The sequence below is a fragment of the Crassostrea angulata genome, chromosome 1, assembly GCF_025612915.1.
Source record: "Crassostrea angulata isolate pt1a10 chromosome 1, ASM2561291v2, whole genome shotgun sequence".
Lineage (NCBI taxonomy): Eukaryota > Metazoa > Mollusca > Bivalvia > Ostreida > Ostreidae > Magallana > Magallana angulata.
The window spans coordinates 17,509,748-17,653,926 of NC_069111.1; the positions used below are offsets into that span (position 1 = coordinate 17,509,748).

At 33.4% G+C, this 144,179-nt stretch overlaps 12 protein-coding genes and 1 pseudogene across 18 annotated transcripts in view; 6 read left to right on the forward strand and 7 right to left on the reverse strand.

Annotated features, from left to right (window-relative positions):
• Positions 1-1,009: 1,009 nt before the first annotated feature.
• Positions 1,010-13,599, reverse strand: LOC128169602 (smoothened homolog). 3 transcript variants are annotated; one of them, XM_052835720.1, is made up of 12 exons: positions 13,564-13,599; positions 12,488-13,119; positions 10,238-10,456; positions 8,747-8,925; positions 8,156-8,375; positions 7,797-7,920; positions 7,474-7,566; positions 5,717-5,825; positions 5,110-5,298; positions 4,756-4,892; positions 4,501-4,641; positions 1,010-4,384 (listed from the first exon to the last, which is right to left on the reverse strand). In XM_052835720.1, exons 2-12 carry the CDS (start codon positions 12,929-12,931, stop codon positions 3,219-3,221), a joined length of 3,021 nt encoding a protein of 1,006 aa, XP_052691680.1. In that variant the 5' UTR covers positions 12,932-13,119; positions 13,564-13,599; the 3' UTR covers positions 1,010-3,218. The 3 variants fall into 3 exon arrangements, with proteins under 3 accessions (XP_052691680.1, XP_052691688.1, XP_052691696.1); XM_052835728.1 differs by having other exon boundaries at positions 13,560-13,582; XM_052835736.1 differs by lacking the exon at positions 13,564-13,599 and adding an exon at positions 13,489-13,532.
• Positions 13,600-14,180: 581 nt separating this feature from the next.
• Positions 14,181-18,210, forward strand: LOC128189208 (tRNA-splicing endonuclease subunit Sen2-like). Its single transcript, XM_052860730.1, has 9 exons — positions 14,181-14,627; positions 14,918-15,036; positions 15,398-15,585; positions 15,932-16,602; positions 16,768-16,821; positions 17,001-17,136; positions 17,490-17,644; positions 17,895-17,984; positions 18,110-18,210. The coding sequence occupies exons 1-9, from the start codon at positions 14,430-14,432 to the stop codon at positions 18,176-18,178; spliced, it is 1,680 nt and encodes a 559-aa protein (XP_052716690.1). The 5' UTR covers positions 14,181-14,429; the 3' UTR covers positions 18,179-18,210.
• Positions 18,211-18,712: 502 nt separating this feature from the next.
• LOC128166325 (uncharacterized) lies at positions 18,713-27,566 on the reverse strand. The gene is made up of 15 exons (XM_052831427.1): positions 27,476-27,566; positions 27,090-27,313; positions 26,835-26,936; positions 26,120-26,528; positions 25,464-25,575; positions 24,955-25,060; positions 24,453-24,550; positions 24,174-24,293; positions 23,584-23,745; positions 23,046-23,264; positions 20,925-21,032; positions 19,942-20,091; positions 19,315-19,438; positions 19,154-19,228; positions 18,713-18,829 (listed from the first exon to the last, which is right to left on the reverse strand). Exons 1-15 carry the CDS (start codon positions 27,564-27,566, stop codon positions 18,728-18,730), a joined length of 2,202 nt encoding a protein of 733 aa, XP_052687387.1. The 3' UTR covers positions 18,713-18,727.
• Positions 27,567-29,503: 1,937 nt separating this feature from the next.
• LOC128184994 (DDB1- and CUL4-associated factor 13-like) lies at positions 29,504-36,219 on the reverse strand. The gene is made up of 12 exons (XM_052854695.1): positions 35,957-36,219; positions 34,502-34,701; positions 34,285-34,392; positions 33,807-33,893; positions 33,405-33,560; positions 32,999-33,076; positions 31,486-31,568; positions 31,196-31,263; positions 30,982-31,078; positions 30,582-30,717; positions 30,083-30,246; positions 29,504-29,693 (listed from the first exon to the last, which is right to left on the reverse strand). The coding sequence occupies exons 1-12, from the start codon at positions 36,024-36,026 to the stop codon at positions 29,606-29,608; spliced, it is 1,335 nt and encodes a 444-aa protein (XP_052710655.1). The 5' UTR covers positions 36,027-36,219; the 3' UTR covers positions 29,504-29,605.
• Positions 36,220-36,322: 103 nt separating this feature from the next.
• On the forward strand, positions 36,323-54,420 carry LOC128184852 (elongation factor 1-delta-like). 2 transcript variants are annotated; one of them, XM_052854585.1, is made up of 10 exons: positions 36,323-36,418; positions 37,928-38,069; positions 41,666-41,752; positions 42,954-43,041; positions 43,456-43,619; positions 44,261-44,327; positions 44,935-45,060; positions 45,779-45,898; positions 48,500-48,722; positions 51,061-54,420. In XM_052854585.1, exons 2-10 carry the CDS (start codon positions 37,929-37,931, stop codon positions 52,001-52,003), a joined length of 1,959 nt encoding a protein of 652 aa, XP_052710545.1. In that variant the 5' UTR covers positions 36,323-36,418; position 37,928; the 3' UTR covers positions 52,004-54,420. The 2 variants fall into 2 exon arrangements, with proteins under 2 accessions (XP_052710545.1, XP_052710473.1); XM_052854513.1 differs by lacking the exons at positions 48,500-48,722; positions 51,061-54,420 and adding exons at positions 42,277-42,303; positions 46,113-46,190 and having other exon boundaries at positions 45,779-45,894.
• LOC128184572 (nucleobindin-2-like) lies at positions 53,640-70,049 on the reverse strand. Of its 3 annotated transcripts, none has more exons than XM_052854292.1 (12): positions 69,920-70,049; positions 69,509-69,656; positions 68,880-68,987; positions 68,314-68,440; positions 67,360-67,454; positions 66,813-66,998; positions 66,346-66,436; positions 58,841-58,899; positions 57,976-58,158; positions 57,379-57,504; positions 56,722-57,063; positions 53,640-55,874 (listed from the first exon to the last, which is right to left on the reverse strand). In XM_052854292.1, the coding sequence occupies exons 2-12, from the start codon at positions 69,617-69,619 to the stop codon at positions 55,539-55,541; spliced, it is 1,764 nt and encodes a 587-aa protein (XP_052710252.1). In that variant the 5' UTR covers positions 69,620-69,656; positions 69,920-70,049; the 3' UTR covers positions 53,640-55,538. The 3 variants fall into 3 exon arrangements, with proteins under 3 accessions (XP_052710252.1, XP_052710181.1, XP_052710106.1); XM_052854221.1 differs by lacking the exon at positions 66,346-66,436 and adding an exon at positions 66,188-66,278 and having other exon boundaries at positions 68,278-68,440; XM_052854146.1 differs by having other exon boundaries at positions 68,278-68,440.
• LOC128184773 (3-ketoacyl-CoA thiolase, mitochondrial-like) lies at positions 70,041-75,881 on the forward strand. Its single transcript, XM_052854393.1, has 11 exons — positions 70,041-70,173; positions 71,923-72,098; positions 72,648-72,779; positions 72,937-73,053; positions 73,467-73,614; positions 73,739-73,798; positions 74,028-74,143; positions 74,241-74,343; positions 74,737-74,834; positions 75,149-75,303; positions 75,512-75,881. The coding sequence occupies exons 1-11, from the start codon at positions 70,158-70,160 to the stop codon at positions 75,591-75,593; spliced, it is 1,203 nt and encodes a 400-aa protein (XP_052710353.1). The 5' UTR covers positions 70,041-70,157; the 3' UTR covers positions 75,594-75,881.
• Positions 75,882-80,190: 4,309 nt separating this feature from the next.
• LOC128171669 (uncharacterized) lies at positions 80,191-83,550 on the forward strand. Its single transcript, XM_052837448.1, has 3 exons — positions 80,191-80,409; positions 80,966-81,078; positions 81,749-83,550. Exon 3 carries the CDS (start codon positions 82,239-82,241, stop codon positions 83,277-83,279), a length of 1,041 nt encoding a protein of 346 aa, XP_052693408.1. The 5' UTR covers positions 80,191-80,409; positions 80,966-81,078; positions 81,749-82,238; the 3' UTR covers positions 83,280-83,550.
• A 3,617-nt stretch (positions 83,551-87,167) lies between these two features.
• Positions 87,168-92,452, forward strand: LOC128181419 (beta-1,3-galactosyltransferase brn-like). Its single transcript, XM_052849820.1, has 2 exons — positions 87,168-87,232; positions 90,788-92,452. The coding sequence occupies exon 2, from the start codon at positions 90,802-90,804 to the stop codon at positions 91,879-91,881; it is 1,080 nt and encodes a 359-aa protein (XP_052705780.1). The 5' UTR covers positions 87,168-87,232; positions 90,788-90,801; the 3' UTR covers positions 91,882-92,452.
• Positions 92,453-92,536: 84 nt separating this feature from the next.
• LOC128181436 (uncharacterized) lies at positions 92,537-96,407 on the reverse strand. Its single transcript, XM_052849837.1, has 4 exons — positions 96,289-96,407; positions 94,933-95,184; positions 93,540-93,731; positions 92,537-92,854 (listed from the first exon to the last, which is right to left on the reverse strand). The coding sequence occupies exons 1-4, from the start codon at positions 96,347-96,349 to the stop codon at positions 92,613-92,615; spliced, it is 747 nt and encodes a 248-aa protein (XP_052705797.1). The 5' UTR covers positions 96,350-96,407; the 3' UTR covers positions 92,537-92,612.
• A 1,503-nt stretch (positions 96,408-97,910) lies between these two features.
• Positions 97,911-104,174, reverse strand: LOC128181404 (A disintegrin and metalloproteinase with thrombospondin motifs adt-1-like). Of its 2 annotated transcripts, XM_052849811.1 has the most exons (12): positions 104,132-104,174; positions 102,182-102,334; positions 101,666-101,857; positions 101,159-101,356; positions 100,760-100,876; positions 100,203-100,307; positions 99,606-100,007; positions 99,432-99,527; positions 98,993-99,166; positions 98,713-98,883; positions 98,231-98,352; positions 97,911-98,035 (listed from the first exon to the last, which is right to left on the reverse strand). In XM_052849811.1, exons 1-12 carry the CDS (start codon positions 104,166-104,168, stop codon positions 97,940-97,942), a joined length of 1,863 nt encoding a protein of 620 aa, XP_052705771.1. In that variant the 5' UTR covers positions 104,169-104,174; the 3' UTR covers positions 97,911-97,939. The 2 variants fall into 2 exon arrangements, with proteins under 2 accessions (XP_052705771.1, XP_052705764.1); XM_052849804.1 differs by lacking the exons at positions 98,713-98,883; positions 100,203-100,307 and adding an exon at positions 98,435-98,605.
• Positions 104,175-120,079: 15,905 nt separating this feature from the next.
• On the forward strand, positions 120,080-121,891 carry LOC128177893 (uncharacterized; annotated as a pseudogene).
• A 438-nt stretch (positions 121,892-122,329) lies between these two features.
• The window catches only part of LOC128181427 (SCO-spondin-like), a 39,933-nt gene continuing 18,083 nt past the window's right edge, over positions 122,330-144,179 (reverse strand). Inside the window, exons 16-31 of the mRNA XM_052849825.1 lie at positions 143,012-143,182; positions 142,300-142,470; positions 142,001-142,171; positions 141,553-141,723; positions 141,163-141,333; positions 134,790-134,960; positions 134,261-134,431; positions 133,806-133,976; positions 133,162-133,332; positions 132,879-133,049; positions 132,415-132,539; positions 131,867-131,930; positions 123,148-123,321; positions 122,876-123,046; positions 122,674-122,795; positions 122,330-122,471 (exon numbers count right to left, since the gene is read on the reverse strand). Coding sequence (XP_052705785.1) covers positions 122,376-122,471; positions 122,674-122,795; positions 122,876-123,046; positions 123,148-123,321; positions 131,867-131,930; positions 132,415-132,539; positions 132,879-133,049; positions 133,162-133,332; positions 133,806-133,976; positions 134,261-134,431; positions 134,790-134,960; positions 141,163-141,333; positions 141,553-141,723; positions 142,001-142,171; positions 142,300-142,470; positions 143,012-143,182 — 2,462 coding nt within the window. The 3' untranslated portion in view covers positions 122,330-122,375. The remainder of the gene's footprint in view (positions 122,472-122,673; positions 122,796-122,875; positions 123,047-123,147; positions 123,322-131,866; positions 131,931-132,414; positions 132,540-132,878; positions 133,050-133,161; positions 133,333-133,805; positions 133,977-134,260; positions 134,432-134,789; positions 134,961-141,162; positions 141,334-141,552; positions 141,724-142,000; positions 142,172-142,299; positions 142,471-143,011; positions 143,183-144,179) is intronic.

Genomic DNA, 144,179 nt, shown 5'->3' on the forward strand with positions numbered 1-144,179 from the left:
AAAGTCTAAAATTTAAATATTTAGCCATGGAAATTTTCAAGAATTCCAGTTAAACAAGGTGATAAAGTAATAGAAATCGTAACCTTAATTGGAATCAATTTTAGTGTATCAGGGTATTTTCAGAAGACTAAAGAATAACAAGACTTGGCATAGAAAGAATATAAGCATCGTATTAAGTTTTTAAAAAAGGTTGAAAAAAAATTAAGGTCAATTGCATAATGTCAGTGAATGCTAGAGAAGTAAGCCGGGGAACTAGATTTATTTGACAAGATTGTAAAACCCATTTTTTTCTGCGATTGTAAAGTTTAGTTTCAAAATAAACGATATCATACTATAAAGTTTACCTAAAATTGTAAACTTCTAAACTAACCAGTCCCAAATTTTATGGCCAATCAAACGTGCATATATTATATTGGTCAAATTCAATGTCTGTCTTATTAAAACTAACACCTCTTTTCTCTTTACACTCGTCAGGTGTAAAGAGACGAGTGTAAGAATGAGTGGATTCAGAGTTTGAAAAGGACATTTTACAGACTAGCTTATATCGTAATTCAAATTAGAATACAGAGTGAATTCTAAAGAAGAAAATCTTTATTTTAAAGAAAAGTGTGTATACATAATAAATAAATAAATAATTTTAAATATGCTCCCTAACTAAGTTAATCCCAATGCAACATTACTAGTAAATATAAAAAGAATTTTTGTTAAAAATAAATCGATTGTTTACACTAGAGAAGGTTGATTTTGTTCTTTTATTATCTTTATATATTTTTATTCTTTATTGGCAATCTCCTGATTTCGAGGGTAAAATGCTTAAAAAAATATATAAGTGGTTGGGACTCACAAATCGCTTTGACAAATTCATTTTATTCGCAATATAAGTAGTCGAGATATCGAAGTTCAACTAAGCAATCTCTGTATATCTGTGATGATAGTAATGAGATTAAATCTCTCTCTCTCTCTCTCTCTCTCTCTCTCTCAACAAATGCAAAAATACAAAACATTTTTTCATTTCTTTAAATTTATTATTTGCAACTTCTAAAACTAACAAAATTTTATAGTAACTTCTACTTCTATTCATCGACATACATGTAAAAACAACATAATATACTGCAGGGGCTAAAAAATTTCAGACTGCTAAAATAGAAATATCTTTTGAAGAGCAAGGACAATGTAAACAATAAAAAAAATGTACTCCCAACTCAATTAAAGTAAAAAAAAATTAATATATAGATGTAAAACCGAAAAATCTTCATATATATACTACAATATCTTGAGGAGAAAAAATTAATATGGAAAATTTCAAATATCTAAACACAACCAAACCAATATCCTTATGGAAATAACATAATCTCATTAAAAAAATTAAAGAATAAAAATTTCAGCAATTTTTGCATGGCACTGTATATAATGAAACATAGATTTCTGGAAGACATGATAGTATGCTAAATGAAAACATTGATTTCCCATGGTAAATGTAACGATAATTTTACATGATTACAATGACATTTGGCATGCTTGTTTATGGGGCAATGATTCATTATTTTCACTGTTACAGCAACACTCTGTACTCATCTCAATGCATGTAAAATTATATGAAGTTTTTATGAAGCAGCATTTGCCACAAGTTATTTCAAAACTATAAACTGATAATGTCATATGGTATTTTCCTAAGTGGTAAATGGTAATAAATTTGCCAACTTGTACACAGGTGAAAAAAATACCCTGTTAATCCAAGTGTACCCAAAAGAAAGTAAATTATAACATTCAATGGGTACGAGTTTAAACTTTGTCTAGCATATAATTTATTTTTCTTTAATTGATTTTCTATCAAAAATGATAAAATTGTAAAATACATGTTAAAAATAAATGACAGTACTTATTGAATTTATAAGCACTCAAAACTAGCACTTTCAACACCTTAATTAATGAAACATTTTTAGAACTGTACATGTAATTCATATTTGCACTAATGCATAAACATTCTAAAGCTTTACTTCCATCCAATTTGATGATTTGACATGTAAATATAGAACATGTATACATGGGATAGGAGTAGTACTGGGAAGTAATACATTCACAAACATGCAAGGCAGTTATTTTTTATTTGAAAATAAAATACTTAAAAAAAATTACTAGTATACAATACACCTGCTTTCTTGTAAAAAGAGATATAGATGCAACACATTTAGATTTAAAAAAAATTTAAGTGCACAACCTCAATACTACATTGGAAAACCTGATTTAAAAAAATTTAACACCACATTTGCACCTAAAATGGAGGTAGAGATATGTTTTTAATTAATTATTAAACAAGCACTTTACTGTATAGATTAAGCACCAGTTCTTTATCTGAATGCAGCACATCATAAAAAATGTTTTCATAGAAAAAGTGATGGATATACTGTACGTGTTTATCTACCACGATGTAGTTTTTTTTTGGCAGTTTTACCTCAGTAATATTATAGCCTCACAAAACTATTTGACAGTGAAATAAAAATTTAAAAAGTTCATCTTTGAGAATTACTACAAAATTAATTTACTGAATCTAATTAAAATCAGATCCTTGACCTGCTCCTTGTTTCTCTATTGTCACTACACACGAGGAGATCCTCGTGTGTAGCGACAATAGAGAAACAAGGATGTCAATGCACTGATCCTTACAAACATGTCATATCCAAGCTACAATCACAAATGTACACATACAAATTCATGCTTACAAAAAAATCTATAGTGACAGATAAATAGAATCTCTTGATAAGCCTATACATGTCAAGAGATGAGATTCAGCTGAGATTCTTCAGGTATAAAGAAAAGAGATTCATCAATGAAGAGATTCAAAGTTTAAGACATTATTTACAAAACATTACACAAGTATACAGTTGCATATATCAACAATTCTGACCACCATCAGAATAATGCTATCAAATTCTGCAAAAGAACAAGAAAAAAAAGGCCTTATAATATTATGCCAAAGGACTAATGAATGTAAAGGGCAAATCCTGTATGATTTAACCCAAATGTTGGCATGGAATAAAAATAACAATGCATTGAAATTCTAAAGCAATGAAAAACTAATATGATACCTACTTCATTACCAAAATGAAAATAATATTGGTACCCATCATGACAATAAATTACTTCAGATAAAAAGTAACACAAATGTAAGAATAAAGACCAGTAAAAATGTAAGTATAATAGAAAAGACCAGAAAGATTTCAGTTGGACGAGGCATAGGGGTCGTGAAGATTCTCAATCTCAACAGCCGATGTTTCTCCAGGAAGCTGCCTGATGATAGACCGCTCGGATTTGGCAGAAGAAGTTCGGGCTGATCTTGCCGAGCCCTGTCGTCCACTAGTTCTACTGGTGGCAGAACTGGCCTGCCGATGCTGCCTGTAAAACATCTCCGCCATCTCCAGAGTAACATCTCTACTTCTCATATAACCATTACCACTGTTCTGTCTACTGCTTCCACTGTCATATCGTCTGCTAGCGCTGTCTTGTCGTCTGCCAGCACTGTCGTGACGTCTGCTTGCACTGTCTTCTCGTTTGGTGGCACTGTCGTGTCGTGTGCTTGTACTTTTATCATGCTTCTTTCCACTGTCTTGTCTCCTACTTGTGCTTACTGGTTTTTTACTTTCAGTTGCACTGTCTTCTTGTTTACTTGTACCATCATGGTGGGAACTTGTGCTTCTTTGACGCCTGCTACCATTTTCAGATCTTCTGCTATGGCGAAGTTTTCTGCTGCTACCCAACCTCACCAAGCCATTAGTGCTTGGCTCCTCTGTTTCTGATGTCACATAACCACTGACAGACCCAGTCTCTGTCTTTCTACGTTTCCTATCTCCCCATGACCTGATAGACTCTCTTTCACTTCTATCTGTGCTCTCCAAATCTTTCAGTTTTGCATTCAGTTCTCCCATGTAAGCACTTGCTGTGAATATTGAGAAATTGGCCATTTTTCCCAAATGTTTTGGGGGTTCTGGCAGAGTTGCAGCATCCAGACTATTTTGATGGGAATATGAAGTGATTGAGATAGCTTCCAGACTCTTTTTCTCCACATCTATATCCACCCCTTGAGCTGATGCTCGGCTGGACAAGGAATTTCCACTTCCTCTTCTGCTGTGCCTGCGTCTACCTCCATAAGCAGCAGAAGACATAGCATTTGAGATGGGACCCAGAACTGGAAGAATTCTGTTCCTCTTCATTTTCCTAATCTTCTTTTTCTTTTTAGCCTTGTTCCTATTACTTCTTGTCTTTACATATTCAACTTCTTCCATCTCCATTTCTTCATCACTGACTCTGAATTGTCCTTGTGCAGCGCTGATCTGTGAGTCAATAGAATGGCGTCTTGATGCCATCCTGGAAACCACTGATCCAATATCTTAAAGGAAAACAAAATTATAGATTACCGGTACCATTTTATGATAAATTTGAAAACTTTCTAATACACCAATCCTAATTAATGGCAGCCTAAGGTACAAAATTCACTTAGCTCACCTGAGTCTGAGTACTTCCTCAGTGTCCCCGCCGTGGGATGCATCATACCACCCCTTCTCTTCACCAGCTTGGGCATCGCTGCCCGAAAGTCTGACGACATGCTGTTGTTTGAACTCACACTGTTCAGGTCAAATTTCATTCCTAAAAGGCAAAAAGAGTTTCTGACAAAACAATACCAGTACACACCACAAGAATTAGATCAACATGCTCTTAATTAAAAAAAAACTTGTTCTAAAATGAGCAGTATAGTCTTACCTAGTGGATCTTCATGTGTACTCGCGAAGCTGATGGAGAGGCGACCATTATTCAGCTCCTTCCTCTTTTCAAAGGCCTTAGCAATCACTTTATGTTTTTTTAGTTTGACTGGCCTGTTTGAGGGCTTTCTAAACACTCTACAACAAAAAAGTATGACATTGAGTATAATTCGTTTCCTTTCAAATCTTGAGAAAATTACATTTTATGCCCTTGGGCATTCAATTTGATCTCAGTCTCACTTTTTTCTTTTTAAAAAGTGAGACTATATAAGACCAAAAGTGGGCTTATTAAAGGTGTTACTGCCCCAGAGCCTGATCAATATGAAATTTGAAAGTGTGTTCATAAGCCACATACTTTCTAAGGAATCTCTCCCAGGCCAGAAGGGATGCTTTGGTCCAGGACCAGCTACTCATGGTGATTCCTGCCCCAAAGAAGGCCAGGATGTGGAACCCATAGGCGACCACACTGGGACGGCTTGACAATTCACAGGCGACAGAGGAGTCATTGTATACACTTTGTATTGCGGTTGCATTACCTTGACAACTAAAATAGAATATTCCTTAAGTGTCCATTGTTGGATACCTATAGCTAAGTTGTAGATATACCATAATTAATGATGCATACAATGCATCAATAATACATTTATCTTGATGATTTTGAAATTGTTACTTTATTTCAAATATTCTGATTGAATTACCTCCCTTAAGATATACTGTGGAATCATCATTGTTCATGGGGAACAATGTTCATGGCTGGATAACCCTTGACAATGAATTTACATCCCAACATATGTTTATACAAGCATTTGTTTAATGCTTATTAAAATTATCCCAAACTTACTACCAAAGAAATCACGTCTCAACGAACCAGGAAAATTTTGACTGCCCACTAACAGTGGCCCCCATGAATAAAATGATTCCACAGTACCGGTACTTGGTGGTACTTTATTAGTGGTACTTACTAGACATACTCTTTAAAGCTATCGGACCAGCTTTGTTCATTGACAAAGATATACACATGTACAGCAAATGTAATTACAACAAACAGGAAATCCAGCAAGGTGAAAATACCTGAAGACAAAAATAACTCAATATAATTCTATAAATAGAGGACCATCATGTAAAATATAAACTAGAACTGTCCTAATGGGATTAATACCCCCGCTAGGCTAATTTCAAATGGGACAAATAATTGAATTGAATAATAAAGGTTTGGAACACATACAAAAAAAAATTTCTAGAATTGTGAAAAAAATAAAAAAATTAGTTAACAAAGAAAAAATAAAATCAAAATTGTCAGAATTTCACTGTAAATACATATCTATAACAGTAATACATTTACAAATGTATGTATTTGATAATATATTTTCTTAATTTAATTGATTTAAAGAAAAACCAACAAAATGACAATAACCCCTCCCTTTGCAGTGAATAGAAATACCGGTAGCCAAGCAATGCTCTTCTGTTGATAAAACTTTCAATATCTTACTAATAAGAGTCTTGACAGATGCAATTAGTTGTTTCAAATTTTCCTCACTTTCTCCTATGGCACAATGGAACTCCATATCAGAAAATTGATCCCATAGGACTATGATTTTCTTTGATGAACTTGTTAAATTTAATAAACTCCCAAAACATTACCATAATTACCATACTATGTAAAAATATGTAAAAAAAGAAAATTTAATATTACAAACAATTTTAAAATTGCCAAAACACTACAATCATATCAGTAATTTTGAATTTCATTTAAATTAATGCCCAATAGGGTCACTTCATCAATTTACTTGACAAATAAATTTAAACAACCTCTAAAAATAGTTTAACATCTTTATTAATAATTATATTATTTATTTCCTTATAATGATAGACCTTTTGGTTTACATGAAACAGTTTTAAAATAGCCCCAAAACCATCACCCACTTTACAGATTATCAATTTCCCCTAAACACATGCTCCATCTGAACCATGGCTCAGATAATGGCTCCCTTGGGACAAATGAATTCAGCCACACTTGTCTTTGATGTTCTTATTAGCTCCTAAGAATTTATCATTGACAAACAAAAACTTTGCATTGTCAGTTCATAGAATACTTATAAAAAATAATTTTTTTTTATTAATTAAGACATAAAGACAAAAAACTTCATCTGGATGTATTTATATAAATATATTTTAGAGTGTTTTCTATTAATTAATTAATAAAATCTGTAAGGATTACCTCCCTTACTTTTCAACATTAGTGTACAATATATAGAATAAGGAAAATGAAAACTGTCATAAAATCATTAAATCTTGTCTGATCTTAAAAAAAATTGCAGGTGCACATCTTCAGATGGTGTTCAACATATGTACAAATTTTCAAACTGTTCCATGCAGTAATAAAAAATTCTATAGGGGGGACAAAGTTGCGTCTACAGACAGACGGACAGACAGACAGGGTGAAACCAATATACCCCCCTAAACTTCGTTTGCGGGGGTATAATTAAATGCTTTTCATGTGCTTTTTGAAATATTGATCATTTCAATGAGTCTAAAGATGTGATGCTGAAATGAGTGTTATAGCAGTAATGCAATAGAGGATAGGTTTTCGAACGAAGTAAAATGTACGAGAAAATGGTTATACATGTAAAATAAATTGTGACATTCAAAATTGGGTACAGCATTGGACTACTGTAGAAAATAATGAACAAACTGAATAGAAAACTGCAACCAATCTTACCCAGCCTGATGATGGTTTCCTTTATTTTAGACAGAGCTTTAATACTGATGTAATCTGGGGACTCCTTCTTCAGCTTGATCAAAGTTTTTAAAACTGAAAAACAAAAACAAATCTTTATATTGTCTGAATGATATACATTAAAATGAATAACTGAATAACTATACCATCGTTAATTTTTAAAATGTAACTTTTTCTAGGATACCGGTACATTTATATACATATCTTTTAAATTAGAAGATTTGATTGGATTTAAAAATTAGAAGACTTAAAGTAAATTATGGACACAAACTTGTCAAAAAGTAATTAAATTATGACTTTCCTACCTAAAATGAGATAGCCCAGCCCTATGACAAGCATGAGGCCAATAGGAGCAAGGACAAAGCCACCTCTGTAACCATTGTTAAACACTCCAACGAAGCAGATACCACTCAGGGAGTCTCCATCAATCTGAAACAGGAATCAAAGTACTGAAAGTACTGAACTGTATAATAATCATCACACTTTGGCTGGGTAAATAGTACATGGATAATCAGTTAAATCAAATTATTTAGTTCTTTCATGAACAGATTGATACATATACCATTAAAAGAAAGCTGATGCATGTTTTTCCTCTCAAAAACAGATTTAATGACAAAGCATAAAGTATGGTATACATCTTTGCAATGTCATAAAAGAAGCCTACCTCTGATACAGACAGACAGACAATGGTCAACACCAGTGGCACACACCAGCTGGCAATGTGGAAGTAGGACGTTTTGTTTTTGAGATCATCCCTCTGAGTTCCTAGGGCTCGGAAGGTCAGGTACCAGGCAAAGGCCAGCATTACAAACCAAACACAGCCAGCCATCATGAAATAGTACACCAAGATAAACACTATCGTACAGGAAGCCGTCTCCCCATTTCTGAAACACGACAGTCATTCTTCACTGCTGATAATCTGATTTGACTATGTATAAACACATTATATTCATCACATACTGAGTAATTTGTATCCTAGTAAATATTGTCACAGCGGTAAATAAATCTTTGTGATGTGATTATTTGTACTCAATAACAAATTAGATGATAGTAAATGCTAGTATAAATGTTAAAAATGCGCATAGACCACATAGATTTTAACATGATCTTGCAGTATACATCAAGACTTTATACTTATTCGATATGACTTTTAATTTTCAAATGTTTCCACAAAAACAATTCCCAGTATTGTTCATATCATAACTGACACATGATTTTTAGGTACAAGAAAGAAGGAGGCCAATTAAATACTTACCCCAACTCTGGCTCCCCTTTCCGCACAGTACCATCTGTCTTACAGACAATGTCTGTTCGGGCATTCCCAGAAAACTGGGCCATCCATCCAATACTGCCTAGGAAGAAGCAGGCATTGATGAAGAAGAGAATGAGGGCGGGGTAACGACTGGCAGTCTTCCAATCGATGATGAAAGTGAGCTGTCAATCAGAGAGGGAATAATGAAGCATGTAGACCGAAGAGTACAAACTTTGCCTTACTAAAATATGAATATATTCACAGAAAGAAAACAGTTGCTCAAATATTTTCTAAATACATGTACATAATTATTGCAAATTTTTATAAATTTTCATTGTTTAAATAATGTAACAATAATATTACTTTGATTATCTTTACATCATTAAGCAACATAATAAAATAAATTATACTGCCAGAACATGGTAAGTCCTATGGGTTAAGGCATAAATCACAATATACAGACAGTTACCAATGAAGTGATATTACCGGAGAAGTATTTTGCATTCACTAATGGTAAATTCATGCAGGATTAATGCACAACATTTGGTCGTGGATATGAGGATAAAAACAGAAGATAGATCTTGCAATCTTAAGGAATGTAATCTTAAAGAGCAGTGAAAAGAAGAGAAACTAGCCAAAGTTAAGAGAACATCAAAGATACCCACCTAAACCTCTGTGAAGCAGGTGAACAAAAATATAACAGATAAATTATGGGAGTTGATTGCTTGCATTTAATAAATTAACATTACGGACTGAATATTATTTTTTTTCAGGAATATACATTTTTTTTTTTTATAAATGCTGATCTGTGACAAGGTCACAAGAATTCAACAATCTGGATAAACAGTGCTGCAATGTCATAAGTGTGAATTACAAACATGCAAACATTTCATCTTACACAGTTTTAAGTCAGTTCAAATTCCTAAAGACTTTGAAAAATGCACATGCTTTTTGTACTCTATGAAAATCCTATTCCAATATGCTTACACAGATAGAATTTTCAACATATTCTTTTACACAGAAAAGTAAAAAATGTGCAACCTTCCCTTTCCACAATTTATAAATTTGTTCAATTAAAACTCAAATGATTTTCATCCCAAAATCAATTCATAAAACTTCACTCGTTTAGTTTCATGCAAAATTAACATACACTTTTATTTATAAATAACACTACTATATTTAGTATTATGCAACTTCAATCAGCTAATTAATATTTCTCTTTTCCTTTCTTATTTTAAGAAATTTTTTTATTATTAGTTTTTCAGACTACACCTAATAGTACATGTATTAAAATAAATCAATCTAGCCACCAACTGTTAATTCACTTGTACATGTAATAAAATGTAAGGCAAACAATCGTGTCTTGGTGCCATGCCCCCTTTGTCAGCGCCATACCTTTTTATTCAAATGTCATGCCCTTTTTTTTTCATTTTAATCCATAATTATTAAAAACCAAGCAGATTTGATGAAGTGAGTGTTGAACTTGAACCCTACCATAGTGAAGAGGGTGCAGACCAGACAAAGTGATCCAAACACCGCGATGATGATGTGGACCTCTTCGTGCTCCTCTTCCGTGAAGAGTGGATTCTGACACTGGACTCCACATCCCTCCACCTCGCTGTACCAGCTCTTCACATTATCCGTTTTCACCAATGGAGAGTTGCATCGACTAGTTGTGTCAAACGAGATTTCTTTTTTCTCATAAGAGTTCTCCTAAAATGTATATATAGCATTCCCTGTGATAGACTTTTTTCTACATAAAATACATGCAATATTACTGTAAAGAGTGGTAAGCAGTAACCCCCATCCCTGCCTCTTCCCATACCACCCCACATCCACCACCCACCCATTTTCAAAATAGAACCATTTTAACAAGGCCTTGGACTTTCAGTAAGTCTAAGCTCTCAATTTCTTGCTTCAAAACAAGTTAAAAATGAAACGGTTTCAAGTGAAATATACACCGATTGCGTAGTCTTAGCTCAAAAGCCAGACAAATCTTGTTGATTTCAAAGAGCCATGCAGTGAAATAGACAGGCCTACGTCACATTGTTGTTTGACTCCACTACCCAAAGTCCAAGCTCTTGTTAAAATGGTTCTAATAAATAAATATGAATAAAATTTATCAGGAAGGCAAAGAAGGAGTTCTTGATGTGTTATATGGTGTACATCATACATGTGTACTTCACAATATTTCAAACTAAAGATTCAATTTAATGAGGATTCTCTGTAAAGCAGTTACTCTGTCCTGAATATTTTAATCTTGACATTCTATATCCTTATAATGACCTTTAATTCAATTGTTACAACTCTTTTGTGGTCAAATGATGACACTATTTTGCAACTGTCAATCAATTAGTGCTTTGACATCATACTTGAAATTTTTGTGGGGGATATGAAACAAAGGGACATCACTCCTGATGTTAGCTTTCATTGTTCTGATAGCTAGGTGTCTGTAGGTATATCAGTATATATATAGATAAATAAATAGAATAAAAAAACCAATTAACTGATCTATGGAAACAGAGTGACTCAGTTGAACTAGAGGAACTCCAGCTATCACCAGGTATATCTGGGGCTCTTTTATCAACTCATCCTATTTTTTTCAAAGGAGCATTGTTTGCGAGATTTAAATGCTCTTCGGAGTCGGTGTTCAAACACTGAATTTTAACGAAGATTGGTGAAAGCTATCAGCACAAAAGGCATAATTTTATACTTTTTTTCTTGATCTTTTTTCAATGGGATTTAAATCTAGTCAAATATCAAAATCTAAGGCACATACAGGACATTATGCTTCCAGATCTTTTTTTACTCAATGTATTTCTAAATTATTCAATGAAGAAAACAGGAAAAAATATCTATTTGTTCGAATTCTTCATAAAATTACTTTTTTATACTGTAGAAGCAGAAATATTCGTTGAGGATTTAATTTCGTTATTTTCGTTGGCAATATAAATCAACGAAATTAAATCCATGACGAATTTTTAACCCTGGTATTAATGAATACAAAAAGATTACGATATGACGAAATTAAATGCCAACGAAATCTTGTTTGGTTTAAAAACAACGAAATTTTGACCCAACAAAAATATTTGTTTCTACAGTATTTAAATAAATGTGCATGCAAATGGGAATTTCATTTAATCTTATTTCTATAAATTTTGCTCCAGAACACAAAGTTATTTTTCAATAGTTAGAATCTTCAAGAATTCATAATTCACCAATTTTAAGTACATGTATTTGTAAAGAGAGTTTACTTAATATTTATAATAAATATAAACTTTGATAGTCATGAATACTATAATTATTGTCTGATCTCAAGATAAATATATCTGGTAAATAAAGATAGAGTTTGAAGCTGGTTACTTTCTAAAGCAAATGGATGGATGTGAACAACGACTTAACTCTATAAGATTGCTTCTCATATTTAGCTCTTTAAAAAAACTGTAGACATGGTAGAACAAATCATTGATTTTAATTCTCCAATTTCTACTTTCTTTGCTCATGTTTGCTTTCCTTTTCCTCTCATTGAAATTTAAAGATACTTAAGGTAATTTTATATATTGTAACCAATGCTGGGTCATTGTTCAGTTAAAAACATTAAGAAGTGTTATAATAGAGCAAAATCTTCAGGCATTATTATTGCAATTGCTAGTTTGTCAACTTTGTGATTGAAACATCACATCAATAAAAGTGAATTTTAATCATGCTAATAAATGCAATTTTAAAATAAGATAATGAACATACCGTACAGTTTGCTGAGAAAATATCTAGTTGATTACAATCCAGGAAAAACGGCCAACCACTGATCTTCCTAATGATATCACAGGGGGTTCTCATTTTGAGACACAGCTCCCTTGAGGGTCTTTCTACTGCTAGGTCAGTATTATTACACCTTGGCATATATACAGAGCACAAGAAAGGTTGAATAACTTCCCAGCACTTGGGAGCTGCTTTCAGCCCACTCCATAACTTCAGTTTCTCTGTAACTTCATCAAGAGTTGAAGAATCATTTGCAAAAACTGTGGAGGTGTGTGTAAATCCACTAACTGATGATAGGGATGCCCCAAGGCATGTAGGGTTGCTTGGTAAAGAAATGCAGGATGTCACTTGTTTTTTAATACAAGTGGAATTGGCAACTCTAAGAGTTAGTAGCAACAACAGAACTATTGCAATAGCACGAACTTCCATGATGTAACTTGCAACCTAATTTTCTGATCTTCAACTTATGAAACATTCAGCAGCCCATTTATGAAGCAGAATTGAAAACTGCAGTTTTGTGGGTTCTCTAGCTGAGGTGCAGACTCTAATGTTTGATGACATTCTGATTTCAGCAAGTCTAAATGACTCGTCATATTTCTCCAGTACAAATAAATCATCTGGAAGAACAAGAATAAAATAGTTTCATTACATTCCTCTAAAAAATGGGTGTAAATATTGTTAACCAACTGCATCAAATTAAGTTATCAACATGTCAACCATTGAGCATGCCATATTTTTTGAACTGTTTTATAGAAATTCTAAAATGAAACAAAGAACAGAAAGATGATGTACATTACCACTGCATGATCATGCGCTTTAGCATAATAACATTTCAGTAAACAATTTACTATAACGTTTAAACGGTTAAAATCTGTTCATTGTGTATTTCAGGTTACAAGCCTCTTATATGAATGATTTCAAAAACCAGTAAAAATCACTTGCATTATAAAATTAAAAATACCCGCCACAACGACATTTGCACATACAATAAAATATAAGCACGTCCAGTGTTGACTTAATCTCCCGAGTCAATAAAGTTTAAGATAAGCTCTCATACCTACCTGAAATGCACTATTGACCTCATTCTTGAATACACAAAACAACCACGTGGTATTGCTACTTCCGGAGTTCTGGGGGAGGTGTCATTGGAAGCAAGCATGGCCAATACACTGGATTATCGTTTTAATTGATCGAAATGTGAAATAAATGAAAGCAATAAATTAGATTTTAACTTCATTTTATATATACTTTGTGACATTATCATTTGATGTCATAATATTGCAACGATTAACTCTCTAAAAGATATGACTAAAAAGGGAAAGATACATTCATTTAATCAAGAGTGAAAAAAGACTGACCAAACTCTGATTAAACTATATAAGCTTTCACTTAATATCTTTCGACAAAGAGTTTCAAACACACTCTCTGCAAAATTTATGTTAAGCTGTGAGAGAAAATAATATCCGGATATTGATGAATTAAATATGTAATTTTCTTATATTCAATTAGTCGACATAAAATGTTACTATTATATCATATTAATCCACTAAACAAGGCCCCAGGTTCACATTATAATTTTGATATTATTATCCAATAACTTGACATATTTTTCATTTTTTTATCACTTTAAACTTCATCAGTAATAATTTCGTCTATTAGTCGAATTTTCAAAATGGCGGCGCCCATGAACATGTGAAATTTTGAGAAAACACTTCTGAATTATATATTACGTGATTTTTTTCAACAATTTACACATTTGTCATATCAGACTAGGATTGTTATTGATATGATAGGCTTAGCTAGTCAAGACATACTTTATTTAGTATATTTACTCAACAGCTGAAATTGTGAAATCCCATACATTGAACACATTTTGTGTTTATTGTGACAGAGCAGAGTAACACGGAGACTGCACCAAACACTTGACATGTCTAATTCAAAATTAATAAATCCCAAGAAGAAGAGGCGAGTGTTTGCCACCAAAGAGTCTCCATTCCCTGTCCCAATAGCAAGCATTACAGGCGAGCCACCATCAGAGACGCAATGGATGTACTACACCGGGAACTTGGTGGGTAACCAGGTTATTGTCCACCACTCAGGGGATATCAGCTTCTTGTACAAAATGGTTAGTTTTTGTGGTAATTCATTTGCTTGAAGATTAGGTGTTTGCCTGTTATAGGGCATGTACAATGTATTCAGTCTCCATTAAAAAATTTATGAAAATAAATCATCTTCAGTTGTTGCATTTTATTCAATTTGATGCCAATATGAAAAACAAGAGAGAGAGAGAGAGAGAGAGAGAGAGAGAGAGAGAGAGAGAGAGAGAGAGAGCGAGCGAGCTTTCAACACAGCTGAAATCACTTAATTTCTTTATTTGTATTCTGTTTATTGTATCAAATCTAATATCATTTGCAGGGGTTCTTTGGGAAGGGAACTCTCTCCAGGAGTAAACCAGAATTTAATCAGAGATGTAAGATGGCAACACTTCCCACATCAGGGGGAACAGATACATGCAGGGTGATCAGTCGCAGGAGGCAAGTTTCTAATACACAATAGCAATCAGACACAGAGAAAGCTGTTGCCAGTGTCTTGGTCTACAGTAATTTAATGTTGGTGTCATTTCGATCAGCTCGATGTTTGACATGATGCTTTCACTTTCACAAAATGATCAGGTTGAGTCAAATCTCAGCAAAGAGTTGCCCAAACTTAGAATGAATTTAACCACTGTTCATGTAGCTGACAGAATAGGAAGTGTCATAAATAATGATTATAGATGATCATAAATTTGAGCAGAACATGTAGTTAGAGTAGGTAATGAAAAAGTTGGTTTTTAGACAGTAAAGTTTTCATCTGTGTACTGTCATATTATAAATTATTCAACATTCTAAATTTTAGCTACATAAGAAGACTCAATTGGAAAAGTGGAAAATCCAACTCACAACAAGATGAATATGACAGTTCTCAGGAATGGGAATTCTGGGAAGATGAAAAAAATCACATGGATGTTGAAACAAACAATGTTCAACATTCTGATTTACCTTCAACCAATATCAAGGAGGATATCAGAAATACTTCTAAAAAAGGTAGATTAAAATTTTTAGTACCCAAAATTTTTGAAAAATGTTTTGAAAGATTTAGTAATATACCATCAGCTGATCAGTATGTAAATAGAAGACATTGATATTTCTGTGTCTTCTTCATCACAATAAATTAATGTTTACTATGATATATGAAGGTATTTTGACAATATGAATCATAGTATACATGTACATATATTTCATACTTAATGAAAATAAATTTATATATATAAGTGGGTGAATGAAAACACAAAATACTTCTGTCTTTCATATTTATTCCGAAAGATCTCAGGATTTGGCTACGTTACTATGTTGAATGATAAATCTGAAACTGCAGAATTTGACATTACAGATTTGATTGGTCCAGAGATCAGCCAATCAGCTGATGACGATGAGTGGTCAGCAGCTGTGGAATCCTGGGATAATGCCGAGGCAGATGAGGATTTCTGGGGAACAGGAACAGATGATAAGACACCAGACATTCCTTCATCATCAAAAGAAAGTACAGTACCTGTACCAAGCACTGTGGCAGGAGGAAAACAAGAGTTAGATACACAGGAATCTTCAAAGTGTAATGATGATTTAATGGAAATTAAAAGGCCCACAAATGTTTCCAATCTAGACAAAAATTTACAATGTGATCATTCCTCTTTTGATAATGTACCTGATGGTGATGGTGATGGTGATGATGAAAAATGTTCAAGAGCAGAACAGTCAAAATGTGTACCAAGTTCTGAAAATGTCAATCAAGTGGACATCGAAGACAACCAGCCTACAAACGTTTCTCAGTTGTGTGTCAAGGAGACCAAGAAGAAAGATTCGCAGAATGAACGTGATAAAGAAATAAAAGAAACTGATCCATTGTGTCTGTCGTCGGAGGAGCATGGCGAACTGTTTGTGATGGAGGATTCTGATAACGAGGGTGAGGGTGGGAAAAGGAAATGGAAAGAGCCCCATTGGAGACCAGTGGTGAAAGAGGATCCATATTTTGTCAAAGAATTTCTCCATCTTAGCTTAGAAGAAGTAAGCCTGTTGAATTTAATTTTGCTTATCTACATGTATCCCCTTGCATCAATTTTATGTGCTAGATACCCCTTTTCAGAAATTGTGCCTATATAAGTACATGTATGTAAAGAAATTAGGAAAATTTATCGACTTAATATTCAGATTTAAATTTTGTTTTTGTAGAGTTTCTTCTTGGCTTATGGGCTTGGCTGCTTAAGAGTTTATGAGAATGAAAAGGTAAGTACATAATGTATGATTTGCAAAATGTATTTGGAAAAAATTGAGAAAGTTTTTCATTGTATATTGATGGAGAAAATCTGTGAATTGTTAAATATTATTTAAGTTGGTTTTATTCAAACTAAGCAAATAAAAGTTAGTTATTTTTAAAAACAGACAGAACTCATTCTTTCCAACAGCTTTTAAATCTCACAGACTTGTGGAGAGCATTCTGCCAGCGACACAACAGATTTATCTCCCTTTATGTTGCTTACCATTACTTCAGGAGTAAAGGATGGGTTCCCAAGTCTGGACTCAAATTTGGAACAGACTTCAGTATGTTGTACACAGAGAAAGAATGGAAGAGAGAGAGAGAGAGAGAGATTTGTTATGTCCCACTACTTTTAAAACATGGGACCAGAAGAAATTACTGATGAGTTCTTAGGCACCTCTGCAATAAGTGGACAATTGATCAAGTTTATTCCAAATTGGAAAGTTGAAATGTGTATGGAAACATCTTACATAATGACAAGAGTTATTCCCCTTTTCATTACAAATAATATCCCTGTGCAGCCGTGTATTCTAAACTTTTTGGCCTTGAAAAACGTATTAATTAGTTTATTTGACCTTGCTAGTGACAAATAAAGATCATTAACATCACAGTTCTGTGAATTTCTTTTGTTGTGCAGTTATTTACAAGGAAGGTCCACCATTTTATCATGGAAGTTATTCCGTAATAGTAAAAATGGTGAGGGATGATGATTTGAAAGAAGAAGAAAATTTGCCAACTTTGACCTGGACACAAATAGCTGGATTAAATCGGCTAACTGAACATGTAGCAAAGGTCAGTCAACTTCAGCTACCTATAACTACAATAGAAAGGTCGTTTTTAAAAGAATGATGCAGAATTTGGATACCCCATAATTATTTCTTTGATAAATGAAAATTTACGAGTTGCCTTTTCTAGAGAAGAAGAGTTTTCTCTTTTTATATGGTTTAATGGTAAAAGATAAGATTTTAAACTTTATCCATGTGTATCAGATGTACATGTATATGACATTAGTTTCAATAAACAGTATGTGGTACTGTTGTAGCAACTGCTGATATGCTATGTCATAAGACCTACACATGTAAACTCTGACCTGATGCTGTCTCCAAATGTGATCAGCCAATTCAAAGTAAAGGTAAATGCTTTTTAATAGATTCAGTATCCTCCTTTGTTTGGTACACCATATATATACATATAGAACCAATTGTTTGGAGTTTGTGTTTAAATTTTTTTTATAATAGTTTACTTTTGGTTTTGTAGGAAATAGTGGTTTCACGCTGGGTTTCTTCACATGAGAGAGAATCAAAGACCTCAGAAGAAATACCCTGATTACCGTCCGAGTTAATAATATACATTTTACCTTGAGATCCGAAACATTACATTCTGTGTGTAAAGTACAACATGTTCATATAACTTTTTCTATATGCAGTGATTAATGTTATACTCATGTACAAGTTAGTCCATGTATGTGTACCATGGTGCAGAGTCTGGCAAGGAGAAATATATTCTGTGAAAAGATAATTTTATGGAACATAAAAGATTAAGTTGATTTGTATGTTCACAGAGATTTTATTTTTATATGTGGTAGGTTAGTGCAATAATGGAGAAACATGTAAAATTAAATTATGTTTTTATATAAACTTTTAGATGATAACGGTAAAGAATAAAAGTATTGTCCAAATCACCAATAATATTGTATTACATTAATACCAGTACCTTAATTTATTAAGAATTGTTTTAGTAGAATACAGTCGTCATGCTTAAATTAAATGATTACAACTTTGATCACAAAAACGAATTATTTTTTGGTATTATGTACATGATTTTAATTATAAAAAAATTTCTGACAAAAATATTCAAGGAAATTAACTGAATGATTTAGGTGTTAGCAGCATCCTGGATGATATAGGGTATTTTCCTGTGCTGAAACCACTCTCCTAGTAAATAGTCCTCACCTTGGAAAATCACCTCCAGCACAAACTGTAACATTCAAAGAAACAAAGATAACTTCAAATATCAAATGTACATGTACATTGTATATCGAAATGTGTCTCATTTTATGTTTGGGTGGAATAGGAGGGGGTAAGCATATTAAGATGTATGCAAGGAAATATTTGCCACCATTTTATTTTCGCCCTCGTCGGAGAATGAATTAAAGACTGGGCGAATTCCAATGTCTCATATTATCTCCAATTGTGTCTGGGCGAATTCAAGACTGGGCAAAACTGTTTGCAAGTGTAGGAGGGCAAAAATTACATGGGGCAATTATGTATTACATGTGGATTGCAGTGTTCTTCCACTTACCTTGAGAGCCTTCTGTACAGGTATGGTAAACAACTCATAGGCAGGTAGAGACAGCAAAAGTAAGCACAGTTTTGCCTGTAAACAAAGAAACAGAATTAGAAAAAAAATATACATTTTTTCATAAAGTGTTGAACATTTTCATCAGGTTTTAGTTTTCTGACCTTTGCTAAAGGAATGGTTTTACTGTCGATTGTTGAGTATCGGCTGATCTCATGAAGCGTTTTGTTTATCTCTTCATCACAGTACCCTATGATAGAATGAGTTTTATCTTCTAAATCTTCAAACCTACAGATGGGAAAAAATCATTTTAGTTTAGCCACATGAAATACATTGTATATCAATTTGGTTGAGTATTTCAGCCTTTACTTATCCTGGAAGTAGGAGTTCAATAGTACGTAAAATTAATGTAGATATTGTTCAGTTGTTCCAAATCAAATGTGCAAGTACTGTATACAGGGTTATTTTCGCCTTTCTTCACTTGCATACGGCTTCGCCCCGTCTTTGAATTCGCCTAAATGCAGATGTCTTAACAGAAATATTATTTGTGACATAGAATTCGCCCAGTCTTAAATTCCTCGCTGACAACGAGGGCGAAAGGGGCAAAAATAAAACAGAGGCGAATATTTCCCTGTATACAGTATCTCATCAAAACAAGAAAAGATAGTGAATTAACTGGAATGATTAAAACAATTGTTCCTTTTCTATTTTTCTGCCCTAAGCTTACAAATGATTAACAAATACAACTACCAGTAGAATTATTGCATCATTGCAATTGATACACAACATACCATCTAGAAGGAGGTACATTAGTTATGTCCATATTCCTGTGTGTAGATCTGCCTGTTTTACAGCTTTGTAACCTAGCGACATGCTCCTCAAACAATGGACTCATATTCTGAAATTCTCCGTACTTCAATCTAAAGATGGCCAATTTTTCCCTGTTATTGATATAAAAAAAACCCATTGGCTAGTATTGTACAAAGTATCAAATTACAACAGATGTTGACCAATGTATCTATAATTATTACATGTATAATTGTTATTTGAAAATGATACTCAAAATGTAAGGGTTGGTCGTTCAGTCATAAAAAAAAAATCAGGAGAAGGGGAAAACAAACATCTTGAGCAACACTGCCTCTCGAGTAACAACTCTCACTGTAACTTCATTTATCCCTTCCTACATTTACTTATGCCCATTATGGCCACAACGCAGCTGTAAGGGTTTTGATTACAAAGAAAAAATCAATCCTATGAGTTGTTACATTTGTAATGGGATGGAAGATGTAATGATAGACTAATCGGGATTTGAACCCAGGCCCCCTAAATCTCAAGTCAGGTGCTTTACTCACTGAGCTATCTGGAGCTGGTATTCGAACCTGTCTGATCGTGAGATTCCTTACACCCTATATGATCTCACCATCAAATATCACCCCAGGAAACCTGTCAGTTCCAGGGGAGGCACAACACCAAATGTAATGGGATGGGAGAACTAATTACGGACCAGACTTGGATTTGAACCTGGGCTATCTGAATCTCTAGTCAGGTGCTCTACTTGCACCAGTATTCGAGCCTGGCTGCATGACCATCACACATTTACCATTGTGTTCTACTCCCCATAAAAATTTGTACTCTAAACTACATGTAATTCAAACATGCCTTCTTATTAATATGTTCATCTCAACATATTTAAAGGCTATAATGACAAAAACTTGAATTCAGAAGTAAAAAATTGAATTTTTCTTTCTGTAGAACTTTATAATCTTGAATTTACCTGTCAATTTTTAGCAGTTCTCCTTCCAAATCTTTATATAGCTCGTGTTTGACTTTAAGCATAGACTTTTTGTTCTTGGCCACAATATTTTCTGGTTCTAGAGTTTCCCTTAAATGCACAAAAGAAATTAATATTTTGCAGCAAACAAACATCAAATTTTCATTTCAATTTAACAAACCAAAATCATGTTTAACTATTTCTCAACACGCTTTTACATCCCGGTACGAATTTTCTGACTGAAATTAACTGCCATACACTCATAAGGATTACTACCAATCAATGTAATAGCTTGTTAAACAAGAGGCCCAGGGGCCACATCGCTCACCTGAACAACAATTGCCTTAATTCTGATCAAATTAGCATTACAGTATCAAAATATCTTGACAACTAAGTACAAAAGATCTTGCTAAAAAAAAATGAAAATCTGCCAATTTTTATCCACCTTTTTTTTTTTGGTAAATAGCAAGCCCTTTTTGTTGTTGTACGTGTAAGAAGATTTTTCTCTATTCCTATATACCCCCCCCCCCCCACCCCCCCATTTCGTGGCCCCACTTTTCTCTAGGGAATCATGGTTTCATCAAACTTAAATCTTCATAACTTGTGCTTTCACACTAAGTACTGAGTTTTGGACCGAAAACTTTCCCAGAATATTTTTAAAGATTTTCTCTATATATTCCTATGTTAAAATTCAAACCACCATCACGGCCCCACCCTATCACTAGGGACTGTCTTGCAAATTTGAATTTACACTACCCGAGGATGCCTCTACACAAGTTTAAGCTTTTCTGGCCAAATAGTCTTTAAAAAAAGATTTTTAAAGATTTTCTCTATATATTAATGTAAAAATTCATCCCCCATTGTGGCCTCACCATACCCCTGGACTATTATTTAAACACATTTGAATCTATATGATCTGGGGATGCTTCCACTCAAATTTGGGCTTTCCTGGCCTAATAGTTTTGAGAAAAAGAGTTTTAAAGATTTTCTCTATATATAAAAATTTATCCCCCATTGTGGCCCCGCCCTACCCCCAGGGACCATGATTTCAACAAACTTGAATCTACATTATCTGAGGATGGTTACACGCCAATTTGAGCTTTCTTGGCCAAATAGTTTTTAAAAGAAATTTTTATAAAGATTTTCTCTATATATTCCTGTATAAAAATTTATTTCCTAATTGTGGCCCCACCCTACCCCCGATTACCATGATTTGAACAAACTTGAATCTACACTATCTGAGGATGCTTCCACTCAAATTTGAGCTTTCCTGGCCTAATAGTTTTTTAGAAGAAGATTTTTAAAGATTTTCTCTATTATTCCTATGTAAAACTTGATCCCCCCATTGTGGTCCCACCCTACCCCCGGGGACTATGATTTAAACAAACTTGAATCTACACTACCTGAGGATACTTCCATTTTAATTTGAGCTTTTCTGGCCTAATGGTTTTTGAGAAGAAGATTTTTAACGATTTTCTCTATATATTCCTATGTAAAACCTGATCCCCCAATTGTGGCCCCACCCTACCCCCGGGGACCATGATTTGAACAAGCTTGAATCTACATTATCTGAGGATGCTCCCATTTTAATTTGAGCTTTTCTGGCCTGATAGTTTTAGAGAAGAAGATTTTTAAAGATTTTCTCTATATATTCCTATGTAAAACTTGATCCCCCTCTTGTGGCCCCTCCCTACCCCCGGGGACCATGATTTGTACAAACTTGAATCTACACTACCTGAGGATGCCTCCACACAAGTTTAAGCTTTTCAGGTCGAATAGTTTTTGAGAAGAAGATTTTTGAAAAATATCAACAAATTTTCAATAATTCTCAATTATCTCCCCTTTTAAGAATGCGTGGCCCTTCATTTGAACAAACTTGAATCCCCTTCACCTAGTGATGCTTTGTGCCAAAATTTGGTTGAAATCTGCCCAGTGGTTCTTGAGAAGAAGATGAAAATGTGAAAAGTTTACAACGACGACAACGACAGACAACGGACAAATTGTGATCAGAAAAGCTCACTTGAGCCTTTGGCTCAGGTGAGCTAAAAAAGGTTCCGTGTAAATTTAAAAAAAAAAAATTATCAACCAGGATCAGTTATCAAAATTTAAAAACATCACTCTTACTTTTCTTTCTTTTTCTCCTGTATACTTTTGGGAGATTTATCCATGGCGACCAGTTGCCATATTGGCATTTTCTTGGCGGGGGCGTGTCCAGTGTTTCTGTGGTGGTCAGCTGACAGCAGGTCCTTGCGGATCTTGTTTTGGACCAGACCTGTGGGGGTAGGCTCTGGCTGATCCTCGTTACTCATCAAAGAATCCACACGGGGTGTTATAGCCTTCCTCCTGTTGTCAAAATAATGATTGCATAATAACATACATTCCATGTTCGTGTATTTTTATCTTCTGAAAGTCTTACAAAATAAATATACATGTAGGCCTTAATTAATTTATCTGCCACTTTGCCTAATGAAGCAACAGTGATCTACTACATCCCTGAATCTTAAACAGCCCAAAGAGGCAATTAAGGAGGATGGTCGGTCAACAAATTAACGATCAGATCTACCTAAAATTTTAAGGCATGATTTGTTTAGCTCATAAAAACTATTGTAGCTTAAACCAAATGTTTATATGTTAAGGAAGTTTGGGCCCTATGCATTCATACCTGCTCCACCACAAAGCCTTCATCACGATCTTTGACTGTAGTGTGAGGTCCGCTGTTTTCTGAGGTTCCTCCAGGTTTATGAGGTCCTCCCAAGTCTCCACCACAGGACCTTGATGCTGTGGCTTTTGTGGTTTAATTCCTACACTACCCCAAAGTGACTTCCTGTCATATTAAAAGATATCGTCAATACTGTGGTTTCAACAATATTTGTTGAATATCAATTTTCGTGGATTCAGTACTGTTTGTTGATAAACATTTACCAAATTTCAAGGATTACGTTTTTGAATTGATATTCAAAATTAAATTTATGCTCATGGAATTGCAATTTTCAATAATGTATTGTATTGATAGGATCATTGGCCTAAAATTTACCTGTCCTTAAAACTGTGATTATTATTTATTTATCCCAATAAAATTGATGCCCATAAATATTACTGAAACTACAAAATATGTAATTTGTTTTAACAATGATATCTGATGGAGGATCGAGCCACATCTTACATGTACTGGGTAAGCATAATTAAATATCTTACAATATGACGCAAATCTTTCTTACATAAAGTGAAGAAATTATGGATACATGTACTCACTTTTTTAGTTTTGATGTCAGGCCCGTGATTCCGGCCATTTGTTCCAGCAAGCCCCGCCCTGATGATGAGGCCATTCTCTGGAGAGCCGTGGGTTGTTGAGATCTGGATTGATGGCGTAACCTGTAAGAAATACCATACACGTGCAGACAGGCATTTGTGCATTCATCTGAAGTATCATCAATATGACAATAAGAACAAATTGTCCTAGAAATGTTCTGTTAAACATCAGATTATTAATAATAAAGTTGATTTTTTTAAAGAGAAAGCAATGTAACATACAGATGGGTGGCTTGTTTGCTCTCTCTATCAAATGGAGTTTTGGTTTCAACAACTGGTTCTTTCCTTAAGGCTTTAACAGCATCAAGTTTTAGAGGAGTCTGGAATAACATTGAAGAACACATAAATATACCGATCTCTATAACACAACTGTTAGAAACTGTATATTATAAGATGTATTTTCCATGTCAAAAAAAAGAAAAGTAAATCAAAATACCGTAGATTCCTAATTAAACGCAAGGAATTAATATCCACGTCAAATTGCGAGAAGCTACTCTCGCAGATTTTAAAAATCACGCTTTTATTTTTCAGACAGTTTTGAACTAAAGGAATTATAACAAAAATATGGAGCTTGCGATTTTTCATTCTCACGATTTCATACTAAACAGTGGAATCACGAATTAAGTACTCATGTAAAATGAGGAATTAACAGTATTGTAATTTTCTTTTAAAATTAATTCACATCTTTGGATGCATTGGATGATTCTCCTTAATTTGTCCTTACCCTTGATTTAAGTTCTCTGGTCTTCATATTGTTGATTGATGTCAGTATCATGGCCAAGGCTTGTAGATAATGAAGGTGGTCCATGCGTAATCGATCCTTCTTTGTTCTGTAAACAAGAATTTAACACATATCACTTTTGGACTTTAATCACTTACAATCATAAATACAATTTCATGAACTTAAACAAGTCAACAAAAATTCCTTAATGATGACTTTTATTTCTTACAGATGTAAATATACTGTAATTTGAATATTGATTGTCATTCATTTTAACTTACCCGGTAATTTTAAAATTCTCACCAGTGTTTTTTCACATACATTGTATTAGTGTTAAACAGTCAATGTTGGTATCTTGAATACAATATCTAAACAAATACCTTGGATATGTCTCTGAGGTAGTAGGAGGTCTATATACCTCTGTATTTCATATCCTGAATATGCCAATTTTTTTTTTCAGTCCAGTCGAATTTTTGGAGATACCAAGGCTTGACTTTAATTTTAACGCTTACGTGATTCCACTTGGAATACCAATCAGCTGATTGGGGTCCTCAGTAACAGGGGACATCAAGGTCATTCTACGAGTGACCAGTTCCTTCTTCATCAAACTCTCGGTCAGAGGATCTACAGTCAAAAAATCAAACTGAATAATTAATTTATAGATATATGTTCTCTTATACTCAGAACATCTTTATCAGACATTCAGTAACATGAATAAACCACAGTAAACGCAAAAACACTCAAACTACATGTAGATTTCTAGATGCGCAAAAGACAAGTGACTTTGATTCATTATAAACATGATTTGTTTTATCCAAAAATTTTACATTATTAAGATCAGGGGGAATGAAAGTAACTTCACTGTAAGCATGAATTCATTGTAAGCATGTTTGCTGTTAAAATGTTTGACTGTACAGTAACTCATACTATAGTTTACTTATTTTACGCGAGTACTTAATTCCCCTATTCAACGGTTTTTCATCACATCGCGAGAACATAAAATTGCGAAGGTCGAAATTTTATCACAGTTTCATGTAGTTTACATATGTTCGAAAATTTAAAAGTGAGATTTTAAAATTCGCGAGAAGGGCTTCTCACGATTTTTTTGGGATATTAATTCCTCGCGTTTAATTAGGAATTTACAGTAACCAAGACCTTGGTCTCTTACCCACTGATAATCTTCTATTGGTGTTGGGATCAATCATGACAGATTTCCTGCGGGTTTTTCGCGGACTTCCACAACCTCTAACAGGCCTGATCACAGGACATTCCTTCACCTGATCCCCCATCTCTTCCTCCTCTTCCAGCGTGTGTAGGTTGGGGAGGCCCAGCTGTAGATTGGTCAGTGACATTAACACCATCTCATTTTCCTTGGTGTTCCCCTGCTCTTGTTTGCTACTGTTTATGTTTTCCTGGCGTTTCCTGACATACTCTTCATATGAGAGACCACAATAGACTCTACGTATGACGCTCTTGCTCTCATCTAAATACTGCTTAATCTCATGAAAACTATGCACCTCTGGGAGTTCTATAGCTGGTTTATCAGTCTTGGTACTTTCATCTTCTTTAGCAGCTGGCTGCATTTAAAAAAATTAATAATACATGTATCAGACCTTTTCATATTCAAAGCATTCCTATTTCAAGATTCTGAAAACTATCAATTCTAATGTCAGATATAATGCTCATTGAAGGTAGTATAAAGATAAATTCAAATGGTGAAACCAACTAAAATTTGCTTTATTTCCCAGCAATAATCAATTAAAATAATTTGAATGTTTAAAATTTACCATAAATCTATTTTTTTTTCTATTCATAAAGATTTCATTTTTTAAGAATTTTTCTTATGAAAAATTAATGAAGTGCCATATTAAGTAGCAAGATACCTTAGGAACTCGTGTGTGGCTTATTGGAGGTAATGTGATGGCATGCTTTTTCTCATGCTTAGCTCCATCTTCATGCTGCCTGAATAGGGGCTGATTTTTAATCTAAAGATAAAAATAAACAAAAAAATTATATAAATTCATTCATGCAATATTTTTTTTTTGGTAATACACATGAAAGACAAATAACAACTTTCAGAAATCTATGGGGAAAAAAAAGCATTTTCAGAAAAAGGAAATGATAAATATAAATTTAACCTCCGAGTCCAAGCATTTTGACATTGTTTTAAGCACCAAGTCACAAGTGTTGAGCACAACTTCATCTCCCAGGGTTTTGTACATTTCTCCAATAGCACTCTGGTAGCCTTTGCTGTCATTTTCTTTCCGTCTCACATAGTGTTTTTCCCACAGATCATCCGGTCTCTCCTTTATCATACATTTGTTTGTTTTTGTCCATGTTTTATTTGCCACATACGGAAGAGCTTGGTTTTATAAAAAAAAAATGACAACTTTGAGGTAAAAGTAATTGGCATTAAAATTGAGTTATTAACTAAAAGATCGAAATTTTGTACAATATGTACATGATCGAACCGGTACATGTACATTTGCGCTTTGAATTTCAACTTTAAGAGTAAATTAATTACCTTCTGGTGCTTTGAAATACTTTTGCACTGCTTTCGTAATTTCAAGATTATTCGGAAAAGGGACTGACTTCTTGTATTCAGAGACCGTCATTTTTACGTCTCTTGGTTTGATAACTTGTCTCTTGGCGCCATGTGTCACAATCAATGACGTCACAGTTAAGATGGATCATAAACAGAGTTATCTCTCTTTTGACGTAGAAGTTGACGTCGTTCTACAGATGCCAGGAATTTTCGGTAAAATAATCAGAAATAAAGATAAAATAGCAGCATTTCTAGCGTATTTTTGGGCATAAAACTTTTCAATTTCTTAATTTTTTAAAAGATATTTTAATTTCTCAAAATAACTCCATCTCGAAAAATGCTCATTTTCCTTAATATATATTTCATTAGAAAAGCGTAAAAACAGCACCATTAACAATACCAAGTTCAAATCGATGTTGCATAAAAATAGCGTAGGCAAATTTGATAAAAAAATTACTCTGAACTGTAAATCCTAAAGAACAATTTGACAAATGTCCAGGGTATGTTTTCTCGTGGGCTCTTTATGGAATAAACCCGCGACCCACCTTAAATGACACACTCAGCAAATAAAATAAACACAAATTTATGAAAAAGCATCTTAAGACTATTTTTTATTGGCAATTTATTAAAGACAAGCGTCGAAAATGATAGTTTTCCGACTCGCTCTTTTGAGTTCCCATTAATTGCTTTTACGACTATGTACTTCTGAAGCTACAATGATTCGGATTTATAGAAAAAAATATTCATATCACACCTTCACCGATTACGTTCATTGTGTTTTATTAATTGATTAGTTGTAGAGAGGGAATGTCACGTTAAAAAGGGAGAAATGAAATACGCGAGGGTTCGTAATTTCTATAAAATAAATGCATGGATATGCATAGTTTTTATACAAGAAAACATCTCTGAGAAAACTACAGGCGCTCCTATCTTAACCAGCTAGTGTATTAAAGAAAAATTCAGATCATAAAATCACCTCTTTATTTAGTTAAATAATAAATTTGAGATGGAATCGTTTATGAAATAGAGCACGAGCGATTTTTTACGTGCATAGGTGCGGAGAGATTTGCAAGATATATATGTACAGGTGTACATGTATATGCAGTCCTCTCCATAACGACACCCCCTTTCCTCATTGATTAGCAATTTAACACCACTTTAAACTAACTTTTTTGCTACATGAACATTTTTTAGAGTAGTGAAGAAAGTTGAAATGATATATTCAATGTGGTTTAAGCATGCTCCATCTAGAAAATTAAATTCAAATATTTCAGACGCCCATAAGCAATATATATGTGATAATATATGAATATTAAATATACCACTTAAAATTATTTCCTGTATGAATTGGAATATAGATGGTACTTGAGAAAAATGTATGGCTAGATAAAAAAATTTCAAAAATTAACGCAGTTTTCAAATTTGGTGTCCTGGCTGTCATCAGATCTAGTATGAACTAAGTGCTGTAAATCTAATTACCTTGGATTTAGTAAATAAATTCAGAGTCGAAAAATGAGGTTATGTAATGAACATATATGTAACATGTACCTTATTTTTAAGTTATTATCATACATGTTTAATAACTATAAAATAATACATGTATTAAATTTTTCCCTATAGGTAAGAAGTACTGGTATTCCATGCAAAACAAATTAAACTGTTCTGTATTTCAAGTTATTTATTTTCAATTTAAATAACATTTAATATTATGATAAAATGAAATACATTACATATTACATTTCAAAACAATTTTGGCTGACAACTCCAGCAGTAAGCTACTCACGACTTTTTAAACGGTGATAAATGCACAAATCTATGAAGCAGTTCAACAGTTTTTTTGGAGGTCATTAAATAAAAGATCACACATATATTTTGAATCAGCATAAAATAGCAGTGAAGTTCATGTAACAGTACCAGTAGTTTAAAGCTGGACAGTAAGACTAAAAATATAGATGTTACAAATATTTTAGAGCACTTAAAAAAAAAAATATTTTTCTGTTTAATTTTCCGCAAAATATTTTTAAAATTAATGAATTCAGTAACAATCAAGTGAACACATTTTCTTCCGAGTTTTCTTTAATATGAGATGGAGACAGTCATCAGCTCTTTTTACTCCACTTCTTTCACAATGGCCTTCTTCCTCTCTGGTACGTAAGGAACCGCTCCTGGTTTGCTGTGTCTCCTCTTGTTAGATTCCCTGTTAACAATGGACAATATTCATGAGTTCTTTTGTTAAAGTAAATCTGCAGATATTTAGTTGTTAATAAAATTTAATGTATATAGCAAAATAGTTTATTAAAGTTATAGTTTCAAATAACATAAAATAAAATTTCAGTTTTGTCCCTTTCCTCAATTCTTACACAAGTATTTCGTCTCGAAACATCATTGCAAAATTTATGAAAAAATAAAAAATGAGAAGCACAGTGCACTAACACAAATTCAAAAAAAAATTAAAAATGTAAAAACAAAACCAGTAAGGTTTTACTGATACATGTATCACCAAAAAAATACTCTCCTATTTCTTCCAAGTCTCTCTTTTGTTTGTAAAGACATACCACTCAATGATCGGTATGTTTCGTGACTTACTTTCGTTTGCGTGACTCCTTCATGATCCTCATCTCCTTGGACAGGCTGTAGATCTGTCTGGGGACATGTCGGTGCCGCGCTATCCTCCGGATTTGTGGGTGATGAATGAATTTCTCCTTCAGTTTCTCATTGTAGTTCATGGAGGCTTTCTCTCTTGTCGACAGCTACAATATCCAGAATAAATCATATTGGAATAAGGAATTAAAACTTGCATAAACTCTAGTATGAAGAATTGCTTTTAAAAATAAATTCAAAATGATATCTTATTTTAGTGATGTTCAAACTCATTTTCATTACTGTATGCAAATTGTATACTGTATTGCCTCTTGTATACTGTGTCAGTTATCTAATCATTGATCCATCGAGACAAAGAACACAGACTGATAGTCACACCCATATATTGGCATCAAGCAGAAACCAAATTTTCCAACCTACATTTAGCTCCACAGTAATGATATTAATGCTTTAAGCCTCCATTCATCCTGTTATTGATTCTTACCATTCCAAGTTTTTCAGAGGCCCTGGCCTTCCACACACGTATGTTCATTTCATCGGAGCCTGAGATGATGTATTTGTTGTCTAGAGACCACTGCACAACCCGTACCCTCTGCATTCTTTTGGTGTGGTAAATTTCCCTGTATCATAAATTTAGTTGATAAAGATCTCAAAATACTTTTTACATGTACAAGAAATAAGGTTTCAAAAAAAAGTGGCATTGTGCTACAAATTTTAATGTAGAAAAAAGCATGGTAATAAATGGATGGAGAGTATCATACATTTGATTCATAATGTATGTTGTCTGTGGAATAGTACATGTATATATATGCTTATCATATGCCTTTGTAACAAGTCAAATATACAAGTATCTATGATAAATGTCTCAATTTTCCTTTCCTCACCTGCTGCGACTGGTGTCAACACTGAATATCCTCAGACACTTGTCATATCCAGCCGACACTAATTCTTTTCCAGTGGGAGAGTAGTCCACATCCATCACTGTAAAGATTTTGATGATAAAGTTGTATTAAACACATTTAAATATACAAGATGTGTATAATTTATATCGTGTATCATGTTACACTAGTTTAATCTGTTGTGAAGATTTACACTCACCAGCAGCTACATGGTCCATATGCATCATGATGGGAGCTGAGAGCTTTCTCATATCAAATGTGTACAAACTAATCAAACAGAAAAAAACTTCATTGCTTATTTATGAATAAATATAAGTGATTTCTGCTATTGAACTTGTTAATAGAGATCCTACTGAGAATGAAACCAATACTTGTGTTCTTGCAGAAAACAAATTAACAGTCTTATCATATTTTTACATTTGACAGGTATGAAAAATGACATATTTAATTCCTTTATCAATACAGTTCTGTATCATTGGGTCAACTTACTTATAATCTTCACTAGCTGCTGTGAATACGAAAGATTCCATGGGATTCCAGGCTATTGCATTGGACTTCAGAGACAAAATCACCTAGAACATAGATATCATAACCATCAATGCCTACTGACTTCATTCGCAGAAACTGCTGTTATCAGTCTAGACGGACTCCCAAAACGGAGTCAACGGAAGTGAATTTCTGCAAGCATTTTGGACTCCGTTTTGGGAGTCTACGCATGCGCACTGGTACAAAATATGGCGATTTCTTAATGAAAACATGGGGTCAACAAGAAATCGTCTTGCAAAGTGCTGCATGTGTTGGCAGACTTCTAACAAGTTTTAAAAGACCCAGGATATAATTTACTATCGATCGTATTTGCACGAAATAGGGGTTTATTTGCACTTAAGAAAGTTATTTCTCTTCGAAGATGGACGTTTGGACGATGCTTCAAAAGTGATAGTTTTGTGTTTTCCATGGAATTTAATCGTTAATAAAAGGTAAATTGCATTAAATTTCACTTCTTTCGTATTGTGTTACAATTTAAAATCATCAAACATACAAATTGATAAGTGCGTAAACGAAAAAAGCTTCGAATACTAACAAAAACTGGTTGCTCTAGCGATGATTAAAAAACGTCTTTTTGGTATCTAAAAAATATGATTGGTTGTTTGAAAGCCCGGAAAATAAAACAAATTGTCACCCTAGATTCAAAAACTCTTTAAATTGAACTGATAATTATCATCAAAACAATTATAATCACTCGCGGCATTTGCGATGTTAGGAAACCATGTTAAATACATAATTATTCAAGATAATTGGATAATTTAGCATGAAAAAGATTGAAATGAGACTATACTTTTAACAAACAATGATAAATAAACATATCCAAGCGTTAAATTTATTTCAAAACAGTTATAATTGTGCGTGATCGAAGTTTTGGGTGAATTTTTCATTTTAAAAATTAATCTTACGTAATACAAGTAAACGGTTATGAACATATGGCATTAACATGACACATAAACGTTCGGTAATGTTTTTGAAAGAGTAGAATTAATTTTCGTCGTGTTTTTGGCCAATTTTAGAGATTTATTTAGAACTAAGGGGCATAACTCGCACGTTGTTTACATTAGAAACGCCATTTTACCGCAATGCATGATGGAGCCAAAGACTCCGTTTTGGGAGTTAACTCCGTTTTGGGAGTCCCGTCTAGACTGGTTATGATTACCAGTAATGTATACAAAATACTGATCAACCGTCAATGAGTATAAACTGTCTGGTACAACTATACAAAGTTCTTTGCTTCAATCACACTTACATTTGAAATCAGTAATACACGAAGCATGTGAGCTGATCTTAAAATCAAACTAAGCTGCACATTCATATTAAATACATCTGTACATTATCAACTTCGATAAACAATGCTATAAAATGCTTTCTGTCATAGCAAGACATGAAGAGTGTTCATTGCAGTTCCATTTCTGGTACAGACCCACACTGAACAGCTGTACAAGCCTATATATACCTTTCGTAGTGGAGTAGATCCCCTCAGATCATACAACAGAATACTACGGTCTGATGCACATGCTCCCAGCAGGTTTGTCTGAAATATGAACAAATAAATATATCGTATTGAGTATTTTTTTCCACAATATCAGAAAAAAGCAAGTAATTTTTATCTATCAAGTTGCACAAGAGATTCTTGAGCTTTTGATAAGACTTTTTAAAAGTCTTGTGAGAAGTCAAATTTTCACACAGAGGGACAAAGCTTATTTGATACATGTACGGATTACTCATTAAGGTTAACAAAGATACAGTGTAATAATGAAAATAATGAAAAAAAAAATACTTTTTGACATACCCAACCAAGTTAATAAGCATACCGTAATTAAAACATATAACACAAGAATAGTCTTGACATAGCCACTGACCTCAATGGGGTTGAACTTGACATGGTGAGTACTGTCCACCCCCCAAGTGAAGCTTCTGACCGGCTCCGATCGGTCCTCCTTCCAGATGTCTACCTGCTGACCACAGGTAGCAAAAATATTCTCTGACTGGTGATGGTCCATGTACTGGAACACACTCTATAAAAGAAAGAGCGGAATCAACATCAAAATAAACTGTAAAGTTTGTTTTTTTTTTTTTCAATGTCCAATTAAGCTTGGCAATTGATTATATTTGCTTTGTTTGAAGTTGAACACATTCTTAAATATCGCTTATACAAATGTTGATTCAACATGAACAATTTGAGATCACAGGTGTATAGGTGAGAAGCAGACATGTAACTCTGAGCTTCACCTTTTATACTTATATTGCTAACTCCATTTTACCTTCCCAAGTATTGTGTTTATGGGTTCCTCATTAATAGTACATTCTTCTGAGATTCCCCATTGCTTGACTACTTTATCCAAACCACACTGGAATAAAAAAAATGTGTTGCAGCAGAAACTATAATAATAATAATAGTTTATTTCCAATTTTGGGCCCAGAGGGCATACAAGATTACAGATGCCTAAAAGAGAGATTCTACATATAAAAAAAAGTCCATACACATACATGAACTTGTAAAAGCCGGGCAAATGTACATCAATATGTCAAAACATATTAACAATGTGCATATAATATGTAGTCATAAAAGTAGTTTATACAAATATAAAGATAGTATCATGATTTGTATAAGTATTTCACCGGTCATTTAGATCTTAAAGTATTCTGTCTTTTTTTGAAAGCATTATGTATGTACAACATTGACAATATCAAAAAAGACAAAAAGAATTATTTGTATGCACAACTTGCAAGGAAACTTACAGTCAGGAAACTTCTCCCATCCGGATGAAAGCACATTCCCTGGACTACGCCTTCATGGGCTTGAATTGTTGCGACACAATTTCTCTTGGCTAAGTTCCAAACACGTACCTAAAAAAAATTTTTTTAATTGTATGAAAACTCACGTGATCATTTACTCTTTAATAAAAAATGGACCTACATTATTGATGTACGTATCAAGTTATTTTTTAAAAAATACCTCTCCATCACAAGCTCCTGAGAGCAAAAAGCTCAGAGATGTAGGATGTTTACACAAACAGTTTACTCCATCTCTATGTCCATCTAGTGCTCCAATAAATGGCTTAGCAAACACTCTTTCTAATTTTGTTGCATTTAGTGCTCTAACATATTCTCTAGGAGCTTCAAATGGGTGCAATTTCGGGTCATAATTTCTTTGTACTGAAAAAAAATTTAAACTCAATTATCTGTACAGAAGTTGTGTATATGATCTTATAGCTATAGGTATACCCTATTCATTTTGCGAATAATGTAATGAACAATTTCATTTACTGAATTGAAATCAAATAGAAATTAGGATGACAATTAAGCACATCATCTGATCATCGGATGTTATTTTAAGGAATGCTGGAGAAAACGTACCCAGGAGAAAACGTACCCAATTTATAGGGTACGTTTTCTCCTGGAGAAAACGTACCCGGGTACGTTTTCTCCAAGAGAAAACGTACCCTATGAAAATAATAAATAATGGTTTTCATGGATATTCTTAAATGAAACAAAATAAAATATACAATGAACATTTGTAGCATTTGTTGCTGTTGTTTTTAAATGCATAGTCACGTACTTAAATTATTAAGACAATAATTTGTAACATACACATACACGAAGATGGCCTGAGCAGTTTAATTAGTCGACAATTAATACACCATAAACGAGACCGTGAAATAATTAGTTTTTATTGCAATCTCATTTGGAGAACTAAATGATGAGTATCTCAAGAAGTCGATATCGCGTTATTTTTTTTTTTTTTGCACTTTTTGAAATTTATCTATAAAACAAAGTTGCTTAATAAAACCAAGTTCACATGGAAACTACTACGAAATGTAACATTGAACAGTCAATTTGCTTCTGACGCCACTGACATGCTGCTCAGGTATTTAATTGATTATCACTATAATTAAAATCAGGGGATCTCACATGGAGAAACTCAAATCGGTAAGGCTACCGATAAATGGATAATTAGAAGAAGTAGTCAGATAACACTTTATGACAGGTCATTATTAAATTCGTACTAAAATAAAAGTTGCTACAATTATTATAAAGATATTATTCATAAAATGAATATATTTCTTTACATCTATGCATTGAAATATGCATTAAAGTAGCATTTGAAAATTATTTAATATGTCCAACCCCTTTAAAAAAATAAAGTATTAAATTCATATATCTATAAAACTCCTACATTTCTGTATATTCATTATGCAAAATAGTATTTAAAACTATTAAGTAGTATAATTATGATTTTCATAGGGTACGTTTTCTCTTGGAGAAAACGTATCCGGGTACGTTTTCTCCTGGAGAAAACGTACCCTAGAGATTGGGTACGTTTTCTCCTGGGTACGTTTTCTATTGGGTACGTTTTCTCCTGATACCATTTTAAGTATCAGGTGTTACAACAGAACAAGCGTTTACACACCTTTATGGATGTCTCTCTTTGTTTCTCGTCTGTATTCATCTGGGTTTCTACTTAATACTTTGATCTTCATGATTTTTCAACGGTCCAAAAATTAAATCTCTGATGAGACCCACATGGCAATGTTGACAGTTTCTACAGTTATCTGCCCTTGAATTTCCGGAATATCGCAAAATTAACATACCGAGGTCGATAAAAAAAATAAATCAATGAACTAGTTGCAATATGTTAACATCTTGAAATATGTCAAGACAGGAAAGCTTTGTTTTGAACATTAATTTTACAATGTCAGCATATGATGATGAATAAAACTAAGATTGGCAAGAAACATGAAATAAGTTTCCGTTTTCGTCCGAAATGTTAAATACTGAACAATCCATCGATTGCACTTCCTTTTTCGTCTGAGCAGTCCAGGGGTGAAACACGTTGAAGTTGTTGTCACCGGTTCCTTTAAAAACTCTCAAAGTACACTGATTTTGATTACTTTATGTCGATTAGGGCGTATCCTAGTAACATCTCCACAATTTATCAACATTTCTCTTACAGTTGATACATTTTAATTTCTTTTATTGGAAAATATAGAAATTAAGGAGGGTGGCCAGTCAAAATCTGTAAAATTCTTCGAGTTCATATTTTTATAGACATGATATCTGTTAATTGTTGTTTTGTTGAAATATATATACAGTATTTAGTTATGATTCACTTATTTTGTTTTGAATAATTGTAACGTTGCAAAATTTATTCAATCACAAATGACAAATGTAATAATCTGAAATGATTACAAGCATAGCACATGATTACATATATATCGTGCCGTCATGTGCTTTTGATAGTACAATTTATTCGCGAGAGTTTACCTTAAAATGACATCATTTTCAATTACATAAGACACTGGACATACAGACTCCTTTAATCTTTATACATCTTATCACAGAAGTTATATATGCTGCTTGCAGAGGTTTAAATCACAAAATTACTTTTAAAGAGACTAATGAAAAGCTATGTTTTACTACATGTATTACTTTATAAATAGTAATTAAAACCAGATACATAAATAACAGAGATTGGCAACTGATCGAAATCTAGAGGTCCCTATTGTAAAGTGTTCCCAGTTTAAATCAGTATATCTTTCTAATAAACAATTATATCGAAATATAAACAGCTAAAACCTATTGCCAAAACATTCACAATATTATATTTTCATGAGTTTATGTCATATAAACAATATTAAAAGAGCAGTTTTAAAAGGTAGTTGGCTACCCTTTGTCCAAGATTTCGCCAATGTTTTGTAGCAGGCCAATATATATTTTATATATTAATCTTATTTTTCAATTTTTTGTTTCAAAAATGTCTAAAACCTATGCACACTTTTCATTAGAACAATATACTTTGGTTTAAAATCCTCTTCTCAGTTTACTAAAATGTAGTTCTCAAAGTAAGGTTGGTTCTGTACCATTTTTCAACAACAAAACTCGCTAATGGTGGAGTTGCCAATCTCTGTTGTTTATGTCTCTGTTAAAACTGCCTAAATTCTTATTATCACAATATCTTAGACTAATTATTGTCTGGTAAAATATACCTGTGATGATGTATTTTCATGCTAAAATCATAACATGACTGTACTGTTTTTCTAAGTATTGAAGCCAAAAAGTCCAAGCTGTTGTTAAGATGGTTCTATTAAAAGTAGTCTAAATGAGATGGAAACAATAACTTGGGAAGATATAGTTATAGTTAGTAATTTGACTTAATTTTGTGCTAATAAATATAAATTACCTATTAAAGTGAGGCTAACGATGGGTCTCTAATGGTGTAATAGTTTACTAAAACCTTTCCAGTCACACTAACCCTGTAAAAATAGGAAACTGGTATCCTAAATGAAATTTATACAACTAAAGGTATTGCTTTGCCAAAGATTATTCAACAGATTTCTAAATTTTAAAATACAGGTATTTATGTAATGTTGTATGATTTCAGAATGGCAAACCCTATGATGCAGGATTCAGTCTGGACAAAACAACAGAAATATGAAGAGGCTGAGGCATTATATCAACAGGTGCTTGCAGGAACTGCCCCAAAAGGTGCTCCAAAAGGAGCTGGGGGTGGTAAGGGTGCTAAGGTAGTGTAAATTCTCGTGTTCAGTGTGCACTTTTATCAGGGAAATTGTTCAGAATGGGAGGTGTGAATTCAGAGCATGGTTCTTGATACAGATAGCATTATTGCCAATATTGTACACCATGGCAGTTGATTGGGTTTACAGTGAATTCTTATAGTTTAAGATCTTTAATTCAGTATGAATATTTATCAATTCTAACTTGCATCAAAAAAAGTTATTGATAGTTCATTCCTTGATTTGTAATCGGCCATCTGTTAACTTTCAAGTACTCGTCGCTTGGTCAATGTTTAACAATTTCGAGTAAAGTATATATGTGTCTCCTATGTAAGACATCACATACAATACACTATATTGCATAAATATACTCATGGGTAATGTCTATCAATAATGATCAAATATAAAGAATATTTCTTTGTAATTCATATTTCATTGTAAAGGCATTGATTAAATTGGCCTACCATTTGTTTGACTTGAATATGACCCCCGCTTGTCAGTTTATAAAAAAATTTAAATATTTGGCCTTACAATAAATCAGTGAAAACATTTACCAAAATAAATTTTTTAATATGATGTTGCTTTGGATAAGATGTGCAAAGTTAGCAAAAACATGTGCTTGGAATACAGAATTTTTAATTGATATACACTGACACATCAGTATTTGGAAAAAAGTTACATTTAATCTTCTCAGTAAATATACAGGAACACAAACTTTTTCATGATTCCTCGCTCAACTATGGGGGATGCATATTATCGATAAGTGTATACTACAAACGAGACTTTACAATATCTATAGATGGATTACCATGTCCTTGGTGGTGGTACATGTATCATTGTTTATAAAGCAATAAACAACACTTTTAAGTAAACATGATATGTTATGAAATGCAATTACTCCACTGCCATATTCCATTATGCATGTATAATACTGTTAAATATACCAGAAAAGCAATTGCAGATCATAACAACATGTTCACTGAAAGAAATATTGTTCACTAAGTACTGGGGTATGTTTGCATTTCACCTTTTAATGTTTGATAGGAGAAATTGTATTTATTGAGTTATGATTGCAACGGACACTTGTAAGGAATATAGAGCAAGAATTGATTAGGTATGCAAATATATTTTTTAACCGGGTTTTCCAACGGAAAAATCCGGTTATTAAAATGGTGAAAATGGCGGGCGGGCGGGCGGGCGGGCGGGCGGATGGCGGGCGGGCGGGCGGCTGCCAAAAGGGTACCCTCATTGTACGGATAACTCCTCCTACAGTTTTCAAGATAGGAAGTTGTTCTTTTGCAGATCAATTGTACATATATCAGAGGTGTGCATATTGCTAGGATTTTGATTTCCGATAATTTATCGAAAAAATACCAGCTTTTGAACTTAGTCATTTTTTGGCAAAATATTGCATAAAGGGTACCCTCATTGTACGGATAACTCCTCCTACAGTTTTCAAGATAGGAAGTTGTTCTTTTGCAGATCAATTGTACATATATCAGAGGTGTGCATATTGCTAGGATTTTGATTTCCGATAATTTATCGAAAAAATACCAACTTTTGAACTTAGTCATTTTTTGGCAAAATATTGCATATAGGGTACCCTCATTGTACGGATAACTCCTCCTACAGTTCTCAAGATAGGAAGTTGTTCTTTTGCAGATCAATTGTACATATATCAGAGGTGTGCATATTGCTAGGATTTTGATTTCTGATAATTTATCGAAAAAATACCAGCTTTTGAACTTAGTCATTTTTTGGCAAAATATTGCATATAGGGTACCCTCATTGTACGGATAACTCCTCCTACAGTTCTCAAGATAGGAAGTTGTTCTTTTGCAGATCAATTGTACATATATCAGAGGTGTGCATATTGCTAGGATTTTGATTTCTGATAATTTATCGAAAAAATACCAGCTTTTGAACTTAGTCATTTTTTGGCAAAATATTGCATATAGGGTACCCTCATTGTACGGATAACTCCTCCTACAGTTTTCAAGATAGGAAGTTGTTCTTTTGCAGATCAATTGTACATATATCAGAGGTGTGCATATTGCTAGGATTTTGATTTCTGATAATTTATCGAAAAAATACCAGCTTTTGAACTTAGTCATTTTTTGGCAAAATATTGCATAAAGGGTACCCTCATTGTACGGATAACTCCTCCTACAGTTTTCAAGATAGGAAGTTGTTCTTTTGCAGATCAATTGTACATATATCAGAGGTGTGCATATTGCTAGGATTTTGATTTCCGATAATTTATCGAAAAAATACCAACTTTTGAACTTAGTCATTTTTTGGCAAAATATTGCATATAGGGTACCCTCATTGTACGGATAACTCCTCCTACAGTTCTCAAGATAGGAAGTTGTTATTTTGCAGATCAATTGTACATATATCAGAGGTGTGCATATTGCTAGGATTTTGATTTCCGATAATTTATCGAAAAAATACCAGCTTTTGAACTTAGTCATTTTTTGGCAAAATATTGCATATAGGGTACCCTCATTGTACGGATAACTCCTCCTACAGTTCTCAAGATAAGAAGTTGTTCTTTTGCAGATCAATTGTACATATATCAGAGGTGTGCATATTGCTAGGATTTTGATTTCCGATAATTTATCGAAAAAATACCAGCTTTTGAACTTAGTCATTTTTTGGCAAAATATTGCATATAGGGTACCCTCATTGTACGGATAACTCCTCCTACAGTTCTCAAGATAAGAAGTTGTTCTTTTGCAGATCAATTGTACATATATCAGAGGTGTGCATATTGCTAGGATTTTGATTTCCGATAATTTATGAAAAAAATACTAGCTTTTGAACTTAGTCATTTTTTGGCAAAATGTTGCATATACATGTAGGGTACTCCATTTCACTGGATAAGGGTTGACATGGATTATGGATACAGTTTACATAAAAGAAAACCCGGTTTGCTGTCACATTGACAGCTTTTCACTTGTATTGTAGTTGTTCTGAAAGTCAGATATTGTATGAAACTATGCTAAGCTATCTTTTACACTGAATGTACTCGGTAATTGAGCTACAGTTTCTCAATTTTTGGAACAAGAGTAGTTTGGTTTTTGAAACTGAAGTCAAACAACATACTGGTACCACAAAACTAATTCACCTCTCGATATATAATCCAAATTGGAAACGTTACCGGTATCCTGTATGTCTGCATTTGTGTGCTTCCTTAAAACTGCTAGGTGACTTAAAATCCTCATGTAACATAACCACTTCCCAACCCACCAAAAACAGTCCTAAAGAAATTAAGCAGAGTAAGATCAACTATTAAAAAAATCTAGATCTCTTGGGGGTTTTTTGGGGGTGGGGAGCAGGGGAGGAATGAAAAGAAAAATAAGGGATGTGAATATATTATTGAATATTTACACCCACTTTCTGTTTCAAGTTTTAGCCTGTGGTGTAATGTATTTATAGATACAGTAGCTTTTTGGTCCTAGTATTGTTGAGTACACATTGGCTTCAAGTGCTTTTGCTTTGAGAAATGATAAAACAGGAAACTGACCAAGTAAAACTTACTTTGATTAAAGCTAATACCATGCAGCTGCTGACAGTACTGAATCTGCTACTTGTATTTATAGGACAATAAAGGTGGCAAATCAGGGGGCAGCACAATCAAAAATGAAATAGCTGAAGCCAGACAACAAATTCAAAAAGTTCTTAACTCAGTGAGTAAAATCTCTGCTTTTTGTGATGAACAGTTCCTGGTAGCAGTAATATTCACATTGATATTTTTTTCCTCCCTCTCTCATCATTTAACTTTTCATAAATCTTTTTATTTAAGCCATTTTTCAAACGATTCAAGTTTTTTTTTTTTTGGATTTTGCACTGCATGGCATCTTGTTTGTCTTCACAATCTTCATCCAAATCTCATTACTTCAACTATTAAAGGTATTTTCAATCATCATTATCATTCAATATGGTGGCTAAGGTTTTGCAAAGAAATATACTATAAAAGAAGATGTATAGGTAAAAGGTTTAATGTATTCCTAAAAAAGTGGACTATAAATTTATAGTTACATACATTTTCTGTATGTAATCACATAGCATTTGTTATTTGTATATTATTTAGCCTTGAATTACATGTTATACTAAGTAATCTGGTATATTATTATCTTTAATTACCATTTAAAACCAATTTACTAGCTATAAATACTTGCTAATCATTGTCTTTTAATGTATTGGATAACAGCACAAGGGAAATTGTATACAGATATTTGTAAGTTGTTCTATATATTGTTGTTCATAGATGTTGTTCTGTTGAATTTCTCATAGGTAAATGTGTTGTTTTTCAGTCATGACTATACATTGCTATAGATTAAAGATAATAATAAAAACATGTTTTAGTTTAACAAAAAAAATCATAATAATATAAAAAAAAAAAACACCCACTTTAAATTAGCATACCAAATAATTTCAGTGTCTATATACTCTAAATGTGTGTATCTACCTATTAATACAAGCTTATTTCTATAAAAGAAAAAAAAAACAATCAGTATTAAAATGGTTTAAAAATTAAAATTTATACTTATACATACAATAGCACAAAATATTGTCTGGAAAAAATAATTCATTTGAAAAGGAAATTGCAGCATTCCCTTGTTATGCCCGTATAAATCTTCCAAGTATTCTGTATTTTTACAAAACATACCTTTCCATTTATATAATTATAAAGTTATCATATAAATTATGTAAAAGGAGTTTAGTTTTGATATATAATTATACAACAAAATGTAGAAATGTATGTGTCGTAAAAAGTTTATTTCACACATTTATTTGATATGTCTGACATTTGATGTTGTGTCTGACTGTTGTTGTTGTTGTTGTGTCTGTTGTTGTTGTGTCTGACGATTGCTGTTGTTGTGACAGGGAGGATCTGGGGGAGCCCCAGCTGACAACAGCCAGGTGATGAACAGAGTGAGCTCCCTGGAGAAGGAAAACAAAGATCTGAAAAAGGGTAGGTCACCAATTGAATCAATGGCAGTATCATGCATCTAGTCAACTGAAATTAGGAGAAAAAGACAGAAAGAAAGAGAGAAGGAGTAGGTCATGTTATTTAAAGATTATCCAATAGGCATTAATTAAGCTCTAGCAATAAAAAAACCCATCATGTACGGGTCTTTCACACCATTTGTGTTTGAAGTTTGTAAAAAGTTTGCAAATCAGCACTCATATATATATTTCTTAAAGATATTCATGAAAAAAAATTTCCTGCTATATTAAAACTTTAAATCTATGGATCAGTTTAACTCTTTGTTTGGACGTATTCATAAAAATACATATATTAAGTGGTGGAGTGTTCAGGATCCTTAATCAAATTGTATCATTCTTAATACATGTATATGTATAAATTTTGTTTGTTCCAAAATAGTTGTTGAAGATATGAAGAGTTTAGTGCAAAAACTAGAGAACCGTGTCACCAAACTAGAGGGAGGAAGCTCGGCCCCTGCTGCCCAGGCCCCCGTCCCCAAGAAACCCGCCCCCGCAGATGATGACGATGACGATGACATTGACCTCTTTGGCAGTGACGATGAGGTATAATTACAACATTACACTCTGTGCTCAGTGCTCTGTAAGATAATTTGTTATTAGACATGGATGAATTGAATGAATAGCATTTTTTGCAATGTCACTTGCACACATTAAACAAAAAACAAAGACACTGCAAACCAACTTTTATTTGCGATGACTTCTTGCGATTAGCCAGATATAACCTGGTTAGCTGTAAGAAAAAAAAATTTACATTTTATGCTAAACACTCATATTGTTGTTTAGACCAGTATGGCAGTGAGCTGTTCCTACAGGTACACATTATTTGGCACCAGACTGTTAGAAATATTTTGCGAAAACAAGGGTCTCGTGATTCTCAAAAAAAATTCTCACATGCAAATAAATGTTGGTTAAGTGAGTGAATGGAATGAAAATTGAAATTTTGGGAATCGTTTCTTGTAAGTCAATGTTAAAAACATTGATGATATATTTTTGATATTCAGTGTGTTAACATTTCATTTGTAGACTATTTTTTATAGGGAGATGCATGTACAATGTACATTGTATTTAATAAGAATGTAACTGAATACTGAACGTCTTGTAACAATATTGATCTTTAAAGAGAAGAAAAAAAACAACCAAATGACAGAGATATAAGATAGATTTCCTGCAATTTTTCTGATCAGGTTGATGAGGAGGCTGAAAAAATCAGACAGGAAAGATTAGCAGCATATGAAGCCAAGAAATCTAAAAGTAGGTTGAATAAGTATTTTTGTTTTCTTGAGCAACTTGTTAAAGAGGGGATATATCATTGTTAGCTTTGTGCATGTGTATATGTAAGCATTCAGTTGTTAATTGGGCGAAAAGATTAGCTCTTAGTATTATTATATTTTGTATACTTTTTTGAGCATCTATATTCTACTTTTTTAAATATATAGCAAATTTTAGTACATGTATTAGCTTATTAGATAGAGAATCATTTTAACAAGACTTGAACTTTCGGTAGGATGTAAACATCTTCTTCTTGTGTCAAAACATGTTAAAAATGATGCAGGTTTCAAGTGAAGTATACACCGATTGCATAGTCTTAGCTCAAAAGCCAGACAAATTGTTTTGATTTCAAAGAGTCATGGCCAAGAGCCCACCAATGGTATAAACAAGCCTACGTCACATTTCTGTTCCACACAACTACCCTAAGTCCAAGCTCCTGTTAAAATGGTTCTATTTACTAGTACATGTACATGTATTCTCATCGGATACTTTTTGAATGGTGATGTATTCTGAATGCAGTGCTAGAGATATAAGAAAGAAAGAAGCACAGAACTAGCCTGAAGGATTTATTGGTTTTTTCTTCCTTTAGAACCCGCCCTCATCGCAAAATCTAGTCTTCTTCTTGATGTGAAACCCTGGGATGATGAGACAGACATGAAGAAGATGGAACAGGAAGTTCGAAAGATCACCGCTGACGGGCTCTTGTGGGGTCAAGGTCAGTCAGATACATCTTTATTATAATTATGTGGCTGGAGCAGAGTCTTGAAAATCTTTTGATTGAGTCTTTAAAGCTCATTAAAAGCAACATATTGTGGTTTTCTTAATATTCATAAGCATCAATTTTCATGGATTTGGGGAAAATGACAGTGTCATGACAGTTACATAATTTGTGGCCAATGATTCTGTCGATTTACCGGTACTTATAAATATTGCACTACAATGAACATTAAATTTTGTGAATTAAATCGGCAATGACAGCCACAAAAGTTGTTATTTGAATCAACTTATATTAATGAAACCATGATAGAATGCTTTGAGTCTTTGAATAAGTGGATTTATTTTTTTGAAAAGAACTTGATCTTCATGACAGTTTTTTCTTTTGCTCATTCCAAAATAATAAGTTTAAAACATTGTTTCCAGAATTTTTGTTTATATTGAATTAGTAATCATCTACTCATTGTTTTAATTTTTTGGCTAAATATTGTTTATCTGAATATTAAGTGTATTATACATTTAGTTTTGGATGAAATGACTTGAAAAATTTGAGTAAATAAAAAGCTTTGGATACATGTATGTTGCATAATCTTCAACAATAAATGAGTAACTTTTACGCATCTTCGCTAGCCAAGGGTTTCCGATACACTACGCTTCTCATAAACGTTTATGAGATGCTTTTACGAAAAATATTACAAGAATATATTTTTTGTTTACAGCAAAACTGGTGCCAATTGGATATGGCATTAAGAAGCTACAGATCAATTGTGTGATAGAGGATGACAAAATTTCCACAGATTTTCTGGAAGAAGAGATTACAGCAATCGAGGATTTAGTAAGTTTGAGATATTTCCATGTTTGTAAACCAAGAGTTAAAAGCTCTTGAACATTATTTCTTGCATATACATGTACATTGTAGTAACTGTTAAAACCATTACTATTGAGGAGCTTTGGGGGTTTTTTGTGACCCTCTTTGGTCAATCTATTTTGATTATAAATTAGTACTTTTTATGCTTAATTTATTGTTCTATTTTTTCAATTTTTGTCTTTCAGGTACAAAGTATGGATATCGCTGCCTTCAACAAAATATAAGAACTTTCTACACAATAAAGTTTTTCAGCAACTATTTTACTTGGGATTTGTGTGTTTCTGTAAACTGACTATCAACCTACAGCCATTTTGCTGGATTGCTGGTAGAGCAGTATTTGGAGGATCATGCTCCATTACTACTCCTTGTATATTCTTGCAAGAAGAATTATCAATCTGGAATGCCCTTTGGTTATTATCTGCAAAATGTTTCATGCTTTGCAAATGGACAACTATAATTTGTTAGTCCATGAAAAATTATCCCATCCTTTCCACCCAAAATAAAAGTAATCTTTTGTGGTATGGACAGGTTAATTGTTATTCTGTCATAATTTTTTTTTAGAGTTTTGGTATTTGTGTGTATTATGAACAAAATCAATTTTTAATCTTTACCCAAACGGACGATTAATACGTGGTCAAAATAAAAGGGATTATAAAGTATAATTGCCCCATTACTAGTCATTTTTTCTCTTTCAATTGCAATTCTATGTTACTCTGCATACTCTTTAGCCTCTGGCCGATTTACACGTAAATCAATGGAATTTAAATGTTTTAAAATATACCGCGCTTTGATTAAGTGGATATCCTTTATGAAGTCGGATTACCAATGTTTTGATGCGAATACAATAAAATCCGGGGGATTTTTTTCTGGACTAAGAGAAGGTTATGTACAAACAAAGAATGATGTATTTCAGGGACAATGATATAATACCATATTGTTAATCTTCACTAAAAAGGATTTAGGGCGTCATGTTGTTTGATATTTAAACAATACACAAAGTACACGATTACACGCCATTATAAATTGATTTGAGAATTAAAAATAGTTTCCGAGTTAATGGAAAATGAAAATGTAAATGATTCAGAGTGCATTTGAAGCGAAAAGCCGTGTACGCCTGATTGCATTGCGGAAATAGCTTAATTGATAGTGATTTATTTTTGTGGGTTCTTGATATACATGTAGATATTAACTGAACAACGCATTAATCGATTTGAGCAATAACATGACAGAAGTTTTTGCATGTGTTCTTATATATATACAAGAAATACTAACTTAGAAAAAAAAACAATAACATTATTTCAACTTATATCTAAGCCAAAATGTTGTTATTTACTAGTATTAGTAAAAACAAGTTCACATCACCAAATATTTGTAATTGTATGTTCCTTTTAATACACATTGGCCATGTATTTTAATAATGAGACTCGTTTTCGTATTTCTGGCATAAACGAATTGCACTTTTATTTTATGTCATAATTACGTTCAGGTAAGGAATTTAAGTGGACCATGCACACTACATTATCCCCCCCCCTAAAAAAATATTAACATAGAATGAATCAATATGTATTCTGTTGAGATTGACATTTCTCCTGTCGATATTGTTCATTTTGTTCGTATGCTTTTGTACACATTCATTTAATTGTCGATCGATGTTTGAAAACTAGATTTAATAATTGTGACAGTATGTGCAACGTTTATGTCAATAAGCTTCGGGTTATAATAATAGAATCTAACATTGGGTAAAATCACATTTCATTAGAGAGGTAGAAGGGTTAAATTAAGAAGAGAATCGGATAGCTTAGTTTATGCAATTTCGATTGCTTTGCATGTGTACTAGCATTTCAGCAACTAAGTAAAGGGTCCCAGATCCCTTCCCCTCCATTTCCGCCAACGCGTCACTCGTAGTTTAAATTTTTTTAAATTCTCCAGAAAGAGCACATCATATTAATATCAAAACACGCGTGAATGTTTGAACTTTTAGACGTGTAAATTAAAACTGTAGAACAAGGTACACGCCACTGTATACCAGCGTATTGGCTTTGGTAATTAATATTCTAACAAAGTGATTAACTGGTTCCACGGATTAATATTGCGTCGGATTAAGATTATTAATGCTGGTAATTCCAAGCAACATAGGACGGCATTAAATCGCCGGTTTTCCCTTTTGCTTTGTTGACAGTCACAGTGAATCATTGATACATGGAGTATAAGTCTCTCTCTTTGACTCATGAACAAATATTTTTTTAACTGCAGGCTTTGACCATCAATTTAGGAATTGTTTTTAAATTCGATCGACTCTTGTTAATTGTGACTTATTTCTGTATTTCGTGCGGAGGAGTTGTTTCAAAACGACAATGTTGAAAGTTAATGAGGGCGTGTTTCAAATCACCGTTCCATGCAGGTAACTGAAAATGGATATCACCCGTGATTCAGCATCAACATAAACGTATTGTTTCTAAAATCATTTCTTAAAAAGTCGCCTTTTATTAGATGGGAGTTGAATATTTTTGGAAGAACTTTTGTTAAAAATTAAAAAAAAATATGTGAAAAGAGGAAAACGTTCTTTGATAAGAGAGACCGAGAATGGATACACTGTCGGGTCCTTCGGGGGTGTCGTTGAAAAGACTGAATATAAAGAACAATTTGGCGGATTTGTATTTGAAGAAGCAGGTAGATCAGTATAAGAGAGAGAAGACTTTCAGTATTTCTCACATCGACAGAGACAGGTTCGACACGAGGGATTTCTTGAAACAAGTCCAGAAGATCGAGTCGGATGATAACCACGCCGCTGTCACGTAAGTTCCTAAAGTATCAATCCCTGTCAAAATTTAATTTTTACATAAGATCCTAAAGAACCCTTCACTGTCACATAAAGTCCTAAAGAATCACTAGCTGTCACGTATGTAGAGTTATTCACTGTCGCTTAAGTTCCCATCATGCAATTCCTTCACTTTCACGTAAGCAGTTTCCACCGATTTCGTCACTCTTAGTTGCCACGTAAGTTCCCATTGATTTATTCACTGTCAAGTAAGTTCCCATTGATTTCTTCACTGTCGCGTAAGTTCCCATCGACTCCGTCACTGTCTCACAGCACGTAAGTTTCCATCGATTCCTTCACTGTCTCGCTGTCACGTAAGTTTCCATCGACTCCTTCACTGTCTCGCTGTCACGTAAGTTTCAATCAACTCCTTCACTGTCTCGCTGTCACGAAAGTTTCTATTGACTCCTTCACTGTCTCGCTGTCACGTAAGTTACCATCAACTCCGTCAGTGTTTCGCTGTCACGTAAGTTTCAATCAACTCCTTCACTGTCTCGCTGTCACGTAAGTTTCCACTGACTTCTTCACTGTCTCGCTGTCACGTAAGTTCCCACTGATTTCTTCACTGTCGCGTAAGTTTCCATCGACTCCGTCACTGTCTCACTGTCACGTAAGTTTCAATCAACTCCTTCACTGTCTCGCTTTCACGTACGTTACCATCGACTCCGTCACTGTCTCGCTTTCACGTACGTTACCATCGACTCCGTCACTGTCTCGCTGTCACGTAAGTTTCAATTAACTCCATCACTATCTCGCTGTCACGTAAGCCTTCACTGTCTCGCTGTCACGTAAGTTTTCATCGACTCCTTAATTCTCACTTTGTCACGTAAGTTCTTAAAGAATCCTTCACTGCCACGCTGTTACATGTACGTAAGTCCCCTCGATTCCTTCAATTTTATTTAAGCTGTTCCCTTAGATTTCGTCACTGTCAGGCTACCACTTAAGTTCTTTTGATCCTTCGCTGTCACTAATGTTTCTAAAATAGAATCCGGCCAACAATAGATCCAACAGAATTTTTAAAGTAACGTATGCTCTTATCAAACCCATACATATTGTAAGTTCCCTGATATTATAATTCACTGTCACGTTATTAACTTTCACGTTATTAACTTTTAAATTCTTACAGAATCATTCACGTTCACAAAGTCACGCAAGTCCCTATCCATTTATTCGCTATCGCGTATTTTTTCTATAACCCTTCTCTGCTACGCTCTCAGGTAAGTTCCTATTAAACCATTTGCGGTCACCAATTCCATTTTACTTCAGTAACTGTTGTGCCAGCCTCGCGTAAGTCTCTATCAAATTCTTCGCTGTCATGCATTTTTGTAATATACCAACCTTCGCTGACATGATGTCACGTGAAGTTATGTATTATCCGTCACTGTCACGCCGTTAAGTAAGTTCCTAGAGAATCCTTCACTGTCACATATACCCCTTTATCATCATTTGCCGTCAGCTCTTGCAGAATTTGTCACTTATACCTATTGTATCGAACCTTTCATGGTTTTTTAATGTATAACTTGTGCGACTTGTTGAAATTCATCTATGACAATATTTTTGTTTTCCTTTAAAGAAAATTTATTCGTTATTTTACAACAACAAATAATTTTGTTGCTTTAGAATTTTGAATCGCGTTATTTGATACTTGGACAAATTTTGTATTGGAATTAGTAGCAAGTTTGAAATTATTTTGACATTTTATTTACTGTGTAAGATAAGTTGTGAACTTTTTTTTCATAACTCTTTCAAATTTTTTTTTGGTCATGCAATTTAAGCCGCCATGAAATCGGTTACGAATTACAAATAAAACTGTTTTTCACGTCGTAAGTATTATAAAAAAACGTGTTTTGAATCGGTTTGAGGGTTAAATGTCAAGAGGGTAGGGATAATGTATGTAATAGCCCCAATCTGACTTTAGTCTTGGTCTTAGTAATAAGTTGTTTTGTAAGAGTTGTTTACAAGATACATTGTATTTCGTGGTTTTAGAGGAAGGGTAGCTAGTAATCCACCACTGACCTCGGGGATCTTGCAAATATACAACAAATATTTTATAGACACCTATATGAGATACCCCGGTGTTATGAGATATATTAAGTTAAAATTAACAAGTGGGCTTTGGGATAATCCCGTGACAATGGCCGGTTGAATTTACCCAATTACTTGTAAAATAGACAAGTGTTACTCTGAAATGATCTCTTATAAAAGATGGAAAGCTTTAACATATTTTCGATTTTCATAGTAAATTGGCATGCCAAACATGCACACTCTGAGTCTTTAATGATTATTTACATCAGATTGTTTAAAATGTTTTACAGATACCTGGGACGGGAACCGAATCCTGGCTACAAGGAACGACTCTCTAAGATCAAAGGATCAATAGAGTCCTTACCAACAGCCGAATCCTCAACTCCAGCCCCAGTTACAACCCCAGCCCTAGCTAAGACTATTGTTGACAATGTCATCAAGGAAGAGCCATTGCAGCCATCCTGTGGTCCCTTTGTCAGTATCAAACCTTCCACAGTACCGACAACACAACGAAAACCAGAGGCACCGTCAAAGAATCCTACCATGCCAGAAATAAAGATATCTTGCCCATCTCCTGCGGGCAAAGAGGTGCAGAATGAACCGAAACCGGTTCAACGGCCGGGAACGTTGCCTCTTCTTGGGACAACTTTGACTAACAGGAGAGGGTCTGTGTATCTACAAATCGCGGCTGTTTTAAGTAGCCCGGATGACGCTAGTGTGTCGTCTGATGACTTGGAATCCGACGAGGAGGAAACTCCGAAGAAATCGAAGACTATTTCGTCTCGAAGAAAATCCTTCATGGCATGGATCACGGAGAAGAAAAAGGTCTTTCCCGCCCTTAAACAGGCGGGTAAAACGTCAGAGGCGGAGATCCGTAGACAGTCGTTTTTCTCGTGGGTAGAATCCAGAGAGAGGGAGAAAGAGAGGGCTCGGCAACTCGCTCTTGAAGAAGTAGACGAATTCGACGATTTTAGTGAAAATTTGGACACGAAAATACAACCTCGAGTTTCTAGTTTAAAACGCAGTGAAAGTTTAAACATCAACCCATTCAAAGCAAAAGCGAGACAGTTAATGACAAGTTTTCGTTTTATTCGCAAAGAACCCCTTGATGTAAGGCTGAAAAAGTTTTACGCAAAACTGGAAGAAGTCAAACGGCGAGATGCCATGGCTTTGCGGGTGTTGAGTAGGAATGGGTGTAGAAGTGTGCAAGATATTCGAAGTCCCCATGTCTGATCGACTCATTTTTTTTTTGCTTCAAAACACACGTTTTATTTTGTTCTTGTGTGAAACCAAACCAAGAAACAGAGGAACGGCATGTTCAGCAGAACAAGGTTGCGCATTTCGTTTTTGCATTGCGAGGTATGGAATTCTGGCGAGCTCTTGCGGTTTATGACATCTCTGAATTACCTTAAACGAGTCGTCCCCCCTGATCTTGGTCTTTCGGTTGCCGTTCCTTTCAGCTATCACAATGGTGCTTCTCATGAAAATTCGAAGGGAAGCATCGAATTTGTCGAGAAGTATCACAGTCGTTTTACATATCTTTTTAAAATTACAATTCAGTTTATGTGATGTGCATTGGATTTCACAGTGGATTCATACATTTACTTTGGACAGTTTCAAACTCAGTTCTATATATAACTAATATAAGTATCATAATGATATTTTTATAACATATTGTTATACAAACGTAGAAGGGTATTAAATTAATTTTCTGATATTACATATTTACACATGTATGTAAAAATACAGTCTTAACTTATTATGGAAAAAAACTTTTTTCTTTTTATAGAAAAGGGTTTTTATTTCACTAACAATTGTCAAACTTTAAGGGTCATCATTCGTGTCGCTTAGTACTACATGTATTATTAGTTAGAAAGTACATTTTTCTGTATTCTAAAAAATATATAAACGTCAAGTGTTGTGGACAAAGTGTCTCGGTATCCCAGTGTGGAAAGCGGAAAATATGTACACTTTTCCCCCTGAGCGGGTGTTCGAATCATACTTGAGGATGTTCCCATAAAGTTAATTTTGCGCTTGTACTCCTTAAATTAAACATTCATTTTTTGTTGCTAACATCTACTTCTAAATCCCAAAAGAAAATAAAAAACGACAAAAAACTACATGTTTATACCCTGTAATGTCAATGGATAACGCGCTGGTACCAGAATCGAACCGTGGAATCATCATTGTTCGTGGGGGGCCAATGTTCGTGGCTAACACTTGCCCACGAATTTACACCACGAGTGTATATAAAAGCATTGGTTTAGTATTTAATAACGAAATAGCACTACTAATGAAATTACGTCCCCACGAACCAGGAAACTTTTAGATACCCAGGAACATTGATCCATGACGAATAAAAATGATTCCACAGTTTTGAATTATGCTGTAATTATTTTGAAAAATTAGATATACATGTATAAAGGAATAAAGTAATAATATTTTTATCGTTAATAAAAACGAATATGTCTTCGTGATCCACTATCAAATATTTATAATTTACATCTTTTATTCTAAATGCATGAATAGCTGCCATTACACGCATCTGTCATTTACTTAACTGGCACAGTCATTAACTGACACTACCATTAACTGACACTGCCATTATCTGACACTACTTATAACTGACAATGTCATTAACTGACACTGCCATTATCAGACAGTCATTAACTGCCACTACCATTAACTGACAATGTCATTATATGCAAACGCCATGCACAAAACTACTGAAGCTATTTGTACTGAATCATTCACCTAAATGCTTAAATGAATTCATATTTTAAATTTTAATATTTTTTATTTTTGTTGTTGATGTTATCATAACACGTTCCTGAACTCTTGATAAAAGAAAAACCCAAACAAATACAGATTAAATTATTCATTTTTATTTATAATTCCATAAACCAAAGCCTTATGGTTCAACCACCCTGTGATTTCGATGAAGACTGGACATCGTAGATATGAACTGTTGAGAATCCCATTACGATGAGTGGGACTGATTTCTTTATAACGGAAGGAATTCAAGACAAATATGCATGCACAGCAACAATACACACGACACTTGTCCAGAAAAAAAATGATTTTTTGTTTATAAATTATGGGAAAAAAATTACAAACTGCATTCCCTGGACATGTTATAAAGCCCTAGAGAATTTCATTATCAACATTTTTAGAATAATACAAAAAATCCATAATGCCAAAAAATTCAGATTAAAAACGAAAAGATGTAGCTAGGTTTTAAGGTATGGAATGTGGGAAGAACAAATTGACAGAGTATCACAATACAACAAGGTAGACATTTTGAGAAAAAAAAATTACGGAGATCAAAATCTACTTGCTAATAAGTAATTTAACAATTAAATTAAATTATTCTAAAAAGATTTCATTGACTTCTCACTTAAGTAAATCAGAATTAAGAAAAAAAATCCACCACAATTTGAAAATTTCAAGATAAACTACAATGAGTGAATAAAATATTAACAATCAATGGAAAATGAACTGAGAGATAAAATCTGATGTATACATAAAAAAAATCAATTTCTCTATTATCATTAGCCATATACAGTGTACTTATGAACATGTTACACTAGAAAACAATTAAAACAAACAAGTAGATTGTAACATAATCCACAATATATGTAACAAACAAAAATAGGACAAAACAATGTGGATAATATATCTTCATTCTCTACAAAATACGACAAAATATCTACGTTACACGTATTCTCTCCATAAATAAACAAATGAAAAAATAATTTTAGTTACTAGCGGGATACATCTACATGCGTATGCATGTGCTACCATTTCCATTATGGTTTAAAAAGGGGGAATATCTATAGCATTTATGTTCTTGTTCATAATACATATACATAATTTAATTGAAAATCAAATTTTCTGGCACATCTAATGTAAAATTTGATATCATTTAAAGTAAAAAAAAAACCACATAAAAATATTAAAGATTAATCAACAATCAGAGAGATAAGATATGCACTGCTATAACTTGGCAACCATTTATATCTAACTTTGATATTTTTCTAAAACAATATATTAATTATGGAAGCTATTGCTTCTTTGCACCATAAAGATTAAGCAAATAGTATTTACATGGTTATTTTCAACCCATGTAATTTTTGCTCGTCTACACTAGCGCCTTGTTTCGCCCCGTCTTGAATTCACCTACAGTTGTTTAAAGGGAGATTATTTTCGACATTGGAAATACACCCCTCTTAAATTCGCTTGCTGGCAAAAAGGGCAAAAATAAAACAATGGCGAATACTTCCCTGTATACAGTATATCAGCACAAATAATGTATGACTAGATCTATAGCATGATTTAACTCTGTGCAACCATCTTTGGCACTCTATACAAGTACATTTTACCCAATTGAAATATAAATGTTTTTTTTATACTTGCACCTTATGCATTACATACATTATAAATTTTGTTTTTTTTTGCATTAAATTATAACTAAATCTTAATTATTTCATAACCAAATACTGTTATCTCATAACAATTCAACTAAGGTTTCTGCTCTTGGTACTTAAAAAAATAAATGTACATACAGACACACTGAATAATGTAGGTGGTCATATTTCGCTAACATAGCACCATACACTCTTAGTGCATTCCTAAAATGCTTGAATATTTTGTTCTGGTGATATCTTAAAGAAACATTTATACAAAATTAATCCAGATGTAATAAGTCTTTGATCATTTTTGGAATAAAATTAAAGCCAATCAAAGCTGTGAGATCACCCTGGGCATTCTAAGCAACAGGCTTCTGATCATGTCCTTGTTGTTGCTGTGCCTGTCCTTGTTGCTGTTGTTGCTGTCCTTGTTGTTGCTGACCTTGACCTGGAACCTGTCCAGTCTGTTGAGGTTGTCCTTGTTGAACTGGAACTTGTCCTTGAACTGGAACTTGTCCTTGAACTGGAACTTGTCCTTGAACTGGAACTTGTCGTTGAGGAACATCTCGTTGAACTGGAACTTGCCCTTGAACTGGAACTTGCCCTTGAACTGGAACTTGTCCTTGAACTGGAACTTGTCCTTGACCTGCTTGTGCTGGTGGCTGACCAGCTTGCTGAGTCTGTCCTACTGGAGGCTGTAAAAACATCATCAGTCTATCACATCTACTTCAAGATTAATCTTCTATCATTTACTCATCTCTGTTCATATGCTATAATATGCTAAACTTAACTTCAATTGCAATACACTATTAGATTAATACACTATTAGATTATGGTCATTAACAAAATAGATCGTTTTTTTAAGATTTGTTAATTATCTAAGAATAATTCAATAAACTGTGTCAAAGCTTTCAAATTCAATTTCTAAACAGAGGCTTAAAGATCTCCGAACCTTAGCAATTTTAGATAACTCTTTTTATTTGTACCATAAATCTGCCTTTTAGGTAGACAAATTTAATTAGTCTTGTACTTTTAATATCATGCTTAGGTATTCAACAAGCTGTTTGGCTTAGTGGCTCCACAGAGACCTACTATATAAAGGTAAATGGGTTCAAGCCACCCATACACCATTTTTGTTTTCTAATTTGATCTCAACTTGTAGATTTATTCTCTTATATCCATTATTGCCAAAATTGTATTAATTTTATAAAATGCAAGGATACCATCCAAAAAATTCTTTTTATTTTATTTATAAAGTTTGAAAAATAAATAACATTTTTATGATGGAAAGAATACTTTGAGGCTGAGGATGGGGAACCTTGAATAGCTACCATTAGGGCACATAATTTAATTTTTTCATATCTTTTGTAAATATATGTTATGATACAATTTTCCATTCCATTCTCTGGGCATTGAAACTGGTTTTTTTTTTTCAAACAAGGAAGAAAAATGCAAGTACTAGTAAGTAACAAAATGAGCACACCTAATGTATATATCAATTTAAAAGTGGAATAAAAAAAATTTCAAGAGTTATCTTCTAACCTGTCCTCCAGTCGCCTGTTGCTGTGCACTGAATTGAGCCTGCTGCTGTGCATGAGCTTGTTGCTGAGCCTGGAGTTGAGCCTGTTGCTCAGCATGGAATTGGGCTTGTTGCTGTGCATGAAGCTGAGCTTGTTGTTGTTGAGCATGGAACTGGGCTTGTTGTTGCTGTGCATGGAATTGTGCTTGCTGTTGTTGCATGGCAGCAACCTGGTCAGGATGTAACTGTTGGGGCATTCCACCTTGCGGGTGCATTCCACCTTGAGGTGGCATTCCTCCCTGTGGATGGAATCCACCTTGTTGCATTTGCATTTGTTGCACATTTCCAGGATGAGGGGGCTGGTTCTATAAGAGTGAAGGTATAGGGGATTAATGAGAGGTTCAGTCAAAGCAGGGAGAAAATTACCTTCTTTTTTGGAATGAAGTGGACAAACAAGTTATTATTGAACCAGTCCATAACTATATCCTTCTACAAACCAAAATAACATAGAAAAGAAATTCAGAGTCATGATTCACTATTTCCAAAGCAGATTCTGTTTTTATACCTCTGCCAAATTCCCACCCTTAAAAATAAAATAAACAAACCAAAAGACATAGTGAAAATGAAACTGCCGAGATTAATATTTTAAAGTTACATAGAGAGTTATGATTTTTACTCACCACAAGTCCTGGCTGGGCGTGGCTGTTAAAGGCCCCCTGCTGCCTCCTCCTCTCTTCCTCCTCCATCAGCATCCTCTCATATTCCTTCAGCTCCTCCTCAGTGTATTGCTCCTCATTTTCTAAAGTCTGTGGTATAATATCAATACATTAAAAAGAACCACTTGTCATTTTTGTGTACAAAATAAAATGGTTAGAATTTTTCTTTTTAGTAGGTACTCATTTAAAGAAATGATTTGCAGGAAAAAAGTCAAATATTTTATTTTCAATAACCTCTTAAATTTATAAAATTTCACATCAATATGTACATGTGTCCCATTTTCATTTTCCTTCATAAACATACACAAAGCAGGTTTTGTTTAACTTACATTCTCTAGCTTTAAATATAAATTTTTCTATCTATGTTTACATTTTTCATTTTTTTCACTTTTAATCATAGTATTTTCAAAACAAATTTTAAAGGTATACACAAGTTTCACATTGAATTTATTGGGTTTTTTTTCCCTTAAGTCTGTCATTCTTTACTTGCTACTATAAATGAAAGAATAAGAAGCACAAAATTGAGACAGACACTGAACTCTGAAGTAAAAAGGCCCTTACATCCCAGCCCTCATCCTTGTTGAACTCGTCCGACTTGGTGTACTGCATGAACTCGTCCATGCTGACCAGCTTGTCTCCGTCCTTGTCTAGCTCCTTCATTACGTGCTCTCTCATGCGCGACATTTCCTCATATCTCTCCTCCATGTCGTCTTCAGGGTTATTGGGGTCATACACTTGGTCAAGCTGTAAAGATAACAGATATTTATAGGTAATCTTGCACATTTGACGTCATTTTTGGGGGTATTTTTATCACCTGTACTGTGAATATTATCAGCATGTATAATGATTGTTAGAAAAAATTGCTTCATCTGTATCACATAAGACCTGTACATTGAAAAAAAAATTGCAAATTAATTCAGCATGGCACAATTTGATCTGAGGAATTTATTTCATTTTGTTAGTAATTCAAAAAATATTTTTGCAAAACCTATACCTACTGTAAATTCCTAATTAAACGCGAGCAATTAATATCCGCATAAAATTGCGAGAAGCCCATCTCGCGAATTTTTAAAATCTCGCTTTTAATTTTCAAACATATGTAAACTACATGAAACTCTGATAAAATTTCGACATTTGCGATTTAATGTTCTCGCGATTTGATGGAAAACCATTGAATCGCGGAATTAAGTACTCGCATAAAATAAGGAATCTACAGTATACAATCTGATGCCATTTTGCACATGACCACAAACTCATCTATTTTAAATCTTAATGAAAATTTTGAAGTATTGTTGAAAAAAAAATATTTTGAAGTATTATTGAAAAAAAGGATATACTTGTATGCACTAAATTTAATTTAAGAGCTGGCTAAAATTAAGTCAAATCCAGTATCGCACACTGAGCAAAAAAAAAAGGGTGTGCTTACTTCTTTTTGAAACAGTGCTTCTATTTCTTCTTCATCAAGTAATTTGTTTCCATCAAGATCTACAGTGAAAAAGTTTTGAATCAACTTCATGTACATTGTATAATTGCAAGGTCAATATAATTAATCCTAAACCAACTAATTCAAACAATATCACTGTGCTGTCATGCACTTCAAATATATCAATACATGTGCTAAATTCATTTCCCCAAGTGCTGTCATAGATCTGTATATATAGGCAAAGCTAACAAAAATGCACAATTCAAACACTTGTACAGGTATATACAGTACATGTTCTAGCAGACATGGCATTGTCCTTATACAAAAATAAACAAGCATTGATTTCATTATGAATAATCATGTTATTGCTGACTTAAATTGAGATTAAGTTCAATTATACATTGCAGTTCTAATCTAACACTGAACCCCCCCCCCCCCAAAAAAAAACAACTCACTGCTGAAGAGAATTCTATGGTGAACTATAATTTACATGCAGGTAACAATTTGTTTTGTTATACTTTCATGTTAAATACTGAAATCTGATTGGCTAAGACGCAGTTAATAATATTTACTATTACCCTCAGCGTTAGCAACGCACTTGGCAACGGGTAACATTAAAAAATGTTACATGCGCGAAAATTATGCGCGTACGGTTCGCTGTAGAATTCACGTTATTCCTATATAAAAGCAGTAAAAATTTCTTAAAAATTTTAAAAAAGACATTCAGTATAACAAAATAAATAGTGCCTGTTTGGGAGGATAACAGTTGAAATTGACACCCCTCGAAAACCATTGTCAACCTCCGCTTCGCGTCGGTTGACAATGGTTTTCTCGGGGTGTCAATTTCAACTGTTACCCTCCCAAACAGGCACTATTTATATAGTGTTACCCGTTGCAAAATGTATTGCTGATGCTGAGGGTAATAGACCGTATTATAGCCTGCATCTAAACCAATCAGATTTCAGTATTTAACATGAAAGTATAATAAACATAAGATACAGAATATAAAGCAACATATAACAGTGCATAATTCTGGTTTTAAATGCTTCATAAACCCTGTTAAGAAAATCAAGAATTTTATAAATGTAATTATAACGTTTTATCAAAAAGGTGCAAAACTAAAATAAGTTTAAAAATTAGATTACTGTATATATTAGGGGAATTTGGGTTTAGGTTTGGTGGGGTTATTTCTTGAATCAGAAATACCAGTTATTCAAACAAAACAAGAAAAAATTAGCATATCATTGAAATAGCATGAATGTCTTGATTTGACATTTGGAATACACAGCATTTTTTATAAAGGTTAAAAAGCCAATCTATCTCTACTCAATAGAATTTACAATATTTATTCAACAAAAATGTGAACCTACTGTAAAGTTCACAACCTTGCTAATCTATAATTCGAGGGGGGAGAGAGGGAATGCAAACTTTTTCTATTAATAAATGAAATATGAAAAAATAACATTTTAAAAACATACTGTTAAATAAAGTCAACAAAAATTGCATTTGCGCAAGCATAAAACTTTTTTTTTTTTTTTTTTTTTTTTTTTGTAGATTTTATTTTTTCTTGTCATTAAATACAACATATAAACAACATTTTATCAATCAAAATATAATAGATGCGATAATAATGATAGTATTAGCATTGACAAAAGTAGCCACAGAATATGTGCTGGTAATAATATAAAATATCTAAATTAGGTCGTATGCATACATCTTTATGAAATGATAGACATTTTCTTTTTTAAGTTACATTTTACGGTACATGTATATTGCTTTAAAAAAAAAGAAAATAGTGGTAATAATAATAAAAATAATAATAGGGTTTATCACCGAGTACTACTAAATAAATTTGAAGAATTCTAACAGTAAATGTAGATATATGCTGTCTATAGGGATCACCACTTCTTCGTTACAGTTCATTCACATACCCTATAGACAGCGCTACTGGAGGACTGGTTTCCTCTCAGTAGATATTTTATCTATAAATGTATAATTTTATATAACACAAAGTTACATATAGTAGTATTTTACAACATACGAGCAAAATCAGTGATATAACTTGCTCTAGATTTGTACTTCAAACGTAAAACAGATGCGTAATTTAACAGAGATAATTTGATATGCGTCTTAAGACCTTCTTCGTTTTCATCTATTTTTTCTAATCTACAATACATTTTATACTTATATATTCTCAATGCTATTAAGGATATTAAAAAATTTAATGTTGCAGTTTTTCTATTGTTTTCTAAGTAAAAACCTATAATAATATGTTTCCATTTAACATCAAAAGAAAGAAAATCACTTAATAACCTCCATATCAATAGCACATTTTTACATTCATAAATCAAATGATAACTTGTTTCCATCTTGTTACACATCCTGCACTCTGGTTTCACATCTACCTTCCATTTACATAAATATGCATTATTACACAATATATTATTAAGCAGTCGGTAATTGAAGTCAGATAATTGTTTATCTTCAACTTCTAAAATTTTACAGACATATATTTTTTCCCATTGTTGAGTATCGTGAATTTCAAACTCCTTCGATAGTTTTGTCTGGTAGCAAGGTTTTGTAAACTTCTTCTTTATAAAATTTTTGTAAAAAAAATTACATTTTTTTCCATACAAGTTATCATAGCCAGTTTGAAAATAAAAATCTAAACCAATTTTCTTATCCACAAATTTTGTATTTGCAAAATCATATTTTCTCACCACTGATTTTAGCACAGAAATAATAGTCTTATATTCACATAACCAATTAGATCTATCTTTCAAAACATTGGTTAAACTTTCTAAAGTTCGAATTTTTCCATTATTATCCAGTATATCTTTCACAAATAGGATGCCACTTTTAACCCAATTTTCAAAAAATAATACATTTCCTTTGTATCGCATATTACAATTGTTCCATATCGGCTGTCGTACTATATCGACATTTGACATTGCATCTAATCGGGAAATTTTACATTCATTTAGAGAACAAAGTATTTCTTTATAGAACAGTGGAAATTTTAGATTGTCTACGTTACTCGAAAATTGCAAAACATACATCACATCTATATTATATTTGTTACAAAAACCGTTCAGTATATTGTACAGAACTCCTTTTGATTTCAATATTCTTGGTAACCAGGCCGCTTTTAAAGCTTTGAGTTTACTTTCTACATCAATGATACCCAGACCACCATTTCTTACATCGCCGATAAGAGTATTGCGTTTTATTCTTTCTGATTTATTCCATACGAAATTAAATATGAGACGTTGAATTTTCTTTAAGAATTCCTTCCCTGGGAGGCATAAAATAGACGCTACGTATATAAGTTTTGATATAGCTAGTGTGTTAATTATACAAGACTTTCCAAATAATGTTAATTTTCTGCGTTTCCATGATTCAAACAGTTTTTCCATATCATTATATATTTTCATCCAGTTTTTGTTGTAACATTCCTCTTTGTCATGCCCTATATATATACCAAGACACTTTACAGTATTATCAGCTACTTTTATTCCATTAATTTCTGTAAGTGTGTTTTTTAGTCCACCTAGCAATAAAAATTCCGTTTTATTAACATTTATTTTGGATCCTGCGTGATCACAGAATTCGTGTACTATTTTCATAGTGTTTATAAAAGAAATATCATCTCTTACAGTTATTGTCAAATCGTCTGCGTGCTGAACACTTTTAATTTCATTTGAGTTTATGTTAATACCTTTGATGTTTGGATCAATTTTAATTTTCATTGCTAAAATTTCAGCTACAAAGAGATATAAGAGTGCCGATATAGGACAACCCTGTCTAATGCCACGTGACATATTACATGTTTTAGATAGCCAACCATTATTTTTCATTTTAAATGTTGGATTCCTATATAAGATTTCCACCCATTTCATAAAATTATTACCAACATTGTATTTTTCTAATACTTTAAATAAAAAATTCCATTCGACAGAATCAAAAGCTTTTTCAAAATCTAAGAACAGTAGTATACCATCTTCATTTTCTGCATTACAATACTCAAAAATATCTAGAATAAGCCTAGCGTTTTCCCCAATATATCTCCCTTTCACATAAGCCGTTTGGTTTTCATTAATTATTTTTGATAAAACATTTTGCAATCTTTTAGCAAATACAAATGCAATAATTTTATAGTCAGTGTTGGTGAGACTGATCGGCCTGTAATTTTTTAATAGGTTTCTTTCACCCTTCTTAAACAAAAGAGATACTATGGATAATTTTTGGGTACTTGTTAATTCCTCCTGATCATATATTTCCTGTAAAGCTGCATAGAATAATGGCCCAATATCCGACCAAAACATTTGATAAAATTCGCTAGATATACCATCAAAGCCAGGAGATTTATCTTTTTTCATTTGAAATACTGCGTCTTTACATTCTTCGTATGAAGGGAATTTATTTAACATCTTTCTATCATCAGCGTTTATTTCTAGAACATCTATATTTGATAAATATTCAATAATATTTTCATTAGGAATGTTTTTAGAAGAATATAGACTTGTATAGAAATTTACCATTTCTCCTATTATAGAGTTTGTTTTGTTTACCGTTTCACCGGTGTGTGACTTTAGTTCTCTAATAACATTCAAAGTTTGATGATGTTTTTCTAAATTTAGAAAATACTTGGAATTTTTTTCACCATTTTCAATCCATCTCGCTTTTGATCTTATCTGTGTTCCTTTTATTTTTTCATCATAAAGTAAATTTAATCTAGCTTCGAGTGATTTCAGTTCCGCGTAGTTAAATTTTTCAGTTGGACCCGTTTCTAGTGCGTCAATTTTTCTTTCAATCAATTTTATATTATCACGAATAGACTTACATTTGTTTTTTGCAAAATATATGGAAAAATCTTTAACTTTTCGTTTTAAGAGCTCCCATCTGTCGATTGCACCTAGCGAGTTATCTAAGGTTCGAACAATATTTCTAATGTTACTTTTGTATTCTTCATTTTCGCAATATGATACATTTAATTTCCAATACCCTGGACCTCTGTTATTGTTTAAAATCTTGAGCGTAAATTTCAAAAATCTATGGTCACTCATTCTTTTACCCGAATGCGTTCCTGGGATTTTTCTTAATATAATGTTTTCAATTCTTGGAACAAAATTATTACTAATGAATACATAATCTATTCTGCTTGTAGGAACATCCCTGGCATTACACCAAGTAAAACCTTTAATATCTGGATACATTTTTTTCCAAACATCAAAAATATTTAATTGTTTAATTAAGTTATTTAAAAAACGTGAGCTTTTGTCTTGTTCATTATCTAAACGACAATTAAAATCCCCACATAATAATACATTATCACTATCCTTATGTTTATTTATAAAACTTAGAAGCTTTTTAAAAAAATCAATTCTGTTTTGATTATCGTTTGGCGCATAAATATTAACCACAGTGAATTTATAATCATTTATCTCCAAATTCAGCAGTAATTTTCTACCGTCATTGGACCTATTTACATTGTAAACTTGCACATCAATATTTTCTTTAAAAAGAATAGACACTCCTCTACTATAAGTAGAATTACTAAAAGCGTGGTATAATTTACCCCTCCATCCAAAATTATACTTTTTTTCATTTTTTTCAATAAAATGTGTTTCTTGCAAAAAAATGATATCTGTTTTTAACTCATTTAGCCATGCATAACATTTTTTTCTTTTTTCATCAGTATTCAACCCCCTTACATTTACTGATAATAATTGCAGATTTTCCATTTAAAAGGTAAACAATATTATTGAAATAATATACCGTCCATTTGTCGTTCGATGTCCTATCACAATCATGTCCATGTTCGGTCGGGTTTATCCATGTAGGCTTTGCGCGTCAGATTCGGATTCGGAATCAGAAGAGTCCCATCCGGAGAAGGAATCGGAGTCTGACTGTGCACGCATGTCTTTCAGCATTTTCACTATGTCACGTTGTTTAGAGCTCTCCTTCGGTTGCTGAGTTTGTTTCGGTCGGCTCCACTGCTCACTTTTTTTTCTCTTTCTGGATTTTTTTGCAACTTTAGCAATGATTTTGCCTAGCAAATTTTTCCCCGGCCACGCAGCTTGTTTGGTGTTTTCAGTACCAACCCTGTCAAGCCCGGAACCCCATGTATCATTGTATGTTGATTCAACGAAAATAGCATGTTTGTTAGAAGAGCGCAATTTCTCACGAAATCTTTCGACCTGCACACATTTATTTTCAACAACTTCCGTCATCACTTTTTCGCACGTGTTGTTCCACTGCTCATTGGTTTTCACTTTGTCGCCGATCCGCTTAGCTGACAGCGCATCTGTGGCGCTCTGTATTTGAGCAGCCGCATTTTGGTCACCACATCTCATCGCTTTAGCGTATTGGAACGCATGTTCCGCTGACTTATGAGTAACGCCATATAGGGTCATCTCACATTGAAAAAAATTTGAAAGGATGTTATCTTCACCGTTAAAGGCGATGATATTTTGTTGAACCTCGTAAGAATCGCACTTGCGATCTCCCGGGGTATGACCTGATTTTTTGCAAACTTTACATTTTGATTCACTTTTACAGTTTTTTCTTGTATGGTCGGTAGCCCAGCAATTTGTGCAAAGCAGGTGCTTTACAACCTTAGGTTGCCCGTAGTGAAAGATTAAGCACCTGAGACCTCCACAATAGTTGACCCTAGGCAAAGATTTACCGATAGGTAGCGGTTCTATGTAAATAAAACGGTTCCCATTCAGAACACTTGTCATCTTGTTGCTGCATAAAACTTATCGCAAAAAACACCCATAAGCTAATTAAATGAACATTCAAAAATTAAGTACCATGAAACTATATTTGCAGATTAGAAAATCAATCGAATGTACAATTTCACTTGTGTGAAACAGAAAAATTAGTTAGTTCCATCAAATACATTTGAAAATGCTGCTGGACTGAGCCACATGCAAAAATGCTTTGTTAGTTTAATTCCACCTGTATTTAAACATGCAAACCAACATCCCTTTTCATTAAAATCTAGGCCTCCACATATTTTCAATTAAAGTTTAGAGAGTTTATTAGAATTTACAGGATAGTTTTTTGGGTGGTATAGAACAATTATGGCTTTTTCACTCAAATGGCATATTTTTTTGTCCTTATTTTGGGTTTTCTATTATTTCTCCCATATGCCTGTATGGGATCCAAAATTAAATAATATTTGGCGATATAATCTTTTATATTATCTACAAAGTCAAAGTTTGTGAAATTTCAAAAACAATCTTTATAATCTAATTATTATTTTGCCAAAAAAAAGCCACAGTTTAAGTAAAGACCCACAACATTAATTGGGAAATCTACGTAGATCACATTTAAAAACGTTACCATGTTTATAGAAAAAAGTTTTGGGGTCAAAATTCTCGGGATCAAAATGGTCCTCTTTCTCCCAAACTTCTTCAAGCTGCGCTTTGCTGCCCTGTTCAAACACAAAATAAGAAAGAGCTCCAGGTTAAAAAAAGATGTGAACAAGCGGTATTATTTACCATGCTTCATGAAGAAAGTTCTAGGATTGAAAGCGTCCTTGTCTAAGTGATCGTCTTTCTCCCAGACCTCTTCCAGTTGATCCTTACTTCCCTAAAACATACAGCTTCCACAATGATACTTCTCTCACCAAGAACAAAGAGCCAGTCAGTAGAACATTTTTGGTTACTAGCTTTCACTGAAATCAAACTGTTACTGGTGGTGCTTTTAAGATGCTATACAGATATTGTTTTCAAGACATGCTGACAGAAAAACTTTTTTTTTGATAAACACAAATAATTGAGGGTAACCAGTATACCGGTAAATGGTATAATCTTATGGTGAAATAAAAATTACAGGTGCTTCAGGAGGTACCTCTGTACATCAGTATTCATTTGTCTTGATTTCATCTTAAAGTTTTTAATTCAACATCATGAATGATTCCTATATATGTACAGTACATGTACATTTTATCTATAGATAATCTTACAGGATGATGAAGTTTAGGGTGGTCCTTATGTTTCTTCTTCAGTTCATCATATTTCTGTTCTTCCTTCTTTCTCTCGTCCTCCGGTAACTCCTTCAAGTGTTCCCGTCTCTCATGTTCTTTTTCCAGTTCATAGTTTTTAAACTCCTCTCTTCTTTGCTTGTCCAACTCATCCAAATCTTTAGTTGCCTTAAAAAATAAAGAAACTGTTCAGTGCTTTTTTAAGTATTTCAATGTAAAAGGCAAATATGCTCTGCTAAACATTAATTTTTTCACTTTCAAATCTGATTAATTAAAAAGGCACCAACTATTCAAATAGAAGAAGAAACAGTAAATACTGTATGAGGAACTAAAGTAAAAGTCATGGTTAAAATGTGAATCCCAAAGAATTTAATTTCTTATAAACATTATGTTTTAGTTCTGACAAGTTTATAATTCATTTTTAGGACCAGGGAAATGAAACTGACTTTGCTGTGTGAATTATTATACATGTAAGTGTGAATATAGCTGTAATAGTGTTTCACATGTAAGGGAATTTCAGCCTTCCTACCTTTTGAATAAGTCGTTCTAAATCTTTCATTTCAAAAGAATGAGGATTTTGCACATCAACATGGTGTAAAACTGATTCATCTATTTTTTGAATTCCTGCAAAATAACCAGTAACACAAATTTAGAAATACCCTGGTAATAAATACACTAAATCCCATTAAATCTCATAGCAATTAAAATTCAGAGTAAAAAGTACAAGGTTTAGTTTTCAAACATAAATATGATACATGTACATATATTATTCAGATTATATAGCATGAAGGACAAGGAATTAATTGCATAAATATGTTGAAAATAAACAGGTGAATATCAACAAAGAAATCTGGTAAAGATTAAGGTAAATCAGTCAGTATAATTTCATTAGTCCTTTTCCTACATGTATTAATGATTATTGCTGAAAAAATCCTTGCACTATTAAATGTCAACAATATTTTTTGTGATTAATGATCATATTTTAATGTTGTTTATATGTATGTCAGATCTGGCACCTGAAGGCCACAGCAAATGTCAGATCTGGCGGCCAAGGACATGAACAAATTATGTGACATTTAATATTTTACAAGTCATCTTTCTAATAAAAAATAAATCCATGAACTTTCTCTCTCTCTCTCTCTTTCTCTCTCTCTCACACACACACACACACACACACACACATATCATGTGCATTTCTAAACTTTACTTTGATACTCTACTTATACACTAACCCTGTAGATTAAGAAGAAACTTGAAGTGCATTAAGTGAAGATATATCAATAAATCAAGTCTGACTAGTTGTTATCAAAAGCAAAACAATATAAATTGTGCTCTGTGAGTGTTTTTAACAAAGCAGGAAAGGATACAGTGTCAAAGATAGAGACAGCACTGCAAACAGCCAACTCCATACTATAGACTCAGGAAAATCTACAAGAAAGCAGCATACCTCCAAATTGAGCTACCAATTTCAATACATCCGTACCCTGCATTTGCTTCATTCTCTCTTTGGCCAATACTCTAAGTCTGTTCACTTCCTTCCTCTTGATTTCATCCAATTTTTCTCGTACATGGTGAGCTACTTTCTCCAAGTGCATGGCAATCTTACCAGACTACAATGATAAAATATTACCAGTATTTCAATTAAAGTTCAAGAGATGTGTTGTTAAATAAAAATTATTCGAACAAGATAGTGAATTTTAAGGGGGGATGGTTGCAATATTTCCTAAGGCCTAAAAAAAAAATAGTGTGTTTAGGGTAACACTGATGAAAAAATTAGGTTAGGTAAGTGGAGATTTTTTTTTATTTTATCAATTTTTTTTGCCTGAATCCTAAGAATGTTTGTTTGTTTCATATTTAAAAACGTATTTTTTATTGGAAATAAGATAAAATTCACAGTCGGATAAAATCAGGCATCTAAAAATGGTAGGATCGGGCCATTTTTGTAGGTTAGGTCGGGTTACCCGAAACACAAAACTTTTTTTTTTTAGGCCTAACCATAACTCTCTCTAATTATTAATGAAATTGTACAAAAAAGATTTTTTTTAAAACCTTAATGTCAGTGACATTTGCTTCTTCCAACTTTTTCCTGAATTCTGGGTCCTCTTCCAGTGTCATCACAACTTCTTTCAGATATCTGTCATAATGCAAGCCAGTGTCCTGCAAAAACACCAAAACAAATGTGAGAGAGAATGAAAAAAAGAGGGAAAGAGATGCCATATGGTAAAATTACTATCAATTATTCTGGCCAATGCAAGAATAATTTTCTGTGAAGAACAGATACAATTGTTTACATAGATGATACAATATATATATGCTTTAACATGTTCAATAGAACCATTTTCATTTTTGTACATCTTTTTTTTTTAAATATCATATACCTTACATTAATATTGGTAAAAAATTGTGGTGCTTGAATATTATTTAAAGCACATCCTAATCCTATAAAAATTTTTAAAATTAAATACCCAGGAACATATGGTATTGTCTTATCCTCAGAATGTAGTGTTCACATTTAATACTATTAAATAATGGGATGTTTGTAACATTTTGAAAATTTTTAGCAATAAATTTGGATACTGAATTGAAAACACTGCACATGTTTATCGATTATCTCTCAGTAAGCTGGTAAATATGATATTTGGGCATCAATCAAGGAAAAAAATATTTTGAATTCATACTTGGTCCTCTTTTCCCTCTTCTGGCTTTGGCGTTGGATTCTGATTCACAGGGGGGCAAACTATTCCTTGAATCACAAAACACACCACAAACACATACAATATGTGTCTCATGGTGATTTAAGTTTCGTTTCTGTTATTGTATATAGAGCTGGAAAGAAATGAGGGAGAAATGACAATATGTTGTATAAAAATTCTACTTAAATCAGTTTTCAGTCAGTTTTTTCAAAACGTAAGCCTATCGTTTCTTTGATTTATCGAAACATTTAGGTTCTCCAAAGCATGCAGAGGATAACAGCTGCTTAGGAACATATGTTCTTTCGAATTTACTCAGTAATATTTTTTTTAATTAAAAGCTCTTTTGAACAGACGTGAGTTATCAAGAAATATTTCCTTAGTTTTAAAATAGCTTACCTCAGTGTAGTTCCAAAGTGAGTGTCTTATCACAAAACAGTACAGAAATAAACGAATAACTGCTAAATGCTACGTGTTCTTATTTACAACCGGATATGGATAAATTACGTCAAAGAATTCAGGCGATCCCGATTGAATTAGTGAAGTGGAAATTTACATCGGGATCAATTTACCTGCCGGTGCACCTGCAGAGAGCCTTTCATCATTTTACTACAGACGACAATCAAAGGCAAAGAGAATGGTATTAACAAGAGGTTCGCTATTCATATAATTTCATTTAGTATTCTTGGAAGTAACCTTTCGAAGCTACAAAAAGTTTTTGGGTTTTTCAGTGTCACTGCACAGTTCATCTTGACAATGACATGTGGACTTTGAACTTTTTCAGTCTTTGAAGTTTATTTAACTTAACACAAAACGAGTTGTCTGAAAATAAGATGAAATATGAAAAATAAAACATCGGACAAGGTGCCCTCTATTTTAACTTTCATGCTGAGAAAATGAGTCAAATCTAATGCTGCAACTGTTAAGACCTAATGTTAGGACCTATAAATATGAATTGGCACATCTACTTTCAGAGATAGATGTTAACTTTTCAATCCACTTGCCCTTTAGGCAAATGAACTCAAACTCTGACTTGCCTGGATGTAAAAATTGGTAGCCCGAAAATTGATAAGAACTTTAAGAAGACCTCACAACATTCTCTTTTTAATTTGAGTAACTCACAAATATGATGACCAAATATACTTACTAGACTTTTTATATTGTAAGCCCTGTAACCAGTTAAAAACATTGATGGACCAGAATTTTTGGCATACAGTGCATACCATACCAGTGTCCATGTCAATTACACAGTAACCTGTAAAAGCAGACCGAAGGCCATTAAACCCCCTTTACTTTTAGTAACATGTTTTGTTTAATTTACAATGATGGTTTCTTTTCTATAGTCTGTCCCAAGATATTTATGCTGCACATTTGGGCGATTTTTAATAAAAATACACTTACCTGTGAAAGAAGTGCAATTGAAATAGTTGAAAGGGATATTTTCTAAGATAATCTCATTAACATATTATCATCTTTCACTCGGAAAAATTCACAGGAACGAAAACAGATTCCTTACGGAGATTTATAATGGGGAATGTTTACATTTTTTCTCCATTCGGAATACACTCGGAATACATCGCGCAATATTTCAACGTTATCATCCGGGCTTGCTGCAATACAAAATCTCCGTAGACATCACATTTTTTAGCATTGTATTGAAACCTGATAAGCTAACAGGGGCATTTTGACTGAGAAATCTTGGAAATTTTTCATACTTTGGATGAACATCGTTTGAATCCTGAGGTATTTATAAATATCAAACAATTAAACCAAACGTGAATCCAAAATATCTTGGGACAGAGTATACCAAATTACTATAAAGAAGACTGCATGCAAAGCATTCAAACTGCGACTGGTTTCATGATCAGGATTAAGTCATACGACAAATATCAATTCTGTGCGTAATCAAATAAGATGAAACTACATCTGACATGATACACAGTTTTTATCAAAAGAATGTAACAGAACCATAAAATAGAGGGCATTATTTATTTCAACTATCAAGATAATAAAAAGGGAATGGCTTATCTAAAATTAACACTTGGGTTTTCCGAATGCAAAGCTAATGAAAGTTTACGTTTACAAATTATTTCTGAAAGTTTAATACATGTATTTTTATTCAAATTTTTCTTTGCCCTATTGGACAAGTAAAGTAGATCTGAGATTTTACTTGCCAGGGACAATCAGACAGCCATTAATGTTGATCCCTGACTTTTAAGATATTAATTAAAATTCATTGCAAGTTTATTTGATCCGAAATTTCTCATTTGAAACATTCTTCATAAATAACAAATTTTAGTATTCAGAAGACATCTTTAGAGTAAACCGAATTATAATATTTTCATGTACATGCATGAATTCAAGCTTATTAAATTAAAGGTTAAATCTAATGTTTGTTACAGCTGTGTCCGATGTCTTCATTGTGGCAGCCAAAAGGACTGCCTTTGGAACATTTGGAGGCAAGTTTGTCAAAACCTCCCCAACAGACCTTATGATTCATGCCTCAAAAGCAGCTCTAGAGGCTGGTAAAGTCAATCCAGAAGTGGTCAACTCTGTTGTGATTGGAAATGTCATTCAGGTAAAGATTTTGATTTAAATCATAAAAAAATTAGTTATTGGATATGAAAGATTAAGCATCAACTGTGATTTGTAGTCTGACCTTTGAACAGCTATTGAACCATTAGGATTTTATTTTAATGACCACACATCTAACCCATTATCTTTATTATTGTGTCCAAAATCTTGGGATTTATTGGCTTGAAATTATTGAGAGCCTCATAGGCAATTTTCATGTTAACTTTATAGGGAAATTAACTTACGAATATTAGATGTTTAGCTTTTTGTTTCAACTTGATTTAGTTATGGAATGCCTTGTAAATGTTTGAAGGATTTTTTTTACTATTGAATAAATATGATATTATGTTGTATTGTACATGTAAATGACAGTTTTAACCTAAAATGCAGTTACTTTCAAACCATTGTACAAATATATAGGAAATTAAAACAATTAGAATTTCTATTACTGTATTGAGTATGTACCATATCAAAATCATGGCAAGTTTCATTTAGACTTAACCATATTGCAAATAAAGTGACAAGGAATATTGACCAAACTTTCTCTTAATAGGCTTCAGCCACAGATGGAATCTACATTTCTCGCCATGTGGGACTGAAGTGTGGGGTTCCAGAGGCAGTGCCAGCTCTGACCGTCAACAGACTGTGTGGGTCAGGATTCCAGGCCGTTATCAATGGAGCTCAGGTTAGAGCTGTGATAGTCCCACTTATATGTATACATGTATCTATGTATTTTGAGAGCCATTTATTGGGAAGGTTAGTTCTTCACGAAAGGTGTCATGCACATATATTTTTGTATTTTGAATGTTAGATTTTAAAAGAGGTTTTTCTATTTTTTGTAGGAGATTATGCTTGGAGAGAGTCAGATTGTCTTGTGTGGAGGTGTGGACAACATGAGCATGGCTCCTTATGCTGTCAGGGATATTCGCTTTGGAACAAGACTTGGAAAGGCACCAGAGGTGATTAAGAAGGGTCGACGGTTTTAGCCCTAATTTCCTTTAAAAAAAGTGTTGTATAAAGATATGGGAAAATTTTAAAGCTAAATTGTAACTTTTTCTCTACCATATTATAGTACAGAGCTAAAAAAAATCATATCTAAAAGAATTTAAGGTAGATGATCTGATGGCTAATTTATTGAGCACTTAACCTCTTTAACATGAGATATACATGTAACTCAGTTATTTTATGAACTTGTTTATAGATGTAACCCAAGATTGTATGTACTTGAACCATACATTTATATCAATAGGATCATCTGATTGTTTCATTATATATCAAGTTTTAAAGACTCAGTTTTTTATTTTGAAAAAAGTTCTAAGTCAAAGTTTTACCTGCAAATACCAAATTCTATCTGTTTTCACGATCTTCTTAGATGGAAGACATTCTTTGGGACAGCCTCACAGATTCCTACACTGGATTTCCCATGGCCATCACAGCTGAAAATCTGGCAGAACAATACAAAATCAGTAAGGAAGACTGTGACAAGTATGCTCTTCAAACACAACAAAGATGGAAGGCTGGTGAGTTTAAAAGAGCTTATGCCATAAATACAAGTAAAGGAAAGGTTAAACCTTTGCAAGCTTATAAATTTTAAAAAATCTATATCTATATTATATTTGTATGTGATTGTTTCATAATATATAGCTCAAGATGCTGGAGTTTTCAAAGCAGAGATTGCCCCTATCACAATGAAAGGCAAAAAAGGTGAGTGTTCAGGAAAATTCTTAATTATTTCATGTTGATGCTGTAAATTATGTAATTAATTGTATGAATTCTGAAAATTTGTTCATTTTTAAGTGTTTTACATAAATATATATATGTTACTTTTTTCATTCTTTTCATTTTCAATATGCATAGATACGGTAATTCATCTGCCTATTATGATTAAGAATAAAATTCACAGAAGTTTCTTGTTTGTGGTTTGAATTTTCAGGACCAGAAAGCTTTGAAGTAGATGAACATCCCAAGCCACAGACCACCCTTGAAGGTTTGGCAAAACTGCCAGCCATCTTCAAGAAAGGAGGAACAGTGTCTGCCGGCAATGCCTCTGTAAGTAGATAATTAGTTCTCAATCTTACCAGTATGAATATTATTAACAGCAATTTCTTGCAGGAAATATGACTGAAGTTTGCACTTTTTATGACAGGGTGTGTGTGACGGTGCTGCTGCTGTGGTGGTTGCTAGTGGTGCTGCTGTGAAGCAACACAACCTGACCCCACTCGCCCGTCTGGTTGCATATGGCATCTCTGGTAATTATGTTACTGTTGAGTGGCAGAACTTTTGATTAGGTCTTCATTGCTGTTTATATAGTTTTTCTTTTCAAAAGTTTCTAATTGAGATGAACTTGACATGCACCCATTCCCTTTATCTCTTCAGCTTTTGTTTACCTTATGCAAATGATTCCAAGTTGTTCTGATAATGGTTATTCGAAGATGTATTTTCCAAAAAAAAAAATCATATGTACCTGTTTTCCTGGTTGAACTATCAGTATTTAAACTGCAGGTACAGGTACGTTGAAAACCAACAGAGTATTCTCACACATAAACATGTCATTGATAAAACATTGCATACATGTAAATTACTTTTGCAGTATGTCTCAATTTGTTGGTAGAGTGATTGAGATTAATTTTATTTTATTATAGGTTGTGATCCAAAAGTAATGGGCATCGGACCTGCTCCTGCTTCAAGAGCTGCCTTAAAATCTGTAGGAAAGAGTATTGAAGACATGGATATTGTTGAGGTATGTAGATAAAATGCTGTTTTACTACATATCCCAGGATAATTCAACTACAATTTACCATGTGCACACTGTGATATCAACATTGTGATTTACATGGATGTGGAAACATATTGGTTATAATCATATGAGAAATCTGGATGGATAAAACTAACTTTTACTTTTTGTATGTACATAGCATTTCTGTAATTTATCACATCAATATTTTATTTTCCATGAATATGTACTTCAGAATTCAAACACTAAATGTTTAAAGTCACTGATTATGAAATTATTTGTCTATCAAATAAATTTGTAATATTTCTTATCCTACCTAGGTTAATGAAGCATTTGCTCCACAATATCTGGCAGTAAAGAAGGAATTAGGGTTAAACAATGACATCACCAACATGAATGGTGGAGCCATTGCTCTTGGACATCCATTGGCTGCCTCTGGGACCAGAATTACCGGACATCTTGCTCATGAATTACAGTAAACATTTATAGAACTTATTTTCTCTACAATTTAAAAGTTCTTAAAAGCTTTCTATTCTAATAGTCCCTTTCTCCATTTTGTTATTCAAATATTTATTAAAGCCAAGATTTCTTTATATGTTTAGGATATTTTAATAATATAAAGAAATCTCGCCTGTAAGAAATAATGGGTCCCTGCTAATTTCTCCATATTTCTCTCATTTCAGACGACAGAACAAGAAGTTGGCCCTAGGGTCAGCTTGCATTGGTGGGGGGCAGGGCATCACTGTCATTCTGGAGAAATGTTGATGGGATTAAGTTTTGGGATGCATGACTTTTGAAATCAAGTGCTATCAAAATTACATTTAAATTGACTGTGATATGTAGCAAATTGACCATAGCTCAGGATACAAAAAGAACAAAATGTGACATTTACTACAATTCTTATGAGGCTGAATTGTATATTATCCATTCACTTATACAATCAAATACTTGTAAATGCAGTGGCACTTTCATAAACCTGTTCACTCATCTGCAATGGTGGGAGGAGAGTTACCACAGCTATTGAAAAAAAATAAAAAATAAATCCAATTACAATTTTGTGATGTTCTATTTTGAATCAATACATGTACAATGTACAAATTCTATCATATATTTACAACTTGTTTCTTTTGATAAGAAATAGAACAAATGTACATTGACAAAGTCCATCTACATCTACTTTTAAAAGCCGTGTTCTTGTTGGCATACAGTTGATACAGTATCAGATAGTGAAACAAGTGTTTTGATAACAGTTAATCTGATCCGTCCCATACCAAAAAAAAGCACTAAAAAGTTATACCTATAAAGCCTCAAAAAAGTTACAAAAAAGTCATAACTAAGTTAGCACAATTTGGAACCATCTCCCCAAGTATGGTTCCAAATTAGCATTAAAAAGTTATGACTATTTTGTAACTTTTTCCGTAAGTACAAAAAAGTCATAACTAGAGTGTAACTATGCACAATTTATTTTTTGCATAAAAATAAAACAAGTACAAAAAAGTTATCAAAAAATTACAGAAAAGTTATCATTTAGGTACAAAAAAGTTACAGAAAAGTTATCATTTAGGTACAGAAAAGTTATACATTATATAGTTACAGAAAAGTTATAGATGTAGGTACAGAAAAGTTATAGATGTAGGTACAGAAAAGTTATACATAAAGTTACAGAAAAGTTATCATTTAGGTACAGAAAAGTTATACATATAGTTACAGAAAAGTTATAGATATAGGTACAGAAAAGTTATACATATAGTTGCAGAAAAGTTATCTTTTAGGTACAGAAAAGTTATAGATATAGTTACAGAAAAGTTATACATATTTTTTAAATGGTAAATATAGTTATAGATAAAAAGTTATCTTTGTAGGTATAAAAGCTGCAGTTATTGGCACCAAGAACTTTCTATATTTTTTTTTTTACACTTATGCATAAATGAACAAGCATACACTTTATAATCATAATTTAACAAACGATATTAAAGAGTTACTACATATCAAGATTGATTTGCACCAATATCCTTCATTTGGATTTCATTAGCTACTATTAAATATACATATATACACCTATTTATCACATTACATAATCAACATAATTACTGCATTATCCGCTTAGCAAATAATTTAAATAAATAAATAAATAAATAAATAATAATAAATAAATAAATAAATAAATAATAAATAAATAAATAAATAAATAAATAAATGAGGTGTCAATAAATATACACCATTGCACTAATATCATTTCTTTCAACTTTTGTAGTTACTATTATCTGAAGTACATGTACATATTACTGGTGTTCCTTTCTACTTCATATCCAAGTTAACACATTAATAAATATATTGTTCATAATCAACAATAGTAGTAATACTTTTAAAATATGCAGGAAAAAAGCAAACAAAAACAACATCAAATACACCAAATGTCCACTAGCTGACATTTTGTTCTTAGTAAGGACATGGAATAACTTGTCATGGAGTTTTGTTACACATGGCCTTTTTTTTCATGGGAGGTGCGGGCACGAACACGGAAAAAGTTCATGTGGAAGAATGTCTCAACTAATTGTCCATGTTGGTCTTCTTACGCTCATGGAAGACCTCAGATCTTCGTTCTCATGGAGTACTTTATTGCGCCTTCGGTGTTCTTTCCTTTGATGACAGCAAATGCTGTAAAAAAGATAGTATATTAGAATATTTTCATTTTAATACATTCATCTTAGTTGATGATTAGATGCCTTTGTGCAAACATAGTATTTTGTTCTAGATTTAATCTAGATATTTAAAATTGCATGTTAGCTCAACAATTTCATTATTATTTTATACATGTATGTATAGTTTATATATAGTAGAATTCTGTTGTTTTATCTTCATTTAAGGTGGTATAGGACATCTGTCTATAAAAATGTGAATTAAAGTACATTATAATTAAAATACTTTAAATAGTTTAGCATTTTCAAATTTTAATTTATAAAACCAAAAACTATGCTTTAAAAATTGTTGAAAAGGTAAAAATTTTAAAATCCCCAGCGGGATTTGTACTCATGACTTACAGGTCCATAGTGAACTCTCCAACTCACTGCGCTATGCTGTTAGATAATTACAATTTGTCGAAAGAAATTATTTATAAAATTATACTAGATTTCATTGTTTATTTCGATAAATAATATGTCACAACATGGAGGTGTCCCATACCACCTTAAAGACAAACTTTTCTCAGATTTAGCTAGATGTCCTAAAGAGAGCAAACAGACATATTTCATGAATAAATTTACCAATGATGGTGTTAACGTATGTTCAATTGTCAGCCAGTTGAGTGTCAGTTGTCATGATCCATACTGGCGTGCGACCAGTTCTCGCCTAGTACCATTTCTCGCCAGTACATTGTGACATCATTTTTCATACATAATTTTATGTGTTGATAAGATGATGTCACATAAATTTATGTGTTGATAAAATGACGCACGCCAGTATAGAGCTCACAATCCAAAGAAAGCTTGGGGATTTTTTTTATTATATCTATTTAAAATTATTAATGTACAAATTTTAAACCTTGATTTATTAAGGTGCCTCACTACACCTTGAAATAGTTTCTCAAATCAACAGAAAATTATTTGATTATGATAGATAGTATGATGGATAGGAAGTATTTGTGACAAATAGGCGTAAAAATGTTCAATTTAGATAAAAAATGATATTTTAAAAAATTTCCTTCAGTAAACATGAACAAAAGCCCAAGCCGGATTCGAACTCATGACCTGCGCAAGCCTGATACTTTAACCATTGAGCTATTATGATAAACATCTGAATAGATTGATACAAACAGTTTAACAAAACATCTAAATCGCCATCTTGTGACGTAGTGTCTTAAAAAGTATAAGTCGCGGTGTAGTGAAGTACCTTAAAGGGGCATGGTCAAGATTTTTGTCAAATTTTTTTTTTTTTTTTTATGTTATTATCTACAATGCTTTAGGAATGCATTTCTAATGATCAAATGAAATTTGAGAGGCAATCATAGAATTGTTAGTAGGATACAGGCCTCACAATTCTTTATCATCTATACAAGACCTGTGCCTGTTTTTGTTTACATAGGTTCTATATACCAGTATACAATCTTTTTCAAGTTGATTTTTCAATCTAGACAGTTCCTGATTAATGTTTAACACATTCATTTGATGTATAAAAAAGGAATTTTCACTTCAGCATTTAATAATTAAGCTTTGTTCATATAGCAAAAACATTGTAAGTTCTGTTACACACTTATAACTCAACGAATGACACTCAAATTTTGGTTGCCTATTAACAATGCCATAATGAAGCATTGTAAATTTAACGTTAGAATCTGAAAAGTAATTTTTTACCAAAATCGTGACCATGCCCCTTTAAGAGGAAGACTTGAAATCAATGAATTGAGTGAAAATGTATAATTAATTTATGATTGTTGTCTTGTAGATGATGCTGACAAACCCTTGTATGATGGTGCAACAATTACTTTAGCTGCAAGCATGGTTCTTCTCATATCCTTTGCAATGCGGCATTCCCTGACAGGAGAAGCTCTGGCAGATCTCTTGATGCTAGTGGAACTTCATTGCCTTGCACCAAATTTGTGTCAAAGAAACTTGAAAACTTTCATGGCATTCTTTCGTAGCTTTCGGTCACCTCTTCAGTTCCATTATTATTGCGAGAAGTGTTACCTTTACCATGGGATTATTAAGCAAGACATATGCCAGAACTGCCACACCAGTACAAAGAGAAAATCAACAGCATATTTCCTCGTCATTCCTCTTGTGTCTCAGCTGTCAACATTAGTTGCAGGTAAAGAGTTTGTGGTAAAGATTTTGTGTTTCAAAAATATACCTCAATGAAAATTTTGAGAGATATATCATTTGCAAGATTGCCCAAAAACTTTATAGAAAATTAACATGCAATTGATGCAGACAAGTGACTTACTGCTCACAAAATCAAATACTATTCCATAAAATCTGAATACCAGTCAATTATATTTTGCATTGTTTTATACTTTTCCCTCCGCCCTTTTGCATTTTCAAACCATTTTACCTGATCGTATTCACACAGACACAATTAGAAATAGATACTTTGTTAAATTAATACAGTTATTTATTAATTATTTTGAAATTCCCAGGCTTTATTTTGGCACTTGACTAGGGAGAAAGTGACAAAAATAAAACAAAAGCAATTATATCCCTGATTACAGAATATTAAATCTGTTAGTTTTTTACTAATTAATCAGTTAATCATAGTAGTTCAAAATTTAAATGCATTTTCATCTATAAAAAAAAACATATTTAATTTGACATCTATTATTTTTTTTAGATGGAACCTTGGTTCAGCAGATTCTGGCATACAAGATGCAAACAAAGCGTGATGAATCAATTACCGACATTTGTGATGGAAAACTGATCTACAAAGAAAGATTTCAGAAAAATGGCTTTTTCCATGGCAGCACAGCAGATCCAAATCAGCTACATATTTCAGTCCAAATGAACACAGATGGAGTGTCATTGTTTCATTCGTCTTCATTTAGCATATAGCCAGTGTACTTCATCATTAATGAACTGCCTCCAAATCTCAGGTATGTGATTATAAAAATGTATCTTATGTTCTAATAGTACTGTGATAATGTGTAGCTGTTGCAGTAATACTATCTGGAATTTTAGAGGAGGGGGTTATGGATTACCTCTATTGTGTTTGTGTCTAACAAATTTCTGCTGCTTTTTCTCAGCAACTGTCATATGCAGAAGCTTAGAATTATAATACACTCTTTGTTAAGGTATTTCATTTCTCAAATAAATCAGACATCAACCTCCTTTTTAATAACAATATCGTTTATTTTAAATTTTGTCCATGATTTCTTTTCATTACAGATAGTTGAATTTTTTAACATACTCATTCTATATGCATTCATTTAGTGGGACTCTTTTTTTTTTTTTTAACAAATTTAATGTCGTCTTCCTCCTAAATGGGGACTTCCTTATTTTATTTAGCACATCAGAGTATGGGGTATCACAAGTGAGCTCACTGATATTTAGTTCATCAGGTTTATAGAGCTTAACATGATTAAAACATCAATAAATCTTTAATAAATGTAGATATGATAGTTTTCTCTTTTTTTCATTGAACTTTTTCAGATTTTCAAGGAGCAACCAAATTTTTGCAGGATTATGGTTCGGATACAGCAAGCCAGACTTCAGTACATTTTTGAAACCATTTGCAGAAAGTCTTCATGATATGTATCTATCAGGTATGTAAATATATATTCACAAACACTTGTTCAATTACATGTTGTTTTCTTTAAAAAAAAACATATCTTGAAAATTAATGAATTCTTGTAGTAATAGAATCATAAAAGAACAGGAGAAAAGCAAACTTCAACAATAAACAGCAGATATAAGTTTTCATAAAAAATTAGGGATCATTGTGAAGTTGAAGAAACTGCATGAATGAGTGTGTTTCTGTCTTCTAAAAATCATTATCAAGTTTAACAATAAACCTATGAAATGTCACACATCTCCACACCTTTACAATATATGAGTATTTTTTTATTACCCATTGTTTTTAAAACTATTTCCCTTAATAGAAACAAATATTATTTAATTTTGGCAAATATTCATATTAGGTTACTACAAAGGTAACTTTTAAGGAATGTGTTGTGACTGTAACACTGTGCAGTCCAATCATACCTTCAATCATTGTTGAAATAAAATAGATGTAAATTTATATTTTCTATGTATTTCTTCATTTTTTGGGACAAGTAAAATTGAAAGTAAATTTTTTGAAAAACTTAAATGTTACTTGAACAGAATATGTAATTGAATCAACTTCATATTGTTGGTGATCAGCAACAATGATTTCCAACTTGGATGTCCTTAATTTAAATGCATTGTTCAATGGTGCAAAATTGTTTATTTCAGGCCTTGTTGTGGATAATTTACATATCCGTGGCATATTGCTGAATGCAGTACGTGTTTGATTCCCCTGCAAGATTTTTGTTCCAAAACATGGTTCAGTTTAATGGTTTTTGTGGCTGTCCATACTGTTATGCTCCAGGAAAGTCCGTCCAGACCAGTGAAAGAGGACATACACTAACTTATCCATTTAACTACGAAAATCCAAATGGACACCATGAACTTCGCACGCATCTATCTAATACACAGGACGGTGAAGAAGCAGAACAAAAGAAAGCAAATGGCGTTGGCAACATTCGCGGTGTAAACGGACTTGGATTTTCAACTATTTACCAAACTTTGACATTGTGAGAGGAGTGTCCGTGGATTATATGCATTGTGTTCTCCTAGGAGTGATGAAAATGCGAATGACTTTGTGGTTGACGACAAGACACATCGAAATGAACATTTCAGCATTTCAACAAAGGCAAAAGAAGTGGATGAACGTTTACTCAACATGAAACCTCCAAAATTCCTCACCAGTTTTCCTAGGTCTCTAACCGAAGTGTCCCATTTTAAGGCAGCTGAACTGAAGAACTTTCTTCTTTACTACAGCTTACCATGTCTATTCGGTATTTTGCCCATGGATCAGTTCAACCACTTCTCCCTGCTTGTCTACGCCATTTATATTTTCCTGCAGCAGAACATTACAGCCAAAGACATTCTACAGTGTAGAAAATTCCTCCTAGAATTTGTGATCAATGTGCCTGTAATGTATGGCGAGAGATACATGACATCAAATGTCCATTTACTCCTCCACCTTGCAGATAAAGTAGAAGACTTGGGACCTCTTTGGTGCTCCTCCTGCTTCTACTTTGAGGACTTCAACGGCCAACTAAGAAGACTCTTTCATGGCACACAGCATATAGAAACACAGATTGCCTTCGCAGCAGGAGTCCACCAGAGTTTACCAAAAATAGCACAATCTTTAAAAGTTGGAAGTTGCGAGCAAGATCTTTTTGAAAAGATGATGACAAAAAACATTCAAAGAACAAGTGAAAACATTACCGAAGCAGTGTCAGTTGTGGGAGCATTCAGCTGCAGACCATGCACAGAAGAGGAACTTGGAGCAATCCAAAATTCAGTTGGAAATGTGAAATCCGTAACATTCTTCAAACGACTTTATTTGAGGCAACAAATAATCCACAGTGTAAATTATCACGCTTCATCAAGAAGGAACAACTCTGTGATTAAACTTGAAAGTGGCTCTTTCGGACAAGTGCAGAACTTTGTTAAAGTCATCCCTGTTTGCGCATGTATCCGTTGCAACTGCAGACCAGTGTTTATGGCCTTTATGAGAGAGATGGACAGAGCTGATGATATTCTTATGGAGCAGCAGAGATGTTCTGACACAAATCACATGGTACCAGTAAGATCCCCAAATGGACCTTTGCAGGCAGTGTTGGTGCAAGACATTTCCGATGTGTGCATTTGTGTTAACATTGAGGACAACTTAAGTTTCCTGTCCGCTGTTCCAAACAGGATCGAAAAAGAATAAAGAAAACCACAGCAGAGACAATTTGTGACAAATGAAGAATGACTCTTATATTCCTACTTGATCAATAATCATGAGAATATAGATTTTAATGCCAATTCAAAGTTTCAAAGAATTTGATGTATCAAAATTTTACTTTGAAGATATTTTGAACTGACTACTTAATTTATAATTTGTAGAACATTGGAAAATATATTGATTGTGCTTACCAAAATATAATAAATATGATGAATGCTTAAACAAAAATGTCATTTGTATTTGGAAGTAGCTGGCATTGAAGTGTGTTGTGAAATGAGAACTGAAAATTCTGCATTTAGTTGGATTCATATTTTACTTTGTTATAGAAATTAATTTTGAACATGGAATATGAGAATATTTTTTTTACCTGCAGTGACACAGCAATAGATTAGTTATTTATAAGTATGATTTTACACTAAAAAAAATCCAAATGTTTTTTGAAGATGGCCAAAACAACAAGAAAAACATTTAAGTTGAAAATTGACACAAAAATGACTAAGTCCAGACTGCTTTTACCGCAAAATTTCTAAGTTCAATGAAGGTACATTATAGTTACACCAAAAAATGATTAAGTCCAAACTGCTTTTACTGCAAAATTTCTAAGTTCAATGTAGGTACATTTTAGTTATACTGAGAAATTTCTAAGTTCAATGTAGGTACATTTTAGTTATACCACTAAAAGTTTAAGTCCAATATAGGTACAAAAAAGTTATAACTTTTATGTACCTAAATTTCGAGTACAAAAAAGTTACACTTTAGTTACAGAAAAGTTATGTCTAAGTATAACTTTTTTTTTGAATGGGATACTTAGGAAAATTCACGTTAATACCCCATGTATATATACATGTATGCCGGTACACATGCGAGCGTGTTTCCCTCGAAAGCTTGTTATTCAAAGGATGGCTTAATAGATTGCTTAGTTTATGCTTATTATGGCTATCTTCTAATAAGGAAAGGAAGGACTGATAATTGATAACTAAAATTTTAATCTAATGTATCTGGCCATGGGGATCATGAAGCTGTTATAAACTTACCTCAAGAGTACACAGCCTTGAATTTCCATCAGAAAATACACATAAATCTTAAAACATAATATTGTTTACAAGATCGATAATGAAGTATCCATGCAATGACACATGTTAACGTAAGGTCGATAGATAACTTGAACTCCAACACATTTGTGACGGGAGTTGGAGTTCAAGACGGTACAAGGGAACAAGGGAATCATCTGGAACAGTCAACTGGATCCTTTGTTTGCAAATAGATGGAACAAAAGTTGATTTAAGAGGCAGGTACTTAGCATCGTTTTTGAAAGTGGAGGGGGGGTGCAGACTCATCAAAAAAAAAAAAAATTCTTCAGAAGCCAAAAAAAGGGGTTTGCAAATGCAAAGCCTAATCCGTGGTTGTTTTTTTGTTTTGTTTTTTTTTTGGGAGGGGGGGGGGGGGGGCTTATACCTACTATAACTTCTATTTACTAATTATTTCCTGTTTTTTAGCTCACCTGAACTGTCCGTAAACTTTTCACATTATCAACATCTTCTCAAGAACTACTTGGCCAATTTCAACCAAACTTGGCACAAATCATCCTTAGGCAAAGGGGATTCAAAGTTGTGAAAATTAAGGGCCACACCCTTTTTTAAGGGGAGATAATTTGAAATTAATGAAAAATTTTGAGAAATTTTCAAAAATCTTCTTCTCAAGAACTATTAAGCCAGGAAGGCTGAAACTTGGAAGCATCCTCAGGTAATGTACAATCAAAATTGTGAAAATCATGATCCCCGGGGGTTAGGTGGGGCCACAATGGGGAGGGGGGGTGTCGAAGTTTAACAAAGGAATACGTAGAGTAAAACTTTAAAAATCTTCTTCAATGAAACTAATCAGTCAGGAAAGCTGAAACTTGTGTGGAAGTATCCTCAGGTAGTTAAAATTTAAAAATCTTTAAAAATTTTAAAAAAAAATTAAAAATGGGGGAGCTTACAATTCTTCGTCATGTAAACAAGGCACGTGTCCTGTTTTTGTTTAAATAGGTTCAAAATACCAGTAAAAGATCTTTTTCCAGCTGATTTGTCTATCTTTTTATTTATTTTAAGCATAGATAAATAGTTCCTAACGTATAAAATATTGGTTTTAGGTTTAAAGCTGAAATTTTTACTTCAACATTCAAGGTGTAAACAAACGCTTTGTTTACATTACGAAGAATTGTAAGCTATGTAACTCGCTTATATCTCAACAAATGACACTCAAATTTTGGTTGCCTTTTTTAAAATGCCTTACTAAAGCATTGTAAACATTTAAATCGAAAAAATGATTTTTGACTAAAATCGTGACCATGCCCCTTTAAAGCTGAAATCACCACCGGTTTCTAACTTTAACTAATTAGTTCATTTGAAGGCGAATTTTAAACGACCCCGTGACATTAGAAGAAAAAAGAGACAGAAAGATACAAAAACTTAAATTTGACAGGGTTAAGACTGCTCAGAATATGGCGCGACATTCTGCTCCGCCTGAAACCCTGGCTACACAACAGTAAAATAACTTTACGCGTGTCCAATACCTTTATATTCTGCTTTCTGTAAGAATTCTCTTTTATCCAAATATAGTTATCAAATTTGTATTTGAGAATAAGAACCACGGAAAAGATTCAAAAGACAATTTTATATGAGTCCACTCAGATAAAATAAACTGGACTAGCCCCCACCCCCCCCCCCCAAAAAAAAAATCAAAAAAAAATCGGCATAGCTTGGACGATGGAACTAAATCACCTTGCGCGGATATATGTGCACCTAATAAAGAGTGACCGTTACCAAAAAAAGGAAAATTTTCTTAGAGTTTGCGCAGTACTTTAACTACTTTAGTTTTCATGAAAATATGAAGAAAAATAACGGCACACCGCACTTTGGCATGTAATTAGACCAGTTGAATTAATTACATTCGCACATCTGGCTTTGTTTGTTAGAATGATAAAGAAGACTGTTAATAAGGGTATATCACAATCACAACTTCTTGGGCCTTTCTGATAGAGCTCGGTTACATAGGCGTCGGAACCGGGGGGGGGGGGGGGGCTTAGCCCTCCACTTTTTTTGCAAAGTTAGACCTAACCATTAAGGAAATAGCATCATAAAGAGTTGAGCCCCCCCCCCTTTTTCTTGCAGCAAAGATATTTGTTCCTAAATTAATTACCTTGAAAGATTGAGAAGTTGGAGTCAAAGGCATAATAGTCCCCCCCCCCCCCCCCCCCCCCACCGGTTTAGAGATTTCATGATTTGGGGAAAAAATTTTTGTTAGGTAAGTTTTTATTTTGGAAGTATAGGTATACTCCCCCCCCCCCCCCCCCCCCCCCCACCCCACGGATTACGATTTCCATAATTTTGGGAATTATTTTTTTTCCTCAATATTTTTGAAGATTAGTCTAGCCCCCCCCCTTTCAATTTGCTTCCGACGCCAGTGGGTTAAGCGGTTGGGGTATTAATAACGAAAACAAATATAACCGCATGATAAAGCCTATTTATATAACTCGGACCCCCTTCGGAAAATTAAATTTCTCAAATTCACAAAGTAATATTTTGACAAAAGAAAGCCTTGCACCATAACAAACAATTAATTCATCTCTCAGCCCCCCCCCCCCCCCCCCACCTACCCCATTTGGAGAACTGGATCCGCGCATGCAATGACAAACACATGGGCTAGATCATTACCTTTCACTTATCATCACAGTTATTAAAAAAACCCATTTAAAATTATAAACTTAACAAACATGAGGGGTCTTATAATTTTCTTTGTAACGTAACAGTTAACTTAACATGTAATCATAAATGGATCGAGCCGAAACCTATCGGTTTCGAAATGTATAAGAACCTCTTTCAGTTTGCACACTTGTTTGGTTCCCATCCTTGTCTACCGGCTCTGTCTCAGACCATCCGATGCACTGCAGTAGCTTGGTAAGTTAAGACTGTACTTTTTTTTTTTAGGGGTAATGCAATTCTTTTATTGTAAGAAATAAGACAGAGGAACAAACGGGAAGGCTTCAATCTGGTATAAACGACGGGCTATAATAAGATTAATTGGGTGTTCAGAATAGGCTTCACAGTTTTTGTTTGTCAGTGTTTGTGTCTAAGTAAATTTTACACACACACACACTGTAAACTATATTGACGAGTATGGTTCAAACAAGAGGCCCACATGCCTTGACGGTCACCGAAGTACAAAAGCCCATAGATGACCTGTTAGGGAGTCGCACAGTCACATGATTAAAAACTATCCCTTCTCCTATTCATCTTGGTCCGTAGGACTTCTTCATACTACATGATAGAACATTTTACTCACTCTTTAAGGAGGGGATGGTGGTTTTAATCAGACTAGGAGCCTCGTTTTAAGCTTCATTTTGCTCCGTAAACCCCAATCAGATACTTCTTTGTTTACAATTAAATAAAAATAAAATTTTAATATATTATCGAGTCCTCAAAATGATTGCAATAGTTGGAGGCTATACTTCAGCTCCATGGGCATAAATGAGTGTGCCCATGCCCGTATGGCATTTTTTTCACAATTCAAGATTTTTGTATCTGTTAGAACATTAAAGTATGAAGTTTCATGATGATCCAATAACTATAAATAACTTTGAATGGCATTTAAAGGTATGGATTTTTTTTGCCTATGACCCTGTTCACCTTGCGACGTTACGTTATGTTATGGCCACATTGTTTCATTTGTTAATGATAATCGTAATAAAATCTTTGCTTTTAAGGATATCATTAATAAATTCTTTTTTAATTACTGAAGAAAACATAAAAAACATTTATATCGATACATATTTTAATATAATCCGTTCACATTGTAAATGTAACTGTCACGAAAATTATTAAGTCTTATTAAAACACATTCATTTTTTCTGAATAAATCATATCATAGTCTAGTTAAGATCTGCTTTTACAAACTACAGTTTAAAGAATGCTTCTAAAATTATTCATTATCAATAATTACGGTAAGTACAACAAACATGTTATTTATAGTGTATGTACATTGTATTCTGTGCATGTTATATGAAAAAAAAAAACTTCCGCTAAAAATCGATGTTTCCTTTTCTCATTTTGCTTTAATTTCTTTATTTGTACATTTACACATGAATGTCACTTTAATTGCCTATCATATTTTACTTATATTCGTTTTTATTATTTATGGCTTGCTTAATTCTATGTTGCTTTAATATTTTTTTTATCCGTTACTACTTTCTTTAATATTTACTCTTGTTCTTTACTACATTATTATACCTATCTCTAATACGAACGTGAATTCAATCAACTCATTTGAATGAAAACTCGCATTTTTACACAATGCAATAGTGTGTTTGCTGCAATTGCTCCCCAGTCCAAGTTTATAAAAATACGCAGAAAGCTTAGTAAAAATGCAGGAAGATTTGCTCTTAGAGAGACAATTCAGGTCATCATTTTGCTCCTATGTGTATCAATTAAACAATAAAATGCTTTCTTTGGTGATTCATTCGGGATATGAAGGTAGCGACATTGCAATAAAAATACATAACCCGCGTTAGCGGGTTATGTTAATTTTTCCTGCAATGATCGCTACCTTCATAACCCGCATGAATCATCAAAGAAAGCATTTTATTGTTTATATTAACATCTTTCTTTAACTAATTAATAAATTGATTATGAAAAGTTAGTAAAATTCACTAAATTAATGTTAACGTACATAAGTACGTTAGCTAAAAGAAACAGCTAAATCGTCTCTTGTGAGACTTTGAGTCTGGCATCATCATGATTATTTCGTGCAGTCCGTGAGTTTACTTAGGTCGCTGTAGATTCAGACCAATCGATAAACAGGGCGTGTCAATTTCGGTCCTGTCAATTTCAGCCGCTTTAGATTTCGACCAATCGATAAATGGGGCGTGTAAATTTCAGTTTGGGTGTTTCTATAGAGCTATGAATTGACTATATTTTTCCGTAAGAAAAAGAGGAAATTATACATGGTAGATGTAAATATTAACAGATACACTGGATTCACCAAGTTCTTATATGGTGTATATCCATATAATAATAATCATCATCTTTGCAAGCTTGAGATTGATCCCAAGAGTCTAAAAATTAGCGTTGACACCTTCAAAAGTATTCAGGGAAAATGTTATTTGTTACCGATTCCATCAGCTAACACCAAAAAAAAAGGGCACACGAATCAGCATTTTCTCAAAATATCTATCTTCAAACAGGTCTATACCCTTAAAACCACGTGTTTTCCGTTTGTATGTAAACAGACTGCATACTCCCAAGGAAGCTGCTGCATGTGCCCTGAAAGAAGTACTCCCTGTGAAAAAAGATAATCATCTGACAATCTAAATGAAATATCATTCTCACTGAAACAAAATTTTTTTTAAACTGAGTAAAGGGAAATGAAAAAATGCAGTTAAGGAAAAAAATAATTTCAACCACAATTGACTTAGTTCATTTTGATTGGTCGGTTACCTATGTGATACGTTAATAGTGTGGAAGTAGAGAAGATTTTCTAAAATTTAATCAATTTTCACTAAAATGTCCCACCTTAGGGCCTAAACCCCTAATCCACAGGCCATGATTTTCACAATTTAGGTTGAGGACTTTCTGAACATCATAGTCATGCATTTAGTTTTCCTTAAAATTATCTGGAAGTAAAGATTTTCTAAAATTCAATAAATTTCACTACTAGTATATGGCATATTGGCCCCGCACTAGGGTCTAAACCCTAAGGGGCCATGAATTTCAAGATTTTTGGTAGAGGGCTTCATGGACATCATAACCATGTATTTAGTTTTTTTCACCCACATGTATGGAAATAGAGAAAAAGACTTTTGAAAAATATGCCATTTTTGCACTGATTTGCGCAACCCACGAAGCCCCCGGGGAGGAAAGGCAAAAAACTGCACAATTTAAATTTCTCTTATCGTAGAGATGCTTCAAACCCCTCAAAAAGTAGCAAATGGCCTTGTAGTTAGCAAGTTGTTAAAATTTAAAGAAAGAGATATGCTAGTGGACCATCACAATGTTTCTTTACAAGAACTGCGACAGTGTTGAACTCACGTATATACGTATGCTGTATCACATAATGATCATCAGTGTTAAAACTAAGCGAAGTACCCCCTCCAAAAGTCATCTTCTTTTTCAACAGACAAAACACATATTAAGATAATGATTTATGAAAGAGTTCTTAGACTTTTTATATCTTGGCGCTCCTTCTGTGTAAACTAGTTGCCTTGGTGAATAAATGTAATAATAGTGTTTGTTACCCTTACTTGTAGATTATTTATTTTTTTTAACCACTAATTTTTCACTTAAATTAATTTCATCATATCAATTTCAACTTAATCCGGTAAACATCTATTTGGGGTTTTTTGCTTGTAGCCCATATTTATAAAAAAGAATAAAGATACTAATTATTTTATTACAATGCTGCAACAACACATTTATGATTTAAAAAAAACTTAACATTTTTTCTAATTACTTTTACAGTTCTGCATTAGAGGATGAAATTGGTTTTTTCGACCATGAAAATTCTCGTCAGTTTAAATTCATGCTGGGTTGCTAAAAGAAACATCAAACCGCTTTATATCAGCTTATGTATATTCAGCATCATAACCCTGTGCTATTATGGATACATGAAGCACGCAAGTAACAATTACACTTGTGGGAGTGATTTTGGATATCCACACCTGAAATTTGAAAACTTAGAAAGTATTTCTTTACAACCCGTAAACAAACATCCATATTCATATATACACCTTGCTGAATCAATCTGTAAAGGGATCCCGGAAATATATCTTCTGACTGTTGTCAAATCTGCAACTAAAAACTTCCAGAAACGTCATGGCATTCGGCATTCCTGGGGTCACGATAGTAACAGCGGGAACCGCAAGATGATCTTTATCATGGCATTCAGTGTAGGAACTCAAAAGCAGGTTGACGCCGAAGCCAACTTGTACAAAGACATTGTTCAAGAAAACTTCAAGGACGGTTACTGGAGCAACACGTTAAAAATGGAGATGGCATTTAATTGGATAACAAAATTTTGTAGAAATGCCAGATATATTGTTTTTGTAGACGATGACATGTATGTGAATTTCCCAAATACTTTGAATTATTTACGTTCGGTTGATGAGAAAAAAATTGATAACCTTTACAGTGGGCTTGTCGTAGATGAACCATTCCCAACGCGAGATTACTTCAACAAACACTACGTGTCAAGACAGGCCTATCCGCTTGACTGTTTTCCACCATACATTCCTTCAGGGACTGTTTTCTTTAGCAAAGCAGCCGTTCAAAAACTCCAAAAAGCCATGCCATACATTCCAAGGTTTCATGAGGATGATGTTTACCTCGCTATGGTTGCACAGAAGGTTGGAGTAACTCCGTCAAAGATCAATTTTCTCATTAGACTAAAGGACAGTAGAACGGATCTCAAGTTCATACCGTGTTTGATTTCTGACCATGGGTATTCCACAATAGAGAGTTTTCAGTCGGCCTATAGTGTGACTCATTCCAAAAATTTAACTGTAGACCTTATAATGGATGTATGTACGCAAGGTGATACAAGCAGAGATTTGTGAAACTGTGCCATGTTAATTTACGACTTCAAATATAAAAGTGCCATGTAGCATTGAATTGAATGACAAGTATTGGGGTATTCCACAATAGAGAGTTTTCAGTCGGCCTATAGTGTGACTCATTCCAAAAATTTAACTGTAGACCTAATAATGGATGTATGTACGCAAGGAGATACAAGCAAAGATTTGTGAAACTGCGTCATGATATTTTACGACTTCGAATACAAAAGATTGAATTGAATGACGCGTATTGAGGAACATCTAATCAGAAGACTTCCAAAAATCGTGATGGAAATGAAACTACTTGTGAAAAGTACATTCAAACAAAATGATCTCAAATCTGTTGAACATTTAAAATCAACCCACTGAGTTCTCAGAGAGTGTCATTTTTATTTTAATATTTTGCTGGTGTGCCATAACTTTAGGTGAATGACAGTTTTGGATGGCTAACAAAACTGAAGAATTTTGAAAATTAAGATGAAGTAGAAATACATTTATTTATATTTATATACATTTCCGAACTATGTGAATATATTGTACGTTTTTTATCTATCTAATGAAATCTTATACATTGTGCCATTTTTACAATTTTGAACACACATAATAAAAGTGCCATAAGTTGAATGACATTTCAGTCAGTTTTGAAAAAAACCCCAGCAAAACTTGAGAATTTTAATGTCACGATGGGAATATAAATATATGTAAATCATCGTTTTAAATGTCGAAAATTGCATTCAAACAACAATGGACTGACATATGAACTCTATGAAGTCTGTGGTACATTCTATATCACCCCACTGAAATCTTCCATCTTGGTGTCTCATGTACACGCAGTGCTGGTTCGTATTTGCGTTGTCTGGTTCTCCTGGCAACCAGTTCCCGGATCCATTTAATGCTTTGGAGGAATGGCTCCAAACATAGTTTCCTTCCGACTGAAGATCAGTCAATCCCAACCAGAACCAGTAGTAGATCAGAACTAAAATGGATGAACGTGTGCAATATCTTCAGTTAAAATAGCCGTACTGCCGAAAGTTCAAGCCCTTGTTAAAACGTCTCTATTTATGGTGCACTATATAAGGATCAAGAAATCATTCTTTGAGTGTTTTGAGGTGATATTTTCGGTCGGGGCGTGATCAAATCCAATAAAGCCCGAAGGGCTATATGATAGATTTGATCACACCCCGACCGAAATCATCACCTCGTTATATTCTAAGAATGATTCCTTTTAACTTAAATTTATATAATTTTAAGCCATCGTACGATTAAATATTTAAATATAAATAAGCAAACCACGCTGGTGCCTTAATTTCGCGTCATTTGAAGGTATGGGTTTTATAGTACAAAATCTATACCTAGTGGTATCACAGGCAAAGACACTGGAAATGTAAAAATATGTCAATGATATGCAAAATATATCAATGAAATAATAATTTCAAAAGAATGCTTGATTGATTGTAACATTTTAAGTTTCGCATCTTGTATTGACAGTTCTCCTAAGCTGAAAATAATAAGTAGTTTTGACAGTGTAGAAGTAAATTTTAGCTGCAACATAAAACATTTATCCGAATAAACAATTAGGTAAAGACGGAAAATACCAAAACTTATATATATTGGCATATATTTAAAAATTGATTTGAAAATTCAACAAATATTTCACCTACAAGGGTCATGGTAGTTATTGAAGTTGTTCATTAGATGTGACGCTACTTGATGGTCACTCAAATCCAGGAGCCAGGCCTTCTCTGATTGGCAGTGCAACTGTGCAGCGTACCATGACCTTCTGATCTCCTTCACGCTGTAACAGGTATTGATGGCTCGGTCGTATCTGTAAGACGGTCCACCCTCACAGGCAACTACCAAAAGGAGATGTCAATAAATGTTTACTTTTATTTGCTAAAGGAATTGAACAGAATGAAGTTTTAAAAATAATAATGTTAATGTCATAAGTACCTGCAAACTTAATGACTAATTATATCAAATACGTGTACGTAGTTACAGATAGGCTTACATATTATTAATTTTAACTATGTATTGATAAATTCTCTTTTTAATAACAATTTCTTTAAAAATATATTTAAACAATAAAACGACAAAATATATTAACATTATTGAAACAAAAAAATAACTTGATTTAGATAAGTATAAACATTAGCGAAATCAACAAGAATCAGAACAGCAGCTAAACACCATGATGTTGCTCCGTATTAAGGGACGAGTACATGGAACGCCATAGCTGCCTAATGTAGTCATTTTATAAGATTGTGCTTAATTATATTATGCTGTGGTTATACAAAATATATATGGTCATAAAACACCATCTTCAAATAATATAGCATCATCTTCATGTAATTAAGCATCCTCATCATTTTATAAAGTATGATATAATAAAGCACCATCCTCATATAATAAAGCAACATCTTTATAAAGCCAAATCTTTATATAATAAAGCACAATCTTCATATATTATAGCATCATCTTCATGTAATAAAGCATCATCATCATCACATAATAAAGTATCATCATATAATTAAGCACAATCTTCACACAATAAAGCACGATCTTCATAAAATATAGCATAATCTTCGTGTAAAAAAGCATCATCATCATATAATAAAGTATCATCACATAATTAAGCACAATCTTCACATAATAAAGATCCATCTTTATAAAGCACCATTTCTATATGATAAAGCATCATCTTCATATAATAAAGCACCATCTCTATATGATAAAGCATCAAGCACCATCTCTATATAATAAAGCATAATCTTCATATAGTAAAGCAGAGTCTTCATATAATAAAGCACCATCTTCATATAATTAATCACTATATCTTTATATGAAGCATCAACTTTGTATAATAAAGCATTATCATCATATATTAAGCACAATCTTCATACTAAAAAGCACCATCTTCATAAGGCACCATCTTCATATAATAAAGCACCATCTTCAAAAAGCACCATCTTCATAAGCATGAAATTACCACAGCATAATATTATTAAAGAGACAGCACTGCGCATCTTATCAAAAAACCAGGTGGCGAGTACTTACTTTTATAATACTGTGTATTGGGTGATACTTGATTACTGGCGTCTGACAGATAGAGGTACACAGAGGGATGTCCTTCACAGAGTTTCGTTGAGCTATGATAGAAGAAAGACTCGCAGGTCTTGTCTAGTAGGCAATGAAACGAGCAGACAACCCTACTTGCTGCATCCATTTTCCAGAGATAGTCATTCAGAGCAACTTTGTCCCTCCATTCCTGTACTTCATGCCACAAAAAGGAATTCCTACTAAAAGTGCCTTCAAGAAAAGTAGAACTATTGAGCCAAGATGACGGAGTGGTTAGTCCGGTGGTCGCCTACTGGTTGGAGAGTGGGTTTCATAGGTCGTGAGTTCAAAATTTTATTTTATGGATCGACAGAGAATTTATTTTGAAGTATGATTTTTAAAAATAGTCCGATATTGGCTTCAAATTATTTTATATGATTTTTTTTGTAATTTTTTTCAGAGAAAATAGAGATATTTTTTTTTCTGCGAACAGGACATTTAGGGCTTAAAATTTGGTCTAAGTTGATGCAAAATCTGATTATCTATTATTACATATCAAAATGGTCTGGTCAATTATTTCATTGTTTCATTAAAAATTATTTTAAATGAAAATTAATCTTGTTATTCTTTTATATATTTTGAATCTATTGATACAATTTAATGAATACTAAAGAGTCCTGTGATTTTGTTCGGGATCAGTTTAATTACAATCGGGATCGGTTCAAACTTAAGATTTTCCTTCACAATTTCCTCTCAATTTGTTATAAAGTATAATTGTATGGTTATTGCTTCATGCAAGGACAATAAGTAGATTTTATCCATAGATTTAAAAAAAAAATATGTACAATTTATGATTTTCATTAATATAGTTTTAAAAAAAAGATAACGCTTTTTTGGTTGTATACAAAATAAAAAATCATAAAAAAGAAAGCTGATATTGGTCTTTGTTTTGTAATCATGTTTTAGAAAAAAGACTTTGTATCGATCCATCAAATAATATACTTGCTGTGTCGAGCCACCTTAAGATACAAAATGAATGACCACAAATTGTCTTAGAATGAAAAGCTAGTATATATTTATCAGTTTTATCCCTAAACAAAAGAGATATCATCATCATTTGATAAACAAACCATTTATCGCCTACAAGTTCAACTGAGCATTGCAAAAGGGTAATAAGTGACAACAGTGACTGATAGAACTTTGAGAAAAGTTCGTCGTATTTGCATCGCCATTATGTTAAATGTTAGATGGGGATCCATTTCTCCTCAAAGAATTGCAGATCTGCAAAAAACTTCTGTAATGAAATCGCCTCACAAAATCTCGACACGTTGAATTTCAAAAGATTCAAATTCTTACCTTTAGCATGTAGCCATAGGCAGAGAAACACAAAGACAAATTTCTTTCGGTGCGCTTTCATCCTACCGTTGCACAAAACTATCAACGTTGGCCAAGTTTATCGGTATTTTGTAAAAAAAAAAAAAAAATCTATCCTCAACACAGAAACTGGCAAAAGCCGCAACACATTCTTTCTGCTTAATTGCAATTTATTTTCTCAATAGAAAAATTAATGGACAGTTTCATTCTCTTATCCAGCTGTTCACCATTATTTCGACAATTCATCATATAATTAAATGGCGTCAAGGTATACAGTAATCCGATTAAGAATTATTCAAAATGGATTTTGTGATGGACCATCAATTGATTAAAAGTAACAACTAAATCCCCCTAACTGCAACGGACTATAAACATGTTTTTTGTTAGAATGGATTTCATTGTAACTCTAAAAACTTTTCAATGTAAAAATACGAATGGCTGGATAAGTTTTATTGTTATTGCAAACTGTAAATCTCCAGATCTAAGGAACTCTTTAATTGAAGCACATACTTTAAAACAGTTCTAACAAGTAATTGATTTAGGATTCACATAAAACAATTATTTAATTCGGTCTTAACACCCCGATACAAAAATTGTCTCAGTATAAAAACCTATTTATCGATTGTATGAACCTTAATTTTGCCTGATATTCCAAAATCAGTATTTTTACCATTAGAAAGCATGATGGATTTATGATTATTAAGAGGGCGGCTGAATGTTGGTGGCCATTTTTAGACTGTATCATTCTCCTCTAGAAGAAGAGCTCTTCATAAAAATAAAGGAAAATGACCAAATAATAAGTTAAAATGTATGAACATTTTCTTCCCGTAATTATAGTTCATGGCTAAACAAATCATATCTTAAAATTATACTTAGATCTGATGGTTGATTTGTTGACCATACATCCTCCTTAAAGAGGCATGCTCACGTTTTTGGTCGAATTTTATTTTTCTGTTTTTATTATTTGCAATGCTTTCGGAGTGCATTTCTAATGATCAAATGAAATTCGGGTGCCAGTCGTTGGATGATGAATTAAGCAGTGTTAAGGAGCGAATATATCTTTTATCTTATGAAAACACACATATGATATCTTGAACACGGGTGTATTTAGGACGTACGAAGTTAAACACTTTAATCATGTTTAAAAAAAAATTAATTCCTTCAATATTCTGTCATAATTCTAAGATGTAGTAAAAAAAGATGAAAAATTACACTTTTTCTTGCGGTTATTTAAAAATCAAGATGTGTCCGCAACCTTCGCCGATGACGAAATTAATATACAATGTATCTTAATATGTGATATATCATATAATATATAAAATATATAAAGTTGTAATGCAAATTTTATCGTGTGTAATTCTTCGGATATGGTTTTCTATTTAAAACCCACTATATAATGTGTGTCTTCTGCTAAGAAAATTACGTGAGAATACACAGTTTATGACGTGATATTATCCGTAAGTCTAATCAAATAACCATCTATAGATTCTTAATTAATTTATTGGTATTCTTTTGCATATGGAGTTTATGTGATATATTTAAATACATAAAAACAGGACAAATGAATGACTGTACCTATTTCCTTATCCTACATAAATCAAAAGTGGTATTACATAGCAATTTATTTTGTGAGCTAATCAATTCCAAGATATCGTTGTATACAGCTATGGTCATCACAACAATATATCTCTCCATTAAGGTTGGACTGCTCAAAGGCACAATCCTCCTTCTATAAAAAAAAACTATTTTCAAAATTTTATGAAGAAATGCATAAAAATTGATATACAGTCAAAACAAAAAAACCCAGGTATCGATTTCGAAGGCATAAAATATTGACATGTTTGAATACCCTAACCTCCACTAATCTGTATTATCAATATAAATAACCTTTGTTTTCTTCACTACCCCCTTCAGAAAACGTTACCTTGGAGCAGTGGACGGTGAACCTTGTCTTAAGGTAAGACCTGATCATGCAGGTCTCCGAGGAATCACAGGTGTTGTTAAAGGCACAAACAAGATTGTGGTCACATGTTGGACAGGCTAGCCCTGTAATTAAGAAAATGGAGTTAAAAAGGAGCCTCTTCAATTACTATGAGTTCAGAGAGTTAAATTGAAAAAAGAACTCTACCTCCACAAGCTGCTGTGGCACACGTCTGTGTCTGGTACACGTTCCCAACACAGTTACTACCGCCGTTGCTATGAGAAGGGTTACCGCACATGCGAGCCCTTGTTTGCATTCCTCCCCCACAAGAAACTGAGCAGATAGACCAGGCCATCCAGTCTGACCACCCACCATCGACTGTTTACAATACAAATTCCAAACAAAGTAATTAAAGATAACCTTTTTTAAAAAGTTAGATTTTAGTAGTCTCTTCCATTACTAGACATATGAAACAAAAACTCTACCTCCACAAGCTGCTGTGGCACACGTCTGTGTCTGGTACACGTCCCCAACACAGTAACTTCCGCCGTTGCTAGGAACAGGGTTGCTGCACATGCGAGCCCGTGTGTGCGTTCCTCCCCCACAAGAAACTGAGCAGATAGACCAGGCCACCCAATCTGACCACCCACCATCAACTTTTAACAATACAAATTCCAAACAAAGTAAGGATATTTCCTTTCTTTTTTAATTCGAACTCATAAGTTTTCTGTCGTGCAAAAAGTAACCGTCTTACAACAAACTTACTCCGACAAGATGAAATTTGACTGCAATTTCTCTCCTCAGAACTATTCCCACTGCAGGGCAGTCCCCCACGTGCAGGTGCTGGGTTTGTACAAGAGCGCTCACGTGTTTGACGCCCATGTCCACATGTGACGCTGCAAGTTGTCCAGGATTCCCATTGACTCCAAATTCCATCAACTGAATACGAAAATGTAGCTTTCTAGAGTTAAATTTTCAAATTTCCCCTCGTGTGCACAAAAGATGAAAATTGTCGATGAGGTGATAAACTACTGGAAGGTGTCATTAAAATAGTAGGACAAAGAATCTTATGGAGCGGTATAGCTAAATGAAATTGGGGCTTTGTTTTATAAAAAAAAACCCAGATAGATAATCCTTTTACATTGCTAATAACAAAACGAATACTAATGTTGAATTCATTGAATCAATACATGTAATAGCTTACCAGGATCAGCTTTGCACGAGCAAGAGTTGTTTTTACAAATCGGCGAATGGTATGGTTGGCAATGAAAATTAGAGCATTCGCTATCGTGCACACACTCTTGGAAGAGAAACTGGTATCAAATTAAAAAAAACATTTATTAAATTTTGCAAATAAGAGCACAATAATTTTACATACCTTCACAGACACAAATGGTCCCTAGATAAGTTGAACAGCGTTGTCTACTACTATGTGCACAGTGTCCATAGTGGGAACAGTATGAATCGGAAGAGCATCGGTGTGCACAATGGCAATGTCCGGATTGACAATAGGATTTGTATTGACTACTGCAGGCATAATTTGTGCACTCGTCCTGCATCGAACACGTTGATTTGCATACACATGTCTTAGTGTTGTTCTGTGCTGCGGAACAGACCAAGTAATAACCATGGCGACAGGTCATGTGCGAACAATCGTGGTGGGTATTACAGGTTGTCTGACAATGACATGAATGGGTTGATAAAGAACAGACAGGAGTATGTCCTGATGAGCACTGGAGATTTGCACAGTCGCTGTTTCTGGAACAGTGGGCTGATGCTCCTTCGGAATATAATCGCCAAACAGTAATATATTATAGATGATTTGTGACATGCTTTTATATTCATGATTGTCTTGCCAAGCAATAGTTTCTTTCATGTACCTGGACAACACGTTGTAATTAATACCAGACCTAAATATTGGATTAACGTTTCTTCATTTATTCTTATTTAATCTTTAAAATAAATACTATTGAACGGTTATACCTCAGATTTTTATCGCTCTCAATTTTAAATCGTGCTTTGGCATTTTTGGAATAACCGTATTGATATTGCTGCGAGCAGTCAGTATCCAATCGACACTCTGGTTCATAAAAATGTGATAAAACATTTATCAAGGCTGATACAAAGAAGGGCAAAATGAGCAGGCTAGTAGAAATGAGAGTTCATCATACGAAAAAAAGAAAATAATAATCGAAATACGGCTTCTCGATAGTCATCCGATACATAAAAAAATACGGAACTCGGCCGATTTTGGTTTTGACTGTAAATGATTAAAAGTATTATTTTGTACAGTTTTAAAAATTCTAAGACGTGAAAAAATACCACACAAAAACCCACAATGAAAAATCAAATGTGGAAAAATTTCATTAAAAGAAATGTAATTTCAAAAACCTTTGAAGCTTGCGTGGTTTAATTGCTATTTGATTTGTATACTAATGCATGTATTAACCGATATGCAAACTTCCAAATTTAATATTATATGACAATGAGCAAAAGTACAATTCTAATTATTTTGAACTTTATTTATCTTACCCAAACAATCACAATGTCCATCTAGAAACGTAGTTCGGCAATACGAGCTTCTTCCAGACGAGCAATGATAATTTGCACAGTCACTATTAAAGGAGCAACGTGTCATCTGTGTCGATTCTACAATAGTTTCATTGATAACGTATGAGTTCTTCTTTACTCGATGTTACAATGTTACAATGAAGGTCAGTTAAATGAAAGACTGATATGTACTTATATGTAACATTCATTTGAAGAAGAAATAGGCCAAGAAATTCAAACTATTAAACCATTTCTTGATTGTAATTCAATAAAAATAAATGTTAAACCACCCCTTCCAATAAAAATACAAAATAAGGAAAAAATGTAAAGGTATAAACATAGTGCCTCCTTATAAAAGAGGCGTATAAATCCACATAGTACCCTTGTGGGCATGGCACTGGCAGTGTCCGTTGCTGCAGGTTGCTGTGTAGCCCGAGATACAGTGGTTGCTACAATCTGTGTCAACACTACAAGTAGACTTCAGCAAGCATTGGCACTGGTTCTTGGAGTTGCATTTTGACACAAATCCACTGTTACAAGACTGACCCGAACAATCAGCATCAGATGAGCATGTTACCACTACAAAAAATAAGCATTAATATATTTCGTCTGCATGTTATCATAATAATTTACGTTTAAAATTAAATCACAATCCCATACTTATAATAAAATCACTTCGTCCTATAAGAAATATCAAAATAAAAAAAGAAATATTAGAAACTAAAACATTTCATCTTTTCTATCGGAAATTAGACAATGGGTGAATGATATTATCTGCTACGTCTGGCTTAAGATAATTTGTGTATATTAGTCTTTAAGCCGACGATTACAGAAACATTTGCAAAGCACTGTGCCTTCTTTTGAAAGAGGCGTAAATACTTAATTTACCCCTTTGGCAATGACATTGACTGTTGCTGCAGGTTGGTGTGTAGCCCGAGGCACAGTGGTTGCTACAATTTATGTCAAAGGTACAAGTAGGCTTCCGCTCGCAATGGCAATTGTGCTGCGAGTTGCATTTTGACACATATCCACTGTTACATGAATGACCGGAACAATCGGTGTCAGAAGAACATGTTGCTGCTATAAAAAAGATAATATATAATGTATATTAGCTACATGCAACTGATCCCTGCAGCCATGGTATGTAAATGAGCCAAATACTTATAGTTTTCTTTATGCATGCATTGTTGCGTTACATTAAGTTACATTAACGTACGTTTTTTGTACACATCTATCTATCTATCTATCTATCTATCTATCTATCTATCTATCTATCTATCTATCTATCTATCTATCTGAATTTTTTTTGGAAACACGTACCAGTGTTTTAGTTAATTGAAAAATAAATTAATTTTATGAATGACAGTACGATGAGTTTTGATTATTTGTTGCCATGGTAATTACCTTTGCAAACGCAACATAGCTCTCTATCAAAAATGAAAGTAACCCAATCACAGACGGGTATGTGAGATGAATCTCTACAACTTCCGTGGCAATCTTGGTCCGTGCGGCATTGCGTGAAACAAAACGTCGATGCTTGATGAACCTGTTCGAAAACTGCGTTGCAAGAAATACTATGAACAAAATTCAAATCATTTGGAATCTTCAGTATCCCAAAATGTACTAAAGATCTTATTGAGCATATGTTCTTAAATCATGTTATTACTTTCATGTTAAATACTGAAATATGATTGGTCTAGACGCAGTTTATAATTCGTTTTATTATCCCCAGCGTAAGCAACATACTTTGCAACGCTAAGAGGAGGTTGACGATGGTTTTCGAGGGGTGTCAAATTCAACTGTTACCCTCCCGAACAGGCACTATACATTTTTTTTTATACCGAATGTCTTAATTTTAAAGAAAACTGCTTTAATGTGGAAATGACGTGAATTCTACGGCAAACCGTACGCGCATAATTTATGCGCATGTAACAATTCGTTGTGTTAACTGTTGCCAATTGTGTTGCCAACGCTGAGGATAATAGAACGGATTATCAACTGTGTCTACACCAATTAGATTTCGATTTAACATGAAAGTATAACAAAACGAATTGTTAAAAGCGCGTAAATTATGCGCGTACGGATCGCTGTAGATTTCACGTCATTCCTAAAGAAGTTAGTTAAGTTTTCTTTAGAATTAAGAATTTAATAATTATTATTATGAAATAAATAGTGCACTATTTATACATTGTACTAATGTTAAAATAAAAGGAAAATCTACAGGGTTTATAAAACCCTTAGCGTTTATGTAAATATAATCAACATAAAACCCTTTATAAGAAGATGAATCGTTTCTTTAGAAGATGGGTTTATTTTGACCATGCATTAACAGTAGGATAACTAGAGGCCAAATAAATAATGAAAGCTTTTACAAAGGGATACACACGGTCAAACAAAACACTGCATGATAAACTAAAGTGAAAAACATAAACTTTGAGAGATGCAGATATAAGATTGAAACACAAAAACTGTAATAGCTGTGGTCTAAATAGTAAGAAGGGCAAGATTTGGGCTGGCATCAAAATAAAAGCTGAAGAAGGACATTGCAAAGAACGATTGCAATTGCAAATTAACTTTTTGTACTTTTTTCTATATTTTATAATAATCCATAGCTTAAAAATACTTCTTAAATCATTTAGGTAGACCTAATGGTTATTTCGTTGACTTGAAGGAGTCCATGGTGTAAACACGAATTGCTCCTACACTTTACACTTAACTAAGGTACGACATACAATAAGGAGCACTAAGTTTTTTTTTCAACTTCTGTTACTAGTTTTTAAGCCTTTATGAAGAAAAAAATATGAGGGAGAATGTAAACTTTTTTTAAAGCGCTATCTTTATTGTCGTTAGACTTCTACTTCCGGGGCATCAAATAACCGCCCCCTATGAGCAGAAATATTCATCATTTAATCTGGTTAGGGAAACAGTTTCAGGGGTTAACGCACATAGTTGCACGGGGTATTGTGAATATAAAGTTCGGGCTATTGTGAATCCAAGGTGCGGGGCTTACGTACACTATTCCAGGGGTTGCCACGCAGTGATGAGGAAATATATTGCCTAAACAGAAGCTGAAATATAGAAAAATCAAGTCGATTCTTTCTTACTAACCTTGTACAAAGTAAATTTCCTTTAGAACCAAGCTAGGTGAGCGCTTTTCAGTACTATCAGTTCTTTGATTATAAACTTGTCAAATTGGACAGTATTGCCTGGTGGCGCATAAAGATCAAACAAAGTATAACTGAATTCTTGTCAAGTTTGTTGAATCAAGTTTCCATTATGATAATTAAGAACGACCATTTGATAGATTTTAAAGGCTGATATGCCGTTAATCAGTATATATGTGCAAAGACTTACGGACAATAGAGATAAGAAAGCTCCAATATCGGGACATGTTAACTTGTTAACTGTGAGCAAGTTACAACAAAACTGCAGGTCATGAAATATTCAGATAAAAAGCTGTTATCTTTTGTGAAAACATGCAATGGAGAATAGCGGAAATTTTCAAAGATGACTAACTAAAGTTCGATACATATAAATTTAAATAATGGTTCTATGAAATGAAAATATGATGGCCGCTTTATTTGTTATTTTTATGAATAACTAAAACTGCTTGCCCTTCTTCACCTTGACAGTAATGTACAATTCGTAATTATCAGCAGGACCATTACAAGGTTGGAATAAATTGAAGGGATAAATATAAAGTTATGATTCAATAATCACTAACCAATTCAACTCCAACTTTCGTGAATTTCCTATTCGTGTAAATGCACAAAATCAAATCCTTAAATTACGAAAGACGATGGTTATTTTATTTCTTAATCTACATATCCACAATGTCGACTAATATCTATAACAATACTAATCAAAACAGTAGAAGATAAAAATGCAATAGATATACGATTTAAGGTTATCTTTGTCGAACATAACCACGACACTGTGTTAAAACATTGTCTGCTGTAAATGGCAATCATTACAAAGAATTCCGGGATGCCGGAGTTGTATCTTCTCAACTTATTTGTACACGTAGATTGTACAATAGTATTGCCATGAAAATTGTCATAGTAATTTCAATAAAGTTATTGAAAATCTATCTAAGAATTCAAAATAATTTGATTACAACATATTCTTTTTAATATGACCTATGTTGCTAAGATTAATTCTTCTTTGCAGAGCTTACCTTATGATTCGGCGTTACGAAATATAGTGAAACCTAGATGATATCTCATTGCGAGCAATGAAGAGGTCTTCCATACAATTTCGTAACGATGATATTCAATCCTAAATGATAATGATTCCTGATATCCACTCGACAACAAGATTCCGCTTACTATAAAAATGTATGAAAATTAAAAAATATATGAAATCAGTTTTGCAAGACCCGTCAAAATCATTTATAATACGACACACAAGATTAGAACTGTATAGTGGATATATAAGTATGTGATAGAAAATAGTAATAGCAATGTCTCGATACCCGATCCTTTTTCTATGTGTTCTGTTAAATGTATATTAGTGACAATGCATGGAATAAGACAATGTTAAACCCTCAAAGAAAATCCATCAGGATCTAATAATTAGGGTTATTTGAACCAGTCAGAATTAGGATGTAAATACCGTCGTCTCTGGGATGAATAAGTTAACTTTAAAATGCTGTTAATTAATTTCGTTAATTAAGAAATGCAGAAGTACTAGTTATTTCCGTTTTTTCGCTATTTTTAATTATGGCAATCGACGGTATACATGTGTTACATTAAAGTTTAAAAATTCAGTGAATAAAAAAAACTATCTATAACAATTTAAAACAGAGGAAATGTCTGTATGAAACACGTGCCATACTCTATAATTTCATGTCAATATATTAATCTATACATCATATTTATATTTAGACGCATAAACTTTAAGTTAGTTCATCAAATGCAGTGAATAAACATTTAATTGCAAAGTAATTTTAGTTTATTGTTAATAATATGAAATTAATTATTGGTATTAGTTGCCAGGAGTCACAGGTTTCTCTGTTTATTTTAATTAATAATATTACTTGTATTATTAAATTGATATTATTTAATAAACAGTTATTTAAACACATGTTGTAGATGAAGACACACACTGAATGCCCTGATAGGGATGCCCTGACCAGCTCATTACCTGCCTGAAAATGGAGACTTTGATATTTGCAGTTAGAGAAAGAAGATGGGGGAATAAGATAGCGCAAATGCCCATTCGATTCAGTCGTGAAAAACCAATTTATTTTTTCCATTCAAATATATTATAATACAAGTTTTCTAAAGCGCAATTTCTAACTCAATTCAGTTTTAAATATATTAAACATATGATACGGAAAAATAGTGCATTAAATTTTGGTGGTATCGAAGCCATAACATAAAAACCCTAGATTTATACATGCAAGTTTAGTTTATGTCAGGTGCTCTAACAACTGAGCCATTTCAGACACAAGAAAGTAGGCTGTTTAAATACTATGTGTGACTTTGGCCACGAATTTACGGACTTGTATTATTTTTTCAAAATGTTAAATTTTTGGGGCACAAAATGATATTTTTAATGTATAGTGGGTCATCTCTCCATGTTTTTGCTGATTGAAATCTGTTTGTTTCCATTAGACTTTATTTAGACTATGAGAAAAATAAGGAGCACAGACCCACTCTATGAAAGAAAATGCCTTGAAGTTCTAAGAAATGATACTATTTGCAGGTTTTGATACGTATGCGCATGTTTGAGTAAAAATATTGATCATATTTATAGGTTGCAAATCAATGATATGTTAAATATATATTGTTTTAAATGACTTTTTAAAAAAAATATCAGATTTATTGATATTAAATTTTTCATTTTTCAGTAGCTTGTCCGACCGTGTATAGGCATTTTACACACCTTATCCGCCCATCTTGTGAGGAATTTATAGAGAAAAATCTTAAAATCCTCTTCTAAAAACCCATTTGTATAGAAAAGCTGTAACTTAAGTGAAAGCAACTTCAGATAATGTTTTTTTTGTATGTATTTATTAAACACAGTACATTTGGATGCGAGATAATACCTCAGCAGAGGCTCTCTATATATACATCACCTGGGGTGCCAGGGGCCCCCCTGGATCAGTATTGCTAATCAGCGATATAAATGAATCATAAATCAATCATACATCTATATATAACGTACAAATTATCTGTTTTCTTCAGTATTTATAACTGTATTTTTTTAAGCGTAAATAGACTTAGATATGAAATAACACAATGTAGTACAAGTAATATTAAAGTAAAATAAGAGTACTATTCTGGGAGGTATCATTCAGTCAATTGATATAATATTCGTATCAATATTGTATATACATTTGTAGAGCATTTATATATATTGTACAGGGTATTTGTTTTCTTCAATATGTATAATTGTATTTTTTTTAAAGCGTAATTAGACGTAAATATTAAATAACACATTTTGATACAAGTAATAGTAAAGTAAAATAATAGTACTATTCGGGGAGGTATCATTTAGCCAATTGATGTAATATTCGTATCAATGTTATATATATATATATTTGTGGAACATACCTGTTCAATAAAATATTTTTAGCAATAAATATACAATCGGAACATAAAGTAAATGCAATGCGGCAGGGCTAACAACAACAACATCACAGTCCAAAATTGCCTACCGCATATACGTGAAGAGGGACATGTCTCCCTCTTGTACATTACAATAGTACATTAATAAAGTTTACATTATTTCATTTATCATATACTATTTGATAATTTTTCAAGAATGCTGAAGTTTAACTTTACACATTTTGATTTTTTTACAGTAAGATACAATTGCATTAGCGCATTTTTTAAAAAAACAGCGCATATCTTCAGATGACACATGTTCGTTTAAGATTCTACGTTTCATTTTATATTTGTAAATTTTGCATGCAATGAATGACAAAGTGTTGTCTAAGATAAGAGTATATTTGTTGCTCGTGAAAATAAAACCAATGACAATCAATTTCCATGTAACATCAATATTTTGTATCAGAGAAATTTTCCGCCAAAGAGGCATTGTCAGGTCACACTTGTAGATTAAGGTTTCTCCACCCTCGATGTTTTTATGGTTTAATCTGTGTAATTTTTGTTTAAATTTGATGATTAATATGTAAACAATCAAATTGAAGTTAAATATTGGTATGTTGCAAATATTTTGTTCATGCTGTAGGAGCTAACACAGGTACACTATCAGGACAGTTATAGCAACGACTGCTCTCTTATCAAACATCACATTTATTTTAACTTATTTCGATATAATAAAGCAATTTTAAAAAGAAATTAATCGCAATCCTTTATTTTAAGTATTTTAACATTTTAAGGCCATTTAAAAATTGCCAGTATGAAAGATATCACATTTACAGTGCATTTTGATACGATTTTTCAACCATGAATAAGTACAGTTTAGCAACATAAAACGTCTATAACTTTTGAAATAATGGTTCAAACTCACTGAAAATTGGTACATTTGTAATTCATTATGTATCCTATCGAAATCTGCAAAGAAATGTTTACCTTGCCTGGTAAAAAATTATGAATTGTGGTCTCTGTCAAGTTTGCCTATATAAGGTTTTATCAGTTTTTCATTGAATTCAGCGATTTCAACTCAAACTAATCTCTATGAATTGTTAAACATTGGTGTCATTTCACTTTACATAGCTTAAAATGTGTTAAACACAAGTATAAATCAAGAAATATTGGCAAAACTATGCACCACATAACACTATTATTATAACCGATAACGGTAAAATATTCCGGAATGCTCACAATGACGTCACACGACAATCGAAAGACCTTAAATGTTTTATATTTTCTGGCGTATTGCAATTATTACAGTTCCCATTAATGTTTTTGTCCCATTTAATAACCGATATATTCGTGGTCAACAAGTTGTGAAGTAATTTATAATTAAACTCTGATACAGATTTATCAAATAATGATCGAATCTTGTTCTTGTAGATTACATTAAAGTAGTACTTGTCTATTTGGAATTCCTTACACCATATATTTTCCATAATAGGTTTTTGGGATTTCTTGTTTATAAGAATATTGTAGAAAAATTTTGACTTTTTATTTGTAGTATCTTCTAGCTTTCCTTCAAAATAGAAATGTGACTTAGTGAGCGAATTCGTGAAATCTATGGTTTGTAAATCTATTCTTGAAAGGTGCAACTTTATTGCATTTTTAACTATAAAGTACTCACATAAAAAATTGCTTGTTGATGCCAAGCATTCTTTTATGTCGTTTATTGTTTTGAAGCCATTCTCATTAAAGAGGTCTTTTACTAGAAATAAACCACCTTTTGTCGAACTTGAAAAAAATAGAGATTTACCCTTAAAACATATGTTTTTATTGAACCAGATATTTTGATTATAGGAAAATTGGTTAATGAAATATCTTTGCATTCGTTAACGGCCACAAGGACCTCTTTATAGAACACAGGAATAATGTTGATTCAAATAATGTTGAGGAGTAGTGTTGGGCCACATTGCATTGGGGATCCAATTGTACTCATCAAGATGAGATGAGCGATGTGGCACATGACCTATACACGGCCGCCACATTATAATTACTTTGCCAAAAAATGAGTGTTTTTTAAAAATGTATTTGATATCAATCTAAAGGAATTTTAAAAAACTCGCTCTAATGGTATACTACGATTCCCCAAAGTGAGACCTTAACGCACTTTTGTATTTCATTCCCCTTGTGTTTTGAAATTATTTAAGAAACGGTAAGTACTATGAACGGATACACACATTGCTTCTAAAATTGAAGCAAGCAGTTGGTAGGGGTTTGATGGCCGTATGGTAAATTCATGACTGCCTCTTATTTTAACTCTATGTCTGAGCATTTTCAAATATTGTATAAAAACGGGTCATATGTACAAAGATTAAGCAGACGGTTGGCTGATAATAAAAAAAATAAGGAATCACTCTTTGAGTATTATTAGATGATAAATTTGATCGGGGCGTGGTCAAATGCAAGTGTAAGATTAAATATTAGAATACTGAAGTACTATATGATTTTCATTTCTTTTGATTATTATGCTAACCCCGCTTACGCCCAAACATTACGTCATTTGAATTTATTGGACTGTTCTCTACAAAATCGATTCTAAGTGTTATCACAGACAAAGACACTGAAAAATGTAAATATTTTAACGTTCATGCATCTATTAATATTGTCACCGTGTGAAAAATACTTATTTCGAGTGACATAATGTTTCTTGATTTAGTGCTAATTATTTCTAATTAGACCTTCATCGCCGGACATTAAGATGTCACCTGTTATTGAACTAATTATATATCTTGAGTAATTCTTTAAATTAATTATCTATTGTGTCAAGAGTAACTCTATTTATTCACTCATGTATGTTTTACCTATAAATTAGTCGTTATCCACAATGATCGTCAGTTGGGTACTGGACCTTGTATTGTCCATGCCGACTGCATAGATCGTGTAGAAACGACAAGTTTGGATCGTTAATAAATAATTATTCGACATACCGACTTGTGTATTTCTACCGGTCATAATATTATAAAACAAGTTCTCGCGTTAGGTTCATAAATATGAAATATTTCAAACTTTGGTGACTGGTGCCTTTAAGATGAAAAAATAAAACCGGAAAAAAGTAAAAGATATTTGTTTATAACAAAATTGCTAATGATATAGTGAAATCATACAAATTCAGTTTACCAGTGTCTTGTAGTTCTTTTTATTTTTGATATAAACAGAAAAGTTTGTTTTTTAAGAAAATCAAACACACCACATTGACATTACAAATAGCATCGAGCACATAAAGTGTGCATCAATAGTAAAATATTCACAAAGTAAAAATGATACAATAAACTTGGGGCAAAACAACATAATTTGAAAAAAAACCCGCCATATTTTTAGTAACAAAAACTATGAAATAAACTTATCATACCGTTTGATAAAAACAGAGACATGTTTTCTTTTGTAAATCGACAGAAAATATTTTTCCTTATACATTCGTTTTCTTTTCCTGATCTTGACTGCGGGACAGCTTTTTCATAGTAATTTTCAGAATGAATATCATAACTGTCATTTATTTTGATAGAAACAACATGGAATGAGACACACCGAGCTATAATTTTAAAATATGATAAATGTTTTGGGCCAAACATCGCAATGAATCCGTCATTCCATGCTCATATCTAAATCGAATAAACTGTTGAAGAGTGTGGCTGTGGCCTACTGCAAAGACGCCTCAGTGCTGTTTTAAATTCAACAATATTTGTAAAATATATCAAGGGATTTAAAAACGAGTTAATGTTTGCTAATGCAAACGTTAAGTATAATGCTTCATTTGGTACATGTAATGGTTGAACTAAGTCCAATACATTGCGCACCAAAAGCGGACCAGAAAAAATTAACATTACTGCAAGCAATATGCTGACCGACTTCATTGATTTCACATATTTCTGGCGTTTGTTAATTTGAATGTTATGAGGTACTTTTGATGTAGACGGATTCAGATATCGCCCTTTAAGACTACGCAAAGCCAAACAGTAAAACACTAGAACTAAAAACATGTAAGCGAACTCTGGGATGGCGATAATGGAGAATATTATGAACCGATCCTCAGAATCTGTATCTATCGAACATATTGGATCATTTTCAATGCGAAGAGTATCGTAGTAAAATGATAATGGAACAATAATTATTGACCAGCCAATTATATACCAAACGTACTTGCGTCTGTTTTTAAATAATATCTTGCCCCATTCAGACCCAGTGATGACAAGATACCTATGAAAGCCAATAAGGAAAGTTTGGTACAGCGATACTACTAATGGCGAAGAGGTAATCAAAATTGATATAAAGCAAAAATCTCCATTTTTTGAAATACTTTCCAAACTATTTCTGATGCCATTAAAGAGTGTACTAAACCCGAAAAGAAAATCGGTCACAGAAAGTGATAGAACAAGGTTAAGGTATGTGTTTCGTCGAAGCTTGGGCGTCGAAAATACCACAACAATAACTATCAAATTTAGAACCATTACAGTACCCCCTACTAAGAAAAGTCCAATGGCCACCATGGTTTCGTAAAGCATGTCTTCAGAGGAAATTTTTTTTACCGAAGAGTTCGGCATATTTCCTGTTGCATTCGTACATTTTACAATAATATTTTCTTTTTGCTCGAAGTTCTTCAAATCACAGTCTTTATTTTCACTCAGAGTAGATGAAGCAAGTACATTGACTGTATTGTTTTTAACATATGTTTCCAATTGTTTGGTTATATTTGTATTTTCAGCATCGTTCTCAAATATACTGTTGTTTTGGACTGTATTGCGTATTTTGCAATGGGTATATGTTACGTTGACAATTGCATCATCACATCCTGAAGAGCCATTTATTTCCTGTTCACGTCGTTCGTTGGTCACTACAAACTTCGTAAGAATGAGAGATGTCAGAAGCAAAAAGTACATCCGAGAAGTGTAAATTGTCAAAGGAAATTGATGAACCATTCTAAAAGGATACATCCTCTCACTCCTTCAATTAAAGATTAGCATACATTTAAAATTCCAGAAATTACTTACGTTTAATTAAAAGATGTTTTGTATATCATGCAATGAGCATATACAGGAAAGTTGACATCATTTTCATAAATCATATCTGAATTTGATATTAAATTAAGATGAAAGGTTAAAGAAAAAACGTATATATGTTTAAACATCACATAGCTTCTTATTTTCTTGCGTTACAAAATTATAAAAAGCATAAAAATTAAATGGTCTGATTTTTAGACTTTAAAAATGAACAGAACTAATATGATTGTTTTCTTCCTCAGAAATCCATAACGGCATACGTTTGAGTCTTGTTATGAAATGTTATCTACATGACATTGTATTACATTAAAATAAATTAGTTTATCAAAATAATTATTGTTTTACATTATTTGATAGCATTTATTTATCTTTTATTAAAAATAGAAAATAAAAGCATGGTGAGAAGGAAATTACATCCAATATGACTTACCAGATTATATATGTAACATGTATGTTAGCAAGTTTATCCTGGCTGTCGATAAAAACCCCAATAACATATGATGATTTTCTGATGTTATCTCTTTTATAATCTGTTATTCAACCAATCAAGTCACAGAAGCAGGACCAATAGTCAACATATCTATAGCAAGTGTATAAATTTTAATTCCCCCCCCCCCCTTGACCATCATGTTTTTTAAAGAATTTTTTTATCCTAAAAACAAAGTTATGAATATAGCTGTGGATATCTTTAAGAAAATATTTTTATACAGTTTTAAAACCATTTATTAGATAGAACACAAATAACAGTTAGCTGATAAAACATTTACTTTCGCAAGAGAATCTAATTCTTAAAACGGTATTTTTGTTCCTTTGCTCGGTAGGCGAACAATCCAATAATGCACGTTATGATCAATTGAGGTTTTGTATAAATTCACAGCAAAAGTTGGTTAATTTTGATATCTTGAGGTAATCGTGTTTAAAAGACAAATGGTAGATTTTAGTGACCTTATAATTAAGGTAGAGAATCACATTGCCTATAACACCTTACAATTATTCCTTTAGTAAATGTACAGGTGTTTTCAGATGGCCAATAAAAGAACCAGACAATAAATTTTAATAAAACTTCACTGATGCATGTATACTAGAAGTAGTGATTGTAACTTACGCTATTTATTGTAGTTTAACGCAAAAACACCAAGTGCGCCTCCTTATATCGTATATAATGCTGCAGGCATGTTAATGAAGCTATTTTGGGATTATGGTTCGTCATACGTACGTCTGAGGATACGCCTTAGTCTAAATACTGTTTCTCGATGCTCTACTAAATTAAGGATGCTCTATAGCTTTATCTTAACTTTGGGTAGCACTTATCCAGTCCTAAGACCATCCTAAGGATGAAAAATTACGTTTTATAAGATTTTCGGACTTCTTTGATGCATTTTTAAATATAGGTAGAATAAGGCAAACTTTTCCAAAAGTCCCAGCATTCCTAACAAACTTCAATTTCCCAATCCGGCGAAAGGGGAAGCTCATTTATAAACAATATTGTATTAACATTTCTTATTCACAAAATCAACTTTAAAGTCATGTACATTTATTTAAACATATTTTGATCCCGGACTACAATTTGCATGACCCTTTTCTGTTGCTACCTGCGTCCCTAATAACTAACGAATTATACGTATTTCTTTACAAATACTGCGGAGTCCTCTTTGTTTAAAGTATTCACTTCGTTTTATGACTACACTATGTACATGTAGGTTAATTCTTTTAACCAGTATATGCATAATAACCTTTTCTAAACTTAAAATAAAGATGTGACCTACTACGAGTTCTCCTTCCACATTTTCACGAATTTTTCTTTGAATTTCATCTGTTAAAATATGTATTAAATTATAAAAGGCAGTCATTTTATTTACTTTTAATTGAATCCATTCTGCCATACAGGGTAGGGACCCTCGTTGTTTGTGAGCCCGTTGTTTAAAATCCTATTATAATTAATAAAGTACTATAAGTAGGGGCCGAATCTCAAAAACTAGATAAAACAACGTCACTATATTTACACATTGGTAGTGGTTTACCACAAGTTAATGACCTTGAAAATAACAGCCCCAAAAATATAAAAAATAAATTTTTGAATTGCGAACTGCATTCTAGAATGCAGTTCACTTTTGAATTAAGAATAATGAACTGCGAACTGGGAATAGCATAGATAATTATTTAGATTAATTTAAAACTTGCATATAATGAGGAAAGTTCATTTTGAAAAACTAGCATAAAGAAAGATGAAAGTTAAAAAAATCTTCTTTTATCAAAATTATTGTTGTAATTTTGTAAGTTGATAGAATAAATAAAAAATAAATAAATAAATCAGTATTGGTATTTGTTTTATCATTTGTAATAATTCACAACAAATATTTTTCTATGAAAAAGCCATCATGATTCACATAGTTAAAATCAGTGTATTACAATAAACAGAATGATCGAATGATTTATATGATTTCAAAAGTTTCTCTCATGATAAATCATTTACACTGTCTTTGGTGTGGTTTTGAATTGTTTGAAAACTAACACTCTTAATAGATATTATTAATTTTAGCAAAATCTCTACATTATTCTAATATGTGTTATAAAATCAGTTTTAACTTTATCAAAAAAAAAAAAAAAATCATTAGATCTAGATAATAATATGTTATTTTGCTTACAGTTTAAATTGTTCTGTGCCTTCTATTCCTTGTAAAAATAATACATTCTGTTGAATCAGAACCATTCATTTGTTCATCAAAAATTATTAACACATAATTGCACAAAATACCACAAATCTTTTAGGATATTAAATTGAAAGTTGAGGTAAAAAGTTCATTAGATTGTAATTCTATAAATCAAGTATTAGCGTTTCGTTAATTTCACTCTACAGAACAAGCAAATCCATAATTTTGAGTCGATAGATGAACTAATTGGTTTCATATTCTCCTATTTCATCCATATAATCTGAATTACCCTCAGTGAGAATATATATTAAAGAATGAAATGCATTAGGAAGAATCATACTTACAGCCATCATGCGATGATCTTTTTACAAAGATAACCTTATCATTGTCATATCTAACAATGTAGGGCACGATATCCCGCTTCTATACATACGTTTTTAAACCTCGGCCCCACCGTTTTTCACCTGCGATTAAACATACCATGGTCGTTAAAATGTGACAACAAACCGGGCTTCTTTTTTGTGATTAATATCTATAATCCATTTATCAACCCTGAATTGGTGAACACTAACTACATGTACCTTTCACATGAAATGGGGTACTCTTTATGCAATACTTTGCCAAAAAATGATTAAGTTCAACAGCTGGTATTTTTTCAGAAATCATCAGAAATCAAAACCCTAGCAATATGCACACATCTGATACATATGTCCAATTGATCTGCTAAAGAAAAACTTCTTATCTTGAAAACTGTAGGAAGAGTAATCCATACAATAAGGGCACCCTTTTGGCATTTGCCCGCCCTCCCGTCCGCCATTTTCAAGCCCGCATTTTCCCCCTTTCTATAACCGGATTTTTTCCGTTTGAAAACCCGGTTAAAATTTGATTTTACTGCAGTGTTTCCAAAATTTGATTGTAGCTAAACTTGAGAACCTCTTTGAAACTAACACTCTTAATAGAAAATTTAACTTAACAAAATCTCTACATTATTCTTATATGTGTTATATAATCAGTTTTAACTTTATAATAAACAAGAAAAAGTCATTAGATCTTGACACGTTATTTTGCTTGTAGTTTAAACTGTTCTGTGCTGTCTATTCCTTGTAATAATAAAACATTATGTTTGCATAGAAGCTGCACCTAATAGACAGGAGTATGTTTAATCAGAACCATTCATTTGTTCATAAAAATATGATTAACACATATCGGCACAAAATACCACAGATCTTTTAGGACATCACATTTAACGTTGAGGTAAAAAGTTCATTAGATTGTAATCCTATATATCAAGTATTAGCGTTCCGTTAATTTCACTCTACAGAACATGCAAATCCATAATTTTGAGTCGACAGATGAACTATTTGGTTTCATATCCTCGTATTTCATCCATGTTATCTGAATTACCCTCAATGAGAATATATATTAAAGAATGAAATGAATGAGAAAAAAATCAAATTTACAGTCATAATCATTAAGATCTTTTTACAAAGATAACCCTATCATTGTCATATCTAACAATGTAGGGCATGATATCCCGCTTCTATACATACGTATTTTTTTAACCTCGGCATCACCGTTTTTCACATGCGGAAAAACATATCATGGTCGTTAAAAATAACTGAAATTGTTGAATTTACTGCAGTGTTTCCAAAATTTGATTGTAGCCACACCTGAGTACCTCTTTTAAACTTCCAACACTGAAAGATACTGCAGATTTGCACATCCCAGCAAAATTTCTTAGAGGTACTCATGTGTGGCCAATATGAACATGATTTTTACAAATCTAGAAAATTTTAGTAACAAAAAATAACATAACACGTAATTAATATTTGCTTTCCTTTTCTGAAATAGCAGAAATAAAAGGGGAAGGAAAGTCATAAACATATCTTATCATACAAATAAATATAATGTATGGTATCTAAATATGGTTTAAATTATAACGTAGTCATGCTGTTTTTAAAATAGACTACACATTTAAAGTTTATAGAAATCGTATTTACTAGAGGCTGACACGATAAAGAACTCTTTTGTTTTAAAAATATTATTATTTCACGTCACACAATTTATTCCGGTCAGGGTCAGGGTTTACCAATAACATGTGCACAGGGCTATAGCTTAAACGCTGGATTATGTCTTTCTGTTGCTCATGTAATTAACTAAATACAAATTTATGATTGATTTTATGTTCATATGTCAATCTTAAGAATATAACGTAAGTGCGTGCATAAACTGTACATTTCATTGAATAAACGGCAGTAGTTTCTCTAACGTTTTCTGTTCATAATTTTCTAACAGATGTCCAGTTGATTAATTTTATTATAAGTGTAATCGAGTTATTTCAAAATTCATTCACAATTCCTCAAATTCGGAATTTACATGTCAAAATAACGACACAAAACACGTTCTTCCTTGCTTGGCCCTGGGATATTCCTTTTACATTCATGTGCACAAATGTTCTTGTTAAGTCAACGAACCTGCTCTCTTTCATTATTTGCTTCTCTAAAAAAATGGAAGTAAGATGCCATTTCATACTAATTAATTTTTATTGTATAATAGATGAAAAATTTGAATAATGGTGTGAGAGGAAAAAAACACAAACAAACAAATCAGCGGTAAATAGGTAAGAAAAAAAATAACAAGCAAAACCTGTTTACGGATCAAGCATTTCGTTTACTTTATTGCTTATTTTTTAATGGTTAAGTGATTGCAATGAATTCATGTACAATGTTAAATAAGGCAATATTTTCAGCATAACTTCCATATATTCCATATACCTTTGAAATAATTGCTGAATGAATAATGCTAGACTGGACTTGTTACCTTGGAATCCATACCGCTTTGAATGCTTAAAATTTTCCCTTTACCTTTTTCTCCAATATGAGTATTTTTTATACAATCTCTTGTATTCCATACAAAGTTGAATATAAATCTGGTAATTTGACTTTTTAAAAACTAGTATATATCTTTCTTTCAGTACAAATTAAGCAATATAAGGAATAGATAGAAACATATTAAGTAAATGTACATTTTATACTTATACCTTGGCTAACCCAGACGACAAACACATCTTCATACAGTCCATCACATGGTCCCAAGTTTGTTTGAACCAGGCCAGGATTTTGGTTTGGTGTTGAGAGTTGGTTGGTTTTGGTAGTAGTGGGTGCATTTTCAAAATGACCCGAAGTAGTACAAATGTCGTCAACCACAGCAGAGAAAACAGTTGATGTACTCAGAAGAATATTTCTTAAAATAGTTTGTCAGACAATTTAAGCTAGTTTCACATAATGAACCACAATTTGTTTTTAATGCTTCCGTTAATCCGTGCAGGACAATGGTATCAGACTAACAACTTCGGCATTATACCACTCTCGAACAAATGGGCTATCAGTATCAGAGAGATTAATGCAGACTCTCAAGCAGCTGATGCCTGCATCAAAAAATGGTGCATATCACTGTTCATGAGGTTTGCGAATTTCTTTATGTCGTATTGAAACACACCTCACACAATTATTGGCGAAACACAATTGCCAAGATATTTATGTAGAGGGAAATCTGTACAAGCCTGACCCCTCTTAACGCAGGTGTCCGCGCAACCGTAGAATAACAGCAAGACAAATTGCGCCAAATGATTAAAAAATCAGTTTGAAAAGGGAACACATAATGTTTACATGTTTTACAGAAAATTTCTTTAAATAACATGTCATCAATTCAAGATAAATTAAAAGAGGAAACGACTTCTGTTGCTACCAGGATTGGACGCGATTCACTGAATGAGAAAGCATTAATCAAGTCACCGTGACAGTTATTAAGAGGAGAAAACAATGTGATGGATGAAGTGAAAAGGCTAGTACCAGTGATGACAGCTTCGAATTCCACAGCGGAAAACCATGTAAAAGACCATCAGCGTGATAATGAGGTGTCTTTTAAGACGGTGCAAAGTGAAGGTGAGCCAAATAAAGACGATGAATCTACGAGATCATCATCACCAGTTTTGTAGTTTTGTAGCAGGGAGTCGGAGAAAGACTGAAAGAATTCTTAGATGCAGGGCATTTGGCAGCAATCCAAACTTTAGTGACATCCAAGGTTCTACCAAAAATCAGCTCCCAATTTCAAATCCCTAAGTGCCGATCCAAGACTGCAAAAATCAGCTCCCAATTTCAAATCCCTAAGTGCCGATCCAAGACTGCCTCTCATTGCTGATACACATGACAAGAATATGAAGAACTTTACGACATTGTCTTCAAGATTCTTCTGACGGAAGTGAAGACTGAAGATATTCACACCAAACTGTGTTCAGCAGTGTTGGCAACAGCAGTTGTGGTGTCCTCACATATGTCAGGGATGCTGCTTCATGAAACCATAGAGACCATTACCGAAGTTCCAGATCACCTAGAAAAAGTGTCCTTATGACCATTCCCCAAGTTTGATCTTCTAAAAAAGTGACATCAAAGGCACTACCAAATATCAGCTCCCCATCGAAAATACCTGAGTGTCATGCCGACCGAAGACTGTCAGCAGCAGTTGTGGCGTCCTCACATCAGGGATGCTGCTCCATGAAAGCATGGAGACCATCGCCGAAGTTCCAGATCACCTAGAAAAAGTGTCGTCTTTAAGACCATTCCCCAAGTTGTCTGTATCAAAGAAATAATTTATTATTGGCTGCAATTCCATCACACGAAAAGATCTCCATTGCCTCGACTGTCAGAATTGGCTGGATGAATCGGTAAGTCAACAAGTAAACAACTAGTTGGAACATTTTAATCAATTTATTCATATTTAAGTTTTCCGGTGGCTGTTTTATAACAAAATCAATTTTGTAATTATAGCAAAATACATTTGATCAATGAATATTTGAAATTTATATTGCACAGTTGCTTAAAATTATATATAGATAGTTAATATGGAATCATTCTTTGAATATTATCAGGTGATCAAATATGGTCTGGCGTGATCAAATCGATCAAAAAGCCTTAAGGGCTTTAATGTATTTGATCACATCACCTCATAATACTCAAAAAATTTAAACATGTGCTGACCTATGTGTCTTAAATGAACGATTGCTTAATTATTTCAGATCGTACATGCTTATCTTGGCCTCCTGCAGAGAGAGAGAGAGAGAGAGAGAGAGAGAGAGAGAGAGAGAGAGAGGGGGGGGGGCACTCCTACAGAAAATGAGGTTTTCATTCTCCCCTGCTTTCTGATGGAGAAATGGACCAGGAGAGACTACCTGTCCTGGCTGTACCCAAAGGTGATATTTTCCACCTATGCCTTCATCACGAAGCCTATCTGCGGTAACCACCACTTGATTCTTTTGGTTACCAATGTTAAAAAAAACAGTTTTGGAGTTGCGTCCCCTAGAACACTAACATCCGGATATAGAATACAAGTGGAGGTAAAATATGCGACTTTGTAATTATAGGGGCATGCATTGCTTCACTATGAAAAGACAAATTTTGGATATTTTAGCTTTTATTGCTTCAATAAGGTATTTTTAATGCTCGAACATATGAATGTCTGTTGTAAAACTTAAATGAGATTTTTTTTGTTAAGTTAACAAAGCTTGTTTCATTGATTAACATGTATTCACAATGTTTTGAATTTATTTGTATAATAGTTTATTGAAAAATCTTGGTCTTGCTTAAGGAGACTGGATAATCAAGAAATTAACCATCAGTATTACCTAAAATTTAATCATTTAGGGAAAAAAGATAACAATTGTAGATATGATTATATCTTAATAATCTGTTTAGGAAAGAAAAAATATTGGATACGAAAAATTATTTTTTGAACTAACATGTATTTATAGACATTTGCAATTGGCTCACTTATTTTAACCAGTTACATGTATTTTGGCTAAGGATTGAAAAAACTATTTTATTGAACAAACATTTTATTGAACAAAGTATGTCATAATCTCTTGTAGTTTTTTATGATTGAGTACATGTAAAAGAGGGAAAAGTTTAGTCCGGAAGGGTTAGAGAAATGGAACAGTGTGTTAGCCTACTGTCCACTTCAAGTGGACGACAAAAGTTCAATGTAAGTTTTACTAACAATTTTATTTCGATACGTGACTGATCGTATAGATTTACAAAGTACTGTCTCTCTCTAATCTTTAAATCAAACTCGTTATTATGAGCTCTTCCCATTGTCCTGATCTCATCCCATTCTCTCTCACTTTACAGACGTTTACATACCTTCAAACTCTTGACCTACAGTTCTCATTGGCTTTGTCCACCTGTACTGAACATGAGTGAACATATATTGTTTAAATTCCAGAGGTATGTTTTGCTTCCAAACAAATACAGCTGTTAGAACTGTCAATCAAAGAGTTTTGGGATGCGGGTTTTGAATCAAGGTCATAGCATAGCTATCTTGTTACAGTTACCACCAAGCAGTCAGTCGTCAAAGAGATAGCAACAGCTGCAGTGTTTTTGTCCTTATGGTAAGTTATTTAAAGCATGAACTTATAAGGTTATGCCAATAAATGGTTTGTTGATGTTGAAATTTAGTTATAGTATATTTTAAATATTACAAACTTAATTAAAAGGTTAGCGGTTATTAAATTTAGCATTTTCTTTTTGGTATGCCGAAGCCATTCTCTGCAACGTAAATGTGCAGATAATGAGGCAGAGTCATGTGGCCAGATACAGAAGGTACATAAAGCAGAGACTGATGGATGGTACGTCAGAAGAGGACGATGACGTTTGCCAAAACTCTTTTGGTCGGAGGACAAAGTCTGGGATTTGGAGGCAATGCCAAGACTGCTCCATCTGGGTCCACCTGCAGTGTATAAACAACAACAGAAGGAATGTCTCCATGGACGACCATAGCTGCATGTCTTTAAAAATTAAAAGAGATTGAGGTTTTAAAAAGTGAGATTCATTGGACGTTTGACACACATACGCATCTTTAAATCAACATATTGTCGGAATTAAACATATTCAAGGGTTAGAAATCAATGTTTTGTTACAAATACATTAAACGATTTTGTAAAAATCGATTATCAAATTTGTTAATATTTTTTTAACGTTATTTTGGTTTACAATATCTTACTTGTCCAAATGTAGGCATTTTACACGTTTCATTTTCCCATTTTCTTTGATATACAATCACCTATTTTCTAAATGAAATGTATACTGTAAACGTCTTTAATTCCATGTATCTAACTTTTCACGATTCCCTCCCATGATGTTTTTAATTTCACGGATAATATCTTTTCATCATAAAAAAGTTACTTCCGATTTTAAAAAAAAATCTTATAAATAATAAACATGCAGTCATAAATTAACATTAATTTTATAAGTATAAATCAACAGTGACATAAGATGACTCTTTAATTATTTAGTTATGCAACTCCAAGATATCGTTGTAAACAACTGTGGTCATCACAGCAATATATCTCTCCGTGAATATTTGACTTCATAAAGGCACAATCCTCCTTCTATCAAAACGAAAACGAAATGACAAAATTTAAATTATCAAAATCTGATGTAGACATGCATGAAAATTGATCTACAGTCAACATGATAAAACTCCAGACATCAATTTCCAGTGCATGAAATATAATGATTTGTGTGTAATTTCAATATAAAGTGTCTTCTTTTCTTACTACATGTACCCCTTTCCTTTTCAGAAAACGTTACCTTGGAGCAGTGGACGGTGAACCTCGTGCCATGGTAGGACCTGATCATGCAGGTCTCCGAGGAATCACAAGTGTTATTAAAGGTACAAACAAGATTGTTGTCACAGGTTGGACAGGCTAGCCCTGTAATAAAAAAGTTAGATTTTAGGAGTCTCTTCCATCACTAGAAATTCAAAGTGGCACATATGAAACAGAAACTCTACCTCCACAAGCTGCTGTGGCACACGTCTGTGTCTGGTACACGTCCCCAACACAGTAACTTCCGCCGTTGCTAGGAACAGGGTTGCTGCACATGCGAGCGCGTGTTTGCATTCCTGCCCCACAAGTAACTGAACAGGTAGACCAGGCCATCCAATTTGACCATCCACCATCAACTTTTGAAAAAGTCCCAATCAAAGTAAAGACAATCCCTCCTTTTAGTTGGAACACATGAATATTATGTCAAAAATAAAATTGTCGTAAAACAAACTTTTACCCCGACAAGATGAAACTTGACTGCAACTTCTCTCCTCATAACTATTACCACTACAGGACAGACCCCCATGTGCAGGTGCTGGGTTTGTACAAGAGCGTGCACGCGTTTGGCGCCCTGGTCCACACGTGACGCTGCAAGACGACCAGGATCCCCACTGACTCCACACTCCATCAACTGAATACAAAATGTTTAAAATTCCTCTGGAGTATGCAAAAAAGTGTATAAAGTATTGGTTTTGTATTGATGAAATGCAGTAATGTGTTATTAAAATGGTAATGTAAATGAATCTTATAAAGGGACATAAACAAGTGAAATGTGTTTTTCTAAGAGCAGAAAGATTGATTATCCTTTCGTATTTCTAAAAATAACAAATACATGTATGCTGAAATTGAATTTTATGCATTAAAGGAAACCATAACTCACTTGGATCAGATTCGCACGAGCATGAATCGTTTCTACAAATCGGCGAATGGTATGGTTGGCAATGAAGATTAGAGCACTCGCTATCGTGTACACACTCTAGAGAGGGAAACTAGTGTAAATAGTAGAATACTTTACAGAATTTAGCAAATAGGAATACAATTTTTTTACAAACCTTTACAGACACAAATGTTTCCCAGATAAGTTGAACAGTGCGGTTTGCTTCTGCTATGTTCACAGTATCCATGGACGGAGGAACAGTATGAATTGGAAGAGCATTGGCGAGAACAATAGCATTGCCCGGATTGACAGTAGGATTTGTGATGACTACCACAGTCATGATTTGTGCACTCGTCCTGCGTCGAACAGGTTGATTGGCACATACATGTCTTAGCGTTGTTTTGTGATGCGGAACATACTGAGTAACCATGGCGACAGGTCATGTGCACACAATCATGGTGAGTATAGCAGGTTGCCTGACAATGACATGACTGGGTTGATAAGGAACAGACAGGAGTATGTCCTGATGAGCACTGGAGATTTACACAGTCGCTGTTTCTGGAACAGTGGGCTGATGCCCCTTCGGAAAATAATCGTTATATAGATGATGCGTGATATGGATTTATATAATATTTGATTGTGTCTCATTTCTATAATATTTTTTTCATTTAGTGAGAATACTGAGAACGGTTGTACCTCAGATTCGCTGTCAGGTTTAAAACCTCTGATAATACATTTGAATTTCTTACTGTCGTACAGGCAATCACACCTATTACTTTGGCATTTTCTGGAATAGCGATGTGGACAATGCTGTGAACAGTCGGAATCTACTTGACACTCTGATTAATAAAAAAAACCCAGCAACCTAAGCATGTTAATAGCAATGAATATGATTATGCAACCTCTCGATAGTTATCCAAAAACAGAAGAAATTCAGTACTAATTGGATTTATTTATTGTTTTGATATCAAATAAATGAAAGTAATAGTTTTTTTGCACTTTTAAAATATAAGGAGAAAAAAAGTCAGCTGTGGAAGAAATCCATTAAAATGTAATTTTAAAGCCCTTTGAAGATTGCATTGTTCTCTTGCTTTTTGATATGTATAGAATTGCACGTACTAACAAATCTGCAAATATAACATTATATACAATTGAGCAAACCTGCACCTTTTATTATTTTGAGCCTTAATGGTCTTACCTAAACAATCACAATGGCCATCTAGAATCGTAGTACGACAATACGGGCTTCTTCCAGACGAGCAATGATAATTTACACAGTCCGTATTTAGGGAACAACTTATCAATTGTGTCGATTCTACAATAATATTAACAGCAGTTGTGTTCCTCTTTACTCGATGTTACAATAAGCAATGAAGGTTAGCAAAAATTAAAGGCCTTATAGGCCATACGAAGAAATCCATAACATTTTAACTATTTCTTCGATGTTGATTTAATGAAAAGGAATAGTAAAAGTCTCTCCCCCTGCCCCCGAACAAAACAAGAAGTAGAAATGAAATATTCCTCTTCTTGTGGAAGAGGCATATAATATAATATAATATAATAAGGCATACCCCTTTGACAATGACAGTGGCCGTTGCTGCAGGTTCCTTTAAAGCCTGAGGAACAATGAAGATTTCTACAGTCTGTGTCATGACCATGGCCACAAGCTGGCCTCTGCGTGCAATGGCAATGGTTATAATGGGTATCGCATTTTGACATAGAATCATTTCTACAAGACTGACTCAAGCAATCAGCATCAGAAGAGCATGTGCCTGCTGTAAAAAGATGAGGGTTGATATAAATCTACTGCATCTTATCATAACATATTACAAAAATATTGGAATACTTGATGCAATAATTTGCTGACGTCTGTATTTGTTGACCTTTGGACTGACGAAGACAGCAACAATTACAAAACAAACTGACTTTTTTTGGATGAGGCAAATAAATTATAGTTTTACCTCTTTGGCAATGGCATTGGCCGTTGCTACAGGTTGCTGTGAGGTCCGAAAAACAGTGGTTGCTACAATCTGTGTCAAGGGTACAGGAAGTGTCCCGCTCGCAATGGCACTGTCTCTGTGAGTTGCATTTTGACACATGTCCACTGCTACAAGAATGCCTCGAACAATCGGCATCATGAGAGCATGTAGCTGCTGTGTAAAAAGATAATGTATGTTGGCTCTTTGTTAATCCTTACGGTCATTGTATACAAATGAGGCCAATACTAGTAACCTACATGCACATAAATTTATACTGTTTTTGTTTACATTAAATTAAAAATCCTAGCAATTGTAGATAAACATTATGTCATGTTGTAAATTATGAATTTACCGGCTGGCAGTAAATACAAAATTTACAACATGACAACAGTTGTCATGTTGTAAAGGACAAGAGCGTACAATGCCTGACAAATCCCCGCTCCCAGAATGTTGAAATGATTATGCGCGGTATGATCAAATATCTGCCCCCAATTTTTAAATAGTATCGTTTAAAAATTAAATCTTTATAAATCAATACACAGAGGCTGTCTATCAATTTAATCTTGATTTTAGTGATTATTGCTCATTCGCTGTTTATCTATGACGTCACCCAAAGGACCTTATTCCCGCAAATTTGCAATTTGCAAAAAAATGAATATATTCTCAATTTTGCTTTATATTTTGCATTCAGAAGTATAGAGCGCAGGTCTGCTCAAGTACAAATTTAATTATCTTCCACCTTATTTTAAAGCTTTTTATAAAACTTTAATTTTGGGGGCGAAAAATGTATATTACCACACTTAGTCCTTTACATTTGAAAGTGTACATCAGTACATGTATAATAAAAAAAAAACCAGCATTGTCTGACAAATTAACAAATATATTTTTATACTTTGTACTTATCTCGTTTGTTTATTAGTTTATTTTCTAAACATTAACATCATGATCTCATATCTTTGCTAGCGCTATTTTTATGCGACATTGTGATGAATTTATTTTAAAAAAATGATTTACTTAAAAACCACAGACATCTAAAAAAAACAACAACACGTCGGCCAAGATTCGAACACCCTCTCATCCGACAAGTCTACAAGCCTCCACCAATCTCACTGACCTACGCTGATACATAACAGGTACGGTGAAAAACTTTATTTGTTTGACAGTTATAATTAATTTAATAAAAGTAAATGTTTTGGGTTAAAACCACGAATTTTGACCCATTATGGGTCTAAACTCCATTGTAATTAAACTGAAAATCGTTCGTCTTTATTGCTCCAAGTGGGGGATATACAACGCCTTGTACGCCCCTGTCCTTTTGTATTTACTGCCATCCGGTAAATTCAAAATTTACATCATGACAATTTGCTTGAAACACTTTTTAAGACCGTAAACACCGGTCTTTAATTAGATAGTGAACTGTTAAATGAAAATCTAAATACATCAGTTGTTTCAATAACAGTTGACAGTTACCTTTGCAAAGGCAGCAGTGCTCTCTTATAATAAAGAAAGTAAGCCAATCACAGACAGGAATGTGAGATGATACACTACAGTGTCCATGGCAGTCTCCGTCTGAGTGACATGGCGAACAAAATGTCGATACTTGATGAACCTGTTCGAAAACTGGGTTGCAAGAAATTTTATGTGTTTGTATTAAAACATTTTTTCTGCAATGATTGCTAAATTCATTGCCCACATCTTTCTTTTAACAAATGAATGTTTAAATTACGTGTATATTTTCCTTTATGTTTGCATCAGCAATCTGCAAGGTTCGATCTTGTAAACACACGACTCATGAGCACATTCAAGTATACGCGTTTTTTAAAGTATATTTATTATTGCAAGATTAAGTGAAACTTTCCAACTTACATAACCAGTCTGATATGTACTAATGAAAAATAATCGTTAACCATATCTATTCGTTAATATACAAAATATTTTCTCGACAAAGTGTCTAGCACTATATATTTATTCACGGAATAGCGGAAAAACCAAGTTTAATATGGCTCCTCCACCTTGACCTATGCTTCTTAACACTGAATAAAAGCGTTTTAATAGTTTTAAAGCGACGACACACAAACCATTTATAACAAGAATAGAATTCCTGGGTCCCCCGCCGGTCAAGCAGTATACTAGTATACTGTACATGAAATTGCAATATTTTCAAACATTCAGGGCTGTTCCAGAATTAAATGTGTTGGGAGGTTGGGAGGAACATTTTTTTACCCCCACCACCCATTTTTTTTTCTATTTTTCCTGTCGCAAATATATCCAAAATACTACAATCTAAAAGAACTTGACCAAAGTATTAGTGGTATAAACATTTAGTATAAATTTAATGAAAATCCGTCAAAATTTGTAGGCATGAGAGCGCTTACAAGGTCACAGTCCCATAACTCCAACAAAAAGTATCGACCAATGCTGATTTTCGAACTTGACCAAGGTAATAGTGGTATAAACATTTGGTATAAATTTAATGAAAATCCGTCAAAATTTGTAGGCATGAGAGCGCTTACAAGAAAATATGAGAGCGCTTACAAGGTCACAAAGTCCCACAACTCCAACAAAAAGTATCAACCAATGCTGATTTTCGAACTTGACCAGGGTAATAGTGGTATAAACATTTGGTATAAATTTAATGAAAATCCGTCAAAATTTGTAGGCATGAGAGCGCTTACAAAAAAGTGGGACGGACGGAAACCCGGACGCATGGACACACGGACAGACGCCCGGCATTTCTATGTCCCCCTCCGCGTTGCGGCGGGGGACAAAAAACCATTAATTTAGATATAAATATAAGCCCTAAATGCTTATTTTTGGACGTCGTCGGTCCTATTACTACACCAAGCAGACAAATTATCATATTGCTGAAGCGCGGTATTCAAATTTATCGCACTGCCTGGTGTGCTATAGGACCGACTACATCCAAAATAAGCATTCAGTGCTTCGTTGCTTTAATCGTTTAAGTCAAAAGTTTTAAAATTTAAGATGAACACCGCTCGTAAATAGGCATCGTCACACTGATACCTAATATATAAACCCTTGGATTCCGTTACACCCGATTGCACACGTGAAACTCGTGGCCAACGTGTAGTATTCCTTTCGTGGTCTGCCGATTTTATGCATTTATTTCTTAATCTTTATGCATATTCTTTTTCTAAATAATGCATTGACCAACTTATTTGATGTTAGTATTCCCCTGGCTTGAAAAAAGTGCGTAAAATTTGATAATTTCATCGCGACCGAGTAACACGGCGAGTCAATATGTACGTCCAAACAGGTGAGACCTCTACAGCGAAGTACTTTGAACTGTTTAGACGTTTATGCCTTATATAGAGGTTGTATGGACATCAGTGATGAAAGAGAAATATGGCGGACAGTGCCTATTTACGAGCGGTGTTCAGCTTTAATGTTTATTATTGGGTTACATTCAGATACAAGAAATAGACATGTCGTCTTAATATGGAGATTTGTTTGACATTATTACAATTATTTCGTGCAGTCCGTGATTTTTCAAAAATTTTGCTATGGTTTTGACCAATCAATCAACTGTTTAGAACTAGATTGTGTAGATTTCATCCCTGCAGTTTTATAGAAATACAAATTAAATCGGTTTTGAAATAGAGGAGAAATTACTAGTACTAGTAGATTAAAATGAACAAAACCCAAAATCATTTGGAATATTCACCGTCCAAAATATACTAAAATCTAATTGATCATGGTCTTAGATTTATTATTCTTTGTGTTAAAACCCCCTAATGTTTAGGTTTTGGATATTTTATACGATGCAAAATTATTATAATTAACTATTTCAAAGTCATGTCATACAACTGTATTAATTAAACAGAAAGAAAGTTCAATAGACCCCTCCTACAGTTTTCAAGATGAATCAATTGTACATATGTTACATTAAAGTTTTGTTATTCAAAGAATTCAAAACTATCTTAAACATAGATAGTTTTGAATTCTTTGAATAACAAAACTTCAATGTAACACATATGTCACATTATGGATACTGTTCACACAAAAGAAAACCCGGCTTGCTGCTACATTAACAGCTTTTTTGTTGAATCAGATTATTTTGTTATTTTCTCTGATTGGTGGATATTTTTAAATTTAATATGTGATTAAGATCTAAAGTTATTATTTTATATGGTACCTTTTGGACGAAAAACCATGCTTTAAAACTGACGACAGGCTTGAACCACGTATGGATCATCTGATATTCGTATCATTGCAAGTCAAAAATATTTTTAACGACAAACATTCAAGGGAAAAGATTATATTACAGACCAACTATACCTTGAAGGCATCATTTTTCGGAAATAAGTTTGAAATAGCATTTTGGTAATAAGTTTGTTATTTGCGATGAAGTTGATTTGATTAAAAATATGCTTAACGTCATGGGAACATTTTCCCCCAAAAATATATGGACATGAATCTTTGTTATTTGTATTGTAATAATCAATATTAATTTGGATAATTTAAGAATATCAAGGTACAGTTGTATTTATGGCTGACTTCCTTATTGAGGCTACTTTTAGGTTTTAAAATAAAACAAGTGAAAAGCTGTCAATGTGACAGCAACCCGGGTTTTTTTATTTGTGAACTGTATCCATAATCCATGTCAACCGTGAATTGATAAACACTACCTACCATATCCAGTAAAATGGAGTACTCTATATGAAATATTTTGCCAAAAAATTACTAAGTTCAAAACCTGGTATTTTTTTCATAAGTTATCAGAAATCAAAATCCTGCCTATATGCACACCTCTGATGTATGTACAATTAATCTGCAAAAGGACAACTTCTTACCTTGAAAGATATAGGAGGAGTTATCCGTACAACGAAGGTACCCGATAAGCAATATTTTGCCAAAAAATGACTAAGTTCAAAAGCTGGTAATTTTTTTCTCCATAAATTATCAGAAATCAAAATCCTGGCAATATGCAAACCTCTGATATATGTTAAATTGATGTACAAAAGAACAACTTCCTATCTTGAAAACTGTAGGAGGAGTTATCCGTACAATGAGGGTACCCTTTTTGGAAGCCATCCGCCAGCCATTTTCACCATTTCAATAATCGGATTTTTCCGTTGGAAAACCCGGTTAAAAATCAATAAAATTTTAAAACTAACCTCAAAAACACTCTGTCTAGCATTTCATATTTAAATGTTTTAACATCTCGTAAAATTTAAGTGTGGTATAATGGCACCAGAAGGTCATACAAAGATGTAGAGATTTCTTATCAAACATTGTTACGGGTTTTGTTTAATTCATAACGACTATATGCATGAAAAAAAATCCCTGTGATAGATTTTAAGGACTGATATGCCATAAATCTCTTTATATGTACAAACACTTACGGACAGCGACGATAAGAATGCTCCAATATCGTGCCATGTTTCCTGTGAGCTAGCTACATAAACTCCAGGTCATGAAATGATCAGATCAAAAGCTGTTATCTGTTATCTTTTCTGTACACAGAGGAAAATTAAGATATGAACAAGGTTGTTAAGAAAGTACATGTATACAGATTAAAGCTGCACAAATAATAACTGATCTTAGACAAAACTCATCAATTAAAACTATTTCTCTATCAGGGCAAGGCTAGTAAACACGACATAATAACAGTAGAGATAACCACAAAAAAGATTTAACATTTTTGCAATTTAATAAAAGTATTTGTTTAATATTGTAAATCAATGTATTCTTATACTAAATGACTACAATAATTTGTTTTACCGCATTCCAGTTGCCAAAAAATTATCATATTTCAAAAGTTTTTGTATCATCTTCGATCAAATTGTAGAGGAACCTGTTACAGATTACCAGTAACATAAATAAAGCGAAAAGCCTAAAAACGTTAAAGGTTAACGTTTGGGTAACCAATTTTCAACTGTTCAAACTCGGTAAACATTGTCAATAGACAAACAACAGTTATTGTAGCAACCACTTTTAAAAGTGATTCACAACTATGCCAGAAGTGTTTTTGTAGATGTGGAACACTCCATGCTTAGTTTGTACAATGTTCAGTTCATGTTTTTTTACAAAACACCTTTGCTCAGTTTTTAAATCTAGGAGCTCGATGATGATTACATGTAGAAATAAGAACTGATAACCGATTTGCAAAACTCAAAGTTATAAGAAAAATATCATTTAGGAAAATAACTTTATTTCGAAATTAAAGAATAAATAACTACATTGAAATTATGAAACAAAAATAAATTCTTGAGTATGGATTCTTTTTAAAAACGTTTTATTAGAGATCGTAGGAAGTTGTTATGGCGTAAGTCCCAAATAAGTCGTAAGGCACGAACGGTCATAGCAGCAAAATATCTCGCCCTTTGGTAACTTAGACTTTTCAAACTCACAGTCTTGTATCTGAAAATAACGAATAATAATCATTTTAACAAGACTTAAAACTTTTGGTAGGTTGTTAAAGATGGCAAATAATTGCTGGACACTCCGTCATTACAAACTAGTACTAGAATTTGACTACTGGTCTGTCCCAGTGTTACATGTACATATAAATTATTTTTTCGCTTAGACAGGGAAATCATTTCAAACTACTTCAAATATCTTTCATACTCTGTATAAGAGAAAGATCACCTGAAAAGGATTTGTAAAATTCAAAGCAATATCTGATAGTTAAATGTTACTTTTAGATATACTTCTTTAATTGGTAGAACAAGAAGAGGATAAATATGAATAAAGACATTTTAGTGAAATAAATATAAATTGTTGAAAAACTGTAATTTTGTAAACATTAAAACATCATAAATATAGGAAGCATATTAGTAAAATAAATATTCAACATTTTAAATATTTTGAAGACTTTTATGGGCATATAGTACGAGACAAATACCTTTGAGCAATGCACAGTGAATGGCGAATGGGGAAATGATCTAATCATACAGGTTTCAGATACATCACACACAGATCCCCACTGACAGTTCAAATTCTCATCGCAAGATGGACACTCGGGGCCAACTTAAAACCAATGAAATTGTATGTGTTGATAAAAAGTCTTTATATTCAGATATTCATTAGCATAGGTTAGCAAAAAATTCATACGATCTTCAAACTAATCTTGAAACATTAGATAAAATACAAAATATTTTGATTGTATGCAAACTTTGTATTTTACGCTACAGTGATTTCTTTGACATAAAGGAGATAAAATGCCAAAGACATAATAAACACTGCAATTAAGTACATATACAGATATGTATTTATATTTATCAGATGTTAAATTGATAACGCGCTCAAATTGCTGAAAAAAATCGAAATAAAATATTTTTAACTCAGGAAAACATGGAATCAAATTACCAGGACATGTTGTGTTTGCGCATGTCTGTGACTGTGTTGGATCTCCAGCACAGGGTTTTCCTCCATGGGAGGGCGCCGGGTTACTACAGTTACGTGATCTGACCTCGTTTCCACCCCCACATGACGCCGAGCATTGGGACCATGACGACCAATCGCCCCAATTTCCATCAACTTCGATCATTATACACAATGGTTTTAATCAAGTTTTATTTTTATAAAATATCACCAAGGATCAAAAGGTCAAGAAGAAGTAATACTTGAAAGATGTACATGTGATACTAACCAGGACATATAATCTCAAAGCACTGCTGCATTTCATATGGACTTCCCACACAATCTTTTCCACCCTGCGATGGCGCCGGATTCGTACACATACGTGCACGTGTTTTCATTCCGCTTCCACAGGTACTAGAACATGGAGACCAACGCATCCAATCGGACCAGTGACCATCGACTGAAATTTTTTTTAATACATTTGTATATACCTACTAGTAGATTGTATACATTCTACTTACATCATCTAGAACACCAACCATCAAAATCTGAACCTAGGGATATTTTTGAGGACAATTTCCCACTCTAGATGTAAGTATATGATGATAAGATGATAGTAAGTTTATCTTACTCGATGGATGTGTACAGTAAACGGATGTTTGTGAGGAATAATACTTGCTGGGGATATTTGTAAGGAAAATCTTACTCGCTGGATATAGGAATATCTATGAGGAAATTAAACCTTATTTGCTGGATTTAGGGATATTTCTGAGAATAACCTTGCTCGCTGGATTTAGAAATATTTATGATCATAATCTTTTGCGTTAAGAGATACTAGTAGTTAGAAGGATAATTTTACTTGCATTTTAATTAGGATATTTCATGCTGAAAATAATTTTACCCACTGGATGAAGGGATATATATTAATCTTACTGGCACATATGCCTAAATTGCAGGTCCTCGTTTCGGTCGTATCTCCAGCACACGGCTGTCCTCCACCAGACGGAGTGGGGCTATCACAGCTTCGGGCTCGGGATTCAACTCCAGATCCACAGGTCTTACTACAATGACTCCAAGTCGCCCATGCTCCCCAACCACCGTCCACTACACACAACATCAGTTTTTAAAGTTACTTTTTCTCGTGTTTGCTTGAAAGTCGAATCTTTCACTTACTTTTCCTTTTTTGAAAATTTTGCTACGCTCCATATTATTATAACCAAACGCGCGCATCAATGGCCAATCTCCATGAAATGTTTTTTCTTTCATATTCCTTCAGAATATTTTTATTTCTTAACCAATATTTTACAAATTTCTCGACTGACTACCATGCAGTTATTAAACCTGGCATGAATCATTTTTCAGCATAACAAATTTGTATTAATACTAACCGGAACACGCGGTCCCAAAACATGGCTGCATTTCATAGATACTTCCCACACAGTCTTTTCCTCCGGCAGAGGGCGCTGGATTGACACAGGAGCGAGCGCGTGTTTTTTGGCCGTTTCCACATGACGAAGAACAGGGAGACCAGGCTATCCAGGCGGACCACCCACCGTCAACTACAGAGAATAGCCGCACAGATCAACACAATGTATTAGCAGAGTGGGATAGTGATTTTTCCATTCAATGCTTTTAAATGAGGGGTGAATTTCATTGCTAACAAATTAGAAAGATATAATATAAAGAGATGGAACAGTTTATAAGCTTAATAAAAAAATCGCGAGGCGTTGTGTAAGATTTAATGCAGACATGACAATTTTACAGACGGATACACGGACGGACGGATTACTAGCTTTATGCAGCTCCAATACAGTACGACCATTAGAACGCTTAACAGCATTAACAGAACACGATGAATCATATAGTGAATAGAGTTAATAATACGAAAGGCTTGCTGGTACTGTTGGTAGTATTTACCTGAACAGGGCGCCATATGACACGAGTGGGACTCTTGCGAGGATCCGGCACAGTCCTGCCCGCCCTGTGAGGGAGCTGGGTTTGAGCACGTGCGTGCTCTTGTTCTTACACTGTCTCCACACGTGCTTGAGCAAGAAGTCCAGGCCATCCAATCAGCCCATTGGCCATCCACTTTAAAGATATATACATCTCAATTTTAGTGGGTTTAAGATTACGTTCGGATTATGTAAAAAAGATACCCGTAAATCATCTTCGCTAGGCAGAGGTTTCGGTCCATTCCGCTATTTTATTTATATAAACTAGTAGTGATATGTCAATAATGTAATGTTACAGTACATAGACTAGTCGATCTTGATAATCAGATTTCCATTTAAGACATTTCATTGTTTTATAAATTAGTGCATACAGTCGTTTTACCGGTAACGATTATTTGCCAGTGTCGAATAATTTTTACAAAATGTGTTGAAAAAAGATAAAGTAAGAGTTTTAAAAATACCTATCTATGTTATTATTATACATGAATGAATATTCTATCCGTGTGTTATGTTGCTTCACATTTGCGCCGTTATTTCCCACATTGTTGACAAGTTAAAAATGTGACCTAGATCAGAGCGGCCGGAAATGCAAGGCAGCGAAAACGAAAGTGGAAAAACAATTAAGTTAAAATAAAAAACCAATAGTGTTATCAAACCTGATTTAGTAGGTAAGTATTATTTAGGATATATACTTTAGGATTAAACATCATAATTTACGATATTTGAGGTTTGGATGAAATTACGACTACCCAAAGGAACACGTGTACTTTTCCTAGTTTCGGTTCAGTCCTAAAGAAGTATCATTTGGCGGGGTTTATGAACGAATGCGGACACTATAAAGGTAATTTGTAAATTACTTAGACTATGCATAGTTTAATCATAATTAGTAGTTTGTCTTTATTTATTGAATATAATTTATTGTAATTTGTGTTATAATAGGGCTAAAGCAACCGAAATCAATATTGAAAGGATGGTAATTTTGTTTTACATTGAATGATATTTATACAGCATTGCCGACCTACACTAATGACATGCAATACAATAAATCTGTACTGAAAACAACTTATTTTTTGTAGTATTAAATCATCTAGAGTACCTGTATTTAAATTTTTATAAAGGAATTAGTAAAGGGAAGTAATATATATGAATATATTTTCTAGAATGAAGCCAAAAAAGAATCCCAAATCACCAGCACAAAAAACTGCATCAAAGATTAAGAAGAGATACAGCAAAGGATATGTGAAAACACCTACGAAAGTACAAAGGGCAAAGCGAGCCTTATTGGAGGTAACCAAAGGCCTTGCATTACATAAAGCTGCTGAAAAATATGACTTAAGCTATAGCTACTTGCAACGGCGAGCTAGTGGTTCTGTGCCCATTACTGCTAGACAAGGTCCATCACCCTTTCTTTCTAATGAGGAAGAAAATGCCATTGCCGAGTACTTGTCTGAAATGGCCATGAGGGGTATGGGACTCAGGCCAGCTGATGTGATGAAATTAGTTCAAAATTTTGTTAACAGGGAGAAAAGAAAAACACCATTTAAGAATAATAGACCTGGTTACACATGGTATTATGGCTTTATCAGTAGGCATGCTCAGAAAATTCAGATGAGAAAGGAAACTCTTCTTGAGACTTCAAGATCAAAAGTGACTCATGAAAGTATGGACAACAAGTGGTTCACAGATTACAGAGCTTTTTTATCCAAGAGAGATTTGCTTGATAAAGGCCATAGAATATGGAATATTGATGAAACTGGGTTTACAATGGGGAGTAAACCAGGAAAGGTAATAGGTCCTGTAAAATCAGTCGCCCCAGTTGATTGCCCAGATGTTTCAGGTGGTTCATCAAAGGAGAGGTTAATTGTTCTTTACTGGGCAAATGCTGAGGGATCTATGATGCCCCCCTTTTTGTGTACCCAGAGCCGAAACCAAGATCATATAATCCCATGAAAGGAGCACAAAGAGGTTCAACATTTGTCTAAACAAAGAAAGGGTTGATGAATTCTGATGCATTTTGTGCATTTTTAGATCATTTTGACAAGTATGCAGGTCAAGAGCGCCCAGTAGTTCTGTTGATAGACAGTGTCTCCTCCCATTTGAATATGGATATTTTCTCAAAAGCAATCTCTTTACAGATAGAAATTTATAGCTTGGTTCCAAATGCAACTCATTTAATCCAACCACTTGACTAAGGTGTATTTGGCCCTTTAAAAAGCAGTGGTATTCAAAAGTAAGAGAAAATACAAGAAAAAACCCAGACACTCCCATAAACAAGAGAAATTTTGCTGCTATGTTAGCTGAAACACACATGAAGTTCTACAAACCTAGCATTATTGTAGGGAGTTTCAAAGGAGCAGGGATTTTCCCTGTTAATAGAGATGCCGTCTCTATAACCTCATCAAAGCCCTCTCTCACCTTCTTAAACTCTCCAGTAACATCTTGCAAGAACAATGTGAGAGAAAATTTAAACTCAACTGAGATGCAAAGTAATGGTTTTCAGATTGCTTTTCAGACATATAACTCAACAATTTCAACACCTGTAAGAGAGAAGTATGAGAAAAGAGATGCTGAGGGGTATGATATTGAGGGGGTATCCCCTAGGTATGATGTTTACAAGAAGCTAAAGAGAAATCTTCCAATTGTAAATTCTCTGACTGATGCCTATCATAGTACAATGAGATCAAACGACACAGACAATAAAAATCCGGAGGGATTTTATGAACATATATATGGCAAGGAAATAAGTAGTCTGTAGGTTTTAGCCGATGCTGCAGTGTGCGTTTTGCACAATGAGAGCTTTTCTACAGAGGCAAGCATAGTGAGCACTGCTGAGTCAAGCACACCTGAGTCAAGCAAACAGACCAGCATTTCACCTAATCTTTCCAGCCCCATTCTACCACCCAAGACACTATCATCAAAAAGAAAGTCAATAAGAGCAACAAAGTCGTTACCTGGTCATATGACATCACCAGACCTTATCCGCAGCATGGCCCTAAACCAGCTGAAAGTTGCCAAACAGAAGGCAGAAAGAGAACTGAAGGCCAAAACTAAATATATGTCAAAATTACCAGTAAACATATCCTATTCTCAAAAATCCTCCACTGTCAAAAGAAACAATAAACGTCGACAAAAGGAAACTTTTTTATCATCCCCTGTTGAAAATTTATGCATTGTGTGTCATGGTTCATTTGAGGAGGAGGAGGAGGCGAGCGGTGTGATTAACACAACCTGGATCCAGTGCGATAAATGTTCTAAATGGATTCATAAAGATTGCATTCCTATGGACTTTGATTACAATACTGATGTTTTTAGGAAATGAGGATATTCCATTCATTTGCCACCTTTGCACATGACTGCTCTAATTCATCAATTAGAATCAATAGAATTTTGTTTGAACTCAATTTTAAACATTCTGTACTTTGTGTATTGATTTGCAACAAAAACAAAATCAGCTGATTGTAATAAAACTTAACAAGTTTTCTATGTGTTTTATTTAACTGACATGTCTTAACTTTATTTCTTTTAAAATTTCAGACGCCTGAACAGGAGGTCACTGGTGATGCCCCTTTTAAAGAGGTTGTGTTGAAAAATTCTGTAATAAAAGGTTACCACATATACAAAGTAAAACCTCCGATGACAAATCCTGCAACACGCCTCATGGTTGAAAGAGAGTTTTCTAATCCCCGTGACCCCAGTGCATGTCTGGTATGGATACCACCTTTATCAGACATGTCCACTGATTTGCATGACATGTATACAGACCCCAAAAGATATCTGAAGGTATCCGATGTTGCAGGATTGCCAATTGGTCATGTTCCTCAGGGATTTAGTGGCACTTTTCGTCTTTTCATGGAAAAGGGGTGTGTCATTTCAAGTGAACCTATTAGAATACCATGCCCTAGTTTCCCCCCATGGCCTCAGGTGCATGAGAAAGGTGGTGGTGCAGTCATTCCCTGTGATTATTTTATTAAATGTTCACCATGTATGGTTCAATTTGTGAAGGATACATTGCAATCAGCTGTCAATCAAATGAAAGAAAAAGATGCAATGAGCATTCAGTGAAAATTAAATTGATTAACATTGTCATGCATATTTTTGTTTGTGTTGTTTTTTTTTTCTCATTCACATGCAGACATTTTATATTTGTTTAAAAAAAAAATGGTTTTTACGCAGGTTTAAATTTTATAATGTTTTAAAGCACAATTAAAATCTAATATTATTAAATTTAGTTTTTTATATGACAGGGTGAAAATATTTAACAGTTCAAAATTGTAGATAAAAATGTTTCCATAATTCATATATTTTTACCAAACAACATAGCCCCACAATAATTTCTTATTCGTGAAGTTCATACCCTGCTTCCGTGTGATGTATTCTTGATCCACCCCTTTGTAATGATAGGGGGCGCTTGATTCGATACTGGAAAATGAATTCGAAACTAGGAAAATGGAGGGGGTGTAGAAATCGCAATCTCCGTGTTTTATTAGATATATTTTTGGGAATTTGATGCCACCAAATTGAAGCACACAAACACATTATTTAAATAATATCCTAAATCATTCGATGATACGACCATCTCAGACGCATGCACGAAAAAAACACATACTGGTTCGTTACCGGTAAAACGACTGTACCATACCTGCGTCAGTATCGGATCAACCTACAAATTCAGGTTTCCAAGATTCAACAAATCTCCGTTTCCTTTTAAGTTCGCATTTTGTTTTTGAATTTTCAGTAGAATATTTTGACTCTTTGATTTACTTTCATTTTGTTTCCCCCAAAGTATTTAAAAAGAGAAGACTGTCATGCCATATACATAACCAAACGATCTCCGTCTCAAAAAATCCTCCGCCAACAAACACATGTGTGTTCTTTGTAAAATTAATAAGTCGTACGACAAATGCTTTCAGAATATCGGGACAAGATTCAATCACATGATTTGGCTCTTTATCGTGACAACACATACCATTACGGAATAAAATTGTCATTGAACACATGGATATATATTCAAGCGATCGGCAAATCAATGTAACAAGAATATCATATGGAAAGACTTACCTAAAGTTAAACGCTAACACAGGACTGAAGAGTTACAAATCGGTAAAGACTTTGTTTTATGATGAAAATTGTTTGTAACCAAGAAAGGACGTACTTTTAATCTTTTTTCTTGCCCGATCGGACAAGTCTATCCAGAGTTTCACTTGCCCGAATAGATATGTTACTTGCCCCGGGCAATTGGGCAACCGTTAATGTCGATCCCTGTCAAACATGTCTTAAATGTCCTTTTATAAGCATGTAAATGTTTTTCATTTATTAAATAAATAGAGGATACCTACTTTGTGTGATTTTATATTGGCGTTATCCAGCGAGTTGAAATGATGTACATATACCACTTCAACGAGTTGGATAAAACAAATATAAAATCACACAATAAAGAACTGATGTTTTACTTACATACATGTACATTGTATCCAGTGCAATTTTTAATTTTGAGATAGCCCCCCAAATGACAATAATTGATTTTCTAGCCTTTTTTCAACATTGTTTAATGCGGTTATTAAGACCTTGTGCAATACAGTTTAGCACCTCGTTTCGACGATGAATATGTCTGTGATAATTGTAGTATCGCTTAAAAGACCTACATTTTTTTTTTAATTTTCTCATTTTAAAATATCTTTTTAGAATAGAAACACCACGTTCTGTTTTCATCGCGTCATGAGGATTGTTGTCGATTGCTATCATCATTTGTAGATTTATGTATAACTACATTACGATGCGTTTTTCTTTACTTTGAATAACGTCTTTATCAAAATCCGTTTTAAATAATATTTAGAAGAAGAAATAATGATGTGAAATATCTTCGAACAATGAAACGGCTGGGTCATAACATTTCTGACCGGAAGTACATTTATTCGATAAGCATCACTCGTTGATAAAGCTATGGTTTATCATAAGGGCAGTACACACCACATGTATGAGATAACTTACATGAGTTATATCATGTGCCCATGCAATTGTATTTTATTATAATAATCAATCAAAATTATATTAAAAAAAGACATTATAAACTAACAGGAGAAAATATTATGTTTTGAATTTACCCGATGACAGGAAATACAAGACTTACAAAAGAACAGGAAAATATTACATATTGTATTTACTGTCATCCGGTGAATTCAAAATTTACAACATGCGCAGAAAACGGCAGTTGAGTAGAGTTTATCAACACTAAACGATCTTTGCGATATGTATGAAGACGAATTATAAAAGTGAATAAATTATTAATATCAAGACTGGAGTCCCAAAGAGTGATTGTGCTTTATAATATTAGTACTGACCCGAACAGGCCGTCATTTGACAAGGGTGGGACTCGTACGACGATCCTGCACAGTCCTTCCCGCCATGTGAGGGAGCTGGGTTTGTGCACGTGTGTGCTCTTGTTTTTACACCGTATCCGCACGTGCTTGAGCAAGATGTCCAAGCCATCCAATTTGCCCAATGCCCATCCACTTAAATAACATGTACAAAAACAGATTACCGAACATTCATTCCTCAACGTGTCTTTTTTTTTAAATGTTTTCTAGGATATAAGAGCTTTTTAAAATATTCTTTATACTCTGCTACAGTAGTTTAAAAAAACTCTCGCTCCAAATCAGTTTTCAAAATTAAGAGAAAAATGTATCTTTTCTGAATTGCCAATAACATTGGTAATATAGTATGGAACTCACCAGGACAAGACATCAAATAACAAGGCATAGATTCCTGGTAATGTCCATAGCAATAGTGTCCCCCATGCAGAGGGGCCGGATTGGTGCATGAACGAGAGCGGATCCTCGTCCCATCTCCACAAGTGCGAGAGCACGACCCCCAACCCGACCAAATGGACCACGCACCGTCAACTTCATGAAACATCAACCAGCAAAAATACAGCGAGATATAAACTAGTTAGCAATCTCAAAAGGTTATAACTTACTGAATTTGATATGCAAATAATGCAAATCATATGCAAGATCTTTACTAATTCGTAATTTCAAGGGTTTCAAGACTTATTTAAAGATAGCATTCCTTAACATTTCGTTCAGTGATACATTCAATCAGTGACTACCTTAACGTTTGTATTTAACAAATATGTCCCATGGCAGAAACAAGAATTTGTAATGTCAATGTAAAACACACCGGGACAAGATCTTTCATGGCAAAAATGAATCTCCGTGGCATCCCCGGTACACTGGTTCCCTCCATATTGGGGTACAGGGTTATTACAAGAGCGGGCTCGATTCCGTACTCCGTTCCCACAAGTCACACTGCAACGGCCCCACGTCTGCCATACGCTCCACCCACCATCAACTGATCAAAGAAATTTAATCCCTTCTTTCATGACGATGTATACAACATAATGTTTTAGTAAGTGGAGGTATGGACGTAAATAAAAAAAAATCTTGGAGAATGATGAGGAAATGTGAAATTGCCCATACCACTACAATAGGCGGGATAACAAGATTTGGATTCGGTGGTATTTCCGGGACACATTTTCCCGCCATATTCAGGTGCAGGATTGTTACAGTGGCGGGTGCGAGTCTCCCTCCCACTTCCACACGTCACACTGCACGCGCTCCATCCGGTCCACGCGTTCCACTCACCATCCACTGATGAAAAATTGTTTAAAAGATATTGTGTTCTCGTTTAAAATCGATCATAGAAGTCGGCGCTCTGTTCTATTGTATTTTTTCAATGAACTTGTTATAGTTATAAAGACAACATTCATGACAGGAATAAGACTTACAATATGGCAATTGTCAGTATAATCCAAAGTATTAATGATTTTACGTGTAAATACGCGAATTTTCATACATGCATAGAAGATTTTTACCCATTGTGAAAATTTAAATTTACAATTTACCAGATAGCCTTTATTTCTTGATGTGTGTGTACTTATGTGGACTTTATAAATCGGGTTTTTATATAAATGAGTTAATAAAGAATGTTTTCAGAATTTATTAAGAATATAAATTCGTGGGTGAGGGATATTCTCGTAATGCTTCAAATTAAATTAGGCAACCACGAATTGTAATGACTCCACCATCCCTTTTAACTCTTCGTTGGAATTTAAATTTTTGAGTATAAGTAGCTTGCATGATGATATATTCCCTTCGGCTTATATAAAAAATCCGAATGTTTTAATCTTACCCGAACAGTGTCTAAGATTGCATGACTGAAGAGTATACGATGCGTCAGGACATTCCTTTCCACCGTATGCGGGGGATGGGTTATTGCACGAGCGTACCCGCATCATATATCCCTCACCACAGGTGTTTGAACAAGTCGACCATGACTTCCAGTTGGACCATTCCCCATCAACTGTATCATAAAAAAGATTGTTTATATATATATATATATATATATATATATATATATATATATATATATATATATTGCAAACAAGATTCAGTTTATCAGCGATGAAGCAATCGGCAGTCCTCGGGTATCTCCATTATGCTCCGTGAACATAGGAAGCCATGCAAGCAATGATGCATTATCATCTTGATCTTTAATCATTTCTATCAGGTCACAGATTAGAAACAGCGGCAAAGCCTGAATGCCCATCCTGCTTATCATGAGCTGGTTACATTGAACGGAAGCACATTTTAAAATGCTTTTAACGAGGCCAAGTACAATTTGAGTGCGCATGACTTTGCGCATCTTCTTATTTTCATGCTGCCTTAGGTGCAAAGCTATATTTTTTTAATTGTGTTTTTATTTAAAAAAAACATTTTGTATAATGTAGTACGGAAGCGTATTAGTACCACATATGCATTTCACATTATTTTTATTTCCCACACTTTAACATGTAAATTTAATACTTTAACATGTAAATTTTACACTTTAATCTGTAAATTTTACACTTTAATCTGAATAATTCACACTTTAATCTGTAAATTTTATACTTTTAAGTGTAAAATTTACACTTTAATCTGTACAATTTTACACTTTATTCTGTACAATTTTACACTTTAATCTGTACAATTTTACACTTAAAAATGTAAAATTCACACGTTAATCTGTAAATTTTACACTTAAATCTGTATTTTTTTTACACTTTAATCTGTAAAATTCATACTTTAAAATGTAAAATCCACAGATTAATCTGTAAAATTCACACTTTAAAGTGTTTACAGATTAAAGTGAAAATTTACAGATTAAAGTGTAAAATTTAAAGATTTAAGTGTGAATTTTACAGATTTAAAAAAATGTGTAGTGCATATGTGGCACTAATTCGCTTCCGTACGCGTCTTCTTTCCAAGTGTTTTAAAATATGTATAAAGCGACAAAAATTATGATAAATTCATTTATTTGA

Bases quoted from the DNA above. Each gene is read 5' to 3' on its own strand.
- LOC128169602 (XM_052835720.1), bottom strand. From the start codon at position 12,931: ATGGAAGTTCGTGCTATTGCAATAGTTCTGTTGTTGCTACTAACTCTT. The intron at 8,926-10,237 runs GTAGGGTTCAAG...TCTGATTGACAG, and splicing joins TCTGCACCCTCTTCACTATG to CTCACTTTCATCATCGATTG. The intron at 4,385-4,500 runs GTGAGCTAAGTG...TTTTCCTTTAAG, and splicing joins GAGGAAGTACTCAGACTCAG to ATATTGGATCAGTGGTTTCC.
- LOC128189208 (XM_052860730.1), top strand. From the start codon at position 14,430: ATGTCTAATTCAAAATTAATAAATCCCAAGAAGAAGAGGCGAGTGTTT. The intron at 16,822-17,000 runs GTAAGTACATAA...TCTTTCCAACAG, and splicing joins GAGTTTATGAGAATGAAAAG to CTTTTAAATCTCACAGACTT. The intron at 17,985-18,109 runs GTAAATGCTTTT...TTGGTTTTGTAG, and splicing joins TCAGCCAATTCAAAGTAAAG to GAAATAGTGGTTTCACGCTG.
- LOC128166325 (XM_052831427.1), bottom strand. From the start codon at position 27,566: ATGACGGTCTCTGAATACAAGAAGTCAGTCCCTTTTCCGAATAATCTT. The intron at 25,576-26,119 runs GTAAGAGACCAA...TTTTGACTGTAG, and splicing joins CAATAGAAGATTATCAGTGG to ATCCTCTGACCGAGAGTTTG. The intron at 24,294-24,452 runs GTATGTTACATT...TATTTCTTACAG, and splicing joins AGCAAACAAGCCACCCATCT to GTTACGCCATCAATCCAGAT.
- LOC128184994 (XM_052854695.1), bottom strand. From the start codon at position 36,026: ATGAAGATCAAAGTATTAAGTAGAAACCCAGATGAATACAGACGAGAA. The intron at 33,561-33,806 runs GTAAAATGGAGT...TTTCTTTTATAG, and splicing joins TAAACACAATACTTGGGAAG to AGTGTGTTCCAGTACATGGA. The intron at 31,264-31,485 runs GTAAGTTGACCC...CTGTTTGATTAG, and splicing joins GCAGCTAGTGAAGATTATAA to TTTGTACACATTTGATATGA.
- LOC128184852 (XM_052854585.1), top strand. From the start codon at position 37,929: ATGGCAAACCCTATGATGCAGGATTCAGTCTGGACAAAACAACAGAAA. The intron at 41,753-42,953 runs GTGAGTAAAATC...TTGTTGTGACAG, and splicing joins TTCAAAAAGTTCTTAACTCA to GGAGGATCTGGGGGAGCCCC. The intron at 45,061-45,778 runs GTCAGTCAGATA...TTTTGTTTACAG, and splicing joins CGGGCTCTTGTGGGGTCAAG to CAAAACTGGTGCCAATTGGA.
- LOC128184572 (XM_052854221.1), bottom strand. From the start codon at position 69,619: ATGAGACACATATTGTATGTGTTTGTGGTGTGTTTTGTGATTCAAGGA. The intron at 57,505-57,975 runs GTAAGGGCCTTT...ATTATACCACAG, and splicing joins ACAAGGATGAGGGCTGGGAT to ACTTTAGAAAATGAGGAGCA. The intron at 57,064-57,378 runs GTGAGTAAAAAT...TCACTCTTATAG, and splicing joins ACGCCCAGCCAGGACTTGTG to AACCAGCCCCCTCATCCTGG.
- LOC128184773 (XM_052854393.1), top strand. The intron at 74,144-74,240 runs GTAAGTAGATAA...TTTTTATGACAG, and splicing joins TGTCTGCCGGCAATGCCTCT to GGTGTGTGTGACGGTGCTGC. The intron at 75,304-75,511 runs GTAAACATTTAT...CTCTCATTTCAG, and splicing joins CATCTTGCTCATGAATTACA to ACGACAGAACAAGAAGTTGG.
- LOC128171669 (XM_052837448.1), top strand. From the start codon at position 82,239: ATGAAACCTCCAAAATTCCTCACCAGTTTTCCTAGGTCTCTAACCGAA.
- LOC128181419 (XM_052849820.1), top strand. From the start codon at position 90,802: ATGAAATTGGTTTTTTCGACCATGAAAATTCTCGTCAGTTTAAATTCA.
- LOC128181436 (XM_052849837.1), bottom strand. From the start codon at position 96,349: ATGAAAGCGCACCGAAAGAAATTTGTCTTTGTGTTTCTCTGCCTATGG. The intron at 95,185-96,288 runs GTAAGAATTTGA...CTTTTCTTGAAG, and splicing joins CCTATGGCTACATGCTAAAG to GCACTTTTAGTAGGAATTCC. The intron at 92,855-93,539 runs GTAGGTGAAATA...CATCCATTTTAG, and splicing joins CAATAACTACCATGACCCTT to TTCTGATCTACTACTGGTTC.
- LOC128181404 (XM_052849811.1), bottom strand. From the start codon at position 104,168: ATGTCCCGATATTGGAGCTTTCTTATCTCTATTGTCC. The intron at 100,877-101,158 runs GTACTATGTGGA...AAACTATTGTAG, and splicing joins CCAGTGCCATGCCCACAAGG to AATCGACACAGATGACACGT. The intron at 99,167-99,431 runs GTAAGCTATTAC...TTTCGTATTCAG, and splicing joins CTCGTGCAAAGCTGATCCTG to TTGATGGAATTTGGAGTCAA.